Here is a 144179-nt window from a genome sequence, read left to right as displayed (position 1 = left end):
ATACACTTTTAGAAAATGTTTGACCAAGTCACGGTTTCAAATATGCAATTTTAACAATTGATTTAGCATTGCTTGGTATCATATTTATTCTTTTTAAGAAACATGTTGATTTAAAAAAAAAATATTCTTACATTTACAGGATAATATTAAAGATATAACATTATATTAACCTGCATCACACAAAAAGAAGAGGTTCTTTTCTTTTTGCACCTGTTACATTATTTTAATATTTCAATGTAACTTTGATGTAACATTCTGCTTTGTCAAGGATCAGTATCATGCATCTTTCAAAAACAAAATAGTTGTAAAAAACAGGATATTCTGTTGTTCTCCAAATCTAAACTATATATTCACTTATTGTATAACTGAAAGAAAGACGTATTGCAAACATTCCCCATACAGTATGTAAGTGGATACACTTAGTTACTGGCATGCTTTTCATTTCCTCCTGCTGATGCAAAATGAAGACTCAGAAGTATATTTACGTAGAATATATTAATTTAATAGTAACTAAAGTTAGTATTGTAGATCTGCATAATGCTCCTGTGGTTGGTTTCATTGCAATCATTATCTAGAATGTATACTACACATGCACAGGGCAGAGAGCTTATGCACATGCAGTTATTTTTTCCCACAAGTCTATACTGGGCATTAAAAAGCTGATAAAGCATCACATAACCAGTGAGAATTTTCCAGAATTCACTGTGCTAAAAAGTGTATCACACTGGTATCACAATTAAGTGGTATCACAATTAAGTAAGTATAACACCATACAGAGATGGCAATCCGTTTGCGTCAAGAACTGAAATAAAACTGGCTTATCATATTTTTTCCAATTTTCCACACTCCGTGATACCCATAACATCCTACATTGACATAGTAACCTGCAAAATTGTTTTGCCCACATGAGAAATCTAATTTCTCAGCAATTACAGTAAATTGGTTAAACATTTATGATAAGCTCTTTTTTTCCACAAAATATTGGGTTATCACTGCTAATTAACTATACCCTCAGTCATAATTGATTATATACAGTCTTGGCCAAAAGTTTTGAGAATGACACAAGTATTGGTTTTCACAAAGTTTGCTGCGTTAGTGTTTTTAGACCTTTTTGTCAGATGTTACTATGGTATACTAAAGTTAAATTACAAGCATTTCATAAGTGTCAAAGGCGTTTAATAACAAAAACATAAAGTTTATGCAAAGTCAATATTTGCAGTGTTGACCCTTTTTTTCAAGACTTCTGCAATTCGCCCTGGCATGCTGTCAATCAATTTCCGGGCCACATACTGACTGATGGCCGCCCATTCTGGCCTACTCAATGCTTGGAGTTTGTCAGAAATTGTGAGTTTTTGTTTGTTCACTCACATCTTGAGGATTGACCACAAGTTCTCAGTTGGATTAAGGTCTGGGGAGTTTCCTGGTCATGGACTCAAAATTTTAATGTTTTGTTTCCCGAGCAACTTAGTTATCACTTTTGCCTTATGGCAAGATGCTCCATCATGCAGGAAAACATTGTTAATCACCAGACTGTTCTTGGATGGTTGGGAGAAGTTGCTCATTGAGAATGTTTTGGTACAATTCTTTATTCATGGCTGTGTTCTTAGGCAAAATTGTGAGTGAGCCCACTCCCTTGGCTGAGAAGCAACCCCACATATGAATGGTCTCAGGATGCTTTACTGTTGGCATCTTATGTTATATTCATAAAATTCAACATACAGAAATGAACATGAAATAAATATGTATCAGTTAAATGTGTCTGAAATATTTGACAAATACAAGAATAAATGAATCGCATAATTATTTGTGATTGATATAATATATATGAAAACCTAATTTATTAGAAACAAGCCAATTAACTGTAGCAATATTTTTTTCCTGAAATTAAATTAACCGAACTCACATGCACAGTGTGTTGAAATAATGCACTTTGCTTCAGGATTGATCTATGATTCTGATATTTTCATGGAAATGGCATGTCTATAAGGAAACATGTGCATTGAAGCATCCAGATATTCATTTGACCTTTCAAGTCAACACATTTGATAACATTTCCACAAAAAAGAAAGAATATTCTTTTACCTCTATAAACTGACATTTCCACCATCATTTACCTTTACTAATGTAATTGTGAAGTTCTACCTACCAGTTTGCAATGCTACAGTATATTTTTCATAATTTAAACTATCAGTAAACTTTGAACATTTTTAAAATGTTTATGTATGTTTGTATATGGTGTTTGATACAAATCATACAACCCATTAAAAAACAAAAACAAAAAACATGATATTCATTGTAAACAAACAGCAGATGTGATCTTGCACACACATATATATATGTATATATACACACATCAATAGTGACCGTAACATAGCAATTGCGCAGATTGATGAGATGATTCATAAATTTGAAAGCCGGGGATATAATAGGAGACATTTAGAAACCACCAAACAAAGGGTTTTGAGCCTTAACAGAGGGCGGTTATTGAAAAAAAATATTAAAACTAAAGTCAATAAATTCATGTGGATCTCAGAATTTAATACTCTTTCTCCTGAGATTAACAAAGCATCTAAAAAATTATGGCCAATGATTACCTCAGACCCTGAATTAGGATTGAGTAACATGGATCTAATGCCTTGTTACTCTAGAGCTAGAAATTTACGTGATCTTTTAGTAAAAACAGAATTTAATTCAAAAGATCAGTTACGACAAAAACAACATTTTTTAGCAATAAAACAAAATGGTTGCTTTAAATATGGCTGTGTCACTTGCAAATATTTGATTCAGGGCAATTCATTTTTTCATCCACATACTGGTCATAAATTTATGATCCGTCATTATTTGACGTGTAATAGTGAGTATGTTGTTTTCCAAATTCTTTGCCCATGTGGGCTAACATATGTGGGCAAAACTAAAAGAAAATTCAAGGAGAGAATGGCTACTCATCGGTCCTCTATTAAATCAGCTTTTATTAACAAGACGAGCGATCAACCTGTTGCTCGCCATTTTTTGGAATTTAATCATCCATTAACAACTTTAAGATATAGGATGATTGATTATATTCCGGTAATGATACGAGGGGGAGACCACAATAGAGCACTTCTACAGCGTGAATTATTCTGGATCCACAAATTGAATGTTATTTCACCTAGGGGTCTTAATGAGACCTTACCTGAAGTTTTTCCTAACTACTCGCTGTATTTGTTTATCATTTACTGCATGCTCATATTCGTTAACAAATGGGCTCAATAGGATACATAATTTCAGTGATCATTTATAGTACTGCTACATTGGTTTATACAATGTTTATCTTTTTCAGCGTAACATTGTGTTGCTAGGTGATGGTGTGTTTATTTTTTTGAATCATGTGGTGTGCGCAATTCCGGGAATGGGGGATGACGTCATCAAAGTGCATCACCGACATCATCAGTGGGGACCACACACAGGACGTTGATGAGGAAGAGGTTCACGTGGTGCAGGAGGAGGTATATGAAGGTATGTTGTTTGTCTTTTTTGTACTGCTTGAAAACAGTTTGGTGATAAAACTGAAACGTTGCTGATACACAGTGACTGCGTCTTTCTGTCTCTGTTTGATGTGCCGGAGTGCCGCACCTTTGAGGTGGTATATATATATATATATATATATATATATAATATATCTTTATTTCAGAAAATTAATGTTTTATTGATTCTCCTGGACCCAAATACTTCACATATGTTTTTTCAGATATAATTCTTTAGTACATGTGAAGGTGCACTAGTAGGGTCACATTATGCTAATGTTCAATAATTTCTCTGAATTAATATTAAAAGATAACTTTTATTTCCATAGTTTCCTAAAATGTTTCAGCTAAGTCCAAAAATTAGGGCAAAATAATAAAATTGAAAAAGTTTAAAGAAGATGTGTTTACATATGTAGAAAATTAGGTTTCTGTTATTAAAAATACCACCTGCCGTCAGTCCTCTTAACATGTACTTAGTAGTACCCGGTACTTCAAAATGAAAGCTTACTGGGTAAGCTTTCAACATTAATATTATCACACTCTGCCCATATTGCAGTTAGCAACATTTAAGTAATAATAATTATTTGGGGAATGTGTGTCATATAGTACTTTTGATGCAGTTATGATATTTTGTTGTTTTTTTGGAGTGCAGAGGAGAGACAACTTTTATATCTGGTGATTGTACTCCCTGTTTTCACAGTTTATTGTAAAGATGACAAGCAAACTCAGTGTTGTAACCAGCAGTTGAAGTATCAGTTACTAAGCATATAATGATATCTTTGATTACAACATTCTTATATTGCTGGCATTAGTTGCTTTTTAATTTACCAACAACACTGCAACATTCTTGCAAAGTGATGAATTTGCAAGTATGTTTCAGATTGTGGATTTTCTCACAGAGCATGTGTAATTTGATCTGTTATTAGCCCTCGTTCCATTCAGAAATGATCATAGAGTTTGTTTGATTAATTAAGTGCTGCTGTGCTGTGCTGTTGATTATATTTTCTATACTATTCCACATTAACTCATATCTCACTCTCCATTTACTCCGTCCATATATATACTGTGCACAGTGTTCTGTTATAGTATCTTTGCTTGTCTGATAAAGCCACTGAGCAGCATCTCATATCATTCAACACAAACAGTCCCCGTAAGTCCGGTTTCAAATATACATATTATAATTTCAATACAACGTGTTTTTGCATTCAATTAAGCTGTGGACCGGTGGTGGCGTGGATGCCGACGTGCATTTAGCTGATGGCTGCTTTGTCAAAGCAGTGCAACCAGTATGTCTGCCGCATCCTATTTTTATCCCATTTCTGAGGATACAATTGGTCAGTTTGAATTTCCCTCTCCATTTCTCTCTCTGATTGGTTATAATATGTATATGTGAAACCGGACTTACGGGGACCTTTTGTGTTGTGTTGAATGATATGAGACGCTGCCTGTTAGCATAGGAATAAAGCCAATGTCATCAACATGCAACAGAGGTTCCCACCAGTACCACTCCCCTGTATCTCAACACCACCATCCCCCTGTCACTCTCCAATACCATCCACTTGGGTCTCTCCAATATATCCCACTGTCCTGCTCCAGCTCCTCTTTGCCCCCATTGCCATCTTCTTTTTGCCCTAGCACCATCTCCTCTGTTCCCCCAGTGTCAACCCTCTCCCCACATCATAACATGCTCCCATAGCACAGAAAAACCCTCTCCCTTCACAACACTACTCACAGCAACCTTCAGCACAGCCCTCCTCACATCAAAGCCACCCTCACATCAGAACCTCCTCACATCATAGCCCCCTCACACAATAGCCCCCTCGCATCATAGCCCCCCTCACATCAAAGACCTCCTCATAACTTAGTCCCTAAACATAGCCTGCCTCACATCATAGCCCCCTCTCAGCCCACCTCACATCATAGCCCCCCTCAGCACTGCCCTCCTCACATTATAGCCCCCTCACAGCCCACCTCACATCATAGCCCCCTCAGCACAGCCCTCCTCACATCATAGCCACTCACATCATAGCCCCCCTCAGCACAGCCCTCCTTACATCATAGCCCCCTTCAGCACAGCCCTCCACACATCTTAGCCCCCTCAGTACAGTCCTCCTCACATCTTAGTCCCCTCAGCACAGTCCTCCTCACATCATAGCACCCTCAGCACAGCCCTCCTCACATTTTAGCCTCCTCAGCATAGTCATCCTCACATTGTAGCTCCCTCAGCACAGTCCTCCTCACATCATAGCCCCCTCAGCACAGTCATCCTCACATCATAGCTCCCTCAGCACAGTCATCATCACATCGTAGCTCCTTCAGCACAGCCCTCCTCACATCATAGCCCACCTTACAGCCCTCCTCATATCTTAGCAGCCTCAGCACAGTCCTCCTCACATCAGAGCCTCCTCACATTATAGCCCCCTCAAAACCCTCCTCACATCATAGCCCCCTTACAGCTCTCTTCATATCATAGCCCCTCACAGCCCACCTCACATCATAGCCCCTCTTACAGCTCTCCTCACATAATAGCCCCCTCACAGCACACCTCACATCATAGCCCCCATACAGCCCTCCTCACATCTTAGCCCCCTCAGCACAGTCCTCCTCACATAATAGCCCCCTCACAGCCCTCCTCACATCATAGCCCCCTCACAGCCCACCTCACATCATAGCCACCCTCAGCACATCCCTCCTTACATCATAGCCCCCCTCAGCACAGCCCTCCTCACATCATAGCTCCCTCAGCACAGTTCTCCTCACATCCTAACCCCCTCAGCAAAGTCATCCTCACATTGTAGCTCCCTCAGCACAGTCATTCTCACATTGTAGTTCACTCAGCACAGCCCTCCTCACATCATAGCCCACCTTACAGCCCTCATCACATCTTAGCAGCCTCAGCACCGTCCTCCTCACATCAGAACCTCCTCACATTATAGCCCCCTCACAGCCCTTCTCACATCATAGCCCCCCTTACAGCTCTCCTCACATCATAGCCCCTCACAGCCCTCCTCACATTATAGCCCCCCTTACAGCTCTCCTCACATCATAGCCCCCTCACTGCCAACCTCACATCATAACCCCCATACAGCCCTCCTCACATCTTAGCCCCCTCAGCACAGTCCTCTTCACATATTAGCCCCCTCACAGCCCTCCTCACATCATAGCACCCCTTACAGCTCTCCTCACATCATAGCCCCCTCACATCCCACCTCACATCATACCCTCCCTCAGCACATTCCTCCTTACATCATAGCCCCCCACAGCACAGTCCTCCTCACATCGTAGTCCCCTCAACACAGTCCTCCTTACATCATAGTCCCCTCAACACAGTCCTCCTCACATTGTAGCCCCCTAAGCACAGCCTTTCTCACAATCTTAGCCCCCCTTACAGCCCTCCACACATTATAGCCCCCTCACAGCCCTCCTCACATCATAGCCCCGCTCAGCACAGCTCTCACATCATAGCCTCCTCACATCATAGCCCCCTTACAGCCCTCCTCACATCATAGCCCCCCTCAGCACAGCCTGCCACACATCTTAGCCCCCCTCATAGCCCTCCTCAGCACAGCCCTTCTCAAAAAAGCTCCTCTCATCACCCCACCAGTAGTGAACTTACCTGTCGAGTCCAGACACAGCGAGGGACTATAGATGACAGCACAGCCAGGCCAGCAATATATATGCTGTGACATGTCTGCGTTTGAGGAGAGGGGAGGGAGGGGATAGAGCGGATGGAAGGAGACAGGAGGAGGTGGAGGGACCTGGCCATGGGGAGGCAGCCAGCAACAGCAACACTGCAGCAGGCAGAGAGAGCGCCTCTCTAGTCTGGCACCTCCCTGCAATGAAGGGTTTGCTGAGCATGTTGTGTCGGCGATGCACTCACCACTTCCTCACCCCTCGTGGGTGCCGACGGCAAGCTGGGTGGGTGGGGCTTTAATAGGCTGGCCTCTCTTCTCACGAGAGAGGCTCAGCCGCAGCCAGGAACTAACAGGCAGCTGGGCTGCCTGTTTAAAACACAGATTGTACAGGGGCTGGGTGACATGAGTCAGGGGGCGGGGCCTAAATTGAAAAGCAGCCCCACAACCAATCGGCCCAAGGGGATTCTTCCGTCAGAAAGTAATGGTCAATCCTGATACCAACTAATAAATGGGCTTAAGAAGTGAATGTGACATAGACATGAAAGGAGCTGCATGATATAAACCCACACTGTGAGCCCTCCTATTGCTCAGGGTGCCAGATTGTCATCCATATGTTTAAAATAAATATATGAACTCAGAATGTTCACACAACATCCACTTACTGTATACTATCAGATTATTTCTGTAGACTATTCTTGGTTCTGTAGGACAAAGTGCTGACTGTGCTTATGTAATTATTACCAGAAATGTACATTATTTTAAAATTACACTACATACAGTATATCAAACTTACCCCTTCTGAAGCTTCCATAATCTTCTATTCAATGCTATTTAATATGAATGGATAGAATTAGTTTCCCATTAAAGTACCTTCCCATATAATACACCTGTGTATAATTTGTAGGAATATAAAGAGAGTGTTACTTCATGTTTTACATAAAGCACCTAATTCTGAGTTACATTAGATCATACTGTAAATGCATGTCATGATATTTATCAAATTGTGCATGTATTACGGTCTGTATATGCAACTCCTCAGATTAAAAATGAGTTGTCTGGTTATCTGTCACATTTTATTTGAGAATACATAGGCACTACTGAATAGTAACAAGGCAATAATTGATTGTTCTCACATAGTCATTGCACAGTAGGGACGTGTTTATGGAGTGGCAAGATATTCAGAGTTTATCTTTTGCAGATATGGACACCCATAGACATAGCTGCTACAGGATAGCTTTAAGTCATTAGTAATGATGACTATTAAAGAAAGCTGGTTGTCCTTATTGGGGTGGGTTTGGGTAAATTTTTTTGGTGGTTCCCCACTTCCCTAGTGATTTCAGCCCTAGAATGAGTAGGCTGGTTGACATTATAGAAGGGGGACTGCATAATTTGTCTCCCATATTTTTCACTACCAGTCTAGGCTAAATAACCCATGGCAGGTTTTGAAATTGGAATAAATCTCCATGCTTTGTAATATTAGCTTATTATTTTTTAAATTGATACTATACAAGCTTGCACAGGACTTAGGAATCCTTGCAGTGCTTGCAAACCTGCCTGTCAGAAGCTGGTCATTTATTTGAGCAGGTTGCTTTGAAAATCTGGAGATTCAATTCTTCGAATATTAAATACATTTATTGCCATTCAATGTTCTAAAGAATATTTCTCAGCAGTTTTGAAGTGGTTTTGAGTTTAGTAATTCTGCAGCATGTAATCCTGCCAGAAAAACTTTGAAAAACAATCTCTATAGATGCTAGGCTGCATATGATAGTGCAATACCTAAGCAATGCCAAGAAGTTTGATAGTCCCTAGATCTACAAGCATTGCATATGACTGCAGGTTTACAAAACGGCTGGGTAGAGCTTGCTTCTGATTCCACCAAGAGTTGCTTTAGGCTTTTAATTAGTTTGTTTTATATTTCACTGTTGGTTTTTCTTTTTTGCATCAGCCAGTAAATGACTGCAGCCACATTTCAGCCACATCTGCTTCATGGGCAGGAGGAGGGGAGAAGTAATGAGCCTCTCCATGTTCCTGCTGCTGGTGTCACACATACACCTTTGTCCCATGAAGTGACTGTGTTTTTTTTTTAATTAGGCCACCTTCAGCACTGCTGCTGCATTGGGAGTAGTTTCCATATATATGCAGCTCCCAACAGGATTTTTTTATTATGTAACCACATTGCCTGTTGTATCTTCTCCTCCCCTACAGGCTGGTTTTCCCTTATTTTCAGGTTACTGTCTCTTTTCCTGCACCTCTTTTTTGCCCAATTTCCTTGTTGCTGCAACCTGTCCCCAATTCCCACTTTTTTAGACTTATTTCAACTGGCCCAGCCCATGCTTAAATCTATGTCCCATTATCTTATGGATACTTTTGTGTGGTGCAGTGTCATTTTGCACAGTGTAATTTCCTCCCTGCCTACCTCCATTCTGTCCCTCAACACCCAATGTCCCTCCTTGTGCACCCAATTTCCACCCTCACACCTTTAGAGTTGTGGCTCTTTTGAGTTCTGTCATTGCTACTGTTTCACAAGTTTCAATTGCAGGTTTACAGGTCACTGGAACTTCACACAGTGCTAGTATAGAGTTATCAAGGTATGTGAGCAGGATGTAATAGATTCGTTTTGAGTCAAGTTGCAGTGGGCGCACTGCGCACCAAGGGACAATCTTTTGTTTCCATAGATGCTATCCCCTTCTGCATCTGGTGAGCTCTCTCTCCTCCCCATTGAAACCCACCTGCACCACTTTGCCAGCATTCACAGCATTTTTTTCCTTACTCTATAAAGCGCTTGTGAAATGTATGTGCAGAGCAATTTATTGTTCCTTAAAAGCATGGTCAGGTAACCTAATAGACAATTTGTTTAATTACTTTTTTGGGGTTTCCATTATTTGGCTTTAGAGGTTTTTCATTGCTCCTTACTGCCATTTTTACACAAATTAGTTTTAGGGTTCAGGATCGTACATGTGATAAGCATTATGTAACTGTTTTTTTTGCCTGTAAGAGATTAGTGGTGCCTAGTAGTGACAGAGGGCCTGATTCAGAGTTGGGAATAGAGATAGATATCTCAACTGATCATCTTAATGAAACCATGTTGCACTGCAGATAGATTTAGATTTGGGAGGGAGGTGTCCAAATTGACATCTAAAGTAGTAATAAGGCTGTGCAGTATTTGTGGGCTACATGTAAAAGCAGCCAGCATTTAGCCCACATGCAAAAAAAAATATGTATATACACCCCTTGCATTGCAACATGGTTTGTCCAGGTAAACAGTTAATTGCTATCTCTCTCTCTATTCCCAACTCTGAATCAGGCCCTGAGTCTTCATATTGTGAGCTTCAGGACTATGTAATTCTGGGATTTTTTGTCTACTTTTACATAACACTACCCTGGTCTCCTCCTTTATAGATACCCTGAATCTATTTACTCCCCCCACTTATCTAGTACAGAATCGCTGAGCACTGAAACAACTTGCATCCAATTATTCCTGATAGCTTCCTCAATTTCCTTCCCCCTGCCACTGTTAATTTTTCCATCCAGGCTGTGGTGCGGTTTTAGAGGTTGACTTTTCTGCTTTGTATTTATGTGTATGGTCTGCCATTGTGTAATGTATTTCTGTTTTGTTGCCATGTTCCTATTACATAATATTTTTCATGTGCGACACTCCATGCACTTTAATGCACCTTTCAAATAAACTTAATGATATTAATAATTCCTTTGTTTTTTCGATATCAGCTAAGCTCCTTTGTGGCTGTATGCATTTTTAGCATAGCATTCAGTTGTTTGAGCAACTGGGCTGGTCATTTGAATGGGTCTTAGTCATGTTGTATGCTTCATTGATGGGTTGACCTGGACTTGTGTTTCCTCATTGACTTTGACATTGAGTGAAGAGAATATACATTTAAAAATTGCCACAGTAATGATAGCAGTAGTTATGAAGCAGTAGGATGTAGTAGTTTAGGAAGTGGCTGCTGGAGTGTAGGTTCAATATGGTGTATTCTTTCTATTTTCATGAGCAAAAACTGGTATAACTACTGACTCACTAAGATTTATTTAAAAATTCATAAAAACATAATCCAGAAGAATAAATAAAAGCAATACATTATAAATAAACACTGTATCAGATTCTTGAAAATTATCAAGAAGGGATAAATCAATTAAAATAAAAAATAACAAAATGAGCACTGTGGCCACATAAAAACATTAAAATGTTAGCATGCATAAAAAATTATTTTCAAATATATGTTTTATATATATATATATATATATATATATATATATATGTCAGTATATTATCCTTTTTCCAAGGTAAAAATAAATCTGGTCACTGTATGATGTGTCCTTCAATGACAGTAAATGGAATCAGTGCGCACAGCAAACAAATGATAAACGATAAACTATTTGCAGACAAGTATGTTCAATTAATGATGAATGATCTCTTTAGTAAGTCATGTCTGGGGATATGAAACTAAATTTCTCAGCCTGTAATAACCAGCTTTTTTCTTTATTGTTTTTCATGCTGTATATGACATTGTGGGCATGGTTTGGGGTGTTATATACGAGGTCCCAGTGCATAAGTTATAAAAAGGTGTTGCAGGTTTTGTGTTTCTTCCTGTCTGCCTGTGAGGCTTTGCATGTTATAGTCAGTGGTGGAACTCCAGGACATATGTTTTATGGGATTGGGGATAACATTGCTTTTTCTACTTATTTTAGTGTTTTTCTAGAATGTATGATTCAGATAGGTGATTTTTGCAATAAGAGTTGTGGCTGGTGGAGACAGAATAGGTTTTCTATGTGGGCGTGATGGTGAGGGATTTGAGGTCAGAGTAAGTTGCGTGGTAAGAGTCAGTTACATTTGCAGTTCCTAGGGGCCTAAGGGACCTATCTTCTGTAATTCTGAAGAGGGAGTCAGGAATGTATATGTTACATTTTGTGGGTTGCTTTAGTGTTAAAAGGATCTAGACCAGTCATGTGTTTGAATATTTTTCACTTGGGGTAACCATCTTGCTTTTCATTCCCAGTCTACTGAGATATTTTTCTTATGGCTCACAGCTACTCCCTATCAGGATTTCTTGTCTAGTGTTTTTTGTGCTATGTTGAAATTTTCACTGTATGGATGGATTTATCTTAGTTCAATTTCCAGAGTTTAATATAATGGTCTGAGTGTTGATGCTTGTTGACCAACTTGGTGCATCAGGACACACTGTTTATTCATCCCTACTTTTTGTTGCACAGTACTATATTTACCAAATATTGCTTGTATTCTCTATGTCAGAGGTTCCTAAACGCAGTCCTCAAGGCTCCCCAACAGTTCTGGTTTCAGAGATATCCATGTTTTAGCACAGGTGACTGAATTAGTACTTCAGTCAATTTGATTTAACCACCTGTGCTCAACCATGGATTTCTCTAAAACCTGAACTGTTGGGGTGCCTTGAGCACCATGTTTGGGAACCTCTGGTCTACTGTAGGTTATTCCATGTTCCTTCATGGCATATAGCAGCAGCATTCATATGTAATGAAGGTGTCTAGACATTAAAATACACATATAAAAAGGTTCTAATATATGAGTGCCTCACAAACTCTTTAATATCTGTTGTTACTTTCAGTGATTTGAATCCAGGTCAACTTTGTTTATAATGGTCTAGTTAGTAAACATATGACAACTTTGTTGCCATTCTGAAGTTCTCATATAATATAAGCAGACAAACTGGTCATAAATATAGCAGTTGTCAGTAAGCAGTTATGCAAGTACTGGCATCCCAGTTTTACAAATTCATAGCACAGGCAGTCTCTTATATGCTAATAAATTACCTCAGTACAGGTAAGCCAGTGCACTCTGATACTGTGAGATTGCCGTTTGTCTTCTCCACTGCATGGTCACACTGCAAGAGTCTAGGGAACGGGTGCTCCTGTTTCTATGGAAGGTAATGGTATTAGCGGCAGCATGCAGCCACTGCCTCTGTAGGTCCTGGCTGCTGGACCAAGAGGTAAAAAGGTAAAAGTGGCCGTTGCTGTTTTAATGTTCCCAGGTGATCTGCAATAAAGCCAGTGCTTCCAGAGCAGTATTCGGAGATTGAGTGTCTGGAGAATATAAAATCAGGACAATGCATTTCATCCCATAGGATGCAAGGACTTTTTCAAGACTAAAGACCAAAGTCTCTGGTGTCTCCTGTTTATTCCACAGCTTCTAATTGTTAATTGCTTTGTTCATATCCCCCTTATTTTTACAGGTTTTTCACTGTGTTGCTCCAAAACCTGTAATACAAATAAGATCCAAGCTTGTCAATACATTAATAGCAATGGATTACTCCCATGTATCTCCTGCAAGGCCTGTACACAATGTACCAAATCAAGTTTGTGTCAAACACCAATCATAAAGAGTTCAACATCAAATTAAATACATTACCTGCCATTTTGATTTTGATATTTATTTGAGTGTCAATATATTGAAAAAACCACCAGACCATTAAAAAACAAGAATAAGAGAACAGATCTTGAACATACAGAAAGGTCTCTCTCTCTCTCTCTCTCTCTAATATATATATATATATATATATATATATATGGTCAATTAGCGGCACTCCAGAATAAGTCACAGAAACGCAGGTAAGTACCAACGTTTTGGTGCTTTAGTGCATCGTTTTCAAGATTACAAAAGACATAATGACAAAACAGTTGCTTACTTACACCCCACACCACACCATGTGCAAAGCCACAGCATCCAGGTTCAGCCCCAAGGCACCGCAAACTGACCTCACAGCCACGACCTGTTGCCTAGGCATCCAACAGTGGATCTAAAAACAAAACATAAAGAGGGGAGGAATGTCCTATGTCCCTACAGTCCCTTTTGACAGCATGAATTGGGAAATTGAGTAATGCAAACTCAATAGACAACTTAAACTTCATGAGAAGTTTTAGTGCACAAAAAGCAAATTTAGCACTACTGATAATACCACTATTGTTCCCAATGCTGTGTCTCGATTAACATCTTGATTGACTTATGAACCTGTTTCCAGCAATCATTCTATCAAGTAGTTTTTGAATATGGTTGACACAAGTGTATATGGTTTACATAAATCTAATCCCATGAGTTGTAAGAACTTAACAAATTATGAATTCTCTGCATTAACATCATTGTCACGATATCCTGATATTGTCACAAGGGCGGGTCAATTGTCATACAGGATGTTAATACATATAGAAGAGAAGTGATGAGACAATTGAATAATTCTGAGGTGTATTGTCTCCTTGATTTTGACCCTACTGTACAATTTAAGGCAGAATTGCAGTAGTGCTTGGATGGTGCAGTACTTGAGGGCACTATTCCTCAATAATTATGTGATGCATTGGTTCCCCGTAATCCAATCACTCTGATTCTTTATACATTGCCAAAGATACACAAAAGGCAGGACAACCCCCCTGGACAACCGATAATTTTGGCCAGGGGATCATTGATTCAGACCATTGCAGTGTATTTAAATACATTATTACAACCCTGTGTTCAGGGCCACCCAGATTATCTGATGGAGACGACATCTTTTTTGACCAAACTTGCTAAATTGGGTGACTTTTTCCTTATAGTTTTCTTTGAAGTATTGATGTATCTAATCTTTACACTATTATCCCTAATTCTTTAGGGATTGAGGTGGTATGTGATTTGGTCAAGGGTAATCCACATTATAAGGGCCCCGATATATCATTGGTGTTCAAGTTATTACTTATGACCCTTATGCATAATTTATTTTTATTTGACAAGAGAATGTATCTTTAATGCAGCGACTGTGCGATGGGGTCTAATGTGCCCCCATAATATGCTAATGCGTACATGTTTAAGGCGGTAAGGGACATCTTCTTCCAAACACCTAGTATATGTGAATGTATCCATTTTTATTGTCAATTTATAGATGATCTTTTCATGATCTGGTCTGGTATGAGGGAGACATTTATTGAGATGATTGATGATCACAACAATACCGACAGTCTGATTAAATTTACCTACACAATTGACATCAATAAGGTGACATTTTTGGATGTGGAAATTCACAAAAATAGTAGTGGCAAGTTAAGCACTTCCCTGTATCGTAAACCCACTGATTGCAATTAATTTTTACAAGTCCTCTAAGTATGGGCTACCGTACTCTCAGTTCCTACGGGCAAGACGCATATGCAGTGACATCAATGTTGCCTCAGATAAAATTGACCTTATGATATCTAATTTCATCTCTAGAGGTTATGACAAAACAGCACTTTTGAAGGTCAAAGATAAAGCAATGCTCTTGCCACGGGAAAACTTGTTGTGTAAGAGTAGGCATTTACAGATGCAAAACCTATTTCCATGAGTAAATCACTACAACACCTAGAGTCATAGGATTAATTCCATCTCTAAACCATACAGGCCTATTGTGCAGAATGATAGTGATTTGAATTTGTCCAATACAACTATCATGCCATGCTATTCTCGGGGGAAAAATATCCGTGATTGGTTAGTAAAAACCGACATCAGTAGACTTAAGAATAATGTGAATGACCACTTTTTGAGTTTGAAAAAGAGCTGTTATAAGTGTTATAATTGCCTGACCTGTCGATATATATGACAACAGGTGATTACTTTCATCACCCCCATAGTGGTTTACGCTACAATATATGTCACAGGGTGACTTGCACTACTGAATTTGTGATCTACATGATCACTTGTCCATGCAGTTTCAGCTATGTTGGCAAGATAGACAGGACATTACTGGACAGCATGATGTTACACAGGTAGGCCATTCGAGCGGCCATTAATTCTGGTTCAAGTGACCAACTAATGGCAGGACATTTTGTGGAAGCTGGCCACAATTTGTCAACCCTAAGGTACATCATCATCGATCATGTCCCGACTATGACTCGCGGAGGCAATAGATCTCAAAAATTGCTTCAAAGCGAGTCCCGTTGGATTCACAGGTTAGGTACAGTACATCCAAAGGGCCTCAATGATAATTTGGGGCTTCATTGTTTCTTATGATGATATTGCCTTATTTTGGTTGTGTCACCTGTGGCAACTATGGACGTCTGTCCAGGTCTCTCACAGGAGACACTTAATTAATACCCTTTGTGCAGGGGTTAGATTCTGTGATTGAGCATATTCTTGTGGTGTACCGGGTGTAATCAGTAGGTCTCATTGGATTAACAATATATATTATCAAATAATGGCTGACTGTCTTATTGAAATTATTATCTTATTTTAATTGATCTTAATCTTATATGCTGAATATGTCATCTATTAAATTCCTCCCCTCTTTATGTTTTATTTTTAGATTCACTGTTGATTGCCTAGGCAATGGGTCACGCCTGTGATGTCAGTTTGCGGTGCCTTCTGGCTGGACCCGGATGCTGTGGCTGTGCACGTGGTGTGGTGCGGGGTCTATGTAAGTTACTGTTTTGTCATTATGTCTTTTGTAATCTTGAAATCGATGCATTACAGCATTGAAACGTTTATACTTATCTTATTATATTTTATACAAGTTCTCCTTTTTTGAGGAATTTAATTAATCAACTCTATGATCTCAATTAATTTATCTTTATGATTAACATGAATTGGTAGGATTTTCCCCCTTAAACTATATAATTGCATTCATAAATACCACTTTAACGTCTATTTTCTACATGTTGTATACATATTTCGGGAAGCAGCCGGGAGCCGACGGATGGATTCCTGAATGTCTCCTTCCCAACTGTCTTATCCTGGCAAGGGGTTAAATGACAGGCATTGAAATACCAATACCTGTCATTTTACCTATGTCGGGAGCCCGACACCCGGCTTACCAATCGAAGGTAAGCCAGGTGCTGGGCACGGACAGCCGTGAGGGGGAGGGTTAAGTTTAGAGTTCCTGGGGTGGGACTTAGGGTTAGGCACCCCCCATGGGGGTTTAGGGTTAGGCTAGGTGAAGGGATTGTTAGGGTTAGGCATCCCTGGTGGGGAGGTTAAGGTTAGGCACCCTTCTGGGGTACTTAGGTTTAGGTGGTGGGGAAGGGGGGGTAGGTTTAGGCACTTAGAGGGGGGATTAATGTTAGGCACTTGGGGCGGAGGTTAGGGTTAGGCATCCCCAAGGGAAGGTTAGGGTTATGGGGTAGAATAGGGTAGGAAATACTTACCTTGGGATGATCGGTGTTTTCACTGCTGCTGGGATGTCACTGTCAGGATTTGAAATGCCATGAGGCCGGCGGACAATCATACTGGATCCCATATTTCCATATAGTACCCAGCCTCATTACACACATATTCACCCTTATTAAACTAATTTCACAGCAATATTGATTTATTTTAATTTATCTAATCAATATAATATATTGATTTTAGGGAATACACTAACTAAAAACCCTAGAGATCACATCCTTGTATATACACCACAATGCACCCACTCTAGATCACTTTCCTGTCGTTCTGACACCACCTGCAAGTTAATTGTTTATTTATATTTTCCTTCTCTTATTGTCTATTGGAATATCCCCATCTATGTCTTTTGACTTGCTTTTTTTAATTTATTGCATGTACTTTTGAGCTACTTTATGCTAACCTGGTGACTTGGTTTATCTATCTATCATCATTTACTCACTCCACTTTTCCTATATAAACCTCTCAAAACTCATTAACCATTCACTTGCCTGAGGAAGCAGATAGAAATCTGTGTTATGTGTTGCAGCTATTTTGAGGTTACTATTTTCCTTTCACCCCTGCATTCTTATATTCTTTTTCTAGATATTTATTTTTGTCTTTATTTTAATACTTATATTTTAATTTTATTTGCAATTTTTTATGCTTTGTGGTTGTAGTATATTTACCTTTGAATACATAGTAAATTTTATATATTGACTGTGTATTTTTAATTTGGAAGGACCAAACCAGACAATATCAGTTCTAAGAACATCCTAATACTTTAGATTTTGTGAGTCCATATACATCTCTGCAATGAGATATCAGGACTTTTTTCTATTATTATTAAACTGATGGACATCAGAATTATAAATAAGTGTCCATGGCGAATAACACATTAATAAAGATATCCTTAAGGAACACCTACCATAAGGTTTGAAAACCACCAGTGCAACCTGCAATCACTGGCAGGTAATGATGCCATAATACCCAATGCTTGATTGCATTCAAGAATTGGTAAGCATATATGTGTATGATTTTGGAACCACACTGTATCTTATATAGGATTTGAATTTATTTTTTTTGTAAAATAACCCACACCTTGAGACCAAAGATTGGAGAAACACTGAAACTCCCCGCCCCCATTTGATCCCAATAACTTCCAAGTACTTATTGGTTGAGTTCTAAAAGTCTGAACTGCATACTCCTAACCTTTGTTGGACCTTTTCATTGGCACAATTTATCTTAAGTTTTGATATTAGTTAAGCAGACTATTAAAGTCTAATTCACACAGGGTCTACTTACTAGTTAAAAGTTATTCTTGTGAGTGTGAGATTTTTGGGAAACCCAAAAATCCCACTTTGGGGGAATTAAGTTATTTCCATTTTATGCCCTCATAAAGATTTTTGCAGTTATCACCTTCATGTGAGTTGCCCAAAACATTTTCACCCTTCCCCTGGATAGATTAATTATATAATTATGTTTTATTTGTTTATCTATTCTTTCAAAACAATTTTGCCAACTCTTTTAAAATCGTATTTTATTTGTTAATGTTAGTGATGGATATCTGGATCTTGCTTTTAGATTTTTACACCACTTTTACACTTCCTGGGCCAATGGATACCTATTGACTGTTCACTCTAATGTTTGGTCGCTGTGTGGCTGATTGGTTGGAGCAGTCTTTTGGACTGCATTCGGAACACAAGGGTTAGATTAGGTACATTCAGAGATGGCTTGAATGATTTTAATTTGGGTTGGGCATTAGTTGGTGCAGTCACATTTAGCTGTGTTGAAAAATTGGGGGAGAGTGCGCTCAGATATCCTCAGCTATGGTACAAGGCAGGTTGTTTTGTAAGGACACTGGAAGCTTCTGGTTAAGGTACAGTTGGATTTTTCTGATTGTTGGGCCTCATTTTGGTTTTGGTTGATTGGGGTAGAAGGTCACTTTGGGTGATGGGCAGTGGTTCTTTGAAGCAGTGTCAGAGAACAGTGCTCTTCAGTGGCCTCTTGTAGCGCAAGAGCAGTTCGGTGACACTCCCCCTTTGAGAATAGCTGGATTGTCTCTACCTCAGGAAAGTATTTGGGAGCTCGACTCTCTCGCTAGATGCATTCGATCACACCCAGCATATGCAAGTTCGGCTAAGTGAAGGCACGGCAGGCGATCGCACGGTAAGGCAAAAGAATGCCCACTTTGTCTTGGCGTGCGATCACTTTGTGTATGCAGATGCCCACCAGCCTGTCTTAAGATGCCCACTAATGCACATCATCTCCAGGAAGTGTATGCAAGCATCGGTACATTGGGTACCATCAGAAGTGAACGCAGCATTTCAGGTTGACTATACCCTACCTCTTGAGTTTAAAAAACAGCCAGGTGATGTTTACAATGAGGCTTCCTTTTAATTTTGCGTGCCTCTAAAATGGTGATGAGATGCTCAGGCCTGCTTTCGCACCTCTACTCCCCTGTTTCTAGTGGCCTGCCCCCATCATAACCCACAAATGGCTTATCCTGTCACTCACTCTGCCGGGCAGTCTTTGCACAGTGAGCAAACACTTCACAATCTTTCGCATTGGTTCGCGCACGCGCACTGTGATACATACTTATGCAAGAATGTGAACATTGACCAGCTAATGTCAACGCTTCTTAGCATCCGGGTCTGAATCAGGTCTTGGGTCTCCATCTCAGGGAGGGGCTGGTGCTATGCCAATTAATGGGTAGTTGAACCACCCAAACCTATCTGTGCTGCAGTGGATTCCACCCTATTTATTTAAATATATTTATATGGCTGTGGGCAAGGTTCACACTATTTTTTTCTTGCCATCCTTCATAAATACAATTATTACTCAATAGGTTTGTCTGTGATTTCTTAAATCGGCAATATTGCTGTACATGTGTTTATTTCTAGGGTATTTTATAAGATAGAGCATGGAAAAATAATACAACTAGTTGACTTACTGTATGAAGCTTTTACCATAAATTAAACAAAAAGTGCTACAATATAGAATTCAGACATGGTACAGAGGATTCCATAACACTGAGAACATATCAAGGTAAATGAGTAGAAACCTAAAAAAATTAATTAAAAATAAAAACAGAAAAAGTTATGTAAACTTCAGAAACTGATTGCATTGGTGCAAAAAAAAGCAAAGTTCAGTTCTCACAGATATATGTATTTATATAGATTACACATAGAAAACGTTATTTTTGTCATGAGGCAAAATTAATTGACATCAGAACTCATACATCCATTTCTGCTTTCAGCACACAGCGTTTTTATAGCACCTGCAGAGCATTGCACTTACAACTAAGTGGAAACTGTAAACCAATCAGTTATTCTGGAGGACTCTTTTCAGTGCAATCTAAACTCATCTGGAGTGGCTGCAGGAGCATATCTATAATGGGCACAGGATGTGCAACGGCCCACACTGCACACCATGCACCCAAATATATAATAATTACCTCTCTGGAGTCCAATATACATGCTATTAGTGGTGTAAAAAAGACTGGAAAATGGCAGAGTGCCCAGAGACTACTGCTGTGGCATTGCAATCAGTGCACTACTGGTTGCCAGAGAGAGAGGAGGGGACTCTGGACAGAGACTGCACATGGGCTCCCTTCTCTCTTAATATGTCCATGGCTGTATTTATCTCATTGTTATCTAGAAGCAAGGTATCAACTGGAAATGACTTCTAGATACCAATGTGATGAATGTATTATATATATATTTCATAGACAAAAATACTTGTGTGTATTTCAATGAGCACACAGTTATGTGAATTAGCAGCTCCACCATTTGTGAGTGACAGCAATCTCTCTCTGTGAGAGTGCTGGATCTGCAGTTAACCACAGGGTGTGATGGCATACCATATCTGTATTGCACAAGGAACATGTCCATTAATGCATCAGCCTTAATGATTGGAATTTCATTGTTTTTTGAAGTTTGAGTGTCAGTTACTCAATATGTTTTGTGACATTTCAGATCATGTCTAAGAAGCCTTAATGGGACATGTGAAACTGCAAGGTTTTTTTGTCTATGGGATTTCATTGCTTTATTAAAATTTATTAACTATCCATGTTTGGAGGAGCAAACCGGGAGAAGGGCAACAAAGTGGTACATTAGCATAGGTGGAGGAAGGCCGGCACACAGTGTTTTGGGGGTGCACAGGTAGAGTTGACTGTGGGGTTGGGCTGTAGTAGTGCGGGGCAGTGGCAGCAGTGGGGATGCAGAGCTGTGGCAGCAGTGGGGCAGTGAACAGGGGCACCAACTGGCAACAGGGGATCACTGGCTCTGGGCATACATCTGAGAAAATAAAATAAATGAGTCACAGATGCATGTATGTATCAGTAAGATCCATCTATGCATCTATGTTAAAAATGTGTGTTAAAAAAAGACATGTCCCCCACAAAGCACAACAGTCCCTGGGCTTTTCACTACCAGTCCTAGATGTGAAAATACAGGGGACAAAAAGCATAGGGGTCCCCTGCATGTAGCACAAGCAGCAATCTGCTTTTTAGAGCCAGTCCAGATTGTCAAAATACAAGGGACAAAAGACATAGGGGTCCACTGTATTTAACACAACAAACACTGGGCTCAGCCAAGCCATTCCTGGTTTTGGATATACAGGGGACAAAAAGAATAGGGGTTCCCTGTATTTTCCAAAACCAGCACTGGACTCTTTCTAGTGGGGAGATAATGCCAAAGCCAGGGAAGCCCTTTCATTAGGTCCCCAGCTGAAGCATCAACTCTGACTGCTAGTCATCCCAGTCCAGGGATTCTTTGGGTGCTGGTGAGCCCCCAATAAAGGGGTCCCTCTTTCCAGGGCACCCCTGGTCTAGGATGATATTCCTGGCACCCATGGGTGGTGGGTGCCCTATTAATTGTGTAATGTGGTGCATTTAAAATAATACTGTCTTTTGCAGGTAAACTATAGGTCCCATCAAACCTCTCCTGCATGCCAGTATTTGGAGAACAACAAGTACCAGCAATCAGCACATTTAGGGACTACTGGTACCTGTAGTACACCTGTAAAAGAAATATTAAAATAAATAGACTACACCAATTTAAAAAAATATATATATTTAGTCGCACCTTCACTTTGGGGGCAGCGGCCTTTAAGCTCTTTTTCATGGCCGCCACCACCCCAAGAGTTTGTCATCTACACCTGCTGGTACCAATCCACCAGGGCTTCAGTGTTTTTGCCTGGCAGGCATCAACCCACTGGGACATCGTAATCTTTGCCTGGGGAGTGGCAGCCTTTAAGCTCTTTTTTGTTGGCCCCCGCCGCCCCAGGAATTCATCATCTTTGCCTGGCATGTGCCAACCAGCCAGGGATGTGGTGTTTTTGTCTGGCAGATGACAACCCACCAGGGATTTGGCATCTTTGCCAGTGGCCTTTAAGCTATTTTTCATGGCTGCCGCCACCCAAGGACTTTGTTGTCTTTGCCTGGTGGGCACCAACCTGTCAGGGCTTCGTTGTCTTCACCTAGGGGGTGGCAGCTAATTATCTCTTATGTGCTGCTGCCACCTCCTTAGGGCTTTTTGTGTCCTCTACACCTAGTGGGCAGCAGCCTGTGTAAGCTATTTTGCATGGCCGCCACCCACTAGGACTTCTATGTCTTCTTTCTTTGGGAGATCTTAAGAGCTTCCTCTCTGCCACTGAACTACCATGCCTCTGCCTTGTGCTGGCTCACAGGAAACAGGAAGGAGCATGCGTTCCACAGGGTGGAATGCATGCACAATTAAATGGACAAATTAAAAATTAATAAGGCACAGAATTTACATTAGAAACATGCGATTTGCATCACGGGGTACTGAGAACAGGAGAAACATAAGTATTAGTGGGGCAAAGCCAATCAGAGAAGAGAGGAGGTTATAAGTAACCAAGGAAGTCACCAGAAGTATACACCTTGATAAAGGCTCATATATAGCCGAAACATCTTGGTGAGAGGAGGAGAGCAGTAATCCAGGTGGAGGAAGCAAATGACTGTGGTTGATATACAGGCCCTGATGCAGTTCCAGCACCTATACCAAGGAGGTTGCTAGTAAAGCTTCTCACATGCTTGTAAGGGTGTGTAAAGATAGAACCCCATTCATTCTGGTATACTTTTGTATGGATGTTTTAACTTTTTGGATCAATAAACAGGACTTTACTATATACGCATTATTTCTTGTTTTTGTATGTATATGGAGGAGAACAGATGGATTTTATATTCCAGAGAATAGATAAGGAGGAAAAAAGAAAGACTTAAGCGGAGGAAAGAAGATTGTAAGAAAAACTTACCCTTTGTAAAGAATAGAAAATCTACTTTCTGGAAGAAAGAAGACTGTGACTTTGTCTTTGGAGCCTAAATGCCTCGGAGGGTGCGCACTATTGCAAATACTCTTTTTTCTTGATATTATTACCAGAGATTAGTGAAAACCTGGTTGCATCTGGTGCTACACTTTGAAGTTGAACCGCAGGATTCTCTATATTTTTGTCTGCTATATGTCAATGAAAGTGGCTGTATACAACCACAAGCACACTGTAGGAGGCCATAGTCAGATAGAGAAACTGCAACTGCCATCAGGCTGGTGCAGGTTTCAATGGTGCGGCTGATGGTGGTGTATAAGGATGTACCAATCAGTATTACAGCATGCATGGATGATAAAAGTGGGTCTTTCAAAAATTGCACATTTGGTCACATGGATATACACAATGGAAGGAGTTTGTAGTGGTCTTAGACCCTGCTGTATGCTTTTCTGTGAGCAACTCAGAATCAGGTCTATTGTATAAAAAATGTTGCCTAATGTTGTCTTGCTGCTGTCCACAAGACTTAAATAGCCTTGTGGAATGCAGCCAGGGTAATTTTAGGTCACATTTCCAGTGAGGCTCACAAAGCTGTCCTTGTCTAAATGGAAGCCTCTGTGAGTACATTTTAACTAGAATCTAATAGTGTCTGAGTCATATATGATAGCTTCCAATATATTTAATCAAAGTATGAACAAATTCCTTATGCTTTTTTTTGCTATATACATATAGGGGTCAGTCGAAATAGCTGCGGTAGGCATGGGTTTCAGTCGCTATGGCATTAAACGACTGTATATTACCCCTGCTCCCAAACCGGAATTTGCTTGCAGTCCTATGGGGCTCAAAATAACCAAGGAATAGGGGAATAGGAAATTAATCTTGAGCACAGGATAGAAATTGTATATATTATCTATTGTTTTAAATAGGATACACTATTTTACACATATAACCCTCATTGGGTATAAGAATAACATAATGTGTAGGTGCTCCCCTTGAGAGTAGGAATAATTGCAACGAGCAGAGAAGAAAAAAGAACTCTCACATTGGGGTCACACTATAGTAATTTTGATTCAATTAATAAGTAACTTTTAATCAATATGCATTAAACGTCAGATCAGCCATATTGTCAATACTGACACATAAAAATATAAATATTAATGACACCAAACAGCACAAAACAAAACAATACAATACATAAAAATATATATCACTGATGCAAAAAGCAGGGTGAAATATTATTAGCTGGTGACATCAGAGAGTAAGAAATTGATGTAATCATCAAATTGATTCTCTGAGTACACCTCTCTTATAGTCAAAGTACCACATTGTAATGGAATGTATTCCAACCTTAGCGAAATTATAAATATTTAAAGGTACAGTGATTCATTTACATACGCATCAACACAAATGGAATAATGTGTTGAAAAGTTGATCCAATGTATATAAATAATATGTTTGATCATAAAGCAATCAATATTGGATCAATAAGTACAGTGACTAAATGGGTGAAACAGCAAGCACAGAAAAATTCACAGAGGTATTGTAAAGATATTCTATTATGATTAAACAAAATTATGTATATGTACGGAACTCCCAATATTATATCCACAAAATTGTATATTTAAAGAGAAGCACAATCATGCATCTGTCCTGTTAATTGGATCACACAAGTAACTATGCAGATGTAATAGATGTGCACTTGTTGTTCCGCCAATAGCCGTATATACAGTGTACTGGCAGGTACCTTTGAAAATAGTGAAATAGAAAGGATATAGATGTATATATATAGATAAATCCCTTTATTGGGTATCAGAACGGCAGCTGCTGCCTGTCATTATGTAATCCAAACAGTGAATGACACGTGAGCGTGCGGTTAAGTTTATCCAAGGGTAGGAATAAGTATAATGAGCATCTGCTTTTAGACCCAGTCAGGAAAAGGGGCCTGGTATAAATAGCGCAGGAGCCTATTCGGACTGAGCTCTAATGAGAGTGCCCTGAAGAATAGATAATAATGACATAAATAAGAAAATATAAATAAATAAAGAAAAACTCAAATGAGCGAGAAAAATGATAATAGAATAAATTAGAATTAACACAGTATAAATTCAAAAATGATGCTGCTGCCTCTCACATGCTACAATGTATAGGTGAGTGGTGAGAAGCACAGATTCGTATACAGTGATAGAAAAAAGATAGTAAGAGTGACACTATGACCCGTATATGGTGAGTAAATACTCTGTCTACCTAATGGTTATTGCAGAGATAATGACTCACTCCAATAAATCGGTCTCTGTGTACACCTAGAAAAAGGAAAAGAAAGGTACCTGCTTGTTAAAACCGAGCCGGCAAAAGGTGAGCAGGATTTATTGTGTGGGGAGTTCATGCATGTGCTGCTGTGCGCAGTCCCGCCTGTACACAGCGGGAGTGCCTGATCCAAGACGCGCGTTTCACAGCCGCTTCATCAGTCAGATGCCGTGTTCATACACAGCTGATCTTTAAGCTGTGTATCTACCAATCCGAGGGCCAATATTTTCTATATATCTAAAAGGTGCCCAGTGATTGGTCATAGTAAGCATTCTCCCCATAGGCCTTCCATGACGTCATGGGAGAGAATTAGTCACTGATTAGTGACCAGCTGATCGGGAATTGTTCTACTAAGGACAGTTATGGTATATATTATAAACAGAAATATATAAGAATAAATGGATAAAGTGTAACTAATATATAAATAAATAAGAGAAAGTGACTAAATACATAGACAGTTAATGAGTGATGTAAAATAAATGCACGTGATGGATTTGTAGTGGAATAGTGAATATAGGTAAGTATGTAATAGTAATTGAATATACTGGGTAAATAGATAAGTAGATCAATTAAATTAAATAAACAGTGATGAGGAAGTGATACTGGTAATCGGTATCATAAATTATAATTATAATAAAGTGTAAATTGGTATAAAAAATAATATGAAAAAAGAAGAAATTTGTGTATAAGGTAGGTGTATGAGAAAAGGAAATTATAGAAATAAAAATAAAAATAAAATTAGAATAAACAGTTGAAGCAATATAATCGAATAAAAATCGATAAAAAAATCGATAAAAAATCGATAAAAAGAAGAATAAAAATCTAATGATTAGAAATTATCAGAAGGTAAATATCTAGGAAATCACAAAAAGTAGATAAGAAAAAAATTGGATAAGAAAAAAATAGATAAAACCACTAGCATTACAAAAAGTAGATTGAAGTTGTAAGGAGAATTCTCTTAAATAATCTATAGAGAAAAAGTATAAAGAATAATAATACCATGGTGAGTCCAACTAGGGACTTAAATGATATTAAAAGCATATAGAGTAATAGAGGTAAGTGATTTATCATAGACTAGATAGATAGTGTGTACTGTCCTAGTGTGATTATATAAAGGAAGTATAATTGATTGATTCATTTAGTCCATGAGGACTAACTGTATGGAGCCTAAAGATCCACTGGCTCTCTCGCTGAAGTAACACTCTCATGAGATTCCCACCTCTGACCCCTAATCTGACATGTTCTAGACCGAATGCTTTCAGGTCTTGGGTGATCCCATTATGATGTCTCAAAATTTGTCGGGCCACAGAAGTTAACTTCTTCATTTTCATTTGATCACTTTTGGCATTTCTTATGTTGCCTGCATGTTCCAGAACCCTCTGTTTGAAGATGCGAGTGGTCATGCCTATGTATCTGAGGTTACAGTTACACTCCAGGCAATATATGACCCCCATAGCATCGCAGTTGATAAATTGTTTCAATTCAATTTTTTGTCCATATCTATCAGTTACTTGGTTTCTCTTTATAATGTAACTGCAGGCCTTACATTTGCCACAGGGGAAAGTACCTCTTAATTTGGTTTGTCTTCTGGGATTCCCTACATAATGGCTTTTAACTAGTTTATCCCTAAGATTGTGGGATCTCCGCCAGCTAAAAGTTGGTTTGTCATCAAGAAGTTTCCGTAAATTGTTGTCCATTAGTAAGGCATGCCAGTGTTGTGTGACTATCTGTTGGAGATCTTTCCACTCATTACAAAAATTAGTAATGAATCGTACTTGATCTGTATTTTCTGAAGATTTAGTTTGGTTTGAGAAGATCATGGTTTGTCTGTCGATGTTGAGGGCATGATGTTTAGCTGTTTTAATGGGTTTTTTGCTGCAACCTCTGTATAGGAGACGTGTGGTTAGATCTTCACTCTTAGCCAAAAAAGCTTCTTCTGTTGTGCAGTTCCTTCTTAGTCTAAGGAATTCACCTTTTGGTAGGTTCTTTATGGTGGGTGGAAAATGAGCACTGCTACTGTGTAACAGGCTATTTGTAGCAGTCTCTTTTCTATATAATTCTGTGTGGAGGTGTCTCTCGTCATCCAGAAATAGATGTAGGTCTAGGAAGGTGGCTTCACTTTTGCTGACAGTATGAGTCAATTTTAGGTTGATTGAGTTATTGTTCAATTCATTGATAAAGAGGAGCAAGTCATATATATATATATATATATATATATATATATAGATGACATCTTTATGATATGGCATGGGGATGGTGATGACTTGTTCCTCTTTATCAATGAATTGAACAATAACTCAATCAACCTAAAATTGACTCATACTATCAGCAAAAGTGAAGCCACCTTCCTAGACCTACATCTATTTCTGGATGACGAGAGACACCTCCACACAGAATTATATAGAAAAGAGATGGCTACAAATAGCCTGTTACACAGTAGCAGTGCTCATTTTCCACCCTCCATAAAGAACCTATCAAAAGGTGAATTCCTTAGACTAAGAAGGAACTGCACAACAGAAGAAGCTTTTTTGGCTAAGAGTGAAGATCTAACCACACGTCTCCTATACAGAGGTTACAGCAAAAAAACCATTAAAACAGCTAAACATCATGCCCTCAACATCGACAGACAAACCATGATCTTCTCAAACAAAACTAAATCTTCAGAAAATAGAGATCAAGTACGATTCATTACTAATTTTTGTAATGAGTGGAAAGATCTCCAACAGATAGTCACACGACACTGGCATGTCTTACTAATGGACAACGATTTACGGAAACTTCTTGAGGACAAACCAACTTTTAGCTGGCGGAGATCCCACAATCTTAGGGATAAACTAGTTTAAAGCCATTATGTAGGGAATCCCAGAAGACAAACCAAATTAAGAGGTACTTTCCCCTGTGGCAAATGTAAGGCCTGCAGTTACATTATAAAGAGAAACCAAGTAACTGATAGATATGGACAAAAAACTGAATTGAAACAATTTATCAACTGCGATGCTATGGGGGTCATATATTGCCTGGAGTGTAGCTGTTACCTCAGATACATAGGCATGACCACTCGCATCTTCAAACAGAGGGTTCTGGAACATGCAGGCAACATAAGAAATGCCAAAAGTGATCAAATGAAAATGAAGAAGTTAACTTCTGTGGCCCGACATTTTTTGAGACATCATAATGGGATCACCCAAGACCTGAAAGCATTCGGTCTAGAACATGTCAGATTAGGGGTCAGAGGTGGGAATCTCATGAGAGTGTTACTTCAGCGAGAGATCCAGTGGATCTTTAGGCTCAATACAGTTAGTCCTCATGGACTAAATGAATCAATCAGTTTTACTTCCTTTATATAATCACACTAGGACAGTACACACTATCTATCTAGTCTATGATAAATCACTTACCTCTATTACTCTATATGCTTTTAATATCATTTAAGTCCCTAGTTGGACTCACCATGGTATTATTATTCTTTATACTTTTTCTCTATAGATTATTTAAGAGAATTCTCCTTACAACTTCAATCTACTTTTTGTAATGCTAGTGGTTTTATCTATATTTTTCTTATCCAATTTTTTTCTTATCGACTTTTTGTGATTTCCTTGATATTTACCTTCTGATAATTTCTAATCATTAGATTTTTATCCATCTTTTTATCGATTTTTTTATCGATTTTTTTTATCGATTTTTATTTGATTATATTTGTTCAACTGTTTATTCTAATTTTATTTTTATTTTTATTTCTATAATTTCCTTTTCTCATAAACCTACCTTATACACAAATTTCTTCTTTTTTCATATTATTTTTTATACCAATTTACACTTTATTATAATTATAATTTATGATACCGATTACCAGTATCACTTCCTCATCACTGTTTATTTAATTTAACTGATCTACTTATCTATTTACCCAGTATATTCAATTACTATTACATACTTACCTATATTCAGTATTCCACTACAAATCCATCACATGCATTTATTCCACATCACTCATTAACTGTCTATGTATTTAGTCACTTTCTCTTATTTATTTATATATTAGTTACACTTTATCCATTTATTCTTATATATTTCTGTTTATAACATATACCATATGTCTATATGTGGTTCTAGATAGATATTTATGTATGCACAAAGTTAGGATACGTTTCCTATAGCTGTCCTTAGTAGAACAATTCCCGATCAGCTGGTCACTAATCAGTGACTAATTCTCTCCCATGACGTCATGGAAGGCCTATGGGGAGAATGCTTACTATGACCAATCACTGGGCACCTTTTAGATATATAGAAAATATTGGCCCTCGGATTGGTAGATACACAGCTTAAAGATCAGCTGTGTATGAACACCGGCATCTGACTGATGAAGCGGCAGTGAAACGCGTGTCTTGGATCCGGGCACTCCCGCTGTGTACAGGCGGGACTGCGCACAGCAGCACATGCATGAACTCCCCACACAATAAATCCTGCTCACCTTTTGCCGGCTCGGTTTTGAGCAAGCAGGTACCTTTCTTTTCCTTTTTCTAGGTGTACACAGAGACCGATTTATTGGAGTGAGTCATTATCTCTGCAATAACCATTAGGTAGACAGAGTATTTACTCACCATATACAGGTCATAGTGTCACTCCTACTATCTTTTTTCTATCACTGTATACGAATCTGTGCTTCTCACCACTCACCTATACATTGTAGCATGTGAGAGGCAGCAGCATCATTTTTGAATTTATACTGTGTTAATTCTAATTTATTCTATTATCATTTTTCTCGCTCATTTGAGTTTTTCTTTATTTATTTATATTTTCTTTTTTATGTCATTATTATCTATTCTTCAGGGCACTCTCATTAGAGCTCAGTCCGAATAGGCTCCAGCGCTATTTATACCAGGCCCCTTTTCCTGACTGGGTCTAAAAGCAGATGCTCATTATACTTATTCCTACCCTTGGATAAACTTAACCGCACGCTCACGTGTCATTCACTGTTTGGATTACATAAGGACAGGCAGCAGCTGCCGTTCTGATACCCATTAAAGAGATTTTGTCTATATATATACATCTATATCCTTTCTATTTCACTATTTTCAAAGGTACCTGCCAGTACACTGTATATACGGCTATTGGCGGAACAACAAGTGCACATCTATTACATCTGCATAGTTACTTGTGTGATCCAATTAACAGGACAGATGCACGATTGTGCTTCTGTTTAAATATACAATTTTGTGGATATAATATTGGGAGTTCCGTACATATACATAATTTTGTTTAATCATAATAGAATATCTTTACAATACCTCTGTGATTTTTTCTGTGCTTGCTGTTTCACCCATTTAGTCACTGTACTTATTGATCCAATATTGATTGCTTTATGATCAAACATATTATTTATATACATTGGATCAACTTTTCAACACATTATTCCATTTGTGTTGATGCGTATGTAAATGAATCACTGTACCTTCAAATATTTATAATTTCGCAAAGGTTGGAATACATTCCATTACAACGTGGTACTTTGACTATAAGAGAGGTGTACTCAGAGAATCAATTTGATGATTACATCAATTTCTTACTCTCTGATGTCACCAGCTAATAATATTTCACCTTGCTTTGAGTACTTTGGGGCTGTAAGCAGTTTTAAGCAAATGAAGACTGGGGTAAAGTGCGGCTATTGTTGCACCCACAATGGATTTATGATTAATTGGATTGAGCCCATAAATTTCCTTTGAAAGTGATAAGCACTGACAACCATTGTCTTTCTGTTTTGTATTAATATATGGCATTTAATTTGCCATGCAGCTAAAGTAGTATCATGTACAGTACCATGTAAGACTGGGCATGGGCATATTTATTCTCTTTTTTTAAATAAATATTTCACATAATACAAGTAAAAAAAATACATATTCACTACTGAGAAACATCTGAAATATTAGATGACAGCCAGCTTTGAGTATAACAATATAAGTATTCTTTCTAAAGTATCCTTTCTAAATATGATATTTTTGTAATGTGTCTTTAAAAACTACTAAATTGTAAAGTTTACATAAAAATTGAATCACAAATAGCAATTATAGCAAGATAGCTACAAATGGATCAAACAAAAATGTGATTTTAAGCATTAATAATTTCAGCTAAAAAAAAATTGACATTTTAAGTTACAATGCTATCTTTTGGAACTGACATTTCCAATATATTTAAGGGCCTGCATACACAGTTCAGGACATTCTTAAAACTAGTAAGCAGTAAAGGTCAAAAATGAATTCAAGGTATTGTGCTATTTACAGTAAATATTTATACAATTCATGTGTATTATTAATATATTTAGCTTGTTATTTTTATTTTTGCATCGTACTTGCTTGCAATAAAAGTAAATTGTTTTGTCTTAAGAATAAAATATGAAACCACTAAAAATGCAATCAAACATTTGACTTATTTTTACAGTTACATAGTACAATTAAAAAAGATACATGTACATCATGTTAATGTCTTTATACATTCTACACACTGAATCATGATTCAGAAGAAGGCAAAAGAAAAGTGTGTCACAAATGCTAATTTAACCTCACAGAGGATATGGGGAATCCTTGCTTAACCACAAATAGTCATATAAAAATATAAAATTTATTAATCTTCTGATAAAGTCCTCTAATAAATAATTATAGTTACCATTTTTAAATTTGGTTAATATATTTACCTTTACCACCTCAATCGATTTGCAAATGATGGGTTAGAACTGCACTCTGCTGTATGGGCAGATGGGATGTGAGATGTATTGTTTGTGTCGGGGTGCTGCACCTTCCTAAAAGCAGGAGTACTGGGTCCTGTGTAACGATATAATGGGGCAGAGGGTGCTGAGGGAGCGCTCGCCCTATGGGTGTAATGCTGGAGTAATAGTGTGTTGTGGTCTTTTGTGTTCGATGTTGTTTGTGGAGTGATGGGGTGTAGGGAGGGAAGTGGGTCTAATGGACTGGAGGTGGTGGGTGAGGAAATGAAGACAGAGGCAAAAATGGGGGCCAAAGGATTTTTTTGAAAAAAACAGTACTAATCCTGTTTGGTCCCAGGCACCCAGGTGGGGTGAGCGATCCACTTGGGGGTGTGTGTGGGTGGAGACTGGGGAGGTGAGTGGACCCTTTTAGGGGGCTCCTTTCCGTGCAGTTCAATAGACCGGCACGTTATCCCTGCTGGACCTTTGGTCAACAGTCTTAGGATGTCTCGGGGAGAGGGGAGTGGTGGGTTGGCAGCGGGTCTGGCGGTTGTGGATGTACACCCTGGCGGTGTCCCGCGCAGGGGTATAAGTCTCGGAGTCACTTACCTACCGGTATGATTTGTTGGTGAAAAAGGCTTGGGCTGCTGGTAGCTGGTGTTAGTTTCCTTTTGCAGATGCGGTGTTGGATGGCTGTTGCGGTGTCAGCGGTTGGAGGAAGCTCTGTGTGTGGTAGTGGCTTGCTGGTGCACTGTGGGGCTTGGTGCACTGCGTTGCTGGTGATCTGTTCCCGCTGCTTGGTGAGTGCCTGCTGATGTGGATCACTTAGGGATTGCTGCTGGACGAACAGCTGTGAGTGGAGCTGGTGTTGGTTGCTCCCAGGGGGCGGTGCGTGGTCACCTGGGTCTAGTAGGTGGAGTGGTGATCAAGAGGGGTGTGAAGGGCTTTGCTAGGTGTGATGCCCAGCGCGGCCCTGCGGGTGGTGGGTAGAGAGGGTTCTGGAAGCAGCAAGGCTCGACCGAGTTCTCCGCAGGAATGAAGAGCTCTGGTGTAAGCTGGCTGTGGTGTCAGAATGTAGGGGGTCTCCAACGCGTTTCGGCAGGGGCTCTGCCTTCTTCAAGGAGATAAGAAGTGTGGCTATGCTTGTGTGAGGTTTAAATGTGGAACTTCCGGGTTCTGTGTTTGTCAGGTGGTGGAGATGACCAATCATGGCTAAGAGTGGGTGTGGCCCATGTATCTGATAGGTCGTGGGTGATTGTGCGAGACTAAGCCTGTGGTTGGGTGATAATGTCACGTGGTTTGGGCAGCCAATGGTTTACTGTGCAGCTGTGGTTGTGTTAGCTGGAGCTCGAGTCTGGGTGCATATGTGGCTGCTATGGGGATTGTGACCAGCTGTGAATGGTCAGCGGCGGTCATGTGGTGTCGGCAGCCAATCGTGTGCTCTGCTGGTGTGCGTGTGTATGCTGGGGCTGGTGTGCTTTAATGCATTATGCAGCTGCTATGGGGATCGAGACCAGGTGCGGTTGGTTGGAGGTGGTCACGTGGTTCTGGCAGCCAATCTTGTGCTGTGTAGGGTTTCCGTATGTTTACATGGGTTAAGGTGACAGCTGGCTCTGGCGTGCGTTGGGCGGAGGAGGTATGCGGAGTGTTTTGTGCTGTGTGGAGGATTTAATGAGCGGGCAGGGGCATGTGGCGAGTAGGGTGTGGGTCAAGGGCACCGGGGTGTGTAAGGCAATTATTGTGGAGGTGGGTATGTGAAACAGCATTGTCGTGGTAGTTTAGTCCCGTGGTGCAGGCGGCCAAACGTGTGTGTGTGGGGGGGTGATTATGAGGGTGATGGTTGGTGGCTCGGGTGACCGCAGGGGTCCGGGGAGGTGTGGATGGGCATCTCTCCGGGGATGGTGGCTAGGTGATCGGGCAGGGGGAGATGGAATAAGACTGGTGCGTGTGGCATGTGTCAATCTGGCAGTGCTCTAGTGGACATTCCTGTTATGTGTATAATGGTGTCTAGATGATGGCCGCGTGTAGTGGGAGGGTGGGAGTAGTGGTTAGTATCGCTAACCTGTATGATGTATGAAGTGGTTAAATCGACTGACATGGGGAAGTGTGTGTCAACGTGTGGCGAGGAGGAGTAAGGTTGGTGTGTTGACTAAAAGGTTTTTAGTGTGTGGAATGTGTTTGGTGCAGTAGTGTGTAAATGGTCTTGTTGTGGAGAGGGGGGGGAAGGGGTGCTGTCTTGGGGTGGTGTGGTCACTATAGAGGCAGGAATGTGTGTGGGGGCTGGGATAAAATGTAGCATGAGGGGGGGTAGGGGGCTGGTGTGTGTTCATGTTATGGATCAGTGATGTGTGTCAGACAGGAGCCATAGCAACATAGAGAAGCGGGGGGTGGGGTGTGTCTTAAATGTGTGTGGCAGTGGGGTGTAATGGGTGCTTAATGTGCTGGGCGATGAGGTGAGGGGGACGGGGGTGGCTCGGATGAGGTCGTGACTAGGTGTATAAGTGTGAGGGCTGCTGTCTGTTGTGTCAGGGGGAGTCTGTTTGGGATGTGGGTGGGGGTGTTGGAATTGGTGGTGCGGGCGATATAAAGTTTATGGGGCTGGTAGTGATCAAGGTGTCAGGGTGTGTATGTGTTAGGGCAGGGTTGGTTGGGGAAGGGGATGTCAAGGTAACGGTGATTTGGGGGGTGAATGGGGATCACTGATTCTGGGTGTCAGCATTTGAAGGTGAGTATGGCTTGATGGGGGCGGTAGGGGGAGGTGGTAGATGATTTAGTGGAGGGGGGGTTTGGATGGTCAGAGGGTGGAAGGTCGGATTGTCTTGACATTTTAAGAGGTTGAGTACACGGGGTTGCGTGGGAATCGGTGTTGTTAATGTGTCAAGTATATGGTGGCCGTGTTCATTTGGAGATGACTGATTTAATCTCGTTATCGATGTTTAGTCCTTTGGGTGCTAGTGTTTTGAGGGTGAAGATCCACCGGAGTTCTTCCTTGTTTAGGGTCTTGGCGTGGTCCCCTCCCCTCCAGTTTTTCTTGATGTGTTTAATGCCTGTGAATCTGATGCCTGTCGTGTTGCTATGGTGGTGTTCTTGGAAGTGTATCGGGATGCTGTGGTTGTCTGTCTGTTTTGTGATGTTTCTGAGGTGTTCTTGGATCCTGGTTTTAAGTGGTCTGGTGGTTCTGCCGATGTATTGTTGGTTGCAGGGGTATTGTATAAGATATATGACGTTCATGGTGTTGCATGTTATGTGTTCCTGTATTTTGTATGTTTCTCCTGTCTGTGTTGATGTGAATGATGTGGTGGGTCTGGTGCTGCGATATTTCAAGGTGGTACAGTTGGTGCACGTACCGCAGTGGAAAAAACCTTGTGTGGGTCTAGAGTTGTCCAGGGTATGTTGCAGGGGTGGGATGTGATTGCTTACCAGTTGGTTCTGTATGTTGGGGGCATTCCTGTAGATGACTTTTGGTTTGCTGGGAAAGATGTCGATGAGTTGTTCGTCTTGTAGTAGTAGGTGCCAATGTTTGTTCACGATGCGTTTTATGCTGTTTGCGTGTGTGTTGTATTGCGTGATAAATGGGATGTTGTTCTGTATATCTTGTGGTTTTTGATTGTAGTCAAGAAGTGGCTGTCTGTCTTCTTTACCTATTTGTATGAGGGTGCGTTCTAACTTGTCTGGTTTGTATGCTTTGTCCAAAAATTGTTTTTTGAGGGTGTTGGCTTGTTCCTTGTAGTCTGTGAGTCTTGTGCAGTTGCGTCTAATGCGTTTGAATTGTCCTGTGGGGATATTGTCAAGCCAGGTGGGGTGGTGACCACTGGTGGATAGGATGTAGCTGTTGATGTCCACTGGTTTTTGGTAGGTTCTGGTATGTATCTGTTGGTTTTCAATGAAGACTTCCAAGTCGAGGAAGTTGACTGATGTCTGGCTGTAGTGTGTCGTGAAATGGAGGTTTCTATCGTTATCATTGATGTACTTGATGAAGTCAAGTAATGTGTTGAGGGGGCCTTTCCAGATGCAGAGGACGTCGTCGATGTACCTCGTCCATAGCACCAAGTTCGTGTCCCAGCCATGGCCCGTCCATATGTGGGAGTCTTCCCAGCTACTCATGAACAGGTTCGCATAGCTGGGCACAAACTTCGTCCCCATGGCGGTGCCCGTCCTCTGCAGGAAACAAAAAAACCAAAATTCTACGAGACAAGTTTGGTAAGACCAACCGCAGCAACTCCAACCACAAACCCACCATCAAAAACCACAGGAACAAGACACAGACAGACACAAAATCACAACCAAAACACAACCCCCGAACAGGGAGACCACAAGGACGCAGCACCGACCCCCCAGATACACCCATCTACAAGAAATTAGAACTGACCTACCAACAATATATGTCCAAAGTCCACAAGAACCACAACCCGACAAACACCCAACCTACACACATAGACTACACAGACGTCCAGGAACTAGACTCCGACATAGACACATCCTTCAGCATACACGAGATAGAAGACCCATCAGACTCTGAACAATACGAAGACCTAGCCAGAAACTCCCTGAGACAAGGGTGGGTCAACACTCTCAGAGACACCTCTGCACTCACCTCCACACAGGACAATCCAAAACACACACTATCAACACACCTCACCACCAGCAATATGTACACCCACAAACACAGAAGAACAATGGTCCAATCATTTTTTAGATTTGGAGGCAGGCAGCCGCACCTGCCTATCACCATCACTAATCATACATCCACACAGCATAAAGAGAAAACTAGACCAACAAGACGTGGATGCAGAGGCGGACACCCGACCAGATCCCAAACACCCACCGACCCCCCAACACCCGACAACAATGGCATCTTCAACCTCAGCTCACGCATCCTCACACCAAAAGACATCATTCTCCTCAACAAAGGCCTCAAGTTCGCACCCAACAACCACCTTAACAAATTCGAAACCTACCTAGACATCAACAGATTTGTCCGCAAACTAACCATAAAAAAATACTTCCTATCTAACAAAACCACCTCAGAAACCAACCCTGACAAATTCAAGCACACAACATTAAGACCACCTTACAAATTCTTCCCCAGCCATCTTAAAGGACATTTCATCAACACCTTCGAACACATGGTAACGGAAGACATGAACAAACTTGACACCCGAATCAAACACCGCAACCCTAACCTCACGGCAGGCGAATGCAGTGCACTCAAAGAACTCAAAACTGACACCAACCTCATAATTAAACCAGCTGATAAGGGAGGGGGAATAGTATTCTTGAACAAAACCGATTACATCACAGAATCCCTACGCATACTACAAGACACAAACACATACGAGACCCTTAGGACAGATCCCACACATAACTTTAACATGACACTCAAACACATACATACATACGGACTAGACAAAGGTATCTTGAACAAACACGAATACAACTTCATATACAACTCCAACCCCATCATTCCAGTTTTCTACTATCTCCCGAAAAAACACAAAAGCATCACCAATCCACCAGGCAGACCAATCATATCCGGCATCAATTCCATATCAAGCAACCTCTCACAATACATTGACCATTTCCTGCAACCACACGTCAAACGCCAACGATCACACCTCCAGGACACCACCCATGTACTCAAAATCCTCGACAACATAACATGGGGTGATGACCACTGGCTGGTCACCAGCGATGTTACATCACTCTACACTGTAATCAATCACACACAAGGACTCGACAGCATCAACGAACACCTCAAACACGATGATTCACTGGAACCAGACCAATTATCCTTCATTCTACAAGGCATTGACTACATCCTTTCACATAACTATTTCAGGTTCAATGGGGAGTTTTTCCTGCAGAGGACGGGCACCGCCATGGGGACGAAGTTTGCGCCCAGCTATGCGAACCTGTTCACGAGTAGCTGGGAAGACTCCCACATATGGACGGGCCATGGCTGGGACGCGAACTTGGTCCTATGGACGAGGTACATCGACGACGTCCTCTGCATCTGGAAAGGCCCCCTCAACACATTACTTGACTTCATCAAGTACATCAATGATAACGATAGAAACCTCCATTTCACGACACACTACAGCCAGACATCAGTCAACTTCCTCGACTTGGAAGTCTTCATTGAAAACCAACAGATACATACCAGAACCTACAAAAAACCAGTGGACGTCAACAGCTACATCCTATCCACCAGTGGTCACCACCCCACCTGGCTTGACAATATCCCCACAGGACAATTCAAACGCATTAGACGCAACTGCACAAGACTCACAGACTACAAGGAACAAGCCAACACCCTCAAAAAACAATTTTTGGACAAAGCATACAAACCAGACAAGTTAGAACGCACCCTCATACAAATAGGTAAAGAAGACAGACAGCCACTTCTTGACTACAAACAAAAACCACAAGATATACAGAACAACATCCCAGTTATCACACAATACAACACACACGCAAACAGCATAAAACGCATCGTGAACAAACATTGGCACCTACTACTACAAGACGAACAACTCATCGACATCTTACCCAGCAAACCAAAAGTCATCTACAGGAAAGCCCCCAACATACAGAACCAACTGGTACGCAATCACATCCCACCCCTGCAACATTCACAAACTACCCTGGACAACTCTAGACCCACACAAGGTTTTTTCCACTGCGGTACGTGCACCAACTGTACCACCTTGAAATATCGCAGCACCAGACCCACCACATCATTCACATCAACACAGACAGGAGAAACATACAAAATACACGAACACATAACATACAACACCATGAACATCATATATCTTATACAATGCCCCTGCAACCAACAATACATCGGCAGAACCACCAGACCACTAAAAACCAGGATCCAAGAACACCTCAGAAACATCACGAAACAGACAGACAACCACAGCATACCGATACACTTCCAAGAACACCACCATAGCAACACGACAGGCATCAGATTCACAGGCATTAAGCACATCAAGAAAAACTGGAGGGGAGGGAACCACGCCAAGACCCTAAACAAGGAAGAACTCCGGTGGATCTTCACCCTCAAAACACCAGCACCCAAAGGACTAAACATCGATAACGAGATTAAATCAGTCATCTCCAAATGAACACGGCCACCATATACTTGACACATTAACAACACCGATCCCCACGCAACCCCGCGTACTCAACCTCTTAAAATGTCAAGACAATCCGACCTTCCACCCTCTGACCATCCAAACCCCCCCTCCACTAAATCATCTACCACCTCCCCCTACCGCCCCCATCAAGCCATACTCACATTCAAATGCTGACACCCAGAATCAGTGATCCCCATTCACCCCCCACATCACCGTTACCTTGACATCCTCTTCCCCAACCAACCCTGCCCTAACACATACACACCATGACACCTTGATCACTACCACCCCCATACCCTTTATATCGCCCGCACCACCAATTCCAACACCCCCACCCACATCCCAAACGGACTCCCCCCGAGTCAGCGGCCCTCACACTTATACACCTAGTCACGACCTCATCCGAGCCACCCCCGTCCCCCTCACCTCATCGCCCAGCACATTAAGCACCCATTACACCCCACTGCCACACACATTTAAGACACACCCCACCCCCCACTTCTCTATGTTGCTATGGCTCCTGTCTGACACACATCACCGATCCGTAACATGAACACACACCTGCCCCCTACCCCCCCTCATGCTACATTTTATCCCAGCCCCCACACACATTCCTGCCTCTACAGTGACCACACCACCCCAAGACGACACCCCTTCCCCCCCCCCCTCTCCACAACAAGACCATTTACACACTACTGCACCAAACACATTCCACACACTAAGAACCTATTAGTCAACACACCAACCTTACTCCTCCTCGCCACACGTTGACACACACTTCCCCGTGTCAGTCGATTTAACCACTTGGCCACACCACATATATACTTGCACAACCCTGGCATTCCACACATCATACAGGTTAGCAATACTAACCACTACTCCCACCCTCCCACTACACGCGGCCATCATCTAGACACCATTATACACATAACAGGAATGTCCACTACAGCACTGCCAGATTGACACATGCCACACGCACCAGTCTTATTCCATCTCCCCCTGCCCGATCACCTAGCCACCATCCCCGGAGAGATGCCCATCCACACCTCCCCGGACCCCTGCGGTCACCCGAGCCACCAACCATCACCCTCATAATCACCCCCCCACACACACACGTTTGGCCGCCTGCACCACGGGACTAAACTACCACGACAATGCTGTTTCACATACCCACCTCCACAATAATTGCCTTACACACCCCGGTGCCCTTGACCCCCACCCTACTCGCCACATGCCCCTGCCCGCTCATTAAATCCTCCACACAGCACAAAACACTCCGCATACCTCCTCCGCCCAACGCACGCCAGAGCCAGCTGTCACCTTAACCCATGTAAACATATGGAAACCCTACACAGCACAAGATTGGCTGCCAGAACCATGTGAACACCTCCAACCAACCGCACCTGGTCTCGATCCCCATAGCTGCTGCATAATGCATTAAAGCACACCAGCCCCAGCATACACACCCACACCAGCAGAGCACACGATTGGCTGCCGACACCACATGACCGCCGCTGACCATTCACAGCCGGTCACAATCCCCATAGCAGCCACATATGCACCCAGACACGAGCTCCAGCTAACACAACCACAGCTGCACAGTAAACCATTGGCTGCCCAAACCACGTGATGTTATCACCCAACCACAGGCTTAGCCTCGCACAATCACCCACGACCTATCAGATACATGGGCCACACCCACTCTTATCCCTGATTGGTCATCTCCACCACCTGACAAACACAGAACCCAGAAGTTCCACATTTAAACCTCACACATGCATAGCCACACTTCTTACCTCCTTGAAGAAGGCTGAGCCCCTGCCGAAACGCGTTGGGGACCCCCTACTTTCTGACACCACAGCCAGCTTACACCAGAGCTCTTCATTCCTGCGGAGAACTCGGTCGAGCCTTGCTGCTTCAAGAACCCTCTCTACCCACCACCCGCAGGGACGCGCTGGGCATCACACCTAGCAAAGCCCTTCGCACCCCTCTTGATCACCACTCCACCTGCTAGACCCAGGCGACCATGCACCGCCCCCTGGGAGCAACCAACACCAGCTCCACTCACAGCTGTTCGTCCAGCAGCAATCCCTAAGCGATCCACATCAGCAGGCACTCACCAGGCAGTGGGAACAGAATGCCAGCAACGCGGTGCACCAAGCCCCACAGTGCACCAGCAAGCCACTACCACACACAGAGCTTCCTCCAACCGCTGACACCGCAACAGCCATCCAACACCGCATCTGCAAAAGGAAACTAACACCAGCTACCAGCAGCCCAAGCCTTTTTCACCAACAAATCATACCGGTAGGTAAGTGACTCCGAGACTTATACCCCTGCGTGGGAGCGCGGCCAGGGTGTACATCCACAACCGCCAGACCCGCTACCAACCCACCACTCCCCTCCCCCCGAGACATCCTAAGACTGTTGACCAAAGGTCCAGCAGGGGTAACGTGCCTGTTCTATTGAACTGCATGGAAAGGAGCCCCCTAAAAGGGTCCACTCACCTCCCCAGTCTCCACCCACACACACCCCCAAGTGGATCGCTCACCCCACCTGGGTGCCTGGGACCAAACAGGATTAGTACTGTTTTTTTCCAATAAACCCTTTGGCCCCCATTTCTGCCTCTGTCTTCATTTCCTCACCCACCACCTCCAGTCCATTAGACCCCCTTCCTTCCCTACACCCCATCACTCCACAAACAACATTGAACACAAAAGACCACAACACACTATTACTCCAGCATTACACCCATAGGGCGAGCGCACTCTCAGCACCCTCTACCTCAATCGATTTGTAGCTTTTGTTTTTGTCATATGGTGTGAGATAAGAAACTTTTTATACATATCTTAACAATAACAAACAAATTCATAACATATTATGGTATGACTAAATTTATTTTTTTAAAACACTGAAATTTATATCTCTGAAAAAAATGAAAATGAAAGGTCAATTTATTTAAGTATTTTATACCTGTATAGGAAAATTATTTTATTAGTAATATTACACATTCAGTAGGGATTGATTCAGATATGTACATTATCTCAATTTTAACACATATCTCTGATGGGTTGAGATATGCATATGCGCATATGCTGCACTGCTTGCACTACCAGTACTAATGGGTCTCTACATATTTACAGTATGTAGGTGTATTCCCCAAATGCTCCTCCACTTTGTTATCCTCCACTATAATATCTATTTGTAGTTAAGAGAAAAACAATTAAGCACATATTCAGTTCTGTTTTCTATGGCATATAACTTAAAGTATAGTACAATATGGCTTTACAGTAGGGTTTCTAAGAAAAATCTAAAAGAAACACCTCAAACAGTTCTATATACTGTCGAGGTTTTTTGTTATTGGTATTGAGGCCCAATTACATTACAGTGTTTTTCTTTTTACACAGAACAAAACAGGCAGCAGTTGCACCACATAATGCATAGAAGAGCAGAGGAGGAGGATCAGAGAGGAGTGCAGTCAGGATAACCATTGGCGGTAGTGGGGCTATAAGCTGAGAAGCTGGGGAGGAGGGTCTGAGACTGGTACCAAGGCCAGGTACAGTTTTGTCCAGACACATAAATGTTGTACTGTACTGTAAAAATAAGGCACACACACAGCTTCATAAAGAAAGCTAACATTCTGTACATTTTATTATGTATTTTGCAGATCTCCCACTGCACAAGATTATGCAGCAGGGTGCCTAATTAGCCTTGATTTCAACAGACTGTTTGCACTAAATATCAGAAATAGTTGAGGGGTATCAAAAAATTCTACTGCCAGGGTGGTTCAGGTTGCAAAGAAACATTTTACGTAATTGGATGAACTGCTAAATAATTTGGAAGAGCATTTTCTCATTTGCTTGTTTGTTTTTACTGGTAAAAATGTTTACTGTATAGTGTTAATACACTTCTACATGTATGTTTGTTTTAAACATAAGAATTCTTTATTACCCGGAGTGTGGGCTGTAGCTACTAAGCTACAGTCCAGGTGCTTCATTGTCCAGAGGCCATATGCAGATCAGGCAGTCACTGTACTGCTCGGTACAAATAATAAAAAAAACAGAACAGTACAATTAGCCAATGTATAGTACATGTGCACTACTCATATTCCCTCTAACTACTGCCAGGTTAACCATGGATACCATGAACTTACAACAAAAAAGACAATGAGTTATGAATATTTAAATCTTTTTATTACATATCTTAAAACAAAATATTTACTGTAAAGTTTACATTTACAGGTCACTGGACATGAATCCAATCAAGTTGGTTTGGGCCCAGTTGGAAAGTTAATAAAATCTGAGATCAAGCCAAAAACTAAACAGCAGCTGATAGAAGACAAGTTTGTGGATAATGTCTTGACATCTGAGCAGTGCAATAATTATAGAACATCTGATGACATGAGTGCTGTCATTGTTAACATAGATCTTCGAAAATTCTGAATCAGTGAGATTTTTTTTTTGAATATCACAAAAATCCTTAATGCACATACATTATTAGGACAATTTGCTGTGTGATAATAAGTACATTTGTATCAAATCAATATGTATATTTATCTAAAGTGACCTGTCATGTGAAGTGATATTGGGGGCATGCACAACAGTCACCCTCCCACAAATTGCTCCAACTGCAACAAAGATGAAACAGACTGGGAGAAGGGAACTCTGCAATGCAGGACTGTCACAGTTGGTGCTAGCGAGTTACCTGTATCAGGTGATGAGCTGGAATCACTGGAGGCCGGCTGGATTGGAACCATGGTTAACATGAATAGCTCTTTATTATAAGAAGTGGGTAGCAGTGAGAACTGCCTTTGGTGATGAGTGACTGGAACTGGAAACTGGAGACGTTGGAATGAGACCAGAAGGAACTTGGAGGGACCAGACTGGGACCGGCAGGTAGGCTGACTGAGCTGGTCGGGGTACCAGTAGATGAGCCTGCAGATGGATGGTAGCACGGAGGCTACTTGGTGCAGCTAACGAGCCATGAGGTGAGTGGGCTTGGAGGAACCGGACTGGGACCGGCAGGAAGACTGGTATCTGGATGGCTACGTGGAGCGGCCGGTTAGCCGTGGGTAGATGCTGGTAGCTGGGTGGCTACGTGGAGCGGCTGGATAGCCGTGGGTAGATGCTAGTAGCTGGGTAGCTACGTGGAGCGGCTGGATAGCCGTGGGTAGATGCTGGTAGCTGGGTGGCTACGTGGAGTGGCTGGATAGCCGTGGGCAGACGCTGGTAGCTGGGTGGCTACGTGGAGCAGCTGGATAGCCGTGGGTAGACGCTGGTAGCTGGGTGGCTATGTGGAGCGGCTGGATAGCCGTGGGTAGACGCTGGTAGCTGAGTGGCTACGTGGAGTGGCTGGATAGCCGTGGGTAGACGCTGGTAGCTGGGTGGCTACGTGGAGCGGCTGGATAGCCGTGGGTAGACGCTGGTAGCTGAGTGGCTACATGGAGTGGCTGGATAGCCGTGGGCAGACGCTGGTAGCTGAGTGGCTACGTGGAGCGGCTGGATAGCCGTGGGTAGACATTGGTAGCTGGATGGCTTTGGGGAGCGGCTGGATAGCCGTGGGTAGACACTGGTAGCGTGGAAGCTACTTGGTGCGGCCTGGGAGCCGTGGGTGAGAGATGGTAGCGTGAAAGCTACTTGGTGCGGCCTGGGAACCGTGGGTGAGAGATGGTAGCGTGGAAGCTACTTGGTGTGGCCTCGGAGCCGTGTGGAGAAGCTGGTAGCGTGGAAGCTACGTGGAGCGGCCTGGGAGCCGTAGGTGAGAGTCTGGTAGCGTGGATAGCTGAATGCAGCAGGCTTACAGATAGCACTGGTCTAGGAACCAGCAGGAGCCTGGGACATACTGGCACACAGAGGAACAGCTATAGCACAAGCAGTACACCATGGAACGTAACAAGATGTTCAAGCACTGAGTGCTATTAGAGGAGGATCTATATACCTAGAGTCTGGCAGCGATTGGTGGATACAGACAGGTGGTCTGGCAGTGGCATTCAGAGTGGAGCAAGGCACAGCTTGCAGAGGGAGTATTCATCTCTGCAGCCCTTGAGAAACAGGACCACACCTGTGATTCCAATTAAGACTAACAATGCTCACAGACAGAGCAGGGTCCAGGTGTTTAATCAGTGTGGGGGGAGAGCAGTCTGCACACACAGAGATGTTACAGCCAGCATGATTCAGCCAGAGCAGATGTCCCAGGAGAATTACAAACACAGATCCATGGAGCAGCTGGCAGAGGTAAGTCACAAAAGGTAAAAACTAGCCAGGATTGTGACAGTACCCCCCTCTTCAAGGGTGTACTCCGAACACCCAAATAAATACATAGGAGAACATGAAAAAATGAGATGCCCAGGAAACTGAAAAACTTTCTTCCAAACATGACATTACAGGAGCTTCAAACATAGGAACACCATCACTCTAGAAACATCTCTTTAGACATCTTCTTAATTCTGCATTATTGGGATACCAGAAGTGGAAATTCTTCAAAGGGGATGATTCAAGACCTTCGTCGATTCTTCTTTCTGCTGCGAGAACGTTTTGTGCCAACCAATGGACATGGGATCTCTGGTAACTCCTGTGGAAACACATGACTGGAAAGGACAGTGTCAAATGGCAGATGGTTTTCAGGGAATGGAGAATTATCATATGCAGGATCAAGTTCAGACTCCGAGTCAGTATCTAAAGGTAAAATCGAAGGTTTAGTATGACTTGAACATTGATAGGACTCCTGGGAGGAACTAAGTGAAATATAACCAATTTTGATGGTGTTTTGGGAGTTACCGCAGTATGGAGAGGACAAGGAGGTGGCCGCACATCTCATGTTCAGGGAAGTGGAGGACTCAGCAGAGGATGATTCTTTAGTAGCACCAACAGACTGCTTGGACCGATTTTCAGAACTAAAATTTCGTTTGACAGGTTTTAGACCAAATTCTTTAATAACAGCTTCACTGAAAGTCTTTGTTTTTAGAAGCACAGGATCTTTAGACTCGATAAGAGGATTGGCCCAGTCCAATGCCTTACCTCTAAAGGAAGAGAGAAGGTACTTAGTAAGGTTGGTAGGAGTGATACCACAAGCTGGATGTGCTTCCATGATTGCAGCATATTGCGTCAGTAATGCAAAGTATTGCGATAAGTCCCCATCAAAATATATGTATCCTGGAGTATCCAATGAAGTTTGTGTGTTCGAGGATTGTGGAGCACATTCAGGTGCAGGGCTTGAAGAGACTTGAGGATGCTCTGATTGTTGAGGAATCAAAACAACTAAAGTTGACAGCTGTTCGGTACTTGGACCAACTAAAGGAACTGGAAGGAGTCCTGAAGAGCAAGAGACAGCAGCTTCAACATTCGAGGCTGAGAACAGGCTACAGAAACTGTCATCCTCTGGAACGATATTTTCAGGAGATGCTGAACAGGAGCCATGATCAGGATTAGTAGTACATGACAATTCTCCCTGGGAACTGGAACCTGGACCCCACTCCTGGGGCATGAGACTTGAGACCACCTCCTCGGGTGCGATACTTGAGGCCCCTTGCTGGGGTGTGAGACTTGAAACCCCCTCCTGGGGTGCGAGACCTGAGACCCCCTCCTGGGGTGCGAGACTTGAGACCCCTTCCTGGGGTGCGAGACTTGAGACCCCCTCCTGGGGTGCGAGACTTGAGACCCCTTCCTGGGGTGCGAGACTTGAAACCCCCTCCTGGGGTGCGCGACCTGAGACCCCTTCCTGGGGTGCGAGACTTGAGACCCTCTCCTGGGGTGCGAGACTTGAAACCCCCTCCTGGGGTGCGAGACTTGAGACCCCTTCCTGGGGTACGAGACTTGAAACCCCCTCCTGGGGTGCGTGACCTGAGACCCCTTCCTTGGGTGCGAGACTTGGGACCCTCTCCTGGGGTGCGAGACTTGGGACCCCCTCTTGGGGTGAGAGACTTGGGACCCCCTCTTGGGGTGCGAGACTTGGGACCCACTCTTGGGGTGCGAGACTTGGGACCCCCTCTTGGGGTGCGAGACTTGGGACCCCCTCTTGTGGTGAGAGACTTGGGACCCCCTCTTGGGATGCGAAACTTGGGACCTCCTCTTGTGGTGTGAGACTTGGGACCCCCTCTTGAGGTGCGAAACTTGGGACCCCCTCTTCGGGTGTGAGATTTGTAACCCTCTCCTGGGGTGAGAGACTTAAGGTCCCCTCCTGGAGTACAGAACTTGACACTCCCTGTTGGAGTATGGGACCCAAAATCCCCTTCTGGGGAAGCTGACTCGACTTTTCCTTTTGGGGTATGGAACATGAACCCCCCTTTTGGGATGCGAGGACAGAGACTTCCTCCCGGGGTGAGTGACTCAAAACCCCTTCTTGGGTTACGAGACTTGAGGACCCTCCTGGGGTAGCCAACTGAAGTCCCCTACCAGAGCAGGCAGAATCCAGGTTGGGTCCGGAACAGGCAGAATCCGGGACGGGACCAGAACAGGCAGAATCCGGGATGGGACCGGAACAGGCAGAATCCGGGACGGGACCGGAACAGGCAGAATCCGGGACGGGACCGGAACAGGCAGAATCCGGGCTGGGACCGGAACAGGCAGAATCCGGGCTGGGACCGGAACAGGCAGAATCCGGGCTGGGACCAGAACAGGCAGAATATGGGACGGGACCTGAACAGGCAGAATCCGGGACGGGACCAGAACAGGCATTGAGACGTTGACACATAGTTATACTGCTGGAATTGCAAAGGGGACAGCTTTTGAGAAAGTGGTCAGAAGCTCCACAATAGCGACAGAGATGTAAATCTTTACGCTGCTGGCGTTCAGCCACAGAGAGCTTGGAGCGCGGGTAACTTTGATGTCTCACTTTACTTGGCAAGGAAGAATCTTTGGTTCTTAGAGATTCCAAGACAGAGTTTTTAGTTGAGACAGAGGTAACTCTAAGAAATTCAGGAATGATCTGAAAGATTTTATTGAGTAGAGCCTGTAGCTGTTCCAGCAGTTGATGGAAAGTAGTTAGGGGTTCAGGTAAGATTTGGGTATCATCTAGCCGGTTAGTCAGAATTTGCAGAAGCTGTAGTACTTGATGCTGTACCGCCTCCTGTGAATCCAAACGAGATTAGGTTACGGAAAGCACTTGATCCAGGATTAAGTGCTTGATTCGCTACCATCGTTAGGCTTGAACATACTGTCACAGTTGGTGCTAGCGAGTTACCTGTATCAGGTGATGAGCTGGAATCACTGGAGGCCGGCTGGACTGGAACCATGGTTAACATGAATAGCTCTTTATTATAAGAAGTGGGTAGCAGTGAGAACTGCCTTTGGTGATGAGAGACTGGAACTGGAAACTGGAGACGTTGGAATGAGACCAGAAGGAACTTGGAGGGACCGGACTGGGACTGGCAGGTAGGCTGACTGAGCTGGTCGGGGTACCAGTAGATGAGCCTGCAGATGGATGGTAGCATGGAAGCTACTTGGTGCAGCTAACGAGCCGTGAGGTGAGTGGGCTTGGAGGAACCGGACTGGGACCGGCAGGAAGACTGGTATCTGGATGGCTACGTGGAGCGGCCGGTTAGCCGTGGGTAGACGCTGGTAGCTGGGTGGCTACGTGGAGCGGCTGGATAGCCGTGGGTAGATGCTAGTAGCTGGGTAGCTACGTGGAGCGGCTGGATAGCCGTGGGTAGACGCTGGTAGCTGGGTGGCTACGTGGAGCGGCTGGATAGCCGTGGGCAGACGCTGGTAGCTGGGTGGCTACATGGAGCGGCTGGATAGCCGTAGGTAGACGCTGGTAGCTGGGTGGCTACGTGGAGCGGCTGGATAGCCGTGGGTAGACGCTGGTAGCTGAGTGGCTACGTGGAGCGGCTGGATAGCTGTGGGTAGACGCTGGTAGCTGGGTGGCTACGAGGAGCGGCTGGATAGCCGTGGGTAGACGCCGGTAGCTGAGTGGCTACGTGGAGCGGCTGGATAGCCGTGGGCAGACGCTGGTAGCTGAGTGGCTACGTGGAGCGGCTGGATAGCTGTGGGTAGACGTTGGTAGCTGGATGGCTTTGGGGAGCGGCTGGATAGCCGTGGGTAGACGCTGGTAGCGTGGAAGCTACTTGGTGCGGCCTGGGAGGTGTGGGTGAGAGATGGTAGCGTGAAAGCTACTTTGTGCGGCCTGGGAACCGTGGGTGAGAGATGGTAGCGTGGAAGCTACTTGGTGTGGCCTCGGAGCCGTGTGGAGAAGCTGGTAGCGTGCAAGCTACGTGGAGCGGCCTGGGAGCCGTAGGTGAAAGTCTGGTAGCATGGATAGCTGAATGCAGCAGGCTTACGGATAGCACTGGTCTAGGAACCAGCAGGAGCCTGGGACATACTGGCACACAGAGGAACAGCTATAGCACAAGCAGTACACCACGGAACATAACACGATGTTCAAGCACTGAGTGCTATTAGAGGAGGATCTATATACCTAGAGTCTGGCAGCGATTGGTGGATACAGACAGGTGGTCTGGCAGTGGCATTCAGAGTGGAGCAAGGCACAGCATGCAGAGGAAGTATTCATCTCTGCAGCCCTTGAGAAACAGGACCACACCTGTGATTCCAATTAAGACTAGCAATGCTCACAGACAGAGCAGGGTCCAGGTGTTTAATCAGTGTGGGGGGAGAGCAGTCTGCACACACAGAGATGTTACAGCCAGCATGATTCAGCCAGAGCAGATGTCCCAGGAGAATTACAAACACAGATCCATGGAGCAGCTGGCAGAGGTAAGTCACAAAAGGTAAAAACTAACCAGGATTGTGACAAGGACAGGATAAGTATAAAAGGCAGAAATGGGGCTGGGGTGAACAGGGATAAGCTAGGTTCACAATTATATCCTATTTAATATTGTCAAAGTCGAATAATTGCATGCGACCGCAATTCAACTATTATCGGACGATTTGGTCGTCCACGACAGAATTTATGTTGGTACAATCCACGATGTAACATTGCGTGCGCACACACCCAGTGTGCACACATATCCACAAATTCGCACAACACTAAATAGTGAATAATATACAACACTCTCACACTGACAAACACAATATTCATGCAGGGTTTGGTTAGTAACAAGAAACAGCTTCTGTATATGTGTCTGAGAAAAGTAATTAAAAAAACAATACACCAGGATACTGTGAGTGTTTTATATATAAATTGGGAAGCCCCGCATATAGACAAGTATGGCTGTGGCAATTGAAATATAACCCAGACATTGATATGCACAATTGAATTTGTCTGAATTAACAAAGGTCAGAGGTTTCGCTTACCAGACGCAGTGGCAACAACAATCAGCGGGGGTCCGCACCGTGCTTGAAAGTGAACCTAGCTGCTTGTAACACCTTGTATTATAGTTTTAAAAATATGTTAGTAAGGGATAATATATATATATATATATATATATATATATATACACACACATATACAGTATATATATATATATATATATATTAAATCCATCATAAATTGACTTACATGCATAAAACACACACACACATAGACTCACACGCATAAACACTGCACATTATGCACATATGTGCTGTTTATCATAAGCACTCTACAAATAAATGCACCAGGCATATTAGCAACTTTATGCAATATTCTGTTACACTTACACATACACAAATTACATAAAAACGTTCTGCAGTAATAAAGGTTATTACCCAAAGTGTTATTTATATTTGCAATGATGTGAAGTGCATGTTATATGGTATCTATGGTTTAGTACATAATATGTAGATCATGTTTGGGGCCATTCTGATCCGCTGTGTATTTGCAGATCTCCGTTTCTATCGGTGGGGAAATCGTTACAAGCATCTGCAAGTTATAAACTATAGGGAATTAGGTGATAGAATGTACAATGAATGAAGTGTTCATTGCTTAGTTATGTGGCAGGAAAAAGTACACAAAGAGCCACTGGGAGGCTGAACTTCTCAAGTACAAACAGACCAATGAACTTTGTCGTAACAGGAAACCAAAGAAGAAGAACCAATGAAACAATACCAGCTCATGTCCATTGCATTGCCAATTCCTGAAAGAGTATATATGTGTGCTCTCTGACCCCAGTCTTGAGTCTTCTTGCTGTGCTGTTGACGGAGGTTTCTAATGCTGATGCAAGTATCTGGGCCCGAAGGGCTTGCATATATAACAAGTGTACCTTGGGTCTGTATGATTTATTTGTGCTAATTGTCTTTAGATCACAGTGTGTAACCATCTGTTTTTTTATACTGAATAATAACTTTTTGTGCTTTGGAACCACATTCAAAGTCTGAAGGCATTTATTTACTGTGCGACTCAATATGCTAAATTGCGACAATTTTAGAAGGTATAGGTAGGATTGCATAAAAGGTTTAAATCAGGTATCAATAATATCACAAAAAACCTTAATACACATACACCTGAAGAAAAGTTTGCTGTGCAATAATAAGTACGTTTGTACCAAATCAATATATATATATATATATATATATAATATATATATATATAAATCTAAGGTAAACTGTCGTGTGCATTGATAATGGGGGGATGTAGCACAGTCACCCTCCCCCTATTGGCTGAGGTGACCAGGCATATATATATATATATATATATATATATCTACTAACCTGTGTATCTAGACATGCATGGTGTCATGAATGCACCCACCATTCACACTGCCACCACCACTATCCTCATCTTGTTCAGGCTACTGATCCATGTTGTGTTTCCCACTCAAAATTATTTAGTAATTTAGCCAGCAATCATTAATTGGGATGGCTGCTTAAGCATTTGCATGTCCATCTGCAATATGTGCATTGACATGCAGTATGCGTGGCTGCAGGTGGCCCTGAAATTAATAAAAAAGGCCAGTTACTCCAGGCCAGTTTCAGAGATGGAGATAATGCTGATATTTATGCAGATTGAATGCTTGCCATTTCACATGCATGTAAGCCACACTGTGCTCGTGTAGCGATTTAATTGTGAATGTGCTCACACTGAGTTTTCTCTCAAAAAATGAGTGACAGGTAGTCAGTATAGGGGAAATGATGTGGTTGGAAAACATGCAGGCATGTTGGACCTTTTAAACCTTCTTTTCTGGGTGTCCATAAATTAGCCACTGCATTCTTGATCACAGCAGGAGAGCCCTCTGCAAGTCTGGAGACCCGCTATATCTGTGACAGCTGAGACTTACTCAGAAGGCTAATGGTTGCTTCATCAGTGTTCAATGTTTCCAATGTTTTCAGTTTTATGGGTGAGTGGCGAATGTCAGCTGCTTTCAGTGGGCATCGCTACACACTGGATGGGGAGAGTCATTAGCATATTTTCTCAATTGTGATCTGAGAGAGGTTGCAGCTGTGATGCCATTTGTGTCCATTTCTGAATCAGGCCCTCTGTTTTCAGCCATTTCTTGCAAAAACTCTCAAGCTGTCCCTTAGCTCTTACAGTGACTCATGGAAGAAGCAGCGCAGAGCAGAGATTTGCTGGAGCAGAGTAGGGATGTGCCGGGATGAGCAGCAGTCACAGCATGGGTGCCAGAGGAAATATGGGTTGGACCTGTACACAGCAGGGGGCAGAGGACACCCAGTACATTACTAGCATGTAATTGCAGGTTATTTCTGGCCACTCTCATAAGAATGAATGGGAAGAGTACTGATTGGCCAATAGTGTGTGAAAATTTCTGTTTCTACTTGTTAGCTGAAGAAAGAAGAAAAAATAACTGTTTTAAGTGTCTTCTCAATAGTATAAATGCTTCAGAAATCATGTAATGGAAATAGGTATGGTCATGTTATAGTCCTTAGTCATCATCATACTGTACTTGCATAAAACCTATTTTATGCATATCTGCAAAGATAGTGGTCTGCATAAGACATATTTGTGAACACACACTTACTGTGCATTGCATATATGGGAATTTCTCTGAACACCTCCTTTCTACCTTTATTGTTGAAAGAGTAGATGCATTGACATTTGTTTTTACTCTGATACACACTTGCCTACACTCTCGGAGTCACGGGAGGCACACCATTTTTTGGGTAGCCCCCACAGCCCTGGAAGTGTAGGCAGATCTCCCGCATCTTGCCCACTTCCTAGTGAAGTGAGAAAGATAAGGAGATTTAATGGTGAATTTGCGGGTCTGCGAGGAGAGGGCAAGACTAAATGATGGTAACAGTCCGGCCCTGCCCCCTGAACTGGCCTGCTGCAGAAGCTCTCTGGGCTACTCCCGGAAAGCACTTCTACAAAATCGGTAAGTATGCTCTGATATTGTGCATTTGCATGCATTCACATACTAGGCATGCATGGATCAAAAATGCTAAATATATTCCATGTTAACTGTTGTACTACTTTGCATTGTGTCCAACAACTGCAGGGGAAATGCACATTTCTAGGAGCATTGCACTAAATGAAATATTATGTTCTAAATGTACTAAAGTACCACACTTGATAAATACAGTCTCGATAAATGTAAGCCATGGATTAGTATGTTAGCCAAAAAAATGAAATATTTTATTTAATGACAGGAGTAATTATGTTAAAATCATAGGAGGCTATATTAGAGTTATCCTGCAAAATTGGCACTATGTATTTAGTTACTAGCAGGATGTTCACAGGCATAATGGTAAGAAAATTAAAATTTAGAAAAAAAAATGTTTTGAGCTATGTCATTGGAAATGTACATTTTTCATTTACACAGCATATCAGTATTGTTCCATTATAAAAAGCCTTACACATTGTTTTGCAGAAAGCTGTTAGATTCTATCAGCAGACTTTGTTGATTTACCTAGCAGTGGGATCAGCATTTCTGCTGCTAACTCTCTTGCTGATTTTAACTTAGAAGATAAAATACAGCTATTGATTCAGAATGTGCCATTTGAGTAAAATGTAGGCATTAGAACTTTAATGTTCAACTGTGCCCTTTTCTGAGAAGAAAATGTGAGGAATCTTCATTTTTCATTTTCCAACATAAAGGTTGTTATAGAGGAAACATAATTTGAGTTGCTAAATGGAGGCATTAACATCACCAGCACAAGCTCAGTTTGGTACATGGATGGTATTGTAGATACTGTAGCTCAGTTTTTACAAAGAAAAAAAAAATCTGAATAAATAATTGGAACATATTATTTTTAGAGAAAAGAAAAATGAAAAAACTTACATATTTAATTTCCACTTGCTTTGGTTCTAAACTCCTACAGTTAAAGAGTATATGTTATTTAAAGGATATAGGCATTACCACACTTTAATGCAAATTATTTTCTTGTAGTAGAATCCAGTAGGATAAAAAAAAGTAAATTTCCATTTTACAAAAAAATAACAATGATATACTTATAGCATATTTTGGATGAAATACCTAAATACTAAGATGAATATGATTACCTGAACAAGAACAGGTAATTTTGTTTAACGGAATAATTTTTTTTGTGCTTTCATAATAAATAAATTGTCAATCTTTGAATACAAATCTTCAATGGAAGCAGTATTCTGCATTATTACCCTGCACGTTTTGAATAAATAATGTCTAGATGATTGTTTTTGCTTACCAGTTTTTGCTTTTTTTTGTTTTTAGCACATACCTCTGATATTATACTGTGTTTTCTGAAAATATTTCTACAGCTACTGAATCCTGCAGAGTCTAAAAGGTATATTTACTAAAGGTCAATTTTAATTGATTTTGATCCATTTAAAATTGCTAAATATTGAAAAACATTGATGTTGTTTTTCTGGGGCTAAATCACACATTTACTAAAAGGCAAGTTTTTATTTGTTTTTATAAAGTACTAGTAAATGTGTGATTTAGTCCCAGAAATGCAACATCGAAGTTGATTGATTTGATAGATTTTTATCTATTTTAAATCTATAAAAATCTATTCAAATTGACCTATCTTATATAAAAACTAATTGGTCTGTTTGTATGTTTGTCTGTCTGTCTGGTTATGCATTCAGGTATCCCAGCACTGACTATGATGAAACCATTGCAAAGTGGTCCAGTTGGACCCTGGCCAGGTTTTAGTGTTAGGGTACTGGTCTGACCTCCTGTTTGTGTACGCTGAGCAGAACATTGACCTGGGGACCCTGTTCTGGGTATTCCACTGATTGGATTTGGACAAAACCATCACAGAGTGGAAACATTGGATCCCAGAAGACATACTAGGGGGTTGAGGTCATGGTTGGACCAACTGTTGGTGTACACTGGGCAGAGCGATCACCCGAGGAAGCTGGGCAGAACTTTGACCCTCAGAGCCTGTTCTGGGCCTTTGACTGGAATAAACCTTTACAGAGTTGTAAAATTAGATCTCAGAAGACATAATAGGGGGTTAGGGTCCCAGTCGGACCTCCCGTTGGTGTAAGCTTGGCAGAATTTTGCTAATACTATCTGCAAAAACTAACAACTTTTCTGCAATAACACTACAAGATCCAATTCACTCTCAGCAAACTAACTGCAGGTTTCTGTCTTCCAAATAACTGCTGGCCTGTCTCACTAATAACCCAAGCTGAAAGTCATTTAAACTATAAACAGCTTTATGCCATTGAGATTTTTGCTGTGGACTGACTTTTATTCAATTTGGTGCGAAAAGTCCGGGCAATTAGCATGCAGGACTTTTCGCACCACATCGGAGCTTTTGATGAGGATAAAGTATCGGGCGCATGCCCACTTATCCCCGTATTCAATTCCAGAAGCTGTTTAATCGGGACACGGCAGAAAGGTAAGTATGGGGAAAAAATCAGGGAATTTTGGGGAAATCATCCAGGGACCCCCGTAATGATGTCCTGACATGGGGGATTACTACGGGTACCCCCATTTTGGTCTGCAGAAGGTAAGTAGGGTTTTTAAATAGCCACGGCAGGTGCATAAATGCACATGTGAAGAAGGGGTGAAGAATAGCACTTTGTTTTTTTTTTTGCAAAAAAAAACTAGTTGCATCAAATTTGGGGTACATTAAAATGAGTGCAAGCATATTTTTAAGTCCCTAAAGTGCATTTTTAAAATTCTTCAAAAATGCACCTGCCGCTACTACCCGCAATGAAGAAAACACCTGCCGCATACTTGGGAACCCCTCTGAAATCTATTTCAGTACTTTAGGATTTTGTCCCCCATGTTTTTATTACCCCAAAAATCAAGTACATTTTTTGGGGTGACCCGAATTTTTTTTTTCTTTTTTTGACACACATTAATTCTAGGGGCCATTCCCAGGGGTGCAGGCAATGTTTTTTAAGCCTGCACCCCTAAACCCCAATTCTGCACTGTTTTTCGCCACCTATTGTGTGGAGAAAAGTTATCCCGGTTTTTTTACAAAGACTTTTCGCACCGGCAAAAAGTCTTTGAAAATTGAATACAGGGATAATTAAAACAGGTGAAAATTATGGGTTTTTGCCTCAAATTGAATACTGCCCTTTATATTTTTTTATATTGATTTTATTTTGTTTTAATTTGTACTGTAATAAATTGGATTGTCTATTAGTGCTGTCTGTACTTTTGCATATTTTAGGTTTTCTGTATAGAGTTCAGCATACACCTATCCTTGATAGCAGCTGTGGACAAAAATATATAAACTCCCTAATCAGGGTATTGTACATGAGACTAAAATAGAGTGGCTGGTTTTTTCTTGTTATCTATTGACTGTACTTGCATTAACCAATTTCTGAACATGAGCAGTACAAATTCACACAAGTTAACCACCACAAATGACTTTTAACTATATTTAAATATTACACTCTTACCCTGTCACCACGGATCCTTGGTCAAACATTAGAGAATAACAATCATACAGACAACATGAGCCCATATATATATATATATATATATATATATCCAATATATTTTCCCACAATATGGAGAAACAGAGGGTAACATAATTGTACCATGACAGTGGCCCTTGATGATGCACCCCAATGTTGAATGACCATTATGTGACCTGTTTATAATATATATATATATATATATATATATATATATCAATACATAGCTGGTTGCCCCAACGATGACAGATGGCAAAGCTTACTTTAAGTGCTGTATATATATATATATATTGTGGTGAGAGGGGTTGTCTGTCACCTAAATTGCCCACATTCTTGTGGGATCAGCTCCCTCCAAGGGAGTTTAGAGGAAAGCATGTGCATTCTGCTTTATCAGGGAAAGTGTGGAAATCCAGGTTTTCACAGATACACAGACCCAGCTGGAGTTAAACAGTGAGCAATCTGGAAGACTTTAAAACTCTCATACACCCACTGCTCTTAGTCCTGATGCTGTCTAGCAGCCAAGCAGTAGTACTAAGTGTCTGTAGAGCCAGTAATCAATGACTATGTGTTACAAGTCGCCGTCATGATTTTTTTAGTTAGCAGTTTTCTGCTTACTGATGCTATTGTTCCAACGCCGTCATTTGCTAGGCAATTGGCATGCCTCGGGAAGTGACATGCTGTCTGTGGCACAGCATGATTAAATGGTATTCTTATTTCAACACACTGGATGGTCAGCATTCTGGACACCTCGTGGTAAAGATTCTGACTCTCCTGCAGCAGCTTATGTGCTGCATCCAGCTCTCCAGCTTCTCCAACAGCTTCCTAGCCACACCAATACTACCGTGCTGCCATTGGGTCCCGGAGCCGCAGCACATACTACCTGCTTTCTACCATAAGCTTTTCAATTTTCTTGATGTGGATATCAACTTTTATGATGGCTATATCACCACCAAAATCTATAGTAAATCAACTGATCGAAAGATGCTTCTGTCTGCCCAAAGTCATCACCCACATTCCCTTATCAGAGGTTTACCTTTTTCTCAATTGTTGTGGACCAAAAGGATCACCAGCAATCCAGATGATTTAGTCTTTATTCTTTAACAAATGTCATATAAGTTTCAACATCGAGGTTACTCTAAAGCAATTCTCAAAGAAGCTACTGATAAACTATCAGTGATTCCCCAGAGCGATACATTATTTAAAACTGACAGTTCCTCATTGAAGAAGGAGGGATAAGATCTATTGGGTCCATGAATACAATACAGCAGATAAAACCATTTCCAGGATAAAGATTTGAGAAGTCTCAAACATGCCAGTATGATGTCTTATTACACCAGAGGATGGAATATTAGGGACTGGTTAGTGTGTCCAGACAGCTCTCTGAGAAAATCCCATAATGTACAATTGAGACCTGGGGGTTGCTACAAATGTTTGGGCTGCACGACATGTAGCTTCAAGAAGCAATATAAGGTCTTTTTACACCCACACTCAGGCCAGAAAATCTCCATCCGATACCACTTATCCTGCACCAGCACTTTTGTGGTATACCTAATTAAATGTCCCTGCGGACTTTGCTACATTGGAAAAACGATAAGGTCTTTCAAAGAACAAATGAGTCAGCATCGTTCTGCTATTAGAGCTGCCTTAAATAACAAAGAGATGGATCAACCTGTTGCAAAACATTTTGCAACTGCAAAGCACAGCCTGTCATATTTAAAATATATGATGATTGATCAAGCGCAGGAAGATCATCATGGCAGTGATCGGGGCAAAAAACTGTTGCATTTGGAAACTCAGTGGATTTGGAAATTAGATACTGTTAGACCAAGAGGTCTGAATGATCAGCTATCAATTAACATGTTTTGCTGATCATCTAACATGTATCCTCTCCATACCCATCTCATTTTGCCCATGTCCCTGCATGTGTTATGTATTTATTTGGTTTAGCTATTGTTATGATTTATGTTCGTGGCTTTTTATTTCATGCTTACACTGGTGTACTATGTCTCCTTAGCAACATCCCCTGCTGACTACGTGTTGCCATGACTACACTTCCGGCAGGGTGACGGACGCATCTGATTCACTTTGGCAAGTGTGTTTTATTTATTTATATGTACACTTTTTCATGTCATTTGTCTGATTGTCCTGATGACAGATTAAAATCCGAATTTATGACTGGGATTATTGCCTTATCATACTTCTTTACAAGTCCGTTTGAGTGCCACTTACTTGCATATATATATATATATATATATATATATATAAAACCTGTAAGAGTCCGGCAATCTCCTAAAGATATATCTATTGCCCCGGTGCCACAACCAACCATAAAGGTATAATAGACACAAGAAAATAAAACTGAAGGGCACTCGGCAGGACTTCCACAGCCTATATAGATCAATCAAGAACCAGGCAGAGCCAGATGTAATGTCAACGTTTCAGCAGAAGGTGCTTTTATCAAGACATGAATAAGAACAAAAATGCAGTGAAATATATAGCAGATCACTCACCCAAGTGTCCATCACCTCCACGATCTCCCCAGCCACGGCTCCGGCTGATGACGTCACCGTCGGGAAACACCTGCGCGCGTGTAGGCCTGGGGGGCGTGGTATAATCACCAAGTGCCATCACCATGGCTACCTAATACAACACAGGAAATAGGCTCAACAGGGCGATGTATACAACATGCAGCAGCGCACAGTACTGTAACATGAATGACCAAGATGTTATGCACAAAGTAAAGTATGTCTCATGTCACATCTATAGTACATGTATAAACAAACATATAGTTAGACCGACTGCGCTACAAGCTAGCTGCACTAAATATAACAAACATATAGCAGCGCACAATGTAGTGACATGAATGACCAAGCTAAAGTGTACAATATGTAATGTGTCCCATGTTATACCAATATTGTAGTGCAGCCAGCCTTTAGCGCAGCCCGTTACAGTACATGTTTATTCACATATGCTATATTGGTATAACATGGGACACATTACATATTGTACTCTTTAGCTTGGTCATTCATGTCACTACATTGTGCGCTGCTATATGTTTGTTATATTTAGTGCAGCTAGCTTGTAGCGCAGTCGGTCTAACTATATGTTTGTTTATACATGTACTATAGATGTGACATGAGACATACTTTACTTTGTGCATAACATCTTGGTCATTCATGTTACAGTACTGTGCGCTGCTGCATGTTGTATACATCGCCCTGTTGAGCCTATTTCCTGTGTTGTATTAGGTAGCCATGGTGATGGCACTTGGTGATTATACCACGCCCCCCAGGCCTACACGTGCACTGGTGTTTCCCGACGGTGACGTCATCAGCTGGAGCCGCGGCTGGGGAGATCGTGGAGGTGATGGACACTTGGGTGAGTGATCTGCTATATATTTCACTGCATTTCTGTTCTTATTCATGTCTTGATAAAAGCACCTTCTGCTGAAACGTTGACATTACATCTGGCTCTGCCTGGTTCTTGATTGATCTATATAGGCTGTGGAAGTCCTGACGAGTGCCCTTCAGTTTTATTTTCTTGTGTCTATATATATATATATATATATATTTATAGTAAATCTTGATATAGATTATGCATGGTAGTGAATATAACATGGTTTTGGGAATGCAGTATAATATAACATATGTGTAATAATTCAGCATGTGATATTGATACTGTCTATATACACCACATTTTTGCACTCTACATATGATGATAGGTGCCCTCTGTACACACCAGCCAGTGTCTGAAACTCAATTAGAACTGCATTAGGTCCAGTAAAGGCCAAATATATGCCATTGTAAATATGTTTTACAACTATATTCTTAGTTTACAATATCTTATATTTTAAATGGTATTTTCACATAATAAAACATTAGTTCTGTTAACCCAACTATTAATTTTGATTGGCAGGATGTAGATTCTATTGAAAAAAAATAGCACACATGTTTATCCATGTTAATGCTCTGCATGTTAACTGAACAATAAATGTACACTGTATATCTCCAGTGCACACTCTGGAACCTGGCATTAGAGGAGGGGGTGGGGGCTTCAAGCAGTGAGGTCCACCAGAGATTTCACCTGTACCCCAGTGGGCCAGTCTCACCCTGCTTGAGGCTACAATTTATGTCTTCTGCAGGGTCCCAAAACCATACATTTTTACATTTATATCACTAGTAGTGTCCAAAACAGGATAAAACCATGACAACAATAATGGAAGTTTTTTTGAAATATAAAATTACACTGATTTAGTGGATGATACCAGTTCATGGATTATGCATATGTAAAATGGACAAAGTGTTTTAAGAAACTGGGTGAATATGAAGATAATTTTGTAAACAATTACTTCATAAATGAAAATGTCTTAAGCTCTATTACTAAGGACCAGGATACTCAATAAATACAAAAAGAAAAGTAAGACTACAGGGTCTCTTTATCAATAAGCCAAGATGCATGCATGGAACTGATAAAAATAATGTACATTCTTGTAATACTATATATTGTTTCCATGCTAAATGATTAAACTATATTATTCTAAAGTATTCCTTTATTATAGGAATTATCTGTCAGAACCACTTCCCAAGACCAAGGGGTTTCTTTGTTGATCATTCTTATACCACCACCTGCAAATGTTTGGTTACATTTCCACCAAGTAGACAGCTCTAAGCTGTAGTTGCTGGGAACACAACCAAACTTGCAAAGTCTAATGAATTGATAAGGACAATATAATAAAAACGTATACAGGAAGGATAGAGAATAGATATCAAGGAATCGATAATGGCTATCACTCTATAAATACTATATCAAAGCAATAATGAAAAGGCTGGCTACATACCGTAGATCCTGCTAAAAAGACTCCAGTAACAAAGATGGCCAAAATCAATGGCTAAAATTAATTTTACAGAAAACAAAACATAAAACATCAATGGATATGTTGCACCTACCATCTGACATCTATGTTTACATGTGTTTTTCCTCTCTGTGATAACATACCATACCTGTTCTGTTTGCTATCACATTTTAACAATCTGGAAGGAAAGATTTGAAAATATATTTAATTGATTGGCATGTATTTCTAATACTCATGGTTTGGGGCTGGTAGTGGGCTTTATGCATCTTTGCACCTATCTCTTCTCCTGTATATATGTGTGACCAAGACATCAGTTATGCAGCTCTCCCTGTAGAACCAAAACCAAGCCATAAAAAGTCATTATCCTTAATCTCTAAAAATGAGACTATAAAAAAATCTAGTTTATTTATACATTCCTGTAGTATTGTTTACTTACTTTATCACCATTTTGTAAATGTTTATAAATTGTTCTTTAAACCACTGAAACTTTTGCAAAATTTTAACATTTTAGTTATACTCTTGCCACAAGTGTTATCAGCAACTGAATAACAATGTGGAATATTCCTGCCATTCTTATTGTGGTCTGGAATGACCAGTAGCACAGAAAAAATACTGGCTCAACAATTTGGTTAGCAGTGTCTGTGATGACCTGAAGTGGTTGTCAAATCAGTTTAGATCCTCAACATATGACATCCCTAAAAGGCTTACATCTGAACTGTTTTAGTGACATTGAAAAAGTTGATCTACAGTATATGTTCCTCAAGCTTCTTTATAATAGAGAAAGTACAAATATTTTTATTTCAAAAGATTAATAATACATACAAAATAATAGCATACTGTTAGTTAAATATGCAAACAAAACCGTAAAAAGTATGTTATCACCAAAATACTTCTTAGAGTAATACATTTGAAGTCAGAGCACCACAACTCAACAATAAACCTAATCCCTCTAGGTCACTAACAATACCATCCTTGACATTGAACTGTCAATATTTATCCAAATCATGTTATATACATCTAAGAAATATACTCAGGAAACACCCATGTCTCACACAAGGCACTTCAAAAACTCTAATTCATGTACTCATTATCTCCTGCACTAATTATTGCTAGAGTTCCCTAAACACAATTTCACTCCTTCAACCTACTTTAAATCAAACAGCTCCAACTTGTCAGCCACCAAATTGGTTGCCTTTATTTTACTAAATTCTCTAAAAGGTTGTGGAATAAAATGTAAAAATTTTAGTTTCAATGTTCATCATGTTTATATTATATGTCAACATGGTCTAAGCATCAGCATTCAAGATGTCAACATGTTCATAATGTCAATATTTGGCATATTGGCTTTCACAATGTTGACACTGACATAAAGTTGAAATATCCTGACCCTAATTGCACCCTACAGTAACCCTAATTGGAGCCTAATACTAACCCTTGTTTCATGTGATGATATTCATAATATTGACATTTTGGATACACATACATTGTGGCAGTGTCAACATTGTGAACACATTGACATCCTGAATGTTGACAATCAGACTATGTTTACATCATGGTGTTCTCTGAAAACACTTCTCTTATAAAACAAGCTTACAAAACTATAAAATTCCAGATAGAAAACAATCTTATAAAACTATAAAATTCCAGAAATACAACATAATCATAACCTCTTTACTTTGTTATTCTTGTGGGAAATTATGTGTGTGCAGGTGTATATATATGGCAGAATTATATAGGCACACATCATGGGATGACTCAAACTATGAACAGCTCAGTTACTTAACCAGTGATATTGGTTTATTGAATGACAACAGGTACAGCCATACTCACTGTTACATGTACACTGGCAAAGGATCATAACTTGACCAAAGTGGGGATTCATATAGCTCACCAGCCAATGAGTGTATACTGCTTGTAGGTAGTGGTGCAGGATCCTGGAAAAACTTTAAATTAGGTAATTATTAGGTCTCTCACATGGAACTAAGTGGAAGACATATGTCTTTCACTGTGACACTCTCACACAGTTCTAATATGGCTGCAGTAACATGCTCCAAGAGCACATCAGGTTTATGGTCAGAACTTCCAGTAGACTAAGGGTGCTAGTGTCTAGCATGTATGACAGTGAAGAGCACACTGCACTGCTTTCTTACACCCCGCTCACTACAAGCTTCTCCATGTCACACAAACATTTAAATTTAGCTTTTTCATAGCAACCTGTAATATAAACTGGGTAAATACATAAAGGGGCATCAACACATTACGTGACTTAACGAAAGTTCCTTCACTGATAGCATTGGCCCTAACAACAGTTTCTCAGATCAAAAACTTGGGACTGCTGCAACTATCACGATTATTGGTGTTGTTTATACTTGTGGTTTTTGAATCTAGCAATGTCTCTTTTTCTATCTTGGATTTCCATTTACACCAATCAGCCTTTGGAATTTGCTTATTCATATCTTGAGACTCACTGAATGCAAGGTTTGCAAATTCCTCATCACACTGAATGCAAGGTTTGCAAATTCCTCATCATATCCTCAAGGTGGCTTGCTGATATTTGACCTTGCAAAATAAATTATCTGTGGTTTAACTTCCACACTGAATGTCTCTGACTTAGATATATCTTCAGCTGCTGGTGTGTCCAAAGACACATACTTGTTCTGCATATCAGCATCCAACTTTATTCAATTTGCATTATTTCTTTAACAATAACATCTCTAGACTTAACAGTCTTTATGGTATTAGATTCCACAATTGGTAACATTTGCTCTCAATGCAACAGACAAGTATGATGCACTTTACTGACTTTGAATCAAGCTTTCATCTATTTTCCTTTTATACATGAACATAGCTCATACTCCAAAAAGTTTAGAGATGTCTTACACTTGGATTTATTTTGCACACATTTCAAAAAGTGTTATGTAATTTAGGGCAACTGTAGAAAAATGGTTCTTGAGAAAAATTGCTGTGGACATGAATTCTGCCCGAAACTAATTATCTAGGCCTGCATTCTTTAGCATGCATCTTTTTCTATCTACTAGTATATGGCTTGCTCATTTATTGACACACAAATTAGAAACAAGAGGAAAGGAATCCATATCTGGTGCATAGCATAATAAAATATAACTTTTCTTTAGTTATTTAAAATAATTACTCAGAGAATAAACCAAGCAAAGCAATATATGTTGATATAAGTATACTAATGTGGGAATAGAATGAAAAATAAGTGATTAAAAATAAAAGAATATATATAACTCTTTTATGTTGTTAAGTGTCTGTCATATAGCTTCAATATTAACGGGTTAAATCAATTCCTTGGTATGAATATCTCATCTAAGTATTGATCTATATTTAATAATGTGATCTTCACCTTATTTCGGAGTCTCAGGTGTGCAAAAACAATCTCTAATGCACTTCAATTGATACACAAAGCTCAAATGTCACTGTAACAAGTTGATACATAGCTACATTGTATCTAATTGTAACAGATAGGGTTACCATTGACATTAGTACTATGAACTTCAGCACATATATGCTAGTGTTCCATGATGTTCTAGTATATAAGGCCGTAATATAATTGATAGAAAATCACACATCAGATGTTTAGTATCAGCCTAGGATTTGTTGTACAGTAAGGACCTCATATAAATTGTTTTCATATATCTTTTTTATGTAAAGGCACACTGTAATATTTGCAGGAATTATTGCACACCGAATGGATTATTTGTATTGCAGGTGAATAAATTATATGATCCACATTATCTAATGTGGTGTGCAGCCCGTGAAATTCACTCCATGCGCTTATATACACCTTAGATCGGGTAACCGGAAATATTATTCCCTTCTCCCAGTATTCATACACAGTCTAATTCGACATGTATATAACATGCTGGTGTCTAAATATTGGAGAGACACAATCACAATCACTTCTGGCATGCAATGGCTACAATGTTTATATATATTTAGACCATAGCAAGTTCACTTGCTTCTAACTCCATTTCCATTTCTTTATTAATTGTGAGTAGGAGCAGTGATTATTGTACAACATATCATAGTAAGCAAGGCCAGTGATCTAGCTGACACATAAAATAAGATGCAACAAATGTATCATTGAGATATGACAGACACTCAGCTAGTGTCGACGTATGTTTCACATAGAAACGTTTATAAGGCCATTCATTCATTGACACCATTTAACTCAGGAGTATAGGCAATAATCAACTGATGCTCTATTCCAAACTTTCTTAATAATTGTTCCACCTCTCCGTTGAGATATTCTCCAACATTATAAGATATTAGGGCCTTGAGTCTTTAACCTGTTTGATTTTCTATAAGTCTATGGTCTGCTATCTTTTTGTCACTTCAGATTTCACTCTGATGAAGTACATGTGCCATCCTTGTGAAGTCATCTATAAATGTCACAAAGTATCTATTTCCACTCACATACTTTACTTCCATTGAACCACACACATCTGAATGTACTATTTCATGTGGTTTTGTAGCTCTGTTTGATGATTTTGGAAATGACTGACAACTTTGTTCCCCTGCAATACAGTTCTCACAAATTGGCTGCTCTGTGTAAATCACTGACATTCCTGTGACCATCCTGTTCTGTAGCTTCTATCCAAGGTGACAAAATCCACTGTGACTTACTTGTCACAGTGCTGTGTATCAATGGTGGTCCTTTTTCTATTTCTTACAATGCAATTTCCTTTTGCAATGTGAACTCTGTGGCCTCGCCTCTCTGTTTGAGGACAGCAATGGCTAAAAGATTTGTTCACATTTCTGATACATAAACTACATCTTGGATATCTGTGACTTTTTTTCTTGTCCCAATTTTAAACAAGCTTTAATTGTCCCAACTTTATTAGCTGTAAGGACTTGATTGTCAATTTCTTTGACAGTGATAGGGTTACATTTGGTTAACTTGGTGAACCATTCCTCATTGCAGCTGAAATTACTTATTGCACATGAATTATTATACCAGTAATCCTTTCTGCAGCTATCTAGAACACTCAGAGCTGCTTATTTCTGCCATTGCATTTCTTGCTTTGGATAGGATTCACATTATTTTACTTGTATTCAATTGTTTTGAGACCTATCTTGTGACAATTATAAGACTTGAATTAAAGTTTCTGAATTTTTCACTTTTTCTATATAATGCAGTTGTCTTTATATTCAAATCACAGGGCACATGTGCTTGAAACTATAATACATTTGCTTTGACTATGTCTGTTGGTAACTTTGCTGTGTTTGGCTCTAATGCCACTACCAACAAATCAAACTCAGGGATCAAGTTTTGCAACATTGCAACACTGTAGAAATCTCTTCATCATCCACTTGTATTCCAACATATGTTAGTTTCAGAGAGACATACATTATTTTGGCTATGTTATCACTTATACTGCTGCATTAATTCAATTTGGTGTTTAAGAATACACATCTTAAATGTATCCACCTCATGAGGCATCGGTCATGATATGCTGTTTGCAGTGCTGCCCACATTTCTTTTGCTGACACTTCCATGGTATTTTAGATAAGACAATGGTCCCAATGGATATTTCTATATCATTTTGGCTTGAATTTGCATCTGGTTCTACAGTGACCTTCCACATCCTTTCATGCTTTAATTATTATTCCATAGCAAACATCCAGGTTGTATCATTTTCTGCACCATTCAGCTTAATAAAACCTATTATGGGTGTAATTGCTGAATTTATGCTTTTTACAGACATGACTGCAGCTTCTACACTTTAATCAGCTTCACTGCTGCTACACTGTGCTAAAAACACTCTGTGTTGGCCTCACACCATTGTGCACTATACATATTGACATATAAGCAAACGCTCCAGAGCTGAGTGGGTAAAAACATAAAACAGAATGGGATTGAAATGCCGGTGGCTATTGTTCAAATCTCAACAGCAGTTGCCTGACAGGATCAAGATCCCGACAGAGGCAGGTAAGTACCCTAACCTCCCCTGCCCCCCCTAACCATCTCTTAGTGGTGCCTAACACTTATCTCCCCACCTAGTGCCTAACCCTCCCCTCCCCTTTAGTGCTTAACTCTAACCTACCACTGGGAGTACCTAACCCTAACCCCTCCTTACCATCCCCTAAACCTAACCCTCCTGGAGGGGTGCCTAACCCTAACCCTCCCCTCTAGGGGTGCCTAACCCTTATCTCCTCCCCAAAACCAAACCCTAACACCATTTGATTCCCTAATCCTAACCCTCCCCCCCAGCAGCTAAAGCAAATGGCACCCCTGACTTACCTTTATTCGGGATGTCATACTCGGTGTTCTGGCATCAGGATTATGATAGGCATCAGTATTTCGATGCCTATCATAAATCCCTATCTGTCGTGATTGTGACTATATCCCACATAAAACATGTGTCTTTGACCCAGAACTGCAACTAAACATTCCCTTACTCACCTATCTAGGTATATCACATATGCATGTATCTAGGAGGAGTCACAGAGATGTCACAGATTAATAAATTAGAACAAGTATCCTTAGAAAAAATAACCAGATGTGTATAGCATAGGAATAGCCTGAACAGGTATGAAAATTAATAATATATTTATTTAGAAATGGAATTTTTTTTAGTACATTACTGTTCTGTCTTTGGACAAACATGTTAATATATTAAAAACAGTTTTTACTATAACAGACAGTCAGTATGCAGCTAGCTTTAAAATTTATTAAAAAAAAATAACATATAGGCATAAAATAATATAGCCCAAACAATAAAAGAAAAAGAAAAAAAACATAAGAATAAGATCAAATTTTTCTCACTGATAGGTAAAACTGTACATGTTTTGCAGCTCCTGGTTGCTTCCTCAAGCAGTAAAAGAGTAAAAAACTCTTTTACAGCTTGAAGATGAAGCAAGGGGATGTGAAATGTATTGAGGTGAGTGGGAGATGTGAAACATGTCCAGTTGAGTGGATGATGTAAACTATGAACAGCCTATTTAATTAACCACAAAGTTGATTTCTTGACAGATAGCAGGTACAGCAGTACTCACTTTTACATGTACACTGGTAATTGAATGAATTCGGTAAGTGTATGCTGCTTGCATGTAGAGGTACAATATGCTGGAAGAGCTTTGAACTAAGGTAATGATCAGTTTTCTCTCAGGGAGCTAAGTGGAAGATATCTGTCACACAGTACTAAGATGGCTGCAGTTACACCTGCAGGAGAATATAAGGTTAGAGAACAGACCTTCCTGCAGTCTCTGGGTTCTTGTACTTTGCATGTATGCACAGTGTAGAGCTGTCTAACAATTCTACCCACTTACATCCACTGTATGCAGTCCACACATATATTTATACATGATCCCTGTCAAAACCCACACAACTCGTTGACCCCAGTACAACATTGCTCTGTGATTTGATCATATAATCCACCAAGAACTCTGCAATATGGCTGGACCAAATTTCAATACTGTATATAGCACTTATTCTCATGTATGGCATTCCTATTTCCCCACTGTATAGATTGTAATCTTTAAAACAGGGATCTTTTACCTCTATAGGGTAGATTTACTAAAGGGTCTAAAAACAGATTAATGGAGATGTTTCCCATAGCAATCAATCAATTATGTTAATGTTTTTCTAGAATACAATGGATAAATAACTATTATTTATCTATTACTACCCAGTCTTATTTTACTATTGTGCTGTCACAATTGTAAAGCACAACATAGTATGCTGGTGATATATAATTAAATGTTAATAAAAACATAATGAAAAATAAAAAGAGTCACAATAATATATTTATAGTAGTAACTAGAAACATGTCTATGGAATCGGTATGAAATACCGCCGGCCGCATAGCCAGTGGTTCGATTCCCGGCAGCGCCTGGCCGACATCAGCAGAGTTCCCGGCAGCGGAAGCCCAACAGCACTGTAAATCCTGATTGTGGATAGGTAAGTATTCTTTAACCTAACCTAACCCCCTAACCCTCCTTAGGAATGCCTAACCCTAACCTCCCCCCCAAGTGCCTAACCCTAACCCCCCCTTCCCTGCTGCCTAAACCTAAGTCCCCCAGGGATGCCTAACCTTCCCCCCCACGGCTGTCTGCTCATGGCACCCGGCATCCCTTTGATCGGGATGCCGGGCGCTGGTCTCCCGGCATCGGGGAAATGCCAGGCATCTACATCTAGATGCCTGGCATTTCATCCCTGGCCAGGATATGACAGTTGGGAAGCCGGCTGCCGGTATTAAGGCAGCCGGCTTCCCGATTGTATACCGTGTCTATGTATCAAAGACACAGGAAGTGGAGCGAATATGCGATGACACCAATCAATGACCAGAAATCTGCATATACCTGCCAAATCTTCTCTAAATAAGTGTTCAGTCAGTTAATATAGCTGCGATCAAGGAAGCAGTGTTATCAGCTATGTAGGTGAAGTCTCAATCTTTCAATCAGAAGTGGTAAAGGAATATCTTGTAAAGTTTTTGTGATCATCACAATTGTATATTTTTACTTAACATGTCTAACAGATGTACATGACATACAGAGGTGCTGGTGTGCTTCTGCTGCTATTTTTTTGAACATACCCATACTGTGCTTGACCTACAGTATGTCAAAATGTCCCTTACCTATCACTTTATGGGGTCTATTTACTAAGCATTGGATTGAGATAAAGTGAATAGAGATAAAGTCCAAACCAATCAGCTCCTAATTGTCATGTCACAGGCTGTGTTTGAAAAATGATAGTTAGGAGCTGATTGGCTGGGACTTAGTCTTCATTCACTTTATCTTCATCCAAGGCTTAGTAGATAGACCCTTATACCTCTAAATTTGTGAGACATAGCAAGTGCCAGATCCACTTGTCTACACTTTCTGAGCAGTGCAGAATAGATCACAGAGTTACACTATGGTAAATTAATTAGTAATCATTCTGCATCAACCCATATGTCTCTCTGACAATAGTACTTATTTTATTCAATTGTTTTGCAGACTGTATGCCAAAATACTTAGTAACTTTTTGTTTCCTATTGTAAAGGATTTATAATGTATTATTTACAAATATATTTGTAAAACTGAATATTGTATATAACAAGTTATTAAACATTTAGAAATGCTGTCTCTAATAGCTTGCCAAATGCCTAAATCCCAGATATCAAAAAGTTGGCACATTTTCTACCTCCACAGTTAATGAGCTTGCCATGCCAAATACATTAGTATGCTGTAGAGGTTGTAAATCATAATTTTTTTAATACAATGTAGACTAATAGTGTTGTAAAGTGTCAGTTAATATTCTCATTTTTATGTGATTTCTTAGATATAAATTGCAAAATTATCCAGCTTTTTAGAACTTTCAGTATTTATTGATGTTATCTGTATTGTACTACAACTGCATTAAAGAGATTGAGAAATAGCTACCACAGAAGGAGAAAACAAACATTGATCAAAAAAATGTGGAAGGGATATGAACACTAGGAGCAAACAATGCCAACGGGAAGATTTTAGGAATAGTTATTGTCAGTCTGTTCAAAATATTGTTCTTGGATCCCATATCATCATGTGAGTCCAGCCAAGGTTTACATTTTTGGTTCTATAGATTTTTAACATTAAGTAAGATTTACATTTTTTATACATGATGATTACATGAATCTATTGTTTATCAATTGCAGTAGAGAGTGTGATTTCCATTGTTTTACATTATGATTTCTAGTGGACATACAGTTCAAATTAAATATCTATGATGAGGTTACAGTCTTGTAGTTTCAATTAAGAAATATTCATTTTTTTATTTTCTGTATTTGCAAATTTCACCAGTAGCATTTAGCCAAGAGTCCTAGCCCAACCAGAGCACACAGCAGGACTAGTTATCTGTCACTGTCTAAAAAGATTATAATTTCTGAATACAGTACCTAATGAAGATTTGGACACAAATTGCAGAATTTCTTTTGCCTAAAATTAGTTTTCTGCTAGTGCAACTGCACGTCTATTCGCAATAAGCTTTTTTTTTAGGCAAGTTACACTTATGACTAGAGATCAGAAGTTCAGTCACCTTGGAAACATTGGGAATCCTAATAAATCCAAGCACTGGATCGGACAAATCTTCACACCTGACTCGGATTCCACTTTGAGGCAAAATGTTATCCTCACGACATCTGACTTTCGTGGGTTTTGGACTCTCTATAAGGCACCTTGGATGGGACTCAGAGCCATTTCCTTGTCAAGCACACTGATGTATGCTGTGCTTAACTCTGCTGTATAGGCTGTGCTTCTTAGTTAATGTGTATATAGGGGGTGCACGCTACTGTGCTGTACTCTGCTGTATAGGCATTGTCCACACTCAGAAGTCACATGTGGCAGTGCTGCTTAGTCAGTGTGTATCGGAGGTGTGCACTGCTGTATGTTGTACTGTACTTAGCTGTATAATCAGTACTTTCTCCAAAAGTAATACATTAATGTGCATTTATAAGCCCGGTGACTCCACTCCATGCTGTTTGAGTAGAGCTGCATCTGGAACATCTAAAAATGTAAAAAATGAAATTAAAATAATTGTATTATTTGTACTATTTTGTTAGCTTTGTTTTGGTAACATGCATATATAATCCCTGCAAGAATAAAGCTGTGACATCAAAAAAAATAATTGTAATTTTTGTACTGTTTGGTGCACTTTATTCCGGTGCATATGTAAGCCACACAGTGATCTGCAAATTGAAAAATGGATAACATTCCATTTAGAAAGGGAGAAACCAAATACTGCAGCTGTTGCCACCAGTAATGATGATGCTAGTCTTTCAAGTTAATATACTAAAGCTGATGGTCAAGGGCATAGGGGGTCTAAGTCATGGCATCTAAAATAAAAAACAATATACAGTGCTAAAGAAAAAAACATCTAATAAAGGGAAGTGTGATGCATAAAAACATTAAATTGCCAACATGAAATTTGCCACACGTAGTAGCAAGGAAAGACTGATGCCTTAGCCTTTATTTATGAGTGGTGGTTCTGCAAGTGTCAGTGAGGCAACTTCCTCTGTCTTTAAGTGATAAAGTCTTACATCATCAATAAAGTGTAGAAAAGGTGATAATAACCACTAAGGCAGGAGAATAACTGTGCATTCAGAAACAAAAATTACATTCTTTTCTTTCTACACATTTGATGCAATGCAGTGTCTTCTCCAAGTTGAGCATCAATATAAATAGGCATTATAAGCTTGCTGTTAGATATTCTGGTCTCCTCCCCTTCTCTCACTTACATCCCATAACCTGCAATCTCTACCACCAACACCTTAATCCTCAATATCCACAGTAATGATTGGAAGTAGTCCTGTATCCAATTTGTTAAAGCAAGGTGACTCCTCCACTATCCACAAGGATTCCTCAGACTAATCATTGAGCACTAGGCCTGCTGCTGCTGCTGATGGATCTTCATCCCAGAAGGGGACCAAGAATATTAATATTTAAAAAAAAAACTGATTGTGAAACAATGCTTTGCAAAAGGTAGCAAGTATGGCAGCTCTCACGCAGTCACACAGCGTATAACTGATGCTATCACATTTATGCTAGTATTTGATCTGCATCCAATATCCACCATTTATGCAGTAGGTTTCACACAGTTAAAGAAGGTCCTGTGTCCCTGGTATCAAATTCCATCTCAGTTCCAATTTACCTAAAAAGCAATACCTCGGCTATACCGGAATGTTTAAATATATATATATATATATATATATATATATTGGCCTGCAAAATGCCAATGTCCTCCTGTCCACAGATATGTGGACAAGCGTTTGTGGGCAAACTAAAAGTTTCATGACTGAGACAGACCACAGGGTGTCTGATTCATGTTTAGCATCAGTATCTAACAAACAATGCCAGCTCATTCAGAGGCAGGCTACTTTGTGTATTACTGGATTCACTAAGTGGCATACTGCAGACAACCTCTTACAAAAACAAAAGTTATAAACAAAAAATGGCAACTGCTCAATCAATCTAGCAGTGACTTTCAGGTGGATGAAAGGGAGGGGTCACACCAAGTAGAAAAAAGGAGGGGGGTTAACCCCCTATTGTTCTTCAGCACACTGAATTATACTTGCAACAATATATGAAGACTATCTGGTAATAGAAATTCAGATATATTAGGTACTGCTAGAGTGATTGAGCAGCTGCCATTTTTTGTTTGTTGCTACGAGATGCATGAATGAGCCAGCATTAGCAGGACATGCTGCTTCTAGTAGTGCTAGTTGGAGTTCCCAGGGGTGACTCCCAGGTAAGCTGGCTCTCAATTTGGATGCATTTATATACATGCCTTTATCATGCGGCCTTACATTTGACAAAATTTATATGTACCTTTATCATGAGGCCTTATAATTGGTATGTATTACATTTGGGGTGACCGTTTGGATGTAGGGCCCCCGAGGCTGCTCTCGCTGGGCCTCCTCAGGGCATCACCACCTAATACACATAGTACATTTTTCACATCACCTTTTATGTTTGTATTTTATTCATGTAAAAAAAAACCACATATATTTTAACCCCTTAACACTTATTAACTACTTGCACACATCTATACTTTACACTGCACTGTCACTCTCTTTCCATTTTTCGTGTGATGCCCTGGGGGGGTCCTGGGCTGAGCATTTTTTGGGGATGCACTGAGCCCCGGACATGAACCCTTTCGTGTTAGGGACTGCTAGTGATAGAGAAGCTGTGAGAAGGCCTAGCAGCTTCCCATGTATTTGCAAATGCATGCAACTAATATCTCTGAATTTCTATTACTAGATAGTCTTCATATATTGTTGTAATTATAATCCAGTGTGCTGAGGAATAATAGGGTTTAACCCTCCTCCTTTTTTCTAAAAACTAAGTTATGTCATAGAAAAATGGCTTACCCCACTTGGACTCTACTCAGGCTTTGTGACTTTTGACAATGCCACCAATATTGTTAGAGCAATACAGTAGGGTGAATCTAACATGTCCCTTGTTTTGCTCACACAATCAACCTGGTGGTGCAGGGTTTTTTAAAAAATGACAGGGGTGTGCAGGAAATGCTGTTTGTGGCCTGAAACATTTTTGGGACATTTTTGCAGCAGCTGCAAGAACAGTTGAAATTGCTCTGCTACCAACTGAAGTAAGAGTTGGTAACCAGGTGAAATGTCACACTTTATATGCTTCAGTGCATGGATGAACAGCAAAAAGCCATCCACAGCTTTACAACAAGCTATGGCATTGGGAGAGTAGGGGGAGTGTTCCTTAGTTCAGTGCAGTGGAGAATGCTTTCCATATTGTGCAAGGTGCTCAATCCCTTTAAATTAGGCACCAGAGAAGTGAGTTCAGACACTGCTAGCTTGAGTGAGTTGAGTCCTCTAATTAGGCTTTTGGAAAATCAGCTCAAGAAATTGAAGGAGGAGGTAACTTGGACTTGTAGATCAAGTCATTTGTTCGCTTTGTCGGGATCCAAAGGTTGCCAATATCTTCAAATCAGATCACTGCATTTTGGTAGCTACACTTGATCCTAGGTTTGATTCATACATTGTGTCTTTCTTTCCAACTGACCTGAATCTTAAGAGATGCAAAGAGCTCCTGGTGAGAAAGTTGGCAGCTCAAGTGGTACACAACATCTCCAGTTTCTCCGGCACATGCCAGAAAAAAATGCAGCTTTCCCAAAAGACCCAGTAGTGATGCTGAGGAGTCAATTTGTTGGGTCTAAAATAATTGCCAAAAATTAGTTATACCACTGCCGCAACTCCATCTGATAGGGCCACCATACAAAGAATGATGGATTATTATTTTCATGACACTGTACACATAGGCATGGCAAAATGTAATTTTCACTACTGGAAAGACAATAAGGCAATTTGGAGGCTGGCTTGGCATTACCTAATATGCCCACTCTCCAGAGTGTACTCAGAGTTTTTGTTATAGCAGGTTACCTAATCGGCATAGGAGGCTACTTCCTCAAAATATAGAAAAGATGATGTTTATCGAAATGAACTGGAAATTCTACAAGGAAGACCTTTACCACCAATTACATAAAAAATGCAGAGGTACATGTAATGGTAGATTCTATCAGGGACAAATTAATATTGTGTGAGGATGAAGTACACACTGATGAGGGTGAGGAATCAGATGAGGAGAATGACCTCTTCCAACTGTAGAGATTATTAACAATACTGTTAGATGCCTTATGCCAATTGGAAGCTTATTTTGTGGGGGTCCATACACACCAATCACTTCAGCCACAAGTGGCATTTCCTGTTGCAGCAGTGATTGGTTTGTTAAACTGTGCATGTTCTGTTTAATATATGCAACATAAGGGTAGGTGGAAGAGCCCAAGGCCAGTGCTTAAAGTGGCCCTAGAGAAGAGGTGGAACTCACCCCCCTCAGCTTTTCAATAAAGGGACAGTGTGCGTTCTAGATGTGTTTGGCAAAAAAGGGGATGTGGTATAAAAATAAAGGGGTGTGGCAACACATTAGTATTTCCTATTCAAATTATGCCATACAATAGCACAATCTTATCCTCATTGCACCACATATAGTGTCTCTGATTCACATTACACCACATAGTAGTGTCCCTTCTTCATTTTTTGACACACAGTAGTTCCTCTTTTACACAATGCATACAGTAGTGCCAATTATACACAATGCCTACAGTAGTAGTGCCCCTAATATACATAATGCAGACAGTAGTAGAGGCCCTTATACAATGCCCACATCAGTATTGTCCATTATGCAATGTCCCCAGTAGAGGGTTCCCTTATGCAGTGCCCCATATGCAGTACTGCCAGTAGTGGCAGTGCCCAAAGGGGTATGGCCGCATAAGTGGAGCACACATTAGTGGCAGTGCCCACAGTGGTAATGCTCCTTACATGGAGCCCACACTAGAGGTGCCTCTTATGCAATGCCCACAGTGGTAGTGTCCCTTATGAAGTGCCCACAGTGATAGTTCCCCTTATGCAGTGCCCTCAGGAATGGTGTCTCTTATACAGTGCCCCCAGTTGTAGTGCCCTTTATGCAGTGACCAAAGTGGTATTGCCCCTTATGCAGTGCCCCCAGTAGTGCTGCCTCTTATACAGTGCCCCTTCCTTATGCAGTGCCCACAATGGTAGTGACCCTTATACAGAGCCCACAGTAGTGGTGCCCCTTATGCAGTGTCCCCAGTAAAAGTGCCCCCAGGAGTGGTGCCTCTTATGCAGTGACCCCTATACAATGTCCCCAGTAGTAATGCCCCCTGTAGTAGTGCCCTCATTAGAAATGCCCCAATAGTAATTACCCCAGTAGTAATGCCCCCAAAATAATGCCCTCTGTAGTAATGCCCCAAGTAGTAATGACCCAAGTAGTATTGCCCCCTATAGTAATGCCACTTACACAAAAAAAACCACAATACTTACCATAAGCCCAGATCCTGCATCTATGGCCATCTGACAGGCTGCTCCATGGAACTATGGGAGAGATAACATGACATCTCTCCAGTAGTGCACACTGTGGGAGCCAAAAGCTGGATCTCAGGAGTAAACTACAGCCTCTCGCTGCCAGTGCCATTGTGGGGAAGGAGCCAGGCAGCCAGTAAATAGAGCCTTCCTGCAGTGCCGGGCTGAGGTGGGCTGGAGGAGGCGGAACTGGTTCCATCTCCAAATAGAAGTTCCACCACATTCCAGCCCACTTTTTTAATGCCTGCCCAAGGACAATTCCATTGGGGCATTGCTTACTGACAATTTTATAGTTTATTAAACTGCCATCCTGTCTGACACTGCTGTTGCTGTGACAATGTTTCATAGACATCCTATATTTTTTTAAATGCTGTGCATTTGTGCCACTGCTCTGTTGCGATCTTTTTTTGTTTCATACTGTATTTAATTCAACTAAAATCACAAATAGATATACTTGCAAAATGCTCTTATGGCTTTTTCAACCTTGATTTGTACATACCAACATGGTTGCCTTTATTCTTAAACTCATTCCAATGTGTAACAAGGCTTGGCTTTCCTTGATCATAACAGCAAGGTTAGGTCAGAAGCAACTCAAGCACCAAATGGAGATGATATTTTCTGGTGATATCTGGAGATATACATCTCCCAAAAGCACAATGATGAGAGATGTTTAGAACCAGACTTAAAATAACTCTGCCCCCTTTCTGTTCAGAGCTTCCACTTTGTTTGCTGACACATTAATAGTTCTTCCACCCATTCAAGAATCAAAATGGGCAGGTGTGTTACCGGCATTACTCCTGTTAGTGGAGGGTCCAAGGACAATTCCAACTTTTACCTCTTTTTTTACATTATGTGTGGATTGGGGCATTGCTGACTGTCTTTTTGTGTAGACAACAAACATTGTTATAGTTTATTAAACTGCCATCTGTCTGCCACTGCTTTGCCATTCTCTTCCCTAGATATGCCATGTTGGTAATTGAACTGCCACATCCACTGAATCTTCAATGGTTGATGAATGCCAAAAAATGTCTAGCATCTCCTGCATGCCCCTTTATGTTTTTTATTAATTTATGAGACATGTTCACCCAGTTGTAAGTATTAATTCATTTTTGCCCTGGTAATCTAGTGTGAGCTCTCCTTCTGGTGTTTCTGTGTGAAATGGTGCCCTGATTACAGCAAAAGGGGCTTACATGAAATTCAAAACCTGTGATATCCAACAATAGGATGATGATGTTTTGGCTTGATTTTAAATCCGAGTCTGACGGGAAAACCCCAGCCAGGAAACGGATCTCTTTGGATCCCCCTCCTACTTTATACATTTTCTTAGGAATCAAAAAATGAAACTAAAGTTAGCAACAAATAAATTCTTCCTTTCCCTGCCTTTCACTAAACACATATTCTACATCCCTTGGACCAATGATCTAGTTCTTCATTAATGAATAGTTGCTGCCACTATGTTTCCTAGACATGCCAGTTGTGGAAGTTGAACTGCCACAACCAGTGAAATTGTCTTTTTATTTAAAAAAAAATAAATTTTTTTTTTGCTACAATAAACATATAAAAATAAATGTTCTGTTTATTTATGTTTGTCCATTTATGCATTTGAACACCCCAGCATGGAATGGGATGAAACCGATGAGAGGTGGTCCCGTTGGATCTACTGAAGGTCCATCATTGGCTACATACAATCCAATGTAATGGAACATTGGATTGCAATAGATGCAGACATATCAAGTACATGGTAGCAATAACTACCATAAAACATGCATGGGCCCTTAACCAAAATGGCTACAAGCATTATTTAGACTACTTTCAAGATGGCCGCTGTTCACATTACCCACAATACCCTAGGGTAACATGGATCATTATGCACACCACAACAAAGATGGCACCACAACCAAGCTCCTTTAAATATGGCACTACATCCAAGATGGTGCACTTTAATTCCCTGAGGAAGTCCTGGAGGCCGATAAGAATTTAGAACTGACACCTACATCCATACAGATTACTACTACTTCTACCCACCAATACCGCATACTAAGAAATAAAAGTCTCCTTGACCACAGTTGTGTGAGCGGCCAGAATACTGCTGAGACTCGGGGGGCACGTGATCCCGCAAGATTGCGGACTTCACTGAAGTCTCCTGGAAGACCTGCAGACAACTGCTTACCAGAGAGCATGTGTCAGTCCACACATGCTGTAACCTAGAGGCATAGCAGATGGAGAGATCACAGGAGAAGACCTGACCACTCACTGGGAGATGACTGAAACAAGACATCGAGGGTAAGTCGTGCACCTGGGGGATACGGGACACCATCCCACCAGACACAGTGCTTACACCTGCACACATATAGATATATATATATATATATATATATATACACAGATCCCTCTGGCCTGAGTATGCACCCAGGCTCCATAAGGAAGGAAAGCAGCACTCCAATGGTAGAAAAAATGCTTTAGTATTAAATAAACAATGATGACATGGTGAAAGCCAGTGTTTACATTTCAAGGCTCTCTGGCCTTTTCTTCAGGACGTGAACATGAGAAAACATAAAACAAAGTGTTCTTAACTTAAATAGAACAAGGAAGAAGTGCTGAAACACCCGCTGCTCGCCTTGCCTGGGGCCACAAGACCGGAGCATCCACCGGAAGTGGGGAATCCACTATGCCCAACGCTGCTCTATGGTTGCCCAGCAACCTCCGACGTGACGTCTGCCAGATGCCAGAGCACACATTCCTGGAGTCACCTGACAACAACATCCACCGGAGGCAGGGGAACCCGCATGCTGCGGTGGCTTCTGTGGTTGCCCAGCAACCATCATCACATCTCCTGGTCAGCCTCTAGGGACAGGAGCTGTGGTGAAAAAAAGAGAAAAGATGAAAAAATATATGATGGGGAATGTGGAGAAGTGCTATCAGATGTAGAAATGTGATGTGCAAAATAAAATATAGAAAAATATATAGTTTTGAATGCAAACATATATATGAAATGTATGCACAAAACAGAATATGCTAAATAAATAAAACATAAAAAGTGTGACAAGATTAAAACAACAGTGAATAAACAGTAGAAAAAAATCAGAAAAGATATCAGACAATGGAAGCTTTCTAATAAATAGTGTGCACATCATGAGTATAAACAACAAATAAACGGGATGCACAAATCATGAAACAAGCTGTAAAATAGAAATCTAATGGCACATGAGCTCAGCGTAGTGAGAAATATCATAAGAACACATTGAGCATATTTTTTTCATTAAGACCCCTGGGGGCTATAGTGTCTAATTGATGAATCCAATAAGCCTCATGCTGATTAAGGCATTTGGCTCTATCACCCCCTCGAATATCAAATGGGACATGATCTATAATCTTGTATTTGAGGCTGGCTAAGGAATGATTAACCAAATGGAAATGACGAGCCACTGGTTTCTCTATTTGTTTGTCTCTCAAAGATGCTTTGATTGTAGATCGATGCAGTGCTGCCCACTCCCTAAAAGTACGGGTGGTCTAACCTACATAATAGAGACCACAGGGACAAATAATAATATAAATAACAAAAGTTAAAGTGCAGGTTAATGCATGCCAAATCAAAAATTTACGGCCACTATGAGGGTGTTTAAAATATTGTCCCGGATCAAGATAACCACAAGTGGTGCATGAAATGCACTTATAACATCCTGTTTTTTCTTCTGAATAGCTGGATTACCAATGGAAGAATGAAAACCAATGTACGTCTTCATTAGCATGTCTTTAAGAGTCTTCCCTTGAGAATAAGCAGGCATTAAAGATGTTTGTTTGAATGTGGGTAAATCTCTGTCTCCAGTGATGATTGGCCAAAATTGTTTGGAAGACTGATTAATGATGGAACTGGCTGTAGAAAAGTCTGAAATAAAAAGAATCCTTTTATCAGTAGTTTTATTAGACACTGGCTATAGCAACTGTGCCCTGGATGTCTGCAGAATGTCTTGCTTGCTGGTATGTAATAATACTAAAAGATGACCGCGCTTAGAAAATGTATCCATTAGACTGTCAACACATAGTTCCACTGATAGTGGATCACTAGTGATTCTAGCTGCTCGCATGAATTGTGAATACGGTAAAGACTTTATAAGTGAGGCAGGATGGCAGCTGCTATGGTGCAGAATGGTGTTGCGATCTGTTGGTTTGTTGTAAAGATTAGTGATATAATTGCACCCTCAGAAACAGATACTGCCACATCCAAACAATGAATTTCCTTATTACTATAGTCATACGTCAGTTTGATAGGGCAGTTTATTGCATTGATGGAAGTGACCAATTCTTGAAGCTCATCCTCTGTCCCTGACCAGATTAAAAACAGGTTGTCTATGTACCTTGTGTACGTAATGATTTTATTACTGATGTAGCTGTCTGAAAAAAAGAATTGGACTTTACATTCAAACATATAAATATTAGCCAGTGACGGGGCCATGCAAGACCCCATAGTGCAGCCCGTCAGCTGCAAATAAAATTGATCATTATGTATGAAATAATTTCTAATGAGAATAAGTTCCAGCAATTTTATAAATAGATCAATATCTAGCCGATCAAAGTGATTATTAGTCAAAAATCTATGCATCACCAATAAACCTTCTTGATGAGGAATCACTGTTTTCAAGTTTTTGACATCTAACGTACATCAAAAAGGCTCCTACTGCAATATTCTAAAGGTTTTGTAGTGTGAGCAAAAAATTGGGTATTGTCTTTTAGAAATGTAGCTTGTTTCATAATTAATGGTTGAATTAGAAAATCTAAAAATTGAGACATGACTTGATATAATGATCTCCTGGCCAAAATAATCAGCCATCCCGGAGGAAACATTGGATCTTTGTGCAATTTGGGGATTGTATACATGATGGAAATTTTAGGGAATTTTTGAATCAAGCAATCTTTCAATTTTTGATTGATAAGATGTTGTTCACAAGCTGATGACAAGATAGTCTCCAATTCTTTTAAAAATGTAGAAGTAGGGTCACAGGGTAATAAACGGTAAGTCTTGACTTCAGAAAGCTGCTGGTCAATTTCCTGTACATAATATGTAGTATCCATAACAACTATAGCAGCCCCTTTGTCTGCAGGGCGGATCACTATGTTAGGATCATTACGCAACTGTTTCAATGCAGACTTTTCTTGCTTACTCAAATTATGATACAACATCTTGTTGATAGAAAGAGTTTGTGTCACGGATTCACCTAATAACCTTGAAAATGTCTTCATTTGAAGATGGGGGGTCAAATGATGAAGAAGGATATTTATGATAAAAATCTGCAAACTGATCCACATGTGCTGATGGAGGTTAATGTTGAAAAAACTCTTTTCTACATAAGGATTGATTGAATCTATGTAAATAAATTTTCCATTTGAGATCATGGTGAGGATTAGTGGGAATAAAATACAAACCCTTATTAAGTAATGATGTTTCAGATTCTGATAACGGACGATGTGATAAATTGAAAATGACATTTTTTTCTTGTTGGTGGGAGGCTTTGTGCTGGCTTTGATTTTGTTTGCCCCTCCTCGTGGGCTTGGTCCAGGACTTTCGTGGCTTGCTCTGGTAATTCTGCCTAAAGTGGCTGCCCGAATGGCTTCTTGATTGTCAGAATCATCGCAAAATCACTGTCACTGGTTTCTTTATAAGTATCATGTTTCTGAAATGTATTCCTCCACACTGGTCTGGAACGATTGGTATTTCTAGGTTCTGAACCTGATAACCAACTGTACACTCGATGGTCCTCATAATCTCCTTGTACTGTTGTTAACTTTTTCTTTTTGAATTTAAGCAGATCTAGTTTGTATTGGTCACATTGAGCTTCTAATTTTTCCCAGAGGGCTTTTAATTTTTTATCTTCCAAACTGGCTTTATATGATGTATGATATTCAGCTAATTTTGCCCGAGTTGTCAAAAGTTCTTTACTGGATTGTTGTATTACTAATAGCATTAAGTCAAAACTGCACTTGTTTAAGGTAAGAACACTTCGTTTTATGTTTTCTCATGTTTACGTCCTAAAGAAAAGGCCAGAGAGCCTTGAAACGTCGACACCATGTCATCATTGTTTTTTTAATAATTAAGCATTTTTCTACCATTGGAGTGCTGCTTTCCTTCCTTATCGAGCCTGGGTGCATACTCAGGCCAGAGGGATCTGTTTCTATTTAACTACATTAATAAGGTACCCAACATTGACCCTATTTGTCCTAAGTGCCGGACTCAGCATATTGTGTGTGTGTATATATATATATATATATATATATATATGAAATTATTCAGAAATGGAGAAATCCTTCAGAAATGAATTTTGTTGTACCAAGGTTATCTATCTATAGTATATATTCTGTATGAGGGCAGAGAAAGTACTGTAATTTCAGTGTTCAGTTCTCAGTGTAATGTCTTGGTGGACACAATATCACAGTTTTGTAAACAGAGGGACAGATAATATATTAAGCAAACTGCACAGGCTCATCTTGCTTGAGTTTGAATTAAACCTACTATATACACATTTAAAGGGTACATATCTTGTGCATTAGGGATAGAGACAGTACTGTTATTGCAAGCTTAGATTACCAAAAATAGTGATGTGTCTCAATGAGCTTACCCCAAAGAATAATATTTTCTGGTTTAAAATCAATACTCATCTTTAAATTCAAGTTAGATATTTCAAGGGAAGGTGTGACGCTAATGAGAAAAATGTATGTGTTGGAAAAGAACAAGTTGATAAAATTCAGGATGATGATGTTTGTGTTTGACTTACTCTAACAACCAGTGGCCACAATTCAAGCCAGTAATAGGGGAAGGATCTATATACAAATAAAGAGTAAGGGGTGAGGGAGGAACTGGTAGGTATTGTCTAAGAGTCAAGGTGCATACACACGTAATGATTTTTTTGAATGATTTAACTATAACGATGTCGCTATCGTTCAATCATTGAAAAAATTGTTCAGTTTCTGAGTTATAACGATGAATGATTATAGTTCATGCGTGTTCCCATTTGTAGTTTGTAGTTTATTCTGACTGACCAACTGAATGATTTTCATTAAGTGAAGTTACAAAAATCATTTGTAGTTCAAAAAATCGCTCATACATTATAAAAAATCTGACAGATAATCTGACAGAAATTCGTTCATAGAATCGTTGGTAACAAAATTATTGTGTGTGTATGCAGCTTTAGTGTGGAACCTCCAAATTGTTTAAATTCTACAAAAATATATGTATTATTTAATAATTGTGGGTGCTGCCAAAGACAATAAATATACTCAACAAAGGTACTAGAGAAGAAGAAATATTGTCTTTTTGCCTGGCCCACTGAGAATTGTTTTAAAATATATATTTTATTATATTTGTATAAAAAATAGGTTTGCCTTAGCAATGAAGTATTAAAAACAATGGTTCATATCCAAAATATGTGTGTAACAAATGTGAAGATAAACATTGACAATATGCCTAAATAATTATTTTTGTATCGCTCTCAATTACTGTATGCTGTGTGACAATAATCATATAGACTGTGTAAAATTCAGATGTTTATTTTCTCTCCACAGGCAGGAAGACAGAACAATGCAGTTTTCACAGGCAAGATGCTACAGGCTGGTACAAAGAATCTTACAAACAGTAATGAAGTAATTTTAGTGGCCTCACATGTCCAGGATCCCTAACATTAGTCACCCCTGGGCCTATAACCTGGGCGACTACTTCACCATCAGGATCAGTTTCCCAGTTTCTCTACAGCCTCACACAGGTGTATGTAATCAGCAGCCTTTCCAGACTCTGACTGAGGCAAAACCTGAACTGGACCCTTCAGCCCTACTGCTTTTGCTCTGCCAAATCTGAGATATCTGGACATTCCACATTCACTTCATGTAAAATTGTGCTAATCTTTTCACACTCCTCCCCCTTAGCTTCAACCACCCTGGTGAAGCTAAAAATCTTTCAGGCGAGCTACCTGCCTTGCCCACATCTCTTTGTGCCAACTGTCCAGGCACACAACTCTCTACCTACTCCAAAGTTTGCCATCCTCACCCCTTCCTCCTTCTCCCCTAGCTGCCCCAAAATGTTTTTTGGAGGATCCGGCCTATCAAATTTTCTGGTAAGGGCATCAGCATTGAGGTGCTGTTTCCCTGGACGATGCTGTACCTCAAATTTAAATAGCTACAAAGACAAAAACCAGTGGGTTACACAAGCATTCTCTTCTTTGTTCATGTGTATCCACTGTAAAGGGGCATGATCTGTAACCAACACAAATTCCCACCCTAACAAATAATTTTAAAGTCTACTGCACATTTTATTGCCAAGCACTCTGTCACAATTGGTGTCTGCGAGTTACCTGTCTCAGGTGAACGGGTTTCAATGGAGGCTGGCATGACTGGAACCACAGATGATGTAGATAGCTCTATTTACAAGACTTGTGTAGCAGTGAAAACTGCCTTTGATGATAAATGACAGGAACTGGAGGGACCGGACTGGGACCAGCAGGAAGACTTGTTGAATTGGACTGATGAAGAACTTGACTCTGGACTGGAACAATGAGGACTGAACTGATGAGCTTGGAACTTGACTCTGGACTGGAACAACATGGACAGAACTGATGAGCTTGGAACTTGACTCTGGACTGGAGCAACGTGGACTGAACTGATGAGCTTGGAACTTGACTCTGGACTGGAATGTGACAATGGCTGAAGGGAAGTCAGGTAATGCTGAGACGAGGGCTAAACAGGGTAATCTGGAATTTCTATGACAAAGGCTGGAACTCAGGTGCAGGCTGGATTGGATAATAGGGAATAACAGGTTTCAGGAAGGAATGGGTAGGTTTGGGAATTTTAGGTTCAGGGAGGGAGTAGGTAGGTAAAAGGGGCAGGAGTTGATCCACAGCAGGAAGCAAGGCAGGGTGACATGATGCAGGTTTACAGAGTGCCAGGGACCAACCAGGAGTAGGAAATGCAGCAGAGCACAGGCCAGGTATTGCTGTAACAGGACATCTGGATGCCAGATATTACTGTAGCAGGTTTTCAGGATGCACCAGGGGTTGCTCTCAGCAGATTACTGGATTGCCAGGTTTAGCTGTAGCAGGTTTTCTGGAAGCACCGGGGGTTGCTGCCAGCAGATTTACTGGATTGCAAGGTACAGCTGTAACAGGTTTTCTGGATTGCACCAGGGGTTGCTGTAGCAGGTTTCAGGGATATACTTGAATGCAGAAACAGCAAGAACCATACACCACGGGAAGATGAGATGTTCAGGCCCAGAATGCTATTAGGAGAGGATATATATACCATGGGTCTGGCAGCAATTGGTGGATATGGACAGGTGGTCTGGTAGTAGCATTCTGAGTGGTGGAAGGCACAACATGCAGAGGGAGTATTCATCTCTGCAGCTCTGAGAATCAGAACCGCACCTGTGATTCCAATCAGGGCTAGCAGTGCTCACAGACAGAGGAGAGGCCAGGTGCAATAATCAGAGCAAATCCTCCAGGCAAATTACACACACAGATCCATGGGGGAGCTGACAGGGGTAAGTCCCAAGGCAAAAAGGTGACAACTAGACAGGGTCGTGACACACTCTTGCTTCACAGTTGAGTACTTGCACTCCCTGGGCAGCAATTTCCGGCTGAGGTTTATGATGGGTTTCTCTTCCCCTTCTACCACTTGGGAAAGGACTGTCCCCAATGTGAACAACATGTGAATGTTTTGTTAAAAAGGGAAAAGTATTATTTTACCTGCACTTTAGTAAATATATCTCTATATCTTTTTAGGGAATAAATAGTATTCCCTATTACTAGTATATTCCTGTTCATGAGGTTTAGATGATTGTCAGTTATTAACAAATGTCTCTTGGCATTAAGAACACTCATATTGCTATTATTGCAATTACTAACAACTGTCAAGATATCTATATAAAAATATGATAATGCAGTTGGAATTAATTAGTCATTAACTCCAATAATATTATGTCCTTTAAACTTCCTAAATATTAGATCATAGATCTTATCGTTATAGGTCAAAAGTGAAATAATACTTTTCTCTTTTTAACATTTTGTTCACATTTATCTAATTCACATTTATCTAATTAATCAAATAACACTGTTCCAGGGCACTCTCCCAATAAATGTTGAAGTATGTTATTGTAAGTAAAGAGAATACCATTAGCCGTGTTACAAATGTGTTGAACATACACTTTGATGTTGATGCTGAAGTCTGTAAAAATTAAATGCGACTCTCATTGACTAACAGTATCTCCTAATTAACTTCCTCTCTCCCGGCAGTGCTAAGCGCATATGGAGCTGTGGGAGAGGAGGTGGGAGCGCAGGCTGTCCCCAATTATCTCACAGTGGAGAGAGGGCTCTTGTGAGGAGTGCTTTTTACTGTGCATTTGTGCAAAGTCCTGAATACCACAAGAGAGCATGCTTTCTCCTGAGTGTATGGGATTACTGATATTAAAATGTGTGGCACAAGACCAAGGGCATTCCTGGGAGGTGACTGGGAGGTGTTCTTAGTTGCGCAGCCACAGAGGCCATGTTTGGAATTACTGGCATCAAAATGGGTGGCACAAGACCAAGGGCTTTCCTGGTATGTGACTGGGAGGTGCTCTCAGTTATGCAGCCACAAAGGTCATGTTTATACGAAGTTGTGAAGGAGACACTGGGATTGCCATGGGCTGGTGCAATGGTTGATGGTGCTCATAATGGTTCACCAATTGTGGATTGTTCAGAAGCCAAGTTGCACATTCCACAGGCAGTCAAAAAGTGGGTGTCACTTGCTAGTGCACAAGGGTAGGGCTGAAAATATAATTTGCATATTACCACCACTGCTACTCAGCAAAAAGTCCTGGTTCTGGTTGCAATAGCTTGTGAAATTTCATGGAACAGAGTATGCACAATCACTGATTTATTTGTGCAGCACACACACATTATGCAGGTACCTGCAAAATCTGTCCAAATTTCCACTTGTGTCTGACTAAGAATCTGACCCCTTGCATTGTACATTTTTAAGTAATACTGTCCCCATAGTGAATTATGATGGTTGCAGCATCATGCTATGGATGCTTTTTATCAGTACTGTACCTGAAAAATGCTATTTCAAATGAAAAACAATATTTGGCATAACCTCAGTGCAGTGTCTTTAAAAACCTACAGACAAGCTAAAGCTCAATTTTTTTAAACTGACTCCTGGTTTTAATCTGTAAATTGACTAAAGTACAAAACTTATATTGTTACTGATGTTTTCCCTGACAAAACAAAAAATAAGAATTCTCATACATTTTTTATGTTTTTCATGACTGTGTGAAAAAATGATATAATAAAACCTATGTATTATGTTTTTCCCCTCAACATTCACATTGATCTTGATCAAGTAGAAACAGTCAAATGCCCTGTCCCAATTGTAAAATTTCAAGCTTAGACATTCTACAGAAACCTAAGCTGAATGTCAAAAATAACATTAATTTTAAAAATGAACTTCTTAGGACTCTAAATAAAGGTTGTTTCTTAACTTGCAGTAGTTTTTCATTTGTCTACCAGTGAGCAACTCATTTGCTGATCATAAACTGTTCAGTAAGTGGAACAGCACATTGAATGCTGTTGAAACTAATGAAAAGATACTGATCACAAGGATTAAATATTATGGTTATGCATCATTTGTTAAGATAATATACTTTAAATAGTTTCTGTTATAAGTTCACAGAATTGACTACAAATTAGAAAAAGACCGAGTGTATGTGAAGCAGAAATGGAAAGAATGACTTGAAAATAAATACATTTACAGTATCCATTTAGCATGCACAATTTTAGGCTTATTAAGACATAAATCAAGTTCAAAACATGCACAAATTGTAAAAAAATATCTAAAAATATAGCACTCACTGATAGATAAAATAACCTCACCCCAATGCCCCCATCATGAAATTTCCTTGAAGGAGTATATAAATCACAATCTCCCACCTTGATAAACTGGGAGACTGGTTGTTAATTATTTTAAGCCCTGAGTGCTGCATCATTTTCTGCATGTATAAATATATCTAAATTTATATAAGTGCAACCCGAAATGAAAAGTATGTAAGTTTCCTCATTAGAATCACAGTAGTGTATACAACCTGTATCCTTTCATCAAAAAGCCAAACATTTAAAAGAAAAGGGACATGAGTCTTATAGCACATAAGGGGCCTGTAGAGGGGTATGATAGCACAAAAGAGGCATGTAGAGGGTATGGTATATAAGGGTCAACTGTTGGTGACATATGACTCACAAGGAGCATCTGGAGGAGTCTGATAGCACCTGGAAGTGCTTGAAGGCATATAAGGGAATTCTGGGTGGATCTGATGACATATAAGAGGCATTTGGTGAAAATAATCACATCAAATGTGCACATTGGAGGTCTAAGGTTTATTTAAGGTGCATATGGAGAGAAACATTAAGATGGCACCCCAAATTATTAATTGACCCCACCCCTAATATGATTTATTTTTGTGAATTGTACACCTCTATCTAATCTTTATTTAACATGCTCTTCTGTTTCTACTGTATTTTTCCTTTATTTTCATTTACTAAAAGTTTTTACGACCACTCTTGATTTCTTACTTGCTCTATGGGGCAGTGCTCAGGCTAGCCATGTCAGCACTTGTTTCATCTCCATTATGAGCTTGGCCAGTGACCATTTTGCCCAAGGGAATAACATAAATATTGTTAAAAATAAAATATTATTTTTTCACAATTTAACTGAGTTGCTCCATTTTTAGGTTCATGTCCCATAATTTATACTATATAAAATAGAGTGTTCATTACTAGTACTTTAGCAGACAATTTTTTATGGTTATTTTTGAACATACCACACACAAATCAATAATTCATCATGTTAAAAAAATATATATTTATCAGTATTATCAGCAATATCAGCCCGCTGGTCATATACGGCCCACAAGATCATTTAATTATTTCAGGCTGGCTGTGGCTCTCTCCCCCTCAGTGGCAGCAGAGACAGCACAGTGGGCAAACAAAGAGATTATACGAGTACTATAGTGGGAAAATTATTCACAAATACATATGGGTAAAAAAACCTTATTTATTAAAAAATATAATATATTCTTTTAGTCAATCTGTAATTATAAGCATCCTGTACAAAAAACCTATTTGCAGGCATGCAGTGTACATATATTGACATCAACCAATATGCATAGCAATATGTAAATAATATATTCATAGTTAGCTCAATAAATGTTAAGTTCAGTTCAGAGCAGCATGACTAAAAGCCAGAGAGCTGCCTTTTCTAGTAAATATATAAGCAAATGATTAGTGGAGCCGACTTGCGACCTGCCGTGCACTCCTATACAGCCACTAACCGCTGGTATCAAATCACTATGTTGTATTAAAGGGGCAAACAGAGCTGGATTCCGACCTGCCAGATGATGTTCCCATGCAATTGTATCCCATGATACCTCCAGTTTACACTCTCGCTAGTCTCCAAATATTGTGATATATTGTGGTGAGGGAGCTGGCGGAGCTGGCTTGTGACCTGCCAAATGTGGCTCCAATGCGGCAAAGACCCCCCTGGTGTCATGAATGCAGGCTCTCTATTGAGCAGGATGTAGCATAACCTCAGCAGTGCAACAGCATGCAAATAATTATGCTCCAGGATAGCGGCACAACAGTGCATATACTGTCATAAAAAGCAGCAGCTTGGAATGATGAATTTCCCAAGCACACTTTCTGATGCATTTCTTCCAACAAACCAGATTTTTTCAAAGAAAATAGGTGCATGCTGGGTATCCTGTAGGATGCACTTATATATGCTACATAGAAAGTTTGATGATTAACACCTGAGTGGTGTAATTAGCTCTCAGCAAACATGCTGTTTTAATTTTACTTGCACAGCGCATACTAAGTTTAATCTAACAGTTCAGATGCCAATGAAAATAAACATTTATAAATATACACAACATTATATATAAAGTATAAAAAAATATGAATGCTATTATAAAAATACTATTATAAAAAGAGTTGCAAGGAGAATACATCCAATGTTTTCCACATATGTGTTAAATATTACCCACATATTTTACATTGTTTAATATTACTTAACCAAAGCATATATTTATTAAATTTGTCTATTTTCTGATGTATGTAATATATACTTTTGTAATTATGCCAAATTTTTCTCAAAAGTCCATAGAGAAAATATAATAATAATAATATATTTAAAAACATAGGGCCTGATTCAGAGGCGCTTGCTGTTTGCGAGCGCTCGCTCTAAATCAGGGCATTTTTTTTTTGTTTTGTTTCAGCCTCCAGGCCGCTTGCAAAACTGTTGGTGACCACCCACAGCTAGTGCAAGTGGCCTGGCAATTATCGCAATTATCGTGACCATCGCGCTTGCGTCGAGACCCTGCAGGAGGGGCTTGACTCTCGCAAGCGAGAGTGGACTTCCTGCTCTAATAGAGCAGGAAGTCCACTACTGACATCATAAGTGATGTCAGTAGGGCCACCCACAAATGGCAGGCATTCCTAAGGGAACACCTGCATTTGTGCAGCCACCCCCCTTCCCCACCTACAAAATGGGGTGAGCTGACAATCAACATCGACAGCTGCCCCGTCTTGTAGTGAGCCCTGGAGTGACGAAACTGGCATTGCTCACTGGGGCTCGCGCATGCCGGAAGCGGTGCATGCGCAGTGGGGGAACACCGACCCACTTGTGAGCACTGTGCATTCACGAGCAGGTCTGAATCAGGCCCATACTTTGAAGGAAACATAAGAGTTGTTTCACACAGTGACACAAAAACGTTCAATTGTGTACTGAATACTCATAATGTAGAGAACCCTTATAAGGACTTATGCTTCTTGAATATGTAAATGTACACTGATATGCGTACTATGCTTATGGCCAGAATGTAAATAAGGACAGAATATATCTAAAAAGACAAACTACCATTAAATGCAGCTCCTCAAAATACATTGACCGAATATGTAAATTCTTCCATATAAACCTACATACAAATGCAACTCATTTTCATATTATTCAAATGGAAGAGATGGAGATAAAGCAACAGTATTATACAATGTTAGACTAATAAGATAGAGCATCAAAGAATTGTGTACTAAATCCAGGCTTGCCTACCCTCCTGCTTTTATTGGTAGCCTCCTAATTTTTAATATGGCCTCCTGCAGCCCTGCAAATTATAACTCATCTCCCAGTTTCTGAAACTGGAAATGCCGGGGACAGGGCATTCACATGATGTCATGTAACGTAAAAGCTGGCCACCATGGGGATATACTGTAGGTAGCGGTGGACAGCCAGCCTAGTTGCAATTTACACAGGAACACATATATTGGCGGCATCGGCGGCATACATGGTGACCCTGGGTGCAGGCCAGGGAGTCAGAAGTGCAGTGCTAGTGCCCGGAGATGCCTCCCGGGATTGCCTCCTCATGCACCCAGCTCAAGCACCGTTCAGTTGCAGACTGCTGGGAGAGTGTTTACAGAGGACTAATGGAGGAGCTGATGCCGGAGCTGCATGACACTGTGAGTGTTGTTCAGAGCTCACTCTAGCAGCTCCTGCTAAATGCACTGATTGCAATGCTATGGGAGAGGAGGAGATGATCTTTTCATGTGAATGTGTGTGTGGGATCTATTCTTGTGAAAGTGGGGTGAGGATCTATTCTTGTGAAAGTGGGCAGGGGATATATTCTTGTGAAAGTGGGCAGGGGATCTATTATTGTGAAAGCGGAGAGGGGATCTATTCTTGTGAAAGCGGAGAGGGGATCTATACTATAACTTTGTTTGTCTGCATATTTTATGAATGGCAGCCACCAGCACTGATTTTCCCTATAACATTGTCCATAAATAGTTTAATTTGGTAAAGGACACACCCGAGTGGCAGTATATATGCCCAAAGGTGGAGCTAGACACGGCTCTTGGGTTGAGCTGGCCGCGCCTCCACAAAACCGCACGGCGCATTCTACTGCCATATATAATTTCCCTGAAACTAGTTTTCAAAAGTAGGCAAGTATGACAATCTCATAATATAGAGAATCCGTATAAGGGCTTATACTTCTTGAATATGTATATGTACACTGATTTGTGTTCTATCCTTATTGCCAAAATACAAATAAGGATAGCATATATATATATAACAAGACAAACCATCATAAGAAGGCAGCTCCTCAAAATGTATTAACCGAAAAGGTATATTCTCCCATATAAACTCACACCCAAATACAGCTAATTTGCATATGATTCTTTGGCAGAGCTAGAGTAACAATATAATACAACATTTAGACTAATAGAATAGAGCAACTTGTAATCAGACACATTTTGAACAACTACACCCCACCCCCCTTTATTCACTGCTTTCACAATAATTTTATAATCTTTCTGCAATGCTAAGGCTAGTTTTTCACCTGGGGATAAATTAGAATTTTACTTTTTTCCATATCTATTACAGAGAGATTTACATTTCTCCATAGTTATTTTATAAAAACTCTCAACAAACGGACCTTTCTCTTGAACAAGATAAAACTCTGACTTGAGTTTAAATTGCACATTTCTCTGGTGTACAGGTGTAGCAGACACATCAAATATCAAGGGTAAATCAGTATCATCTGTATTATTTTCCATATATAATTCTTCCAAAACAATTATACTGTTTATATCTCCATCATCCAATATAACAGGAAGAGCATCAGAATTATTTTTTAGTTGCTTTTTTGCAAAATACTTTTTTCTGCATAAGGAGCATATATACCGATTTAGCTCTACAAACAATTAAAAAAAATTTGGTTCAGCTGAGGGAGAAAAATTCAAACCTCTTGATAAGAGTATCTCCTCATCCTTAGAAAGAACTCTAGACCGTATTCAGACCAGTATGCGAGCACTCAGTGCTCGCAAGTGGGTCGATGGTCCCCGACTGCGCATGCGCCTCCTCTGGCGTGGTCATGCTTGAGACCCATACTGCGATGGCAGCTCCATTGAAATGGGTCTCACTACAAGACGGGGCGGCTGTCGATGTTGATTGACAGCTCACCCCATTTTGTAGGCGGGGAGGGGGGTGGCTGCACAAACGCAGGCATTCCCTTAGGAACGCCTGGCATTTGAGGGTGGCCCTACTGACATTACTCGTGATGTCGGTAGTGGACTTCCTGCTCTATTAGAGCAGGAAGTCATTCGGGCTTGCTAGAGCTCAGACCCTACCACAGGGTCTCTTCGCAAGCCCGATGGTTGCGATAATTGCAACAATAGCCAGGCCGCTCGCAAAAGCTGTGGGTGGTCACCCACAGCTTAGCAAGTGGCCTGGAGGCTGAAAAAAATAAATAAAGCCCCACCCTGATTCAGAGCGACTGCTTGCAAACAGCGAGCGGCTCTGAATCAGTCCCTCTGTCAGAGCGGTTGAAGACGCCTTTAGAGGTTACCTCCACCTTTTGTATATTGGATTTTTTTCCTCCTCTTTTTCACAGGGCTCTGCAGAATACAGCATAGTGGGTGGTATATTGTATATTGGATCTTTTTCCTCCTCTTTTTCACAGGGCTCAGCAGCATACAGCATAGGGCTCTCTCCCCCTCAGCAGCAGCAGTCAGTGCAGCAGGGCTGTGTACAGGGCTGTCACTGGTTATATCAGCACTGGACTGAGAGGACCCCAGGGCTGCCTTATCAACTTGCCTGTCAAACGACCATTGAGACTGTCCCTCCAGACTGTTCCTGGCAACATACAGACAGCCTCCCCCACCTTTTGGCTGCCAGAGCTCACAAAGAAGTAAGTATGATGGTGGCCCATCTGCCTGCTTATAAAGTTTATTGTGTGATTCCAGTTCCAGCCATCACATATTTAATTCAATATTTTTTTATGGCACGCAAATGATTTTATAAATATCCACCCATTGAGAAAGCCCCCTCCAGCAAAACATGTGTTTGGGCACTTCAGGGAACCCCTTACAACCACCAGGGGCACTCCCTGTCAGCAGACTACCACGAGCACCAACCACAACAGGTATCTCCTTCTGGGAACAGAGTGCAGAGTGCACCCTGTCTCATTCCTTGCACTGTTCATTACATCAGGGCACAGCAGGGCTAGCTCTCTGCATGTACTCCTGTACTCTTCCTGATGAGTAGGGAATCCCCAGAACTGCTCACCTATGGTTCACTGTGTATCACACACATACCATAGGAAGCAGCATTCTGAGGAATATTAACCCTTCTCACATTTTTTCTTTTTATTTCTTTTACACTGTTGTGTCCTATTCCTCACACTGTTATCTGCTATATGTACTCTCATTGTGCGTGGCGCAGGTGAGTGAGTCTGCACTGAATTGTCATCAGATTCATCCTCTAAACACCCTGTCCAACAGCAGATGCCTGTGTCCTATTATTTCTATCCCCATATATAGGGTGGAATCCACTCACACAGTGTCCTATGCTTATGCAAGACACTCTGCAGTAGCCATTTTTCCCGTACAATAGTGGAGAGCCTTTCCTCCTTTAAACTATCCTGCTTTCTATCACACTTGGAATGATATTGTCCTAAGATCATGGATATTATATATCAGAAAGTACTATATACACATGTGTATATATGTGTGTGTAGTTTTTTATATGTATATACATACACTGTGCCCAGGAAAATAACTACAATTCATGTGGTCATTTTTTTTATTTTTCTGCTCACACATTATATTTCATTTATTGTGGTATTATACACTTGTTCCCATATGATGATGCGCCATGTATGAAATGTATCAATTTAGATAGCAATTTGGAGAACAACTGCAATTTATGTGGTTTATATATTTTTCTGCTCGCATGTTATTTTGATAAATCATTTATTGTGGTATTATACATTTGTTCCCATATGACGATGCTTCATGTATGAAATTTATCAGTATAGACAGCAATTTTGAAACTACCCCTAATTACAGGGAGTTAGCTAGGTAGTCACTTACTATTACATTGAAGGGCAGATATCCTTTATATTTCCTTATATAAATCCCCTTCAATATATACATATTTTCGCCTTTTTGACCACAGTGTCATAATTTTTGTGTCTGACCCATATTGAGATTTAGAGATCGGATATATATAAATCCTTTTTCCCTATCTCTTATCAGTCACTCATAACTGGACCTACTGTGGCCCAGATTACATGTTGTGTTTGTTTTGTTTTTTCAGTGTTCACGTATAGATGTTTGTCACATTATTTCATTATTTTAATAGCATACATATTAAAAGCTAAGTTTTATATATTATAGTAGTTTGAGTGCCCCACAAAAAGAGAGTATCTTTCTCTTTCTTTTTCTTCTCAAATATCCAAATGGCCGTTGGCAGAAAAAGGTTCACCACCCCTGCACTAGAAAATAGATACTGTTTACATCACTAGTTCCCAAAGTGGGTAGTGCATTATCTAAGTACTGTATAGTAGGTGTGGGGTACTGGAGAGGAATTTATGTAGCCATGAGGCAGTAACATGAAAAAAAAAATTGGAACCGCTGGTGTAAATATTTATTTTATTGTTTTAAATTAGCAAACTTTAAAATGTACAGAGTATCTGTAGTAGGGCTACAATAATCACACCCTATAGTTATAGAGTTTTACTAAAACCATTTGTGACTAATTGTTTACACACATATATAGATTTGTACTAGAAAATAGATGGCTATATATATTTTTCGTTAACATCTGCATTTCCATACACTTCCTGTGTTCTCAATTAATCAATTCATATGAAGTTCAGGTTCAACCGATAGAATGATATATGGAGTATATACACATTTTTTCACACAAGGCATAAACAAAATAAAATATTCATACATTAGAACAGAAAACAATCTTATGTGATTAAAAACCATGGGCCCAAGTTCAATCAAGTTTTAAGAAAGTATTTAATATTACACACCCGAATGCATTTCATTATGTCCAGGGTAACTAGAAAAAGATAGGATCTTCCTGTGGTTCAGAACTCAGATTTGAAAATGAACACAGGTTTTGGATTGCATGACAGCAGGTCAAAATGATCTAATTTTAGATGTTTTTTATTCTTTTTTTAAAATCAGATCTAAAACCAAAACACATGAGGGAGGTTTTGCAAAATCAAAACACGAAGACAAATCCGGAATCCAAACCAAAACACAGGGTTTGTGTACATCTCTAGGTTTAGGCATACCTGGGCTGTAACTGAGAGGTGGCTATGCAGACACAATAAGTACTTTGAGCATGTTATGGGCATGTCGCTGGTATGTTGCAGGAGTGGTTTCAAACTCAGATGCTTAATCATGTACAATGGAAGCCATGCACCTAGGATAGATTTGGTGTAGGTCCCGATTTTGTTTTCAATGGTTATGACTTCAGCCACTCAAAGCAAGTGTCACAACCCTTTCTGATACTAGCATTAGCATAAAGTCACAGGTGTATCTAGAGTTAAAGAAAGAAAGATAATATTGTTGTAGCAGTATCTTACTCAGAATCAGCCCCTAACAGTCCTTAGAGATATGTAGGGCTCATCCTTTAAATATTTTGCTAATGCACCTGGTGTGACTGCCTACCTGCAGGAACAGTGCAGTTAACATTCCTCTTCTTATATCCCCTCTTCTTCACAAGATATATGATGATGCCTGCAACAAGTAACTTCTGATCCTTATGTTTTCTCCATAGTGGTCTCTCACTGCCAGTTCCTTTCATATAATACTGAGCCACTCGCAGCACACACTGACTTCACAGCAGTCACTGACTCCCCTTCACTGTTCACTCACTGCTCTTTTCATTTTCCACCTCACAGTACCATCCCCGCCCACCACACAACTTCTTCACTGTCCACCTCACAGCACTACTTTTGGGCTCTCATCCCGATAATATATCTTCAATAGGTATTACATATATAAAAAAAACACTAAAAAGTAACAGTGTAGTACATCTGACAACTCAAATTCAAAACAGTCTTGTGCTGAAGAAAGGTGTTTCTTATATCCCACAAGCCATTCAAGATAGGTAAGATGTAGGGAAAAGGAATTCCCTCCCCTCCCCAGTGGGTTTTCCCTTACTAGAGGTAGTTGAATATGGCCCTCATTCAGAGCCGTACGCTCTGAGCAGAGCGCACGCTCTGAATGAGGGCCGGGCTCCATTTTCATGGAGCGTCCTCCTGGACGCTCGTATAGCTGTGGGTCACCACCCACAGGCTATACTAGCGTGCTTTTTGATGGCCGCGATGGTCGAGACCATCGCGACCATCGAAATTGCGAGCCGGAGCCTGCGGTTGAGGTTTTCAACCGCAAGCTCCGGTGTGATTTTGGCTCTATCAGAGCCAAAATCACTCCCACTGACATCACTAGTGATGTCAGTGGGCCGGCTTCTGACGGGAGGCGTTCCCGTGGGAACGCCCCCGTCAGGGAGGCACGCCCCCGACACGCCCACCAAAGGGGGCGTGCTGTCAATCAACATTGACAGCATGCCCCCTTTGATCGGACACAACGAGCGAAGGACTTTCCTTCGCTCGTCGCATCAGGCGCATGCGCACGACGGAGCTCCCTCCGTCGTGCGCATGCTCAGTGCATAACATCGACCCACTTGCGAGCGGACAGCCGCTCGCGAGTGGGTCTGAATCAGGCCCTATGTGGCAGTTCCACAGGGTTTTTCAGCATTAAATGGTCTGCCGGATGAAATATGGCATGTTCTTGCACTGTCTCCAAATCAATATGTGAATAAAAATATGTCCAAATGACTAATTTATTTTATATTACATAATGCACTCACATAAAACAAGAACATAAAGCATAACATGTAGGAATCACAGCACGGTCATGTCAGAATGATAATGAGGTGTCCCAGATGGATGTTCCCCAAAAGTCCCTCTGAAGGTTCTGGCAGATATATAAGGTTTCATCATGGTTTATTTGTAAGGAGCCATAAAACCACACATATCCAGACAGTGGGTATAACAAATCATACATAAAGACAGGAAAAGAACATGTTAGATTCATTGCCCTCCGAATTTGTCAAAAGTTCTGTGCAAATTCATCATCTTATAAATATAAATTAATGTCCTGTTTATTTACCCATGTGTCCAATCATATCACATGCAATACCCCTCTGTCCATACACTACCCCTGTTCAACCACACACATGTGCCCACACATATACCATATGATAACTAGGACCCTAGAATCAAATGTGCCACATGCACCATTCTTAAAGATATTAGAAAACAAGCTATAAATTCCCAGTTGGACGCTAGCACCCTCCATCTGTTTTTCTCTGTGTAATATATGTGATATCATTGCTACAAGACTAGATGAAGTTTACATTTGTTCTGGCATTGGAGTGCCAAACAACCAATATGGAACCAAACATTAGCTGTTATTAGTGAGGTTTCCACCTTAAAACCATTTAAACTTCTCCCCTTAACTTATTATTCATTTAGTTAATGCTGCAAAATCCCCAACTGTCTTTTGGATAGGAACCCACTGTTTAGTATACTGGATCTTAGATGTAAGCATTACAATGAACAAAAGACCAAGAGAGGTAAGGTCATTATGTCTAGTTCCAGCAAATGGACTTCCAGGCAGTGGTTGTATTGGAAATTTTGAACTGGAGGTATGGAAATATTAGGGTGGGTTTACTTAGGCAGGCCCAATCCTGAGCCCCCTTTATATTTCCAAACCCCCACTTCCTCCCCTCTTAGCACACCTGCCTTTAAAAACCTCCCAGCTGACTAGCCCTCACACCTCCCACATCTCACAGCACCCCTCCCAGCTCACCTGCCCTCAAACCTTCCAGCACATAGCTCTCAGCTCACCTGCCCTCACACCCCACAGCTCACCTGCCCTCACACCTCACACCTCCCAGCACAGCTCTCGGCTCACACAGCTCCCAGCTCACCTGCCCTCACATCTAAAAGCACAGTTCCCAGCTCCCCTGCCCTCACATCTCCCAGCTCACCTGCCCTCACACCTCCCAGCTCACCTGCCCTCACACCTCCCAACACAGCTCTCAGCTCACCTGCCTCTCAGCACAGATCCCAGCTCACCTGCCCTCACACCTCACAGCACACCTCCCAGCTCACCTACCCTCACCCCTCCCAGCACAGCTCCCAGCTCACCTGCCCTCACACCTCTCAGCTCACCTACCCTCACATATCACAGCACTGCTCCCAGCTCACCTGCCTTCACACCTCTCAGCACAGCTCCCAGCTCACCTGCCCTCACATCTCACAGCACAGCTCTGAGCTCACCTGCCCTCACATCTCACAACACAGCTCCCAGCTCACCTGCCATCACATCTCACAGCACAGCTCCCAGCCCACCTGCCCTCACAGCACAGCTCCCAGCTCACCTGCCCTCACACCTCACAGCACAGCTCCCAGCTCACCTGCCCTCACACCTCATAGCACAGCTCCCAGCTCACCTGCCCTCCTTTCACAGAAACTATAGATTACACAGGATTGGAAACAAAATTGGCCTCTTTCTTTCCAACCTTTTAAGTGGAGCACACCTCTCATTGACTGTTAACATGCTGATAACTCAGTTGCAGTACAAATAGTAGCTTTCAGATTACTGATGTGATTTACTCATTTTGCAAAGCAATTACGCAATCTCCCATTGACATGACAGCTAAATTTTCTATCTGGAAATGACTGCAATTACCTCAACATGACCCTTCTTTGTGGCCTCATTACAAGTCTCTATTTCTCCAGAGGAAGTCTGGAAAGTAATACAGCAATTGAAACCATATACCTGATGGGTTGACTACAGCGTATTATACTGTAAGTTATCTCAGCCTGGATCTGTCAAACCCTAACATTGGTATTTAATCATATACAGTACTAGATCAGGTCTGGTCAACCTAAGGCTTTCCAGCTGTTGAAAAACTACAAGTCCCAGCATGCTTAACCAGCTGATTGGTGGGAGGGTATACTGGGACTTGTAGTATTACAACTTCTGGAAAGTCACAGGTTGGCCAGACCTGTTCTAGATAATAGCTTACTTTTTGAATATTTTAACTATCCCCTCTATAATTCTTAAACCTGGGAGTAATCTGGAATTACCATGTTCTTATTGGCCCACTAGTATGCTTAATATAAATTGTTATACATTTAGATTATAAATTGTTAACAAAAATCATGTCTAAGACACTTAAATGCTTCTCCCTCTTATTCTCAATGAAGACCAGACTAGCTTTATATGGGGGTCATCACTCTAAAGGTAATAATAGGAAAGATCATTCAGCAGCTTAATGGCTTAAATCATCTGTGAACTATGTTGCTCCGAAAATAATATCATTTGATGTTAAAAAAAAGCATTTGATTTCTTCTCCTGATCACATTCTTTCATTGTTTACCTGTTTTGGTTGTCCAGATGTTTTTTATTGCCATTCTTCAAATTGTATACACATACTGTACCCCAAATCAAAATTTGCAAGTAATGTGTTTCTTTATGACCCATTCTTAATACAATGGGGAACCAGACAGGGCTGCTCATTGTCCCTATTGCTTTCTGTGATTGCTCTGGAACCACTAGATATAGCCCTTATGTAAGAAACCTTTAATTCATGGGATTTCGGTTGGCATTGTCGAATTAAAGGTCCCTGTGCAGACAACATTTTATTGTTCCTTTCTGATCTGACTTCTTCAATCCCAGCAACAATGAGTGTTATGTCTACTGTACCTCTTAGTTATTTCCAGGTTACAAGGTAAATACAGATAAATCTGAACCCCAACCATTTTGGGGAGTTCACAAAATTTTTATTTTGTCTCAATTCAATAAAATACAACAATTCTAATTCATTCCTTTGATGCATAACAACTGCTGGACATTTGGATGTTTTTTTTTCTCTCTCCACACTGGGATGATTAAATTATTTTAAGCAATCCAAATGCTTCCTAGTAAGTCAGGGGAACCCAAACTTCCATACTTATTCTATTGTCTCAGTTTCACCATGGAGCTATGAGGTCTTTTATATCCCCAAATAAATTTTGAGAAAATGGTGAAGCAATGACAAATATCAGTTTTTGACATTGGTTTACAAAGGCATTAAATTGCCAAATGACCCCTTAAAAGTGAAAAGCTGTAATGCATAGCCTTAAAACTGTTTTGGAGATTTAGGCAAAATACAGTATTTGTTTCAGGAACACCAAAACAAATGGCCATAAAATTGTCAGATGAAGAAGTCACAAGAAATTTAGGCTGGACTGGGGGCCTGATTCAGACCCGCTCGTTAGATGTGGCCGGTCACTCCCAGCATATGGAAATTCAGCTGAGTGACATCAAGGCAGGCGCTCGCACGGCAAGGCATGAGCACGCCCACTATGTCTTGGCGAGCGATCACTTTGTGTTTACAGATGCCCAGAATCCTGTCTTAAGCCACCCGCTAGCAGACGTCATCTCCAGGAAGTATATACAACCATCAGAACATCGGGTTCCATCGGATCTGACCGCAGCACTGTGAGCACATCAGAGTATAATTCAACCAGGTGACGTGTACTATGACACTGCCGGTTAATTATACACACCTCCGAAATGGCATTGAAACACTCAGGCACACCAGCATCCGCAACTCCACTCCACCGTTACTACTGCCCTGGCCATGTTACCACACACAAATGGCCTGAACTGTCACTCATTCCATTGGGCTCTCTTTGTAGGGCGAGTGAGTGCATCCTGATCACTCGTACTAGTTTGCGCATGAGCACTGCAAAGTACACACATGCACACTTTAGCAAACATTGCCAGCAATGAGCGATTGCTTGCTAGCGAGCAGGTCTGAAGTAGGTCCTGAGTGTGTAGTGGAAAGAGATACTGTATAATGTAAGTTAATAGCAGCAGAATCACCAAATGAGGTAGTAATTAAAGTCTTAATCAGATATATGGACTCATGCTTTAGAAAGTTTAAGTAAAGTTTAATAGGCATAACAGAACTGGAAATGCTTCCTGGCACAGAATCCTGAAGGTAATGGCCCCTCTCTAAAATAGTCTGTAATCAGCATCCTAAAACTTGAGGCTGGACTAATCTTAGATTTAGGACCCTCTAAACTGGAGTTTAATTCAGGAGCCTCTGGACTGGACCTAGATTAAAAACCCTCTGGAAAGGATCTAGACTCAGGACAAAACCCAGATTCAGAACTCACTAGAACATATTCAGATTCGACCAGAACAAACTCAAAATTCACCAAAACAGACACAAATTCAGGATGCACCAGAACAGGCTTCGATTATAGAATGGAATGGAGTTGATGGTAAGCAATTTTAACTGGCTAAGGACCCTCACACTAGGAACCTGGGCTTGCCTCCAACAATAGGTACTTTGGTTCATGATCCAACACTAAGAACATGGACTCACACCCCAACACTAGGATCTTAGGGCTCGCATCATGACACTCTAAAGAAAATCCTGTTCCCTGAAGACAAGGATCCAAATGTAATTGGGTGAGAGTTTAGAAACTGTGAGAGTTTTCTCATTAATATAATTGTTATTAATAGTCTGAGAACATGCAAGCATGCATTTTTTTTTAGACTCAAAAAACTCTCACAATATAAACTTTCATTCAGTTGTTTTCCCATTTTAAAGATACAACTCGATCAATGTTATAGTGTGAGAGTTTACTGCTAAACTCTCACCCTATTACATTTGGCTCAAGGGTGTTAGACTCTGAAGTACATAGGCATATTTATAACATATGTGTAGAAAGCAGTGAAACTAAATTCTATTTTTTGCAAATAATAACTGTCAGGCTTGGACAAATAAGTAGGTTCTCGGATAGCTGAGTAGACACAACATTTAGAGTCCTTAAAACACAGATCTTTCAGCAAGCTGTGCAAAGTTTATGCGGTCATATACAAATACAGTTTGTATTAAAATACACAATTTATTAGAGCTGAAACAAAAAGATCACAGTGCTTGATTGTACTAAGAACGGAAATGCAATTCCCACTGTGAATCCTTGCGATTTTGCTTCTACAGGGGAATACACTGAAATAAGTATAGCTGGACTACTCTGAGAGATGGTAGCCATGGGATACCCTGTAGGTTCATCTGAGTACACAAACTGTGGGATTTTGGTAGCAGGCCACAAAGTACATGGATGTTTTGGCACTGTTTGTACAGCACACAGTGTGCAATATAGTGCATAGATGTGTTGGCACTGTTTGTACAGTGCATAGCGTGCAATAAAGTACATGTAATTGTTGGTACTGGTTGACCAATGAGTAGAGTGCAACAAGTTAAACTGCTATGTTGACACTATTTGTACACTATTTGCCCTTCTGCTCCACGGGAGGTTTCTGTCCTCCTTGAGCTCGCCTTATTCAATAAGGTACTCGGAAGTATTGGCACTGTTTAAACAGCATGTAGCATGCAATAATGTATATGGAGGTGTTGGTACTTTTCGGACAGTGCGTAGCTTGTAAAGAGGTATACATTTTTGCTGACAATGTAGGTACAGCCCTAGGAATGAGCGGGTTCAGTTCCCTGAGAACTGCACCCACCCAAACTTCGAGGATCCAAGGCAGATCCAAGTCAGCTCGTGTTTTCCGGCCTGAATCGGATCTGAAAATGAGGCAAAACGTCATCATCCCACTGTCAGATTCTCACAGGTTTTGGATTCTATAAAGGTACCACAATTGCTGGATGGCTGTACTGCTGTGTTGTCCAGGGGGTGTTATGTCCTTCAGGGCTCTTTACCCACCCCCAGTGTGAAAAAATAAAAATAAATTGTGTGTTGGTGTTTGCCACACTTGTCATCAGTTCAGGGGTGCTGTGCTGCTGTCTGTTAAGGGGTTCATCCAAGTGTTAAAAAAAATAAACAATTTTTTTTCTGTGTGTGTTAGCCACACCCTTCATTGGCATAGGAGTGCAGGGGTGCTGTGCTGCTGACTGTCATGGGGCGGTTGTCTCTTTCAGGGGTTCACCTGAAAGCCACAACTGAGTGACACTATAATTGCTTGGTGACACTGCTGTAAGACCACAGTGAGTATGGAGCACAGGAGAGCAGGATGAACATACCTGTCTTGTAGCTGCCAGCAGCAGTTATGATGATGATGCAAGGCTGTCAACATAATCTATGAAGGCCAATGCACCAGGGCTTAAGTCAGGCCATGTAAAAAAATCAACTTTTAACCTGATAAAGAAAAAATAAGCTAAAGCTAATTTAGCTTTAGAAAAAACAAAAATTGTCAAAATGCCATTCAATACACGAAGTGGCAAGGAAAGGATAAGGCATTGGCCTGTATTTATGACTGATGGTTCTAATGATAATTTAAACCCCTCTGCTTGTAGGAGATTTACAAACAAATTTTAAATTAAGACGAGTAAGACACCAGAACCAACTGTGTGCTCAGAAAAATCACAAATCCCCGAGGAGAGTACAAGTGTGTCTGCGGTTGTCATGTGTGAGCCTGACCTTTGTAATACTGTACTTGATGAAGATCCTCCTTCCACCATTTGTGTGCCTTCTGACATAGAAATCAAGGATGCTTCTATGGAATTGCATGAGGAGGATGAGGAATATATTTATCTAGTTGGCGATAACATCAAGGGTGATGAGGATGTTGATGAGGATGTTGATGCTATGGATTTTTGAGCAAAAACTGTTAATCACAATCAGGCAACAGTTGTTGCCCATGGTGGGAAAAACCCCATTGTTGCCATGCCTGGGCAAAGGACCATAAAATCCACTTCCATTGTGTGGTATTATTTCCACCCAAATTCGGACAACTTTTGCCAAGCCATTTGTAATTATTGCCAAGTAACAGTGAGTAGAGGTAAGGACCTTAACCATCTTGGAACCTCCTCCCTGTTATATCACTTGCAGTGCATTCATCAAATTGGAAAGGTTTTTTCAAATTCTAAAACTTTGGGGACAAAAAACTGAACAACAGTGTGACGTAGCAGCTCCATTCTATTTGGATCCAAGTGCTTGCAATCTCCACCATCAACACCTGTATCATCATCAACATTCTCATTTGTGATCGGAAGTAGTCCTGCATCCAATTTCATAAGCATGACTGACTCCTCTCCTATTCGTGATTCCTCCGAAGGATCCTTGAGTGCTATGCATGTTGCTGCTGCTGGTGAAGGATCTTCATCCCAGAAAGGGACCAAGAAGACTACTACTAGTAGTAATTTAAAAAACAATTGATTATTAAACAGTCCTTTGATAGCAGAAGTAAGCATAACAGCTGTCACCCAGTTTCACAGCGGATTACTGATGCCATGATGGCTGTTTCAAACAAAACAAAAAATATATCTGCACAGACTTATGTTTATGATTATTAATATGATACCTCCCTCTCACTTAATTATTTCTGTCTCTAAGTTATTGTGGAGGGGGAGCACCCAGGAACCGAAAGGACTTGAAAGAAGCTAAATAAAATGTGTTTCTATCTCGGGGCACTAAAAGAAAATGTGTTCCTATCTCAGGGCACTAAAAGAAACTCTGTTCCTATCTCGGGGCACTAATTTCAAACAAAACAAAAAATATATTTGCACAGACTTATGTTTATGATTATTAATATGAATCCTCCCTAATGATAGCTGTGCTAGAATTAGATGGTGAAATAATAAAAAATGAGGATGATAGTGTAGAGGAAGTGCAAAATGAGGATGAGGGGGAAATTTGTGTCCTATCTGATGCTAATGAGGATGTTGATGATGAGGATGTGGTTTGCGTAAATCAGCAACCAGTGGCAGCAATTCTTACTCATGATAAAAAGAAAGCCAGAAAAGCCACGTCTTGGGTGTGGAATTATTTTAATCTACATTCTAACAACAGTTTTCTGTTCCATTTGTAAAGCCAAAGTTAGCAGATTAAGGGATGTTAACCATTTAGGCACCTCCTCCCTGTTACGTCATTTGCAATGAGTTCATGAAATTTGTTTAACAAAATTATAATAATTTGTAAATTAATAATAAGCATTACAGTACCAGCTACCAGCAGTTTGGACCAGCACATGCAATCTCCACCACCAACACCCTAATCATCAAACTCCTCCTTAATAATTGAAGGTAGTCCTTCCAAAAAATATTTTGTGGTGGCCCATACAAACCAAGGAGTTCAGCCAAGAAAGTTTCAGTCCTAGTCACTAAAGTGCTTGGTTTGTTATACTGTACATGTCTTTTTTAATATCCCATATAAAGTAGTGGGTGGGAGGGACAATTCCATCTTGCACCTCTTTTTCTACATTTTGCACAATTTGGGGTATTGCCAACTGACATTATTATAGTTTATTAAACTGCCATCCTGTCTACCACTGCTGTGTGGCAATAATTCAAAGATGTAATAATTTTTTTTAAAACTGCTGTGTGTTTGTGCTGCTGCCCTATTGCTTACTTTAGCCAGCCAGCTTGCTGCAGCCTTTGGCCTATATTGGTGAAAAATAGTGAAATCAATATTGTGAGTTGTGAGGTGGTTTATAATGCCTGGAAATGCCTGAAAATTATTGTTATAAAGGTTAATAATACTGTAGGAACAAAAACAGGCCCAAATTATGTGGTTTTAGCTGTTTATATAATTTTTTGGGAAAAAATGCAGCTCCAAAACCAAAACCAAAACTTAAAAACAAAACACCAAGGAAAAAGATCCAAAACCAGATCCAGATCCAAAACCAAAACCAAAACACGTGGGTCAGCGCATATATCTAGACAGCACTTAGCATGCAATGAGAGGCACAGATGTATTGGCCCTATGGGAACAGTGCTTACCATGCAATGAGAGGCATGGTTGCGTTGGCACTGTGGTAACAGTGCATAGCATACAATGAGATAAACAGAGTTTGTTGCAATAACCCTGGAGCTCAAAACAGACAGAAAGTGTATCAGAGTACACACACCCACACAGATGATAAATGTAAACAGGTGGAATTGGTGCAGCCAAATACCCTGGTGCTAAGGCTAGGACACTCTGCCCCAAAGTTCACCAGGAATCCCTGCAAAATATATGGACTTTACACAGTAAGGACACAGGTCACAGCCCACTGTAGCTGGTTCCCACTGTTAAAGGAACAGAGTGGTCACCTGGTATGAGGTCTTTGCCTTGAAACATAGCAGATGGAAATGAGGGTACGGATGTACTGCTATCAAGAAAATCAGACACTGGAGTTTAAACAACACTAGAAGAGAGGTGTTATCTTATCTGTTGCCTGAGACTGAGCCCAGCTGGGATCTGTTAAGGATTCTAATTGGGAAGGCCAGCAATCAGTGGCCTGGAGGAATGTAGTGGCATCCATGAATTCATATACTGATACCCACAGGAATAATTGCAGGGCCAACACAATGAAATTCAATAACAGGATAACAAGAACACTGGCAGGATGGTGGATAGAAGTCCAATTAGACTGTTAGAAATGTAAAAATGGATGCAGACCCTAGACTTGTTAGGCTGTATAAAAACTCCTTTTATGACACAGCTGCAACTGATCTGTGTTTTAGCTAATCACTTGGTTAGAGGGAGATTAAACTAGACACTAGGAGGTATATTTACTAAAGTGAGAGTTTTTAGCAGTGGAAATGTTGCCCATAGCAACCAATCAGATTCTAGCTTTTATCATCTAGAAGATGCTAGTTAAATGTTAAGTAGAAAAAAATTGGTTGCTATTTGCAACATCTCTACTTCTAAAAACTCTCTTTAGTAAATTTACCCCTAGGGGTCTATATGTGCGCAATGCTCAGTGACTCAGGCCTATTTGTTGCTGATGGCTGGAAAGGAAAGTAATCCTTACCCACTGTGCTACATTGTCATGTTTGTATTGTACATTTTTTGTAGGTTCTCCTATTCTGCTCTCTTTCTTTCTGTTTACATGTTTTCCTTTCGGTTTTCTATTTGCCTTTATTTCTCTCTTTCCTGTGCTGCATTTTATGCTCCCAGCTCCTTCATGTAATTTTTTGTAACACTTACTGCTTTGTCTGCCCACCTGGAGAGCCTTGTCTCCCCCACCCACTACTTGGAGCCCAGCTCTCATTTTCCCCTTTCTCCTGGATCTGTGCTGTGGGCCTGGACGTGTGGTCCTAAGTCTTGCCGTGTCCACTTGCAGGTGGCTTATCCTTCAGCAGGATGTGTCCAGGCAGCTATGCAGCTCAACACAATGAATCCTCCCTGGTCAGTCAACTTGTCTCTTCTCACAGCCAGCCTTTGCATGGCAGATTTGGGGCCCCTGGTCTGATGCTGACATTGTGGTTAGGAGCCCCATTGTGTGTGATCATGGCTCTAGTGTTACTGCCATATGGGGTTCCATCCCTATCAGCAAATTTTTAGCCCTTCTAGAAGAGGATTTCATGTGGCATCTGTTGAGCAGTGAGGTGCAATCTTAGCTGGTGAGCTATACCATGTGGACTATATTATCAGTCCTTCAACTGGGCATTGGGTTTAGCTATGGCTCTGGAGCATAGTGCCTTGATGAGAAAGATCAGTGTTGAGTTAGATTTTCGTATTGTCTACCTTTACCTGGAGTCCTTTGTTTTTATGAGTTTCCAGTTGAATGATTAGTTTTATGTTGATGAATGCCTGCTTATGGGCTGTTCTGCTTCTTGTGCACTTTTTAATGATTTAGCTTTTTATTTCACTGGTGCACTGTGGTTGCTAATGGGGAAAGCAGGATAGCTCACTTCCTCTGACTTCCTTCTCCCAATACTGGCTTCACTATGCGTCTGTCTTACCTGAATATTCAAATCTACATGTTGTTGTTGGCTTCTGATGGACAAGGTTAAGCACTTGCATTTGGTGATGGCTTCTAATAGTACTGCAGGTCAGATGCAAATGCTGCTGGGTAGCAGAATTTTGCTTGTAGGATAATCCATATGGTTCGAATTTTCAGCTGCAAGTTGTATTATGGAACTGCTGGCATGAAGTGTCCTTATTTTAACAGACTGTCCTCCAATATAAAGCATTATTTGTTTGTTTGTGGTAAGTTCTTGGAGCACATCAATGGTTCTCATCTAGGAGTGTCTATTCCAGTGTCTAGCATGCAGTTGCACAGTACATTGATGTGGAAATTGCATTGGGTTTTGAAGCCTTGAAGGGTGTGTGTTGTGCCACTACTTAGCCTCTGGTCTGAATTGCTGGGGCTCTTACCAGAAACCTGTAGATTTTGGAATTGTTTTTGATTGTATTAGTTCTGGAGTTATGGGCAGAACATTTGAACAATCAGACCATAGTGTTCTGGGCTGGCATTCTTGGGGTGTTCTAAGTGATTATCTAGCAGCAAAATCATCTTCCCACTATTCTGATCTTTTGTCAGCACATAGTGTGTGGTCTCTACTATAACATGGTATTTCAAGAAAGTCATCTACTAGGGATGAACAATTATATTGTTGACTACCTTTCTAGTATTCTTTGGGATTGGTTTAACTGCCTGGCTCCCTACACTGTGGTGCTGGGTGACCATTGTCCTTTTTATGTCTGTAAGGTTATCAGGCTGGAATGGAAGGACTTTCACAGTGCACAGTGGCTCACTGCATTCTGAGGAACTACCTTGCAGCTTGGATCAGCTGAACCAAACTTCTGTTTTTTTCTGGAGGTGAAAGTAATCACCTTTCACCTGCCACAGTTAGCAGCATTTTTAGCTGTTATGTTGTGGCTTTGGAGCTTTATCCTTTTGAGTTTGGCACCCACTCATTGAGAATTGGTGCTGCTACCTTTGCAGTTGTGGCAGGCTTCTTCTTTCAGAACATGCAGGGTTTAGGGTGCTGGAACTCAGACTAATATAAGAGCGTTGTTTGTTTTCTTACTGTGCTTTCTGCATCCCACATGTAGTTACCTGAGTCTGCTGCCATTTGTCATCAGTTAGTGTATGGCAGGGGTATCAAGGATTTTTTTCCCTGTCTTCTTTACCCTTTGAGGGACTGTATATTGACTTACATGGTATCCAAATAGGTTTACAGGAGTTTTTAACCTCAGATCAGCTCTCATTTCTCTTCTCCTTTCTCCATTATTATCTCACCCTGACTGTTTCATTGTTCTGTTGACATTATTTTTTCTTTGAGCATAAACTGACTCCCCTTTTACAGTTTTAATTCACAGATGCTTTTCTGGACTGTAAGTTCACTTGGGTGCTTGGTCATTCTTTTTTTTCCTGGATAGCTAGATCCCCTCTTGCTTTGGATGCTGTGCAGTTCCCTGTTGCTGCTCAGACTCTTTGGTTAGGTTTCTGTGGTTTGTATTAGGAGTATTTCTGTGGCGAAATGTTTGAGGATGCTAAGCATTATGAGTTCCTTCAATTAATAAATTGTCTACCTGTGAATTAATGATTCAAATAAACAGATGTCTTTTAGCCTTATGTAAACCTTAATCAATGACTTGACTTGATTGTTAGGTTTGTGGCCCTCAGTGCAGGTTGTGTGATCTGATATTAACTTTAGAAAGTTTTGGCACCTGTGCTCAGGTGGCTCTTCCAATTTCACAGTTGTAAGGTTAACCATGACATGGCATATATTCTCCTGTATTTGGGAGGTTTTGTTGTGTACCATCCACTTATTTGGTTCTATGATATACATCACTACCGACATGGCAGGGTTTACTTGACTGATGACAGTTTGGGGTATATTTACTAATGTGAGAGTTTTTGAAGTGAAGATGTTGCCCATGGCAACCAATCAGATTCTACTGTACTTAACATTTAACTAGCACCTTCTAGATGATAATAGGTAGAATCTGATTGGTTGCTATGGGCAATATCTACACTTCTAAAAACTCTCACTTTAGCAAATATACCCCTTTATGTCTTTTTGTGGGTGCATTCTTTTGTCTTCTGGAGGAATTTGCCAGTTTAGGTTAAGGTATTTATGGTGGCAGGACAGTGGCTAATAGAGTGAGTCTTGCTGTGGTGGGGGGAATGATCACAGCTACACAAACTCCAACACAGTTTATAGGGGATTAACTCTTTGTATGCAGAACTAAACAAGCAGTACTTTTGACAGACAAATAGATACTGAAAGCCACAGATTACCCAGGATTGTGACACTTTAATAAACTGTAAAAGTCAGAAGTTAGTTCATAACCTGAAAAATACAATACCGCAGACTGTTCATGTAAGCTTAAATATAACTAAAAGTGCAATAATTGCAGTGTTTTTATAAATAGGAGAATATAAACTTCACTAGCAATCAATGCACAATCTGTAACATGGTATCCATAGTAACAAATCAATAGCATCTGCAATAAACAGGCTCGAAATATAGAATGCCATGCAAACATAATCATAATCTCAAAAAGATTGCTGATACACCTAAATGTACTTTACTGTACACCCAATTTATTATTAGGTTCTCTAGTCCACTAATTATGGACATAGGGCCTGATTCAGCATGGATGACAATTGCAACTATGTACGCAGATCAAGAGATTGTTAGCCATTGTACATGCATATGCACTGCACAGACAGGAATCCATCACAGAGTGAGTGACAGGCAGTGAGTGTTTGGGGTTGATGACAGGGTAGTGGTTGCAGAACTACAGGTGTGCCTGTCTGTTTGAATGCCATTGCATGGGCATGCATAAATTAGACAAAATGTAAACAACAGAAAGCTTTTTTTCTCCACTTCATTGTTTTGCCATGTAAATAATTAGTGAGGTTTTAAAATTTGCCCAGTATAACTATGGTTATAAATATCAATGAAAATATCTACACATATTATTGGTGCTGTTGTTCAAAAAGTCAGAGGTCACCTGAGAACTAGAAATCTAAAGAAGTTGTGGTTGGTACAGCGCAATATATTGTGTGTATATTAGAACACTGCACAAAGGTGGATAGCCAAAAGGTACATTTATTCACATTTCATAGAAGAACAACCAATGAAATAATCTAAAATCATGCTAAAAAATGACATTTAGTAAGAATAAAAATAAAAATGGATAAAAATATTGTTGTAATATACAGAAGTCCCAGCACTGGAGTTGAAAGTAATGAAAGTCACTGGTAGAAAAGATTGCTGACCTTCAGGTCGGTTTATAAAGTGAATTACCACGTGCATAGGGATCCTGGACTCATATATTAATACACTGGTTTATGGAGAATAACCCCAAGTGACTTTTAGTTCTACTCCCATCGCATCTTACCTTTCAAGGACACAGGAATCCAGGAATTACCCTTAGTGTGACTGCATGGAGCAGCAGGAAAGACACCCCGGGAAACCTCCGTTTATTGATATTGATGTTTACTTTGAGACATGGTAATTCACTTTATAAATATGTGCATAAATTACCCACTGCAAGTGCATACACAACTTGAGAGCCTTCTGTGTGTAACAAGACTTACAATTTCTGCGATGGGCCAGAGCTGATGTAATTGTGCATGATGAGCTGATGTGCTTTAATGTTACCGATGGATATGCAGGACTGGGAGGTATTATGGATGTGAGAAATCAATAGTGGGCGTCTCTATGCTGGCTGAGCAGGGGCAGATATTAGCATATTTTCGCAGCTGCATTGTGTCTGATTACAAAGCTGCAATCGCAATTGTGATCCGTGCTGAATCAGGCCCATATTCACAGCATTTAAGCATTCCATATTTGGCAAACATGATAACATCTCCTCTCAAATATAGACAACACAGCCATATATGAGGACACACACTTAATAATACTATAAAGACTCTAAATATGCGATCATATTGGCAAGATAATCAACTTGTACCACTAAGTACATAACTATGAATATAATGGATATTTGTCATATAAAGTTAAACCAGATGAGAATATCAGTAAATGTATGAAAGTGTTATAAACATACATTGTCATTCTCAGTGAAATAAAAAAAATGCTATGACATTTTAAAATCTGTTATTATTTGACATTGCCATCTCAATAGCAGACCATATACCAGTATATAAAGTAAGCAAATCACATCATTACTGTACACTGTATAAAATATTAGTTACATGTATGAATGCCATAGATGCAAAATAAACTATAAATAGAAATAAGAGAAAAGTATTCATGTTGACATCTTCATCTAACTTTGTATCTTAACAGCAAGTTTTCTGTCAACACTCCCATAGGCCAAGGATCATGATATAACATAACTACATGTATTGTGTGTAATTAAACTTGTGTGTTCCTTAACAAATGATTACCTACCAGTTGATCACTAAGAATTTAATGTAAAACTTTAATGACAGCTAAGTGAGGCAATACCATCATGTCTCATCTATCTCCCTTGCCAACACCATGATGACATCTGACATGGATGACTACCTCACTGGTTCTTGATTTCTTGCTAATCACTGGAATTGCTTTTATGAGGGCTGTTTAAAAGGTAATGAGACTGCCTGTCTCATAGGTAGATGTGGCAACACTTGTAATGAGACTGCCTGTACAATAGATAGATGTGGTAACACTATGCTGGATATTGTGAAGTTCATACTTCAATGTGTCTGAACCTGCAGTTGGACTGCCATAGTCCTCTTTGTTTGGTCACAACAAGTGGAAGAACTTCGTACATTTGCCGTGGTGGATAAGGAAGAAATGTCTGTGAGATTGCATCAGAGATGTGTGATTGAATTTTGTGTTAAACTTGGAAAAAGTGGAAAGGAAACTCCTGAAATGTTACGGCAAGCATACAGTGAAGAAACAATTAGCTATGCTGCAGTATTTTGGTGGTGGAAGCAATTCAAAGAGGGTAATATGCGAGTGACTGACAAGAGCATTCTGGGATTCTGTATCTTCATAATGAGCACTTAGTGATGATATTTTATCTTATTTATTGTCTGTTTTATTTTTACCATGGATCACTGCTTCACTGTTCTTTTTGGTGTGTCTTGTACAAATGTAATTTCGTCTGTCAAACTCTTTATCTTATGACAATAATTTGTATCATACTGTATATAGAAGGGAAGATAGATACTTCCAAGTACACCCAAATTCTTGATGAAAACATGAGGCCCATTCCTAGACAGTTAAAGTTGGGCAGCTGGTTCACCTTCTAGCCCAACAATGACATTACTGCCCAGAAAAACATGCAGCAGCTTAAGGATAGGAAGGTGAATGTCCTTGGGTAGCCAAGTCAGAGCACCAATCTAAATCTAATAGAAAGTCCGTAGACGGACTTGGAAAGAGTTGTCCATTGCCCCCATAATAAAACTTTACTGAATTTAAATAACTGCAAATAAAATAAAAAGGGCAAATATTTTTAAATGTACATAGGTGCTCTAAGATGGTATAGACACAAACAAAAAAACTGCTAAATATTTGTCTACAATTATGGAGATTAAAAACCATCTTTTGCTCAAGTTTTCATTGCCAAAATAAAGCTTTATTTGGTATTTTTGTTGAGGATCGTGAATGTAAGATTGAACTTTTTTCAGAATACATGCTCCTGTTGGTCTCCAATATTTAACTATTTGTCCCTGCAATATTTCCTATGATTATGCTTTTTATTTCCTTCACAGATTATAAAATGTAAATAATTCTAAATTACTGTTCTACCCCCTCCATTTTTCTTGCTGAACATCTCCATATTTTATGTCAATTAATGGGAACCTTTGCTTAATTGAAATATTTGCGGCTCTACACTCTTGATGAATTATCTTTTTTTTATACAGATCTAATTATGCCCATGTGATTTATAAAATGATATCTCTTTTGGACAGTTGTTAGAATTTAAAATGATCATTGCTGGGGAGGGTCACCATTGTAAAAAAGGTAATTTTCTTCAAGCTTGTGCTTTTTTGTTTAACATACACCCCTGCAGCATTGTTCCACTCTTTGCTTGCTAATATACAAAACTGAGAGGGAATATCAGCACATGGCAGTCTTCAACAATATTTCTTTATACAGCTCTCCCATAATTAAGTAAGTGTCATACTGTGCTTCTTATAGAATAAAACTACTACTAATTGTTAAACAAAGCAGCTTTATATATAAAAATCAGGACATCATAATGGTCCTGTTTTTCATATATAAAGCCACATTATTTAACAAGATCGCTAGTTAAACCATAGAACAAACAGTATTCATTACACAAAGTATAATAAAATATATACAAATAAAGAAAACAAATCTATAATATAAGATAATAGTTGTATACATAGTAACCTCAATATAAAGATACAAACAGCACTACCTCAGTGAATGGTTATATTTAATTATACACTGCTCTATATAATTAGAAAATTATTTTTGAGAAATCTCAACATATCTATACAATGATCTGACCAGATCAGTTTCTTAATTGATACCATTAATAAAGTATATCAAATAAATACAAACAAAATATTTTAAAAATAGTCTCTTATGTTAAAATATAAAGTTTATTAAATGGTTAAGTGTAATACATTATTTAGTTAAAAGTACAAACATGTATTTTGTTTCTGCTACTTTATCATTATTACTGTTTTGACGAAAATGAAATCTTTAACAATCAATATGTCTTCAACACAAAATGTGATACTGAGATAAAGCAATTAATATTCAGCAGAAAGTACTTGAATTTCATGTTCTCTGGTGTAGAAAAGTTTTGGAATCATTGACCTCTTCAACCATGTTATTTTACAATAAAATAAGTCAAGATATATAGCTTGTTTAAAGCTATAAAGGAAAAATGAATGAAAAATAATCCTCTAATTCATGCATGAATAAAAACCATATTTGAAAATCCTGTAAAGAGATCATAAAATGCTAAGTAAGGTATTAATAATAGCTATGAAGTTTATTTTATAGTTCTGTAAAAAAATATATGTATTTATTTTCTTTAATGTTTAATAAGTATTTAAAGAACACTTTTCTAATTTGAAACTTGTGGAGATTTAATTGTGTAATCATTTATTTATTTTCATCTTCCACAATCCTGATGAAATAAAACTGCAGTAACTTCATACACTGTATGCTAAGGGGAAACATTTAAAATAATATAATACAATAATAGTGTTTTATAGCCACAAAAATACTGTGACATGAAATAGACAACTTTAAATTAAGAAAAAAATAGTATTTACACATTCAGGTTGATCTACACAAGTACAATAAATTGCTAGAATTGGAGAAGTCCCATTAAGACTAATTGCTACATTTATAATGCTGGGCATACACTATACAATTATCAGTCAGATGTCTGTTCAATCTGGCTGGTTGCAATGAAAATCTGGTAATGTATGTGAGCAAATGACAGCTGATTATATGGTTTTAAACACTGGAAATCAGACAAAAACAATTGTTCAAATTTGTTTTATTTAACCAATTTGGCTGAACGTCCATTTTTGTCTGTTTTCCAGTGTTTGTGAACAAATCTTTGATTGTCATTTGCTCCCATACACTACCAGATTTTCATTCCAACCAGCCAGATTGGACAGATATCTGACAGATAATTGTATAGTTTATGCCCAGCAGTTTCAGCTCCATGTTTATCAATGCTGCAGCTTCTGCTTACACTATAGTCCAATATGTTCAGAACTTCCAGTTTCTGCCTGCTTAGAGGTGTTCCTGGAGTGTTGGCCTTATTGGAGCTCCCATCCTTCCTGTCATTTCTACCACTACAGCATAACTTGGCATCATTGGTAGCACCCAGTTACAATTGCTAGCAAGCTGCACCACAGATTTAGACTAATCAAAGTGATGAGGGCTAGCATCCACCAAATAAGATTAATTAACAAGGAACTTTTAATACTCGTTCAGCTTTCATAGAGATTACAAGTACTGTACTGATAAAATGCATTAACATTTGTTTTGCTGTTAAGATGGTAAGCATTATTGAATAAATTTACTTTAACCAGATACACTGTTCATGATATTTTTGAATTAAGTAATGCAATATTTATGCTAAAACAAATCTGCATATAGTATAGGGGGACACACAACAGTAAGGTAAAGCTAGCTACACTGTCATTTTTTTTGATCGGGACTAAAATCTGGACAGTTATTCAGTTACAGGAAGTTCCCGATATCAGTGGTTCACACTTTATAAATGTTTCTGAAAAATTGGAAGATTTCTTCTGGAATCATTCCATGTAAAAAAACAGTTTTACCCACACAATACTAAATTTTTATAGCCAGCGGCATGGATCATGAGTGCATTATTGACTAGAAGGCAGTTTTTAACAAAAGGTGGGCTATTTTTTGTGTCAGGTGTTTAATAAACAATAATCATTTTCATCTTATTTATTGACTAGGTTCCTATCTGTTTTTTTACTTTGTGTCATCAAAATGGATTACCTGCAAAAGCAAGGGCGTGCTGTGTTTGTGGTTGATGCTATCACTATTTAGAGGAGAAGATGATTTTGGAGAATGTGCTGTTGTTTCAAGGAATGGCTGTTATATAGAGATTATATCTCCCAAATGTTTTTGTTGCATCAGATCTGTGAGAATTACCCTGATTACTTTAAAAATGATCTGAGGATGATTGATGAAAACTTTGTTTAGTTGTTGCTACTTGCCACTCCATAAGTAAAAAAGCAAGACACTCACTTAAGACCAGCCATCACTCCTAAGCAAAGACTACTGTACTTGCAATATTAAGGTTTTTGGTGGCTGGGAGGTCTTTTGAAGATTTTAAATTTAACTGTACTATATCCCCTCAATCTTTGGGCCTCATAATCACAGAAACCTGTGATGATCTATTTGCAGCACTCATAGAAGAATTTTTAAGGTAATTTTAAAAACACATATGATGTATGCGATAATGACCTTAAACATTGTTTCCATGGACAATATAAATGCAACTTCAATTCAAGCACATCAACTTTATTGCTATCAATATATTAAAGAAAACATAAAGCAATTATTTATTGCATTAATTTACCAGTGCATATGTTTAAAAATACAAACAAATGGGCAGCTTTAATTGCTGATAATTATAACTGTCTCCAGGATCATGTGCACTACTTGCCATAGGTTAATAGTATGTCTGCCTTGGGAACTGTATGTTTGGTGGATATGTACTGTTGGTACATGGGCTGGTACATTTATGTTTGCACATATTGGCCACTTGAAGTTATGGTACTGGTCTAATCTATCTCACCTTTATTAGCCTTATATAATATGTCATGTTTCAGTCTATCTGCAACCTGCCTATATTTGACATCTAAAGTTCTCATTTTTCCAGCTATAGTGACTCAAAAAACCTCAAATTCATCTGTTGGTGTTTTGAAAAATTATTTGCATGAATGCTGTGTGTTATGGAGTCATGGCTACCCCCAGATGCGCGGGTACATTATCTTGCTCTAGTAGCCATAGTTTGACATATGGTTGGCATGCTGGGTGTTTGTATGCTGGAGATGGTGTTGCTGTTGGCTCCTCACTAAAAACTGTTGGCTGAGTAAAGATAAAGGCATATATTAATATATTGTACAGTATTATTATTCATCCATCCACATCTGCAGAATGGCAAGAGATTTCAGCTGAGTTTGACCAGAAGTGGAATTTTCCTTACTGTGGTGGTGCTGTAGATAGCAAGCATGTGCGCATTATGCAGCCAGCAAACAGTGGCTCATACTTTTATACCTGCAAATGATTTTTCAGTATTATACTCAAGGCCATTGTTATTTTTGTTGATATTAGTAAAAATGGTCTGTTTCTGTTGGAAGTGCATTGGAACAAACAAAATTTCCTGACCAACTCAAACAGGGCACATTATGCCTCCCAACTCCAACAGAAACAAGGTGTGGGCTTTATTTTGTATTTGTTGCAGGTGAGGCCTTTGCTTTACAACCAAATAATTTGAAACCATTCCCACAGAAGTTACTAACCCCTGAAAGGTGCATATTCAACTACCATTTGTCCCGAGCTAGACATGTGGTGGAAAATGCCTTTGGAATTATGAGTAATAAATTTACAATTTACAACACAAACATCAAATTGTCTTTGCATGAAATCAACAAAGTGGTTTTAGCTTGCTGTGTGGTTCACAATTATCTGAGAAGGAAAAACAGGCAATGTTTAGTTGACATTGATATGGAGGAAAATCAGGAGATAATAGAGGAGATACAGAGATGGATTCCACTTGAAGCCAGTGTTGGTTGTAAATTCTCTGAAGAGGTTAAGTTAAACAGAAACAAATATTTGAATTTTTGCAATGGGGAGAGGGCAGTTTATTGGCAACAAGACCTTTTACTTTAATTTGCCTTATGTTGACCCTCTATTTGTTGTGTTATGCACATGTACCCTGCCATATTTTTGACAAGTAATGTTCATTAAAATGTATTAATGTTAAAGTGGACTGTGTTGTGCTATTTTTACATTAACTTACCATTCCAGATTTGTCTATACTTTCAGTAAGTTGACTCTCACATAGCTCTGGTATTTCATCCAGGTTTCATATTGATGTGCTGGCCAATCCCTACTCTGCAGCAGCATGCCAGCTAGCATGTCATAGTACCAAGTTGTGGGGTGTAAACTTGCTGAGTCCCTGCTCCTGACCTTTTAGACTCATGCATTTTATTCACTTCCTTTTTATAAACTGTATCCAAGTTTGCAATTTTGTTATTTACAAATTCAGTATTGGCATGTGGGTGATATGGCTTGCATACCTATATATGGTATTCAATTGCTGCTGACCATTTTTGCTTATTCAAATAAACTGGTGACTTGCTTAGCCACAAACATGGATGTTGTTGATATGTTTCAAAAAAAATCTCTGATAAATCTTTATTTCTGTCTGCAGCCATTGTTGAATCATTTCTGTATAAAGAAAATACAGCCATAAATTAGAGTAAAGGGAGGTACCAACAACAACCATTAATGTAGATACCTAACATCAGTTTTCAATTTATGGAAACATATTTATGACTGGCTGGAAAAGAACATGTTGCAGGATGTTTTTTTATAAACTAAAAAAAATAGTATTACATAACATTGATCAGCAAACATGACATAGCCACATGCTTAATCATTGATAGTTTTTTGTTTCAAGTTTGCACATATAAAACTATGACTACACAAACATTTTTTTTGCAAATTAAATGCCACATTAATGAAACAATGTAAGGTAGTTGTGAAATATTAAAAAAAATATTTAAAATGTTTTTGAAAACTCTATTGTGGAAATACACAATCCAACATTAGCCAGAAGACCTTTATACACACACAAATGTCAAATAAATTAATGGCCTGCTTGAGTGTGCAGTTAAACAGTAGTTTAAAAGCACTTATTAATCACCACATCTGTGTTTAACTGGATTCTGAAGCTGCAAGCCATAAAGTATACATATTACTCTATGGACATATTATCCTGAAAATGTGCGTACAGATTTAAACAAATAGTAAAACAGCTAAAGGAAATCAATTAAGCAGTATATAAACAAGACATACACACAACATTATTAGGGTAAATGAAAAATCATACACTACAGGTCATTTGTGGTGACATAATATGTAAAACACATTAATAATATTGTATTAATTGGATGTACCTTCTGAAAATTTGGTTGAAGATACCCAAGAATTGTGGACATGACCAGTCGACAGATTCTTCAGTTTCCGTTGTTGAAGAACCACAAGAATTGTGGACACGACCGGTCAACAGAATCTTCAGAGGCAGTAGTTCGAAGATCCGCAAGAATTGTAGACACAACCAGTCAACAGAATCTAATTTTGCCACCATCAGAGCCAAATGATCGTTCAATAGTGGCATAGTTTTATGAGTGAAGACCCACCCTAACCACACTCCCAATGACAGTTTGGAGCCAAAACAGCTCTGTAGCCACTCTAATTATGGCAGAGGCAAGAGACAAGTCTTGGCAATCTGCCAAAGAAGATTCTGGAGTGAATTCTGCTACCAAAGCTATACCAATGAATGGATCTCAAATGAAAACTATGGTCTGTTTCTTTGATAGATGGAATTATGATTGCATACAGAAATACTATAAAAGAGTTAATCTTTGCAATGTTTTTGGAGTTGACATATAGCATAGATCATCCTTGCATAAACTGGTTCCTTAAGGGACCCCAACATTCCATGTTTTAGGGATATATTTGCTTGTGCACAGATGGTATAAGCAAACTATAGAAGATACTCATTTTTGAGAGTCATGCTAATGCATGGATCTCCTTAAAAATTGGCTTGGTGAGGTGCCTTCAGGACCCAGTTTCTAAACCACTAACATTGTATTATTGAGATGTTTTTGTTTTCAATTTTAGATTGCTATATTTATGTTATTTTGTTTTATTGGTGTGACAACCTTGAAAGATGTAATATAAAGTAAAACACTTGACTGACATTACTAGTACATTCTTGGGGATAACACAAACTACAACATCAACCCTCCCATAATATCTAAAATGCTGTGCTCCTGGCCTAAAAAATTAAGATTGGATTTTAGTCACCTGTGTAAAACTGGTAAATTCATGTAAAACATATGTGCATAGAGGTGATTAGAATCATATCATAATAGTGTACTCCAGGTGCAAATCATTTGTAACCTGATGGGAGTGGCATTGTGTGTGGCTAGTTAAGATAAAACATAGTATTGCTGACATTGTGATACTGACCTGTATTGCTGGTTTCAGAGTTGAAAATATAAAGTTATACCTTCCTGCACACATTATCAAATGTAGGTGCTCACAACATTAATTATCATATAGTTTATAGGATTCTTGCTTGCTGACAGTAATGAATCCATGTGGTTTCTTGAGGCAAGTGAGGTTTTATTAGTTATAATATAAAACATTGAAAAGGAAGTCATACTACACTATCCAGTTTGAGCATAAAAAGAGGTCTTGCAGTATTGTGTTCTCCTGAACATTCACAAAAAAAGTGTTATTGCCAGTTGTATTTGCACCACAATGCAACATACATTATGTGTTTAATACAGGGCCTGGAGCATTGTGAGAACTTTCCAAGGTACTAGTGACAGGCGGACTGCCTTCACAAAACAGTAATAGCATGTTGCCAGCCACAAGGAGGATGAGGTATGGATGAAAAATCATATGACATATGGTGAGATTATTGAGAATGGTCACACACTGGTCAATATCGGGAGATTGTGGCCAAGATTTTCGTGCTGGCCTGATAGATAAGATAATTGAATATTCATGGTTGTGGGCAATTTTTGTCCGAATTATAGTCAGAATTCCAAAACAATAGTTCATACACGCTATTCGATAAATTAGAGAGTGTATCTTTGCACTATGATCTACCAAATTTAAGAGCGGTATGGAATTAATCATGCACTGAATAGGTGATAGTAAACACGTTTAATATAAATACATATCAAAAAAGTGTAAATGACCGGTCAGGAGATAGATAGATAGATAGATAGATAGATAGATAGATATAAACCAAATACATATAATCAATAAATCTATTAAAAAACTGACTGTCTATTGTGTGAATATGTGCAAACTTGAAGAGGTGGATCTAATTTATACAGTCATATAAGAACTCAGTCTGTAGGGAAAAGGGATAAGTGTGTCCACACTTGCAGATAGTAATGTAGTCAATTGTGTCAGATTGCTCAATGGAAACAATAAATATCAAAATTAATTGTATTGAGATCCGTGGAGCTTCATACCATCAGGTAGATGTAAATGATGATTTAAGTGTGCGTATTTGGTGTATTTGGCTTCATTCCCCTGTGTCCAAGAGTAGTGGGTGGTCAATTGCCTAGTGTGTCAATACATGAAAATGGAAGTCATGTTGTTAGCGACTTCTGGTATGTGGAAATTTGCCTGAGTGTATGCAGCTTCAGATTCTCATATCTCAGGAGTAGTGGGAGGTGCTTTAACACATAGTAGTGTGGGTGTATGTGACCCTGGGTGCTCCCTGACTGTAAGCAGGCCTGGTAGGTAATGAGTTTTTCTAGTAGGAAAACTGAAGTCAATAGCAGAAAAAAAAATAGTATTAGCTACTGTAGGCACTAATCAGTTCTAAACCATATGAGAACATATGAGAGGTATTCAGTTTTAAATGAAACAAATATGACATTTATTCATCACAATAGAAAATGTGATAATAAAAAACACGTGAAGATGCATGAAAACATGAAATATTTAACAATATCATGAATGGGGGGATTCCAAAGATTATGGGTTAGGTCCAAGAATTCATGGGGTTGGGAATGATGATCAAATGCCCTGACAAAGCGAATAGATCCAATCAGATTTACCAGCATGTGGATTGAAGCTGGATGCGTGAGTGGGATGGACAAGGGGAATGTCCAGAGTAATCCTTGGGATTGGTGATAGCATAAAAATGTCCCACAGGATGGGAAAGTATATATTCAAATTTTCAGTAAAAAGATGAAACTTGATAACAAAGTATTTAAGTAAAGTCATACCGGAGGAGAGGTGGGGAGCCAGTGGGTGTTGATTTGCAGGGATTCCAGGTGGCCCTGCAATGACTCCACTGGTTTGTACCCAAATCGTCCAGGGATCTTTGTTGTGCTTCTGGTCCAGGAGATGACACAGGTGTAGATAGCCAATGCGTCTCAAGACTTGTGGTCTCTTCCTCAAGGCTGCTGTGTACCTGTGTGTTAGCTGGCTTTTTATAGCTGGCTCCAGGGTGTGGTGGGCATTTTTTGAGCTTAAAAATGCCCACTTCTTTTTTCTCTGGATTGCCAAATCCGGAAGTGATGTCAGGGAACCGGAAATTATGATTAAAACATTTTTTTCCCTCTCTTCCATTTCTTTCAATAGGAAGTGTTGAAAATGCCATTTTGTGGGAGATGTCTAGCATGTGTTTTCTCTCTATAATCCGTTGGGTTTCTTGAAACATTGGCCATTTTGGAGAAGATGGTTTGAGAAGATAATTTGTGAAAAATGATTTACACTGTTGTTGTTAATCTTCTTTCTTGGTGGTGGACAATGGCCATTTTGAAGTGGTCTTATAATCCATGGTGAGCCTGGGACTATTTGATGAAAAATGGTGGGCAGATCTTTACTTTACAATGGATGCTTGATGGGTGCTCGTAGATGAAAACAATTGGATTGTGGTTCTCTTTTCTTGAGAGATGGTTTATCTTTATAGTTTGCTTCCAGGGACGGGAGGATGGTAAGATGCAAAAGGGAAAAGAGAAGGGGGGTAGAAGGTGAGAAAATAGAATAATGCTTCCTCACACAAAAACATCCTGTCTATAAAAACCATTTCACTTCAAAGTCCGCATTAAGGCCTTTGGGTGCTAATGTGTGTAAGTTGAAAATGGTTTTCATTTCTGTCTGTGCCAAAAAATTTTCAACATTTCTGTAGTGCCAAGTAGGTTTAATTTGTTTGAGCCCTAAAGAAATACTTAATGTGATATGATGAACTTTGGTGATGAATCTGGAAATGGTCAGACAAACTATGGGTAGTTATCCCTTTTTTATGTTCTGGAGATGTTCTCCTAGTCGCACTTTGAGGGCTCTTGTTGTTCTTCTGATGTATGCTTAGTTGCATGAACAAACAATGAGATATATTACATTTGTTGAATTGCAGGTAATGAAGTCATCAATTTTGATATATACATTATTGACCTCTGTTTCAATGTATTTGGAGGTGGAGCTTTTAATTTGTTTGCAACCAGTGCATATTCCACACCAATGGAATCCCTTTGTCCGAATTGGATTTGTGGATTTTTCTTCCAAAGCACTCCTTACCAGGTGATTAAGATTAGCTGCTCTTTTGTAGATAAATTGAGGATTGGTCGGAATAATATTTTTCAAGATGGGATCTTCTATTAGAATATGCTAATGTTTCTTAATGATGGATTCCATCTTCCTGTGGTTTGAATCATATTTGGTGATAAATGACCATTTAAATTTATTTGATTGTTCAGTTTCTTTAATCAATTTTGTGAACAGATCAACATTAACAATAAAAACATTCAAATAACATTTCACAAAAGTAAGACCGAAGTTCATTTCCTGGATCTATCCATGTACATCAAAGAAAATAACATCAACACCAAAACCTTCCAAAAAATCAACAGATGCCTACAACTATATCCCTCAAAACAGCAAACACCATCAAAACTGGCTAAAAAGCGTCCCCAAAGGACAATTCACCAGAATCAGGAGAAATTGTGAGGGCAATGTCTGTAAAACACAGATAAATGACCTAAAAAAAGAATTTGTGAAGAAGGGATACAAAGAACAGGACAAATAATGTTCTACAAACAGAAAGAATGGACTTTCTGAAGACCAAATCTCCAAAAACTGTACAATCAAATAAATTCAAATGGTCATTTATCACCAGATATGATTCAAACCACAGGAAGATGGAATCCATCATCAATAAACATTGGCATATTCTAAAAGAAGATCCCGTCTTGAAAAATATTATTCCGACCAAGCCTCAATTTATCAATTTTTCTACAAAAGAGCAGCTAATCTTAAAAATCACCTGGTAAGGAGTGCTTTGGAAGAAAAAAACACAAACCCAATTCGGACAAAGGGATTCCATCAGGGTGGAATATGCACTGGTTGCAAACAAATTAAAAGTTCCACCTCCAAATACATCGAAACAGAGGTCAATAATGTAAAGATCAAAATTGATGTCTTCATTACCTGCAATTCAACAAATGTAATATATCTCATTGTTTGTTCAAGCAACAAAGCATACATCGGATAGAACAACAAGAGCCCTCAAAGTGCGACTAGGAGAACATCTCTGGAACATTAAAAAAGGGGTAACTACACATAGTTTGTCTGACTATTTCCAGATTCATCACCAAAGTTCATCATATAACATTAAGTATTTTTTAGGGCTCAAACAAATTAAACCTACTTGATGCTACAGAAATGTTGAAAAATTTCTGGCACAGACAGAAATGAAAATCATTTTCAACTTACACACGTTAGCACCCAAAGGCCTTAATGCGATCTTTGAAGTGAAATGGTTTTTATAGACAGGATGTTTTTGTGCGAGGAAGCATTATTCTATTTTCCCACCTACTACCCCCCTTCGTTTTTCCCTTTTGCATCTTACCATCCTCCCGTCCCTGGAAGCAACCTATAAAGATCAACCATCTCTCATGAAAAAAGAACCATAATCCAATTGTTTTCATCTACGAGCACGCATCAAGCATCCATTGTAAAGTAAATATCTGCCCACCATTTTTCATCAAATAGTCCCAGGCTCACCATGGATTATAAGACCACTTCAAAATGGCCATTGTCCACCACCAAGAAAGAAGATTAACAACAACAGTATAAATAATTTTTCGTAAATTATCTTCTCAATCCTTCTTCTCCAAAATGGCCACCGTTTCAAGAAACCAAGCGGATTATAGAGAGAAAACACATGCTAGACATCTCTCACAAAATGGCATTTTCAACACTTCCTGTTGAAAGAAAGGGAAAAAAAAAATTTTTTTTTTAAATGTCATTTCCTGTTCCATGACATCACTTCCGGTTTCGGCAATCCGGAAAACCAGAAGTGGGCATTTTTAAGCTCCAATAACACCCACCACATCCTGGAGCCAGCTATAAAAAGCCAGCAAACACACAGGCACACAGCAGCCTTGAGGAAGAGACCACAAGTCTCGAAACGCATTGGTTATCTACAAATGTGTCATCTCCTGGACCAGAATGACAACAAACAAAGATCCCGGACAATTTGGGTACAAACCAGTGGAGCCATTGCAGGGCCACCTGTAATCCCTGCAAACTGACACCCGCTGGCTCCCCACCTCTCCTCCTGAATGACTTTTCTTAAATACTTCATGTTATCAAGTTTCATCTTTTTACAAAAAATTTGAATATATACTTACCCATCCTGTGGGACATTTTTATACTATCACCAATCCCAAGGAATACTCTGGACATTCCCCTTGTCCATCCCACTCACCCATCCAGCTTCAATCCACATGCTGGTAAATCTGGTTGGATCTACTCGCTTTGTCGAGGCATTAGCCCATCTTTCCCAACCCCATGAATTCTTGGACCTAACCCATAATTTTTGGGATCCCCTCATTCATGATTTTGTTTGTTAAATATTTAATGTTTTCATACGTCTTCTCGTGTTTTTTATTATCACATGCTTTTACACATAGGTCCACTTTCTTACAAAGGAAAATGGACTGGAACTGATGTTATCAATTCACAAAAACCAGAAGTGATGCCATCAGTAATGCCTGGATCTCTATGTGCAGATTGTAAAAATATGTTCTCCATATCCCTTAACATGGTTCCTAGTGGGAACATATATCCTGAAGTAGGTTTTTATTTTTCACAAACATTTAAAAAAGGAACAACAATAATTAATAATAATAATCCATAAAAAACTGATTAGAAAACTAATTAAAAAGAAGTGGAAGAAATTTCAGAGAGATTTCAACTTTCTAAAACAGGGGAAGGAAAAGAAAAATACACATCAATACAAAAAGAAATCGAAAAGACATTTAGACCTAGAAGAAGATATTAATGCTCCAGATAGACCTCTGACTCCATACAGAAGAAATATACATCTTAATCGGGAATACCATTATAGGCATGAGATAAGAGGAGGTCCCAATTATAGAACATATGAGGAAGAAAACATACCACATTTACTGTATAAACAACAATGTACAAGATTCCAAGTTGAGTGGATGAGTCTGAAATATCATCATGGCAGAATCAACAGAAATTATACATATGTAAGAACCTGGACACAAAACAGATATGCCCCTTTGGAAAAATATCACTTCCACCTCCCAGGTTTCTTTTTTAGGAAGCCGGGAAAGGAATTGAAGAAGATGAAAAGAATCAAAAGAAGAGGGAAAGGGGGTAGAGGGCTTCTTATGAAGAGATTGAAAAAGAATAATAAAAAAAGAAGAAAAATAAACTAAGGAGAATAGAGGAAACCAATCCCACAACTGACAGAAGTCCTGTTAAGGAGCAACCTTGTAGGATCTTCAATCTAAGTTCTAAAACACTGAGGTTCTTCAGAAGGGTATGAAATTCACTCCATTGTGTGGTATGAATAACTTTACAACATTTATAGCTATTCATAAATTTATTCTCAAAGTGACGATTAAGAAGTTTTTCCTCACTCAAGATCCCAAACCTAACCAAGAGCCCATACTTTTTAAGAAAATATCCCACTACTTTCCATCACATCTGAAAGGCTGCTTTGTAGACAGCTTCTCCAAATAAGGCATGAATGACAATGAACACATGAACAACAACAAGTATATAAAAAAAATTATTTAAATAAGAATGAATGAGAAGTGATTAGGAAGATACAAAGTGATGATACCATTGTGATTAAACTGTCTAATAAAGGCATAAGCATTGTCCTAATGGATAGGACAATCTATGAGAAATATATTGTTAGGCAATTAAACACCGCCAGCTATTTGAAATTGAAAAAATGATCCAACAAATTAGATCAGAGGCAATTTCATAAAAATCATTGAAAAGAGTTTGGAAAAGAATATCACCACAAAAGATGAGAAAGATTTTCTTATTGTTACAAACCCAACTGTGCCTACCATCTATGTTCTTCCTAATGTTCACAAGGATGAAAATAATCCACCAGGCCACCCCATCATTGCTGGAACAAATAGACTAACCAGCAACTTATCAGCATTTGTTGATCACCACATTTGAAAGTTACTATGGATACTCTTTCAAAATTGAAGGACATTACAAGGGATGAGAATATGTTATTAATTTCAGCAGACAGTACAACATTGTATACAATCATAGAACACGAGAAAGGCATTGAGGCCACAACATGGTTCATGGAAACTACATATCTTAAAATGGAGAAGATATCTTTTATCATGAAAGCATTTCTTTTATTCTCACTAATAATTATTTATTTTTTAATGGTGAGTATTTCATACAACAGGTGGGGACAGCGATGGTTATAAAATTTGCACCGAGTTATGTGAACCTGTTTTTAGCCAAATGGGAAGAATACACCATTTGGAATTGGGGGTCCGAGCTTGTAGCCTGGTTCCATTATATTGACAATTTCTTGTTCTTTTGGAGAGGTTTTGAAATTGAACTGAGAACATTTTGCACTTTCCTTAATGATAATTATCTGAATATCGAATTCACTTTTAAAATAAGCAAAAAATTCTGCAATTTTCTGGATTTAACCATCTTTATCGAGGACAATGTCATACAAACAAAGTGCTATAAAAAGCCATGGAGACTAATAGTTACATAGATAGAGAAAGTGAACATCTACGATGATGGCTTGATGGTGTACCTAAAGGCCAACTGATGTGGGTTAAGAGAAATTGTAGTAAGCCTATCATATATGAAGAACAGGCACGTGACATGATGAAAACTTCTTGTCGACAGGTTATGACATAAATAATCTGGAGAAGGTAAAGAAGGATGTAGATGAAGTGGAAAGGGAACTACACCTTATACTGAAGATTTGAAAATCATATGATAAGAAAGAGTGGGCAATCATAACTGCATATAGTAGTTATCACACTAAATTTGAAAAGATCTTCAGACATCATTGGCCGGTTCTACAAAGAGATCCAATTTTAAATTGAATATTGTTTTATTTTCATTTTTTAAACTTACACCCATCAACAAAAGTAAAATAAAAAATAATACAAAGTAATTGAATTGAGGCAGATTTGAAATATCAGAGTACATATGAATAGTATATGGTACATATGTAACAGGATATAATGAGAACTTCTCAACATAAAATTTAAAGCAAAAATGACCTGAATGCGCCATTCAGGCCTGTAGATCCAGAGATAAAAGAAGTACAGTATGCAAGTATGATAACAAAATAGTACAGATACCCTGACATTACCAAACTTTATATAAAAATCACAGGATACATAAAATGAACCACCCCATAACCCCCCACCCTGTATGGCCTAACCCCAAACAGGCATACTTGGATCCCTAAATAGAAAATACCCTCTATAACCCCATAAACTACACTAAACACTACCTAAACCACCCCAACCCAAATAAAGAATTTTAAAGACCACATATATGACCAGGTCAATAAATGTAGTGGCCCTAAACTAGGCTAAGCTCAGCTCTCCCGCATTATACGGAAATGGAGTTCCTCCCTTACAGTATATATTACAAATAACAAACATATAGAGCACAGAAAATAAAATAAAACCGAAAAATTATGGATAAGTGAAAGACACACATAAAATACAAAGGGGAAATAGAAAAATATATTTAAAAAATAAAAATAAATAATGCAGCAGGATATACAAATTCACAGCAATATAAAAAAGAGGTACAGAAAGTATTCCAATAGGCTAGGCATAGTGATGAACTTCAACACACTAATCCGGCCAGGACTCAGCCTCGTGAAAGGATGGAATCATAAAAACAGACCCGTCCCAGCGCACATGAGGATTAACAGGACAGTACACAGAATACTGACATAACAAATCCTGTAGTCCTTGCTCACCAAACAGGATCTGAGAATCAATCTTCCTAACGATAGTAACCACCCTGAAACACCCAGGAATGAAGTAGTGTACAAACTCAGATATGTCCACATCCATTGAGAAGTGTAAATCTAGATTGCAATCAATTGCAGAAATTGTGAGGGCTGTAGACTTGGAGAGCAAATATATATCCAACACTAAATATATATATCCACCACTTCACAATACTGCCAGGTGATGCCACAGGGAGAATGGATATCCACATGCATGTCATCAAACTGATTAAGAAGCCACTGGGTAGAAGCCTTAATAGCCTGGAGGATTTGTTGCAGAGAGTTATCCATATTTACAATATACATCCATGAAGAACTACAGATTCAAAATAGCAAGGATGATGAAATGGCCAGGATGCAGAACTCAGAATCTTCTTTCCAAAATGGCCACTGATACTGGAAGCCATCAGGAGAAGCAAAAATGCAGGCTAGAAAACCCAGTAAAATTCAAGGGGACATGCACACTGTCACCAGTGGAGTAGAAAGCCCCTCAACACCGCAGCTGCAGCTCCAGGTACAACAGGATAGCGAAAGAGAAGCCGCATGTAACCTTTATTCAAGATGTCGGCCACTAACTCCAAGCATACCGCAGGTCGCATGAGGCATGCAACGGGAGCCAGAGGAGAATCTGTGACTGACCAACCCACACAGGCGAGGTCCAAAGGGCTCCAAACAGCACAAATTGGAGAACACCTCTAAGAATAGGAGAGCGCCATCAGATGGATACAGCACAAAAGGCAGCCACTGGATCCAGGAGCACCATAGCACAGTACTTGGCCTCAAAGTTCACCGGGCAGCAGGTAAGTAATCATGAGACAGGGAACACACCAAAGTACCTCAGGAAATGCAGAGGGTAATTACTCCACAGGTATACACAAATTGAAGAGAGAAGGTCCAACAAAACAGGATATTTAACCAGGATAGAGCAGGAGAGCTGACAAAAAGGTTCCTACACCATGCTACTCCAGGCCACCCCCCCCAAAAGATCCAATTTTAAAGGGAGTCATACCCACCAGACCAAGTTTTATATACTGGAAAGGAGAAATGATATATACTGTATGTATGATACCTAGAGATAATTTTTATATCTTATTTATATGATGCCATCTTGAGTGGCCATGTTATTTTTAATTCTTATATTTCCCACCCTTTGGTGCTATTATGGATTGTTTTATTGTTAATTATTGATTTTTTTATTGTTACTTATTGGTTTTTTCATTATTACTCATTTGATTTTATTGCATTCTGATTGGTTCCCCCATTCATTTGGGGAGACTTTACCCCACTTTATAATGTGTTTTTTTATGGATTATTATTAATTGTTGTTGTTCCTTTTTTCCATGTTTATGAAAAAAAAATACTTCTGGATATATGTTCCCACTAGGAACCATGTTAAGGGATATCAAGAACATATTTGCAATCTGCACACAGAGATCCAGGCATTACTGATGACATCACTTCAGTTTTTTGTGAGTGAAACATTGTCACTTCCGGTCCATTTTCCTTTGTAAGAAAGCAGACCTATGTGTTAAAGCACCTCACACTACTTCTCTACTTCTGAGATACGAGAATCTGAAGCGCCTACACTCGGGCAAATTACCATGTAATGGAAGTTGCTAACAATGTGACTTTCATTTTCATGTACTGACACACTAGGTAATGGACTGCCCACTACTCTTGCACATAGGGGAATGAAGCCACATACACCTGTGGAAATTGCCGCGATCTGGAAGTCCGATCACATGACACTTCTGGTATCGATGACACAAGGACCAGGCCTATATATACCTGATTTAGTGAGCAGCATTCACAGCCCTGAGGAACAGTTTCTACTCAAAACACGTTGGCACTGCTGCATGCTCAATACACCTTGCAGGACAATTCCTTGTTAGACACAAGGAGTGATATCTGGACTCACCCCGAGTGCATACAATGGCCATTATTTTGGACATCTGGTATATAGGCTATTATTGCCTGTATTTATCTTATGCACTCTATGTTTGCTCATTCATGAGCTAAGTTTTTTATTTGTATGTCCTATAACTAATTGAAAATCTATGTGATGAACATTTGCTCATTCATGAGCTAATTTTATACCATTGTCATTTTTTGTCATATTATTAAACTACAGTATGTTTTATTGACAAACAGGATTACACTATTATCTTTCCATTTCTATGTTTTTTTTCACATTTTGAATAGTGGCTTGTTGTGAGACAACTCGGGATATAAGGAAAGTATTTATTTATTTTGCTTATTTCATTGAGAACATCCCCTTAGCGCTAGAGGTTTTGTTCACCCATCATATTTTTTATCTATTGTATTTTGTGGTCTCGAGGGTGACCAGGTTTTACAATACCTCATGCACCTTTTTCCTATTTTGCGCTGATGTCTATTTATAATGTCTTTTATTTGTATATAAAATAACTATAGCTACAACAAAAACTAGGTAGAATGAAAGGAACATAGCTAATTGAGCAAGTAAGAAAGTATTAAACAGCTGGGAGTAAAACTGAAAACAAAGTTAAAGACACTGTAGTTAGACATTTTGTGAAAGTGCCATTGACTTAATGAGTAGGTAATAATAATATTGGCATAACTAGTAAACTATACAATGTATAGTTTTGTTTTACAATGTAAAATAAAATAGATAATATGCATTTTTTACATAAGTTCTCAAACATCAGAATAATGCAGAATAATACAAAAGTTGTGACAGAAACACTAGTGAAGTTGTCAATTGGAGATATATATTCCCCAGGTTACTAGCTTTTGTATGCTAGACAGCAAATCAGCAACCTTGATTGCCAGTCCACTTGTGAGAGGCTGATAAAAAGTGGGTCAGTTTCTCTAGTCTGTCTATCATTGCCTAGGGAGCAGATGGAGGACTGCAGAGAGAGTGAGAGAGAGAGTCAATTGCTTGTGACTGGAAGTGCTGCATTAAAATAGCTGTTTTGCTCTGAGTTGGAAACAAGGTCTTCCATCCAGAGAGAGGGAACTTTATGTTAGAGCCATACAATCAAGGATTTATTTTTGTTTTGTTTTTTTCATGCTGCTAAATAAAACTAGCCAAGAGTACAAGTACTGAGGCACTGGACTGGTAGTGTGCTACTGATTAGCAGCTGCATAAGAATTCCTGCTGTTTGCCCCAGAAATGGTATACACAATATGATCTTGTGACACGTGGTGGAAAATGCATGCATAACACTTGAATTGAAGCCATAAAAATCTGTGTGAAAATATTGTGACAGACAGCCATTTAGTTTGGGAGTAGGGGAATGACTGTAATATTGAGAACATCATGAGGTCATCCTCTTCATCCTCTTCAGATGCATAGGGAAGCTAGATTCTGCTTTACTCTGCACTAAGAGTTAACATGTAAAATATAGTTAAAACCATGCTACAGGATACATTGGCTCAGCAGTATGCCACCAAGGTGCAGCAGTTGGCCATTAAGGAGGCCTGTAGGCGACAGCAATTGGATGTTGAGGAAAACAAGAAGCAACAGCAATTGGCTATTGATGAACTCTGCAGGCAGCAGTACCATGACCATGTAACCATAATAGAGGTGGTGCAGTGTCTACAAGCACTATTTGAAATAGCATCCACACATGTCACACATAGCCCCAGAACCATATATCCTAGTCATTTTCTGCAAAAGTTGATAAACAGTGATGACGTTGAATCACAAAGACTAGCTAAGAATAGCTGAAAGACATTTTAGAACTGTTCTTGAAAGAAGAAATGCAAAAAGACATATTTTGAATTATGCCTTGACTATGACAAACTCAAATCTGAAAGGTGAAATTATTTGAGTGTAACAATGTTTGTTCAAGCCCAATGAGTACATCACTAAGAATACTAAGTGGACAAATGCATGATCTTATCCATCTCACCAAGAAGTGGCTGCAATTAGAGACTCTGACAGGGTCACAGATCATGGAAACAGTCAAAATGGACCAAAATCTAATGTCCCTGTCTCCCACTCTTCACAAGTGGGTGAGCCACAGGGACTTTAAAACAGCAGATCAAAGTGGAAATGGCAGAGAGGTTTGTTGCAGCCAAGGAACTATTAAGTGTATCCTATCAGCCCCAGTCCTGTCTCTGTGATCCCCAGGGACTTCTGATAAGACTGTTAAAAAGGGAAAAGGGTACTGAGTAGTGGAATGAACTTAAATGTCCAGAGATTGTAGTAATGGAACTTGGAGATTGTCCAGAGGTGCCAGAAAGGTTACCAACTTGTATAAGACTTAATAAAAATAAGATCAGATGTTTTAGATATGGTGGCTTTGGCCTTGTTGTGGCTAATGGCCCACTCACCTCTGAACCTATGATATGTGATACCACTTATGGAAATAATAGGGTATCTTTCTTTGCTCCGCTGGCCTGCACTGCAGAACTACAGGCAGAGCCAGATAAACAAATGTATACAATTAGGCAAACAAGTAGAGGCTCTATTAGATTCTGGTTGCCAGGTTACTGTTGTAAAAGCTGATTTGGCTAACTTCTTAAAATATTAGGAGCAAACTGTTGGTGCAAACTGTATACATGGTGATTCTCTGCATTATGGTACTGCTAAATTAAAAATACTGTAGAAACACAGTGTGATCCCTTTACAGCCACTGTGGGATTAGTTCCCTATTTGAGGTTTGATGCTATATTGGGGAGAGATTTTACCCAATTTACTGAAATCTGTTGAAAAAGAGAATTTGTTACAATAATAAATAAGCCAGACCCAGTTTTACTATTATTGATAATGTGGCAGTGGGAGTGTTTTCGAGTTTCATTCATCTATTGTTTCATTTTCAAGCATGTTTGGGAAGCCAGAAATTGATGAGAGCAGCGATGGAGCACAGAATGGTGTACCCCATACTGCAGTAGAAAATGTTGTTGAAACAGTTGACTGTATGCCTCCTCTTGTAGCAAGAATATTTCTTTGCCATAGAACAATTATAAGACCCTACTTTGGTAAAGGCTAGAGAGAATGTTAAAGTGGTTGATGGAAATAGAGTGGAACCTCATAGTAGATTGGCATACCCTCACATGGCAGTACGCCAACACTTGTTCTATCAGGTGTCCAAAAAGGGATAATATATTGTGGAACAATTGATAGTTCCTAAGGCATATAGAAGAACATTGTCCTTCCTGGCTCATGGTCACATAACTGTGAGACAACTAGGAGTACAAAAATCATCTAAGAGAATGTTGCAAGTTTATTCTGGGCATTGGTCCTTAAGGAAGTATCAGACTACTGTGCATCCTGCCATGATTGTCAATAGCATGCTTTCAGGCCACATTTATAAGTCCGCTTGTCCCAATACCTGTTATTAAAGCCTAATTTCAGAAAAAAGATATGGATTTGATTGAACCTCTAATAAAGTGTGCCAAGGGTCATCTGTATATTTTATTGGTAATGGATTATGCTACCAGATACTCAGAAGCAATACAACTGAGGAATACATCAACAGAGAAAATTGCTAGTGCACTAGTACATGTCTTTAGTGTACCCCATTTATGTTAAAAATTATGTAAATGTTTCTCCTGTTTAAGGTTATTTATATAACCTCCATGTGTCATTCTCAGACTGAAGGTTTAGTGGAGAGGTTTAATAAAGCTTTAAAGAATATGCTCAATAAAATGGTGGATAAATATGGGAAATCCTGGAATTATTTGTTCCCCTATTTAATGCTGGCCCTAAGAGAAGTTCCACAATCTTTCACATGGTTCTTGCCTTTTGATTTGTTTTAAGGGAGACACCCAAGGGAATTGCTGGATATTGCACAAGAGACATGGGAGAGGCAAGTTATTCAGCATGTTTCTTAGATGCAGGAAATAATATCTGCACTGGTGTTGAAAGTGAGAGAACATTTGGAACAGCCCCAACAAAGGGAGTACAATTGTAATACCCAGATATGCACCTTTGCTCTTGGGGACAAAGTGTTTATTTTGTTTCCCATGGTAGAAAGTACATTTTTTACTAAGTGGTAAGGACCATTTTAAAAACATAGTAAAAGTGGGTGAGATTATATATAAAGTGTACTAGCCTGGATAAATAAAGACCAAACAAATTTACCATGTAAATCTTATTAAACCCTGGAAGGATAGATTAGCTCTGACAGCAACCCCGGACCTTATGGTAACTGAAGTACCTTTGTTTCCCAAATTATTTATAGCCAAAATGCTCTCAACTGTTTACCAGCATGAGGCAAATAATGTCTTGTAAGAAATATTTTTTTCTTTACATACAGTATCTTATAAAACAGTCAACAAACATGACATAATTACTGAACCAGGGGTTAGGGTTAACATAAAGCTCTAAAGAATACTAGAAGCCAAAAGGGAGGCAGTGTCTAGATAAAAAAAAAAAAAAAAAGTTAGATATAATTGAGATGTACATAGTGAGTGGTGACTGTTCTTCACAAACAGGCATGGGCGCTGAGAAGGGGGGGAGCCAGTACAGTTTTCCCAGGCCCAGGCTTGCTAGAGGGGCCTGGCCGGGCACGGGCCTGGCATCGCTCCCCCACCCTCACAGCAGCTCAGAAAACAGCTTGTGCTGGGCTGCAGTGCAAGACTGCTTGTGGCTGCTGCAGCAGCTGGAGCAGTCTCCTATGGCTGTGGAGGGAGCGATCAAACTGATTGCACCCCCTGCTCAGCACCCGGCTGGGAGGTTTACAGCGCCCCCCTCTCCAGCACGCAGCACCGCGAAGCAGTGCTGCATAAGTGATTTTTTTTTATTTTTTTGTCAAGGATGTGTGGCCACGCCTCCCGTGATTAGGCTATGCCCCATCCTTTACCTGAGCCCAGCCAGGCTCTCTATGGCCCTGCAAATAGGTATCTTCCTTTTTTATTCTCATTTACTGTACAGTCAGTAGCTTTGAAACAGGATAACTATTACCATTTGCCTTCATTTAATCCTGGCTAACAGGATATGTAAGCTATTTAACATTCATTAGACATAGGTGCAGGGAGTACTCTCAATACATGGCACACAAAAAACAGTAGAAGCTTGGTATCTATTATTTATTTTACCCACTGTTATCTTATCTTTCACATACATATTGTGGTACATACATTTGGCTGGTCATTACTTATGCCTTTTGATGCAATGTGTTTGATGCTTCTGATGCAGTGATATATACCTGATAGTTATGCATTTTGTGATAATGACAATGTATTCTGTGATCTCATTTTGAAATACAATTGTGCTTGAAAGTTTGTGAACCCTTCAGATATTTCGATACTTCAGCTGAAATTTGGGCTAAAACTACCTCAGATTTTCACACAAGTCATTAAAGTAGATACAGAGAACAAAATCAAATGAATGAGACAAAAAACTAGATGTGCTAATTTTTTTTAGGAAAATTATCCAATATCACTAATCTCTTGGTGGGAAAAGTATGTGAACCTTTATGCTTAGCAGAATTTTGAAGGTCAAATTAGAGAGTCAGGTATTTTCAATCTATGGGATGACAATCAGGTGTAAATGGACAAACTGTCTTTTTAAAAGAACTGGGATCTATTACATGTTTGTGAAAGTGTATCATGCCACGAACAAAGGAGATTTCTGAGGACCTCAGTAGAAGAGTTGTTGATGCTCATTAGGCTGTAAAAAATCCATCTCTAAAGAGTTTGAACTCCCCCAATCAACAGTCAGATAGCATGTGTACAAATAGAGGAAAATGTTAAGCATTTTTACCCTCCCCAGGAGTGGATCAACAAAGATCATGACAAGAGCAAGGTGGCTAATAGTTTGCAAAGTCACAAAGAAACTCAAGGTTACCTGTAAGCAACTGTAGGCCTTTCTCACATTAGCTATGTTAAAGTTCATGATCCTACCATCAGGAGGACACTAAACAACAATGGTGTGAATGGCAGGATTGCAGGGAGAAAGCCCAGCTGCTGTTTGCTAAAGATCACCTGGACAAGTCAAAAGACTATTGGAACAATATTTTTTGGACAGATGAGTCCAAAATAGAGCTTTTTGGTTTAAATGAGAAGCATTATGTTTGGAGAAAGGAGAACACTGCATTGCAACATAAAAATGTCATACCATCTGTGAACCACAGTGGTGGTGGTATCATGGTTTGGGCCTGTTTTGCTGCATCTGGCTCTGGATGACTTGCCATCATTGATGGGACAATTAATTCTGAATTGTCCCAAAATATTCTAAATGAAAATGTCTGGATGTCTGTCCATGAGCTGCATCTTAAGAGAACGTTGGTCATGCAGCAAGACAATGACTCAGAGCACACACGTCATTCGACCACAGAATAGTTAAAGAAGAATACATTTAAAGTGTTGGAATGGCCAAGTCAAAGTCCTGACCTTAATCCAAAAGAAATGTTGTGGAAGGACCTTAAGTGAGCAGTTCTTGGAAGGAAACCCACCAGTATAACAGTTGAAGCTGTTTTGTATGGAGGAATGTGGTAAAATTCCTCCCAGCAGATGTTGAGGACTAATCAACAATTACTGGAAATGCTTAGAAGCAGTTATTGCTGCACAAGGGGGTCATATCAGATACTGAATGCAAAGGTTCACATACTTTTATCACTCACAGATATGTGATATTGGAGTTTTATCCCCAATAAAAAATGAGCACTTCTAACTTTTTAGTCTCATTTGTTTGATTTGTTTCTCTTTATCAACTTTTAGAACTTGTGTGAAAATCTGAGGTAATGTAGTTTTAGGCCAAGTATTAGCAGAAATATAGAAAATTCTGAAGGGTTCACAAACTTTAAATCAACTCTGTATATGCTTAATATCGTATGCTTTAAAGTTTAAAATGTATTTGTACAATATATTTCCATGTTGAATATTTTGAACAGTATTATAATAATTTATGTGCAGGTTATTAGGTTAACATTATATTGCTCCTCCAGACACTTTTGAGTCAATGTGACAGGTTGCTAAAATAGTTGGCATCTACTGTATAACAATATAAAAAATATCACCTTTGCCCTCATTATATGTTTATATTCGTTCTACACTATTTATGTGGCTATTAACAGTTTTAGATATTATATATTAATTTTACATTAAAGGTTAGGCGTGTAGTGCACCCACAAGCGAGAATTCATTTTTCTCTTTGTGTGTTTGCTTCTATACCAATCAGTATTTTAGCAGAAAAATCTAAGAATATATTAATGAAGGAGGTTGTTCTGAAGTGTAAGCAAAATATACTTTCTAGGCAATATATTAGTTTCCACAATGATCATTTCCATTGCATCCACAACAATAGTAAGTGAATATTCACCTTGAAACTCTCCTTGGTCAGATGTACTATGTGCATATACAGTAAATGAGCAGTGTGTCTGCATTTGCTGTGCTTCTTAAATTATCTTTAGCATTATCAGAAATGCATGTATTTATTTTTGTTTGTACATTATTATAGAATGTAGCACACTAGGGACATGATTCAGCTGCATCTGTTGCTGCATTGCTTACTTAGAAACAAATGCAGATCTCAAATCTATATTCATAATTAAGTACATCTATGTTGCCTCACCAACCCTATACATTCGATTGTTAACAAAGCAATCATCAATATCAATGCTGACAAGTCCTAAGTTTGATGCAAGAGAGCCATCTAAAATCAGATTAAGTAATCCTTGTATGCCAATCTCTGAACAGCCCAGGGGCATAACTATGGGAGACAATGGAGGCGCCTGCCGCCGGGCTCCTGGTCTGAAGTGGCACCTCCTCCATTGTCCACAACATATTAATCCCACTTAGGGCTGTAACTATGTACCAGGAGTGTACCGTGATGGCCACTTGTACATGGCACCCATTCCCGGCACTTGAGAAGCCACCATACACTAGTGGAGAGATCCATGTCAGACCATTAGCTGCTGCCTTCATCTATCTATAGGCTGTCTGCATGCAAATTACTACATTACAGCGTCAGCAGCTGTGATGGAGTGAGGGGGGTACCAAATTATAACTTGCCTCCGGGTGTCTGGGATGAACTTATGCCACTGAAATTGCCTGCACCTCCATATACACCTCCACCTCACATTTATCTACTTGTAAATGCCCATTTACCACCCAGTTACACCCACTAAGCTACACTGAGATGTGTTTATCACTGATGCAACTAAAGCTGCTCAAAACTGCATATGAAGGCTCTAATTTTCTTTGTTGCTGCTCACTTCAGTTTGTACACACAGCTTGTTTTTACATGGCTATTTCAATTTTCATTCAAGTAGGACTATAACTAAGCTGAAGAACTAAACATCAATATTATTAACACAAGCATTATCCAAACCTCTAAAGTAGAGATGAGTGGTTCAGGTTGCTTGAAATTGGTACACACCCAAACTTCAGAAATCTGAGTCAATCCAAGTGGCAGCTCATCTGGTCCTGTCTGACTTGGATTCCACTTTGAGGCAAAATATCCTCTGAGTGGTGTCAGATTCTTGAAGGTTTTGGATTATATATAAGGTGCCATGGATAACACTTGGCACCTTTTCCTTGTCAGGCACACTACTGTAAGCTGCTATTTAGTCTTGTGTATAGGTCGTGCTGTGACCAGACACAGTAAAGGCTGTGCTTCTCTTAGTAAATATGTATAGGGGGTGCATGCTGCTGTATGCTGTGCTATATACTCTGCTGTATAAAGGCTGTGCTGTGTCCAGGCTCACAAATGGCTGTGCTGCTCTTAGTCAGACACAGTAAAGGCTGTGATTTTCTTAGTAAATATGTATAGGGGGTGCATGCTGCTGTATGCTGTGCTATACTCTGCTGTGTAAAGGCTGTGCTGTGTCCAGGCTCACAAATGGCTGTGCTGCTCTTAGTCAATTTTTATAGGGAGTGCATGCTGCTGTATGCTGTGCTGTACTCTCCTGTATATAGGCTGTGCTGTGTCCACCAGTAAAGACATACACATGCATATATAAGCCCTGTGACTCCATCCAGTTTAAAAAGAGCTGAGACTTCAATAAAAATATATTATTTTGTTTGTACTGTTATGCTTTACCCTAGTGCGCTTTGTTCACATGCATATAAAAGCCCTGTGGCTCCTCGCAGTTTGAATTGAGCTGCAACATCAAAAAATTTAAATAAATTTAGTGCCTAACCCTAACCTCCCCCTGGTGAAGCCTAAACCTAACTCCCCTGATGGAGCCTAACTCTAACCTTCTCCCCCCGCAGCCTAACCCTAACTCCCTCCATGGTGCCTAAACCTAACCATCCCTCCCAGAGCTAAAAGCTAAGAGCTCCTGCTGTACTTATCATCGGGATGCTGGATGTTGGAAATACAGTGCCGGTCTTCTAGTGTTGATTGGGGTTTCACCACTGAGATTTGGCACACCAGACATAGGTATATTACCTGTATCCCATTTGTGCTGCCCACTGCTCTTGATTAGCTTAGTCAGCAAGCTAGCACAATGAAACCTTTTGGCCTAAACTGAATGAAAACAAGATTGTGAGCTGGTCAAATTTGCATGGAAATGAGTGGACATTAATGTTATTGAGGTTAATAATACTATAAAACAAAAAAGGCTCAAATTATGTGTTTTTAGATTTTTTGCCAATTTTTGGAAAAATATCCAAAACCAAAACCAGTCACGGCAGTTTGGCAATACCAAATTCGGGTGATGAATTTAAAACCAAACCTGCAAAAATGGTTCTCTGCACAACTCTACTCTAGAGTAGAAATGTGCACCAACCCTGTCTTTTGGATTTGGATCCAGATTCATCTTTGTGTTTTGGTTTTGGATATACAGTACAATTGAAAAAAAAAGAAATTAAATAAACAGATAAAATTATGTAATTTTGACCTGTTAGCATGCAATCCAAATCCTGAGTTCCCGAACTGTGGGACGATCCAATCCGGGACTCGGTTAGACTCGGTACCCCAAAATGATTATGAACATGAATTTGGTTTGACTCAAAGCCCTTGGTTATTGTTGGTTCTCCGAGAACCAGACCCATACATCTCTACTCTAAATTATGTAAATGGATTAATGAACTTCTACGTATGCCTATTGTTTTCCCATTTAAACTAAGTAAAAACCTTCTTACCATACCTTATAATACCATTCTGCAAAGGTGAATCTAAGTTTTCTGTTATCCAGAGTAAATACTTGGGTCATGATTCAGAGTTGGAAAAATAAGTAAGAAAAAGCAAGTAACTGGATATTGGTAAAACTGTTACACTGCAAGTGGGCAGATTTAAAATGTGCAGAGAAATTTAGATTTGGGAGGGGATTGTCCAATCTGAAATCTAAATTGCAGTGTAAGAATAAAACTGAACACAATTTGTGGGCTACATACTAAAGCAGGCAGTACTTACCCTGCATGCAACAATAATGTATTAATTTGTACCCTTTGCATTG

Source organism: Taudactylus pleione, unplaced genomic scaffold (assembly GCF_031769625.1).
Source record: "Taudactylus pleione unplaced genomic scaffold, aTauple2 ptg000083l, whole genome shotgun sequence".
In the NCBI taxonomy this organism is placed as follows: domain Eukaryota; kingdom Metazoa; phylum Chordata; class Amphibia; order Anura; family Myobatrachidae; genus Taudactylus; species Taudactylus pleione.
Note: the sequence above shows the minus strand (reverse complement) of the source record.